We start from the raw sequence: 128,188 nt of genomic DNA, 5'->3' as shown, positions 1-128,188 counted from the left end.
CGTCCCCCTTCCCCTGGAGAGGAAAAGGCGAGAGAGAAAAACCTTACTCCTCCTGGGCAGGCATGGGGCCACAGCTTAGTTCTCAGTCTGGAGACATTCTGCAAGAAGCTGCCGGTACCAAAAGTAGTTTAGCTGGCTTCTGGAATCGTGCTCGTGCAGCTGCAGAGAGGCCGCACACGTGTGGCCACCAGGATCACATCTCAGCGGAGAGCGGGGGCGGTATTGCCCACCTTCCTGAGAGCACCCTCGGTGGCCCCTAAAATTCTTATTTCACTTAATAACTCAATTTTTTGTGGGAAGGAAGGGGGCACACCCAGCAGTGCTCAGAACTTACTCTTGCCTTGGTGCTCAGGGATCACTCTTGACAGGTTATGGGAACCATATGGGATGTCAGGGTTCAAACCCAGGTCAGCCACATGCAAGTTGACTGTACTATCTCTCTGGCCCCTCAAGTTTGTTTTCTTTAGTTTTTTTTTTTTTTTGGCAGAAATCAGGGTTGGTTCATTTCCTTGACATGACAAGCTTACTTTATTTTTGAGAAAGTCTGCCAAATGTCAACATCTGAATAATCATAGTTCATCAGTCATTCTTTCTGATAAAAAATGATGTTCCACAGGCTGGTGATGTATCTCACAGGGTTGGAGAGCATCCTGTGTCTCTGGCAACCTCTCATTCAGTCCCTAGCACTGTGTAGTCTCTTGAGCAACAGCAGGAACAGCCCCTGAGCACTGCTGGGTGACCTCGGGACGGCAAGAACAGCAGTAACAACAAAAAACGTTCCGTCACAAAAAGCAGGTAGTCCCATTAAATGGGATGCAGCAAAATGTCCCATTAAATGTGTCATCCTTCCAGATGCAGTGGAAATGCTTTATGCCCAGACTGTTAACAAGATATGTGCCCAGGCACTCAAGCTTCAAAAAAAAATTAGTCACTTACTCCACTGTGGACATTCTTATGTGAGCTGGACTTCGTTAAACAGTGAGTGTGTGTGGCTGCAGACCCGGACTGCTGACTTGTCAAGTTAGGTCGCAGCCATTTGCTCACTGTCGTTTTGCATTATCAGTGCAAATATTAACAAAGTGACTTCTGTAAAACACACTTCTGATGTGATTATGAGAATGTTCTTGACCTCTCATATCACCCTGGGTGGGTCCAGGAGTCTAGGAATGCTCTTTGCAAGTGGTCATCGATACACTGACCTGTATGACCATGGCCATGGCTGCTTATTGAACTTCTCTCTTAGCTTTCCCCAGCCTCAGTTTCCTGGGCTGTAAAGGGGCTGGGAAGGCTCTGTTTTTCCCTCTGCTGGACTCTGCCCGTCCTTGATCCATGTCTGCCCTGAGAACTGCAATTCTGCTCTTGTTCCTCTCTCCCTCTCTCCCTCCCTCCTGCAGTCTCCTTTTCTCCCTGGAGCAGCTACTCCTTGGCCCTCTTCTCCCAGGTTGGATGTCCGTGTGTTTCCCTCCTTTCACTCCGTGCCAGTCATTACCCACCCCTGCCAGCGGACGGCTCCTCAAGTCTCTATCTGCAATACCAGTGTCTGTCCTGGACCTTAGTTCCCTGAGTCCAGCCACCCTGGGACCTCCCCACCCCCACAGGCATGTCTGAGTTCACATGTCTGTTCTCTTTCATCACCTTCCCCCAGACACTGCTGCATTTTCCAGAAGAGCCGGTCTTGGCCAGTCCATCCGACTGCCTTCGCCAGCAGCCTAGGAGACTTCTCCCCGGGTCTGGCTTCCCCTCTCCCCTCTCTCATCACCCACACCTATCAGTTCTGCAGCCTGAGCCCTTCCCCGATCTCTCCTTGCTCTCCAGCTTGACTAGACTGCCTCCGGTCAGACCCTCATCACTTTTGGGGGGCGGGAGGACCTCCCATGATGCTCCGGAGGTCTGAAGGTCTAACCCAGTTGGTGGATCAGTACCAGGGCCCAAAGATGAGGTGCTGGGGGAGCCTCCAGGCTTGGGTTTGGGGGGCTGCTGGGAAGCTCTAAGAAGCCTCACTGAGCCCGAGGGCAGGAGAGACAGAGCTGAGGATGGGGGTCGGCGCTCGGCAGGGCATGGTGGGCGGGAGGTGCTGGGTGTGTGGTGATGAAACGCATTCCTGGTAATGCGATCACCTCATTTACCTGATTACCACCGGAGTTTCACTGCTGCGGGGTAAAGTCTCCATTTCTTACCACGGAGCGCCAGCTCTGCGGCCCATTCACCGCGCCCCCAGGTTCAGCCGCAGCGGTTTCCAGTCCCCCCCAAGCCTCAGCCTCCCAGCGCCAGGCCTTTGCCGCCCGCCCCGCCGGACGCACGTGCAGCCGCGCACGCCTTCCGCAGTCGCATTCTCTCGGAGTGACCAGGGTCAGCTGACTCAGGGGCCCCGCCGCCCCACCCACGCAGACCTGGCGGCTCTGGGGCGGGGCCCGTGCCCGCGCACACCTGGCCTCCACGTGCGTGCGGCTCTGGCTCTTGCCTGCCGGTGCTCGGTCCCAGAGCCTGCGCCCCTGACACCCTCGTCCCGCGAGCATTCTGGGCGTCCCCAGGGTGTGTGTCTCTGGTGTGCTGGTGGATAAGGTTAGACAGTTACCACCCCCAGCCCCCAAGCTATCTGTTCCCCACCTCTCGCTCCGTCACCTCCCTTTGCCCCTGCCACACCCCAAAGAGCTATCAGTTCTGCTGGACATTGGCACACCCATCAGACACCCGGCACCTGCCGGCAGCCACGGGGCGTCCTGTTGGCCCTGGTCTCTGACTCCTCCACTGGGACAGGGCCGTGGGGCTCCTGGTGCCCTCGCTGTCTTGCCCAGCGGTGGGGTTTAGCCTCACAGATGTTCTGAGCTCAGGGGTCACCGCTGGCAGTGTGTGTGGGACCATATGCGGTGCTGGGGATTGAACCCGGCTGGACCAGGTCCAAGGCCTTCTCTCCCGGACCGTCTCTCTGGCCCCACACGTCTCACGGATACTCGAGGTCACAGTACTCCTGTAGTTCAGAATTCCCTCCTGGGGGCCAGGAAGGTAGTACTGCAAGCCGGGTACTTGCTGTACATGCGCCCTACCCTGGTTTCATCTTCAGTAACCCAGACGGTTCTCTGAGCACCTCCAGGAGTCATCCTTGAGCGTAGAGTCAGGAGCACCATCAGGTGTGGCCCCTAAACTAAACAAGCCCGCTTGCCTCTGGGCCAAGCATGGTGTCCGGGTCAGTTTGCGCTTGTTTTCTTCCTTTAAGAAAAGTTCTTTCCCAACCGTCCTTACTGCCTCTCATGCAAATAGACCTGCATCACCCTCCACCTCCAGCCTGGAGGCACAAGATGCCTGACTATTATTTAAAGCAGCATATTCTGTGAACAGCATGGAGTACAAGCTCATCATTTAAAGATCCAAGCAGCTTAGAAATAGAAGTTAAGGCTCCTCTGCCACCCCTCCCCCATCCTAAAGTCTGCCCCGTGGGAGGCACTGTTGATTATTTGGTAGAAATATTCAGAACCTTAGCCCTGCATGTACAAATATGTGTGGCTAGAATAATACTGAAGAAATGAATGTTCCCTACCCTGCTCGGGATTTTCCCTTTCTTTCTTTTCTTTCTCCCTTTCTTTTCTTTCTCCCTTTCTTTCTTTCTTTTTCTTTCTTTCTTTCTTTCTTTCTTTCTTTCTTTCTTTCTTTCTTTCTTTCTTTCTTTCTTTCTTTCTTTCTTTCTTTCTTTCTTTCTTTCTTTCTTTCTTTCTTTCTTTCTTTCTTTCTTTCTTTCTTTCTTTCTTTCTTTCTTTCTTTTATTCAGAGAGAGCTCATGGAGCTCATTTCCTTCCCAGCAAACAAACAGAGTAGAAAATAGAATTAACTTTCCAGATTCTCTGTCTTTCTTGTGTCAGAAGTCTAAGCACTTAGGGAAACTTTAGGGTTTTCAGAATAGCCTTTCAAAGGAAAAGGATTTTTTTCCACAGACTGAATGCCTTGAATATAAACAAGATGGAAGAAGGGTTTTACCTGGCTTTGAAAGACTCCCCCTGCCCCCCATTGCAAATCTCTGCTCCCAGCCGTGGTGCAGGAGTGACCCGGGCAAAAATCTGTCCAGACTCACATTTTGCCTTCATTCATCGGAGCAGACAGGAGTAAGATCTCTATCCAAGACGGTGGCCACCTGGTGGGACCAAGCTGTGAGGATGCAGATGGCTTGTGCCCAGGCTCCTGGTCGCCTGTGAGTGGGACAGAGCCTCAGAAGCTATTCGACTCAACCTTGCCTGCTGGCCAGCCACTTCCTCTGTCCCCGGCCTGGCACACCCCAGTGTTCCGGAGAACTCAGGCACTGAGAACTGTTTCTGGTGGCAGGGTGGAAGTTGACTTTAAATATTTAGTTTAATTTCGTGCATACCTAAATGTGTGACCTGAGATTTGTTTTTGTGACTTACGGCTATATTCTGTCACTTTTGAAATTTTTCACAACATATCTTGAAAATGGTTCTGTAGCACTATAGACTTCTTAAAATAAAAATAAGTGAATGCTATTATTATTCTTGTTATTATTAAGTATGTGTGTCTAGAGCCAGGGAGCGGAGACTCAAGCAATAGAGCACGAGTGCTGCACGTGTGAGGCCCCAGGCTTGACCCTCGGCACTGAATGGCACCAGGGCTCTGCTGGGTGTGGTCCTGATGACCCTTGAGCAACGCCAGACCTGAGCACCCATGACCAGGAATAGCGCCCACACAGTATAAATAAGCAAAGTCAATACCTGCCCGTAGCAGGAAATTCTCTTTTGGTGGGAGGTGGGGCAGGGGCTGTGGGCCACATCCAGTGCTGCTGGGGCCTCGGCCTGGTGCTTCTGGGTCATTCCTGGCAAGACTGAGGGGCCTATGTGGCTCAAGGACTTGAGCCTGCCTCTCATCTGCAAAGCATGGACTCCTTCCCTTTGACTGATGCCTTGCCTAAATGGTAGGAGATCCTTTATTGATTTTTGTTTGTTTGTTTGGGGGCCACACTCAGTAGTGCTCTGGGCTTCCTCCTGACTTTGCACTCAGGAATCACTTCTGGTGGTACCGGGGGACCATCTGGGATGCTAGGGATTGAACCTGAGTCAGTCACGCGCAAGGCAAGTATCCTACTCACTGTTTTATTGCTCCAGTTGATAGGAAATTCCAACAGTAGCAAAGAAGGAAGCAAAATTCCCCAACCCTCCCCTACCACTCCCTAGATAAAACTAACAAGATCTTGAGAGTTCTAGAAATTTTTTTCTGTAGATAAAGATCTGTATCTCTTTTTGTATGGCTCTTTCATACAGATAAGCTCAGATTATATATTTAGCTGCAGAATTTTATTTTTTAATAATTTGACCTTATTGTTAAACCTACTAAAATATAATTCTATTTCTTTTCTTTTAGTTACTGCCCACAGAATGAATGTGCTACATGTATTTAATCTGTTGGTTGGTGGCATTTTCAACTTTCTAGCTTGTACCAACTCAAGGCACAGTGAACATAATGAGAACTAACCAGCTTGTACGGAACACACGCATTGCCTTCACGTATAGAAACTTGTCACATAACCTTACAACAGCCCAGTGAGATAGATTTTATTATTGTCCCTGCTCCATAAATGAGGTTCATGACAAAGTGGTTAACAACTTCCCCACGGTCACATATCTGCAAGATGGTGGGCGTGGTAGGATTTGAGCAGACAGTCACGCCTCAGCCCTGCTCGCCGGGGCCGGTCGTGAAGAGCACTGTGCTGACATACCTGGGAGCACGTCTGTGGCTGTGCAGTTGCTGTGTCCGATGGTGCATGTGAGACGTGAATAGCCAGGCGGCAGTTTCGTCAAGAGCAGTGCATTTCTTCCCGTGGAAGTGCATTTCTTCCCATTCTCTCTTGACCAGAGTCATTGCGAGCTAAAGGTGTTCAGTCATTCACGCCAGAGCTTTAGCCAAGTTCTTTTTGACTCTTTTGCCTCTGTGCTGGCCTGTCCCGTAGGCATCCTGGTAAACCCTGCTCGTGCCCTCTAACCAAGCCAGAGGCCCAGGCCGGAGGAGAGGCCAGCCCTGCTGCTTTTCTCTCTCCAGCCTCTTTGTCTCTGAAGGATGAGGCTGTGTCGGAACTAGGAGGCTGCCAAGGCTGGGCCCCGGCCCTTGCAGAGCAAACATCAGCCACCCAGGGGAGGAGAACTGACTGCCCCTGGCGGCCCCGACTCTGGTCCTACCCCTGACCACAAAGGACCCTAATGTGGGGCCTTCGGACCTGGACCCACCGGGACCTACACTGTGGTGGGAGGGATTTGGGGTGTCTTGACTGGTGAGGGCTGGTGTGAGGGGTGCCCACAGCCACATGGGGTAGAGAGAAGCCGGAGATGCTGCTGGCCCTCCTCCAGTGCCTCGGACAGCTGCTCACAGCACAGCCCTCCCGCCTGACCTGCAGCAGTATTGGGGTCGAGAGGGCAGGGCTGCCGCAGGCTGGACAGGGCGAGCAAGCACTGCCGCTGGCTCTGCCTCGCTCCTGGAGAGCTTAAAGTGCTTGGTACAGTGAGTGGCCAGTCGCCTCTCAGGCACGGATGGGAGAATGATTGGGGGAATTGGGCGGCAGGTAGCAGAGAGAGGGAGAGAGGGTGGGGGGAGAGAGAGGAGAGAGGAGAGCGAGGAGAGAGAGAGAGAGAGAGATGAGAGGAGAGAGGAGAGAGAGGAGAGAGAGAGAGAGAGAGAGAGAGAGAGAGAGAGAGAGTGTGTGTGTGTGTGTGTGTGTGTGTGTGTGTGTGTGTGCTGGGGGTGGGGAGGACAGACCTTGAATTGCAGGGGGTTGAAATCCTGCATTCCAGCCCATTGAGCTCTCTCTAGCCCTCTAGCTATTTTCAAAGCCAAATGCTTGAATTCCATGTTTTGCCGTTAAACCAGAGAGATGGAAATGTAACTTAGTAGAAACTCTAGGAGTAGAAGAACAAGAAATTGCACCAAGACAAAAAGGAGTTAGAACAAAAATTTTTCTAAAGATAAAAGCAGAACTTAAATTACAAAGTGGAAAAACTAAAACTGTGTACACTTCAGACAAATAAAAGAGACAATTTGGCAGGCATGAGTCTCTCCAAAGAATGAAAGAAAGAAAAATCAGATGCTGGAGGAAGAGACAGCGGAGTCTTGCTTGTGAGGTGGTGAGGGTCTCCATGAGGGGCTCTCAGCGTGTTGGTGCCTGTGTGTGCCAGGACCCTGGGGTGCAGCATCGCCTTGGTAGAGCGCCACTGCAAACCCCAGTGAGCCTGTGGGAACCTGTCCAGTCTGCTCAGCCTTGGCCCTGACCAGGCCCGAGCCTGGCTTCCCAAATGCTTGTCGACTGGAAAAGTGCTGCAGATGGGTTGTGGGGCAGAAGATAACAGGAGGCTTAATTTGAAGCGAGTCTGGATCCAGAAGGAAGAAGAGAATCTGCCGTGTCAGGAAAAATAATTTCTTGACCCTGGGAGCCTGTGTTCTCTCTGAGTGTTGATGTGTCTGAGGTCATGTCCTGCTAGGAGACCAAATGGCCGGCACTCTGTTCCTCCCCTCTCTTAAGAGTCAGGATTCCAGGGCTGGGAGATGGCTCATAGGATGGAGCACTGGCTATGCTCACGGAAGCCCCTGAGGTTTGATCCATGCTACTTCACACCCCCTGAGCCCCCTGGACACCACAGGGGTCAGCCCTGGAGGTGCTGAGCACTGTGCTATGTCTCTGCTGGTCCCTGGCACTGTGGGCACGAGCAGTGTCATATCCTCAGGCCTGTGCATTCAACTGTCCATCCAGATTAGCCAGGTTATTGCTGGGATCTGCCTCTGGCTCCTCTGAGCACTATCTTCGAGCCCCTCTCCCCCCTGCAAAAAAAAAAAAAAAAAAAAAAAAAACCAGGGATTCTGTTAGCTTAGTGGCTCAGTGGCAGAGGCCGTGCCTTGTATATGAGGGTACAAGTTGTCTCCCCAGTAGGACCACACATTGTCTGGCCAATCCAGTGCCACCATCGCCTCAATCCCAGGAAGGCACAGAGGACTCTCTAGCGTAGGGTTCCATGGGGAACTAGTTTCTCCCCTCCCCTTCTCCATATTCTGGATTCCCAGGCTACTGAGCTTCCGAAGGAGTAAGGCCCAACCCCCAAGCCTTCGGAGACACTCCAAACCTTGTAGCGAGATCTCCAAGGCCAGTGTGAGTTCACCCCCCGGGAGTCTTTGCCCTTTGTTTGGGTGTCTGGCTGCTGCCAGGGCCGGCAGGGCCTTCTCAGCTGTCCAGACTGCTCAGAGAAGTCTCCACAGGAGTGTTCTAACGCTCTGACTCTTGTAGACGTGGCCGTGGCCATTTCTTTGGGCTCCACAGAAGCTGTGACCTTTGTCTTGGGCCATGTGTGGCCTGCATTCTCAGGGTGCAGGGAACTCACAGGAAGACACCTTCGAGACGCCCAGGTGATCAAGGAGTAAGCCCTGGGCATCACTTTGTTTTTCACAGTGGCATACACACCTTGCAGCTTGGCAATACTAATTAGTCCTTTACACCTTTGTAAAAATGTAAAAAAATGAACTCATTTTTTCCTCCCCATTTGTATTGAGGCACTGTGGATTATAATATTGTTAATGATAGTTTCATGCGTCCATTGTTCCAGTATCACACCCACCACCAGAGTCCTCACTTCCCTTCGCTAGTGGCCCAAAGGCCTTCCCCCTCCCGCTCCACACCTCAACTCAGTCCTGCAGATGAGCTCTCTGGTTCTGATGCCTTCGGCTGTTGTTCCTGTATATGTGCCACATATAGGAGAGGCCATTGTATTTTTGGATATAGAGACAACCACATGCATACATACATATGCTCTGTAAAGCTAAACTGCTGAACATGAACGCGTTTAATTTTCAGAACTCAGTGAGAAGGTTCCCCAGGTCATGTCCTTTTGTCAGTGGGGATGCTGAGGCTGGTTGCCCTGAGAGTCTCTGAGCCAAAGCTCCCGGGAGCTTATCTGAGCTCTGTCTCAGGACCGCCACTCACACACACTCCTGTCAGACATTCCAGGACTTCTGTCCTCTCTCTGCTCCTTCTGTAACCTTGGCAGCACCAGGGGCTGTTGATGTCTGGACAGGGAGAAAACAAAACAGTATTAAATAAGATGGGGAGGGGTGAGGAGTGATAGTACAGCGGGTTGGGTGTTTGCCTTGAATGTGGCCAACCTGGCTTCGGTCTCGGGGCATCCCACGTGGTTCCCCGAGCACCACCAGGAGTGATTCCTAAGTGCATATCAAGCAGTAAGCCCTGGGCATCACCATGTATGACCCCAAAAATAAAATAAATAAATAAATAAATAAATAAAATGGGTTTCTTCTCCATTTCTGGTGGCACATACATATGCCAAGAAAAAAAAAGTATATAGTTCCCCCCCACACACAGAGCAATTAACTAAAGTAATTATTGGTTGCACAGACTATAGACAACCATGAAAGTTTACTTGTATCACTTGTAGTCCCGTTGATCTTCGATTTGCTCGAATGGGCACCAGTAATGTCTCCATTCGTCCCTGTTGCATGCTAGTGTAGCCCAATGGTATCTGCTTGCTCCAGGAACACGAAGAGCCTCAAACCATTCATTCAGGGTTTTGACGAAGAAGTCTGACCACTTCCTAGGTGGGTGGCCACGTGGTCTTTTGATGTCCTGTGGAATCCAGTAGGTAACAGCTCTAGTCCAAAGGTTGTCTCTAAGTCACATTACGTGTCCGGCCCATCTGATTTTCAATGCTTTGGCAAACGAGACAGTGTCCCTGATTCTTGATCATTGACAGAGGTTGGAACTCTGGATTCCTTCTCTCACTTGAGTGAAATGTAATATTCCAAGCATAGCTCTTTCAATTCCTCTTTGGGATACCAGAATAGCGTTCTCGTCCTGTAGGGCCCAGGTCTCTGAGGAGTATGTCAGTACAGGAAAAACAGTGGAGTGGAAAAGATGTGCCTAGAGCCTGAGTTTCTTCGTCCTCTTCACAATATCTTTGATGCTCTTGAAGGCGTTCCACGCTGCTCTCTTCCTTCTGCGCAGTTCTGGCACCAAGTCGCTCATCATATTGAGTTCTCGATCCAGGTACACATAGCTGCTGCATTCAGAGATGTTCGTTCTGTTGAGAACAAATAGAACATCAGGGACTAGAACATTGTCTTGGTGAGATTCAGCTGCAGTCCAGTCTTTCCACACTCACGGTCGAAGTTGGCCAGCATTAGTGCCGCTTGGCTAATGTTTGATGTTATTAGAACGATGTCATCAGCGAAGCAGAGGTGGTATAGTTGCCGACCGTATATCTTCACTCCCATTCCTTCCCATTCCAGTCATCACATGATGTTCTTGAGGGTGGCACTGAAGAGTTTTGGTGAAATGGTATCACCCTGCCGAACCTCTCTTTTTACGTCAATGATCACTTCCTTGTAAAATGGTGAGATCCTGGTGATGAATCCATAATACAACTCACAGAGGATCCTGATGTATTGAGTTTGAATGCCCCGTTTGGCTAGGGCTTTGATGACCGTTTCAGTCTCAACAGAATTGAAGGCCTTCTTTAAATCGATAAATGTTAGACAAAGCGGCATCTTCAGCTCTCTCGAAACTTCAGTGAGCTTGGTCACTCAGAAACGGAGATCCTCTGCCTGCTTTCCCCAATCTCTGGCACCCCAGGGATCACACCCAGGTGACCCAGTGTGAACCATGGGAACACCTGTAAGGGCGATTAGAGGCCACCCTTAAAGTCTCCATCCCTCTCAGAGAGCCCAGCAAGCTACCAAGAGTATCCCGCCCTCATGTCAGAGCCTGGCAAGCTACTCGTGTCATATTCAATATGCCAAAAACAGTAACAACAATGGGCCTCATTCCCCTGACACTGAAAGAGGCCCCAATACGGCAGCATTAAGAAGGATGAGCAATAAATAAGAGGCTAATAAAATCTCAGGGACGAACTAGGCTGCCAAAACGAAGAAGGACTAAAAGGACTGCCTGTACTTTCAATGCACATATGCTGGCATCGAAAGCATCCATCGAGGACCTGATGGTTCAAGTGCAGAAGATCAAGTATGACATCATTGGTCTGACCGAGATGAGAAGGCATTAATCACATCACGCCATTTTTGACACCGGAGAAGAACTATTCCTTGAAACATGCGACAGTAGAGGCGTCGGTGGTGTCGGTGTCCTTGTCAACACAAACTTGGCCATGAGCATTGATTCATTCGAATGCCTAACAACCCGAATCGGATGATTATGCTTGAAAGTTTACTTATGCATGAAAATTTCTGCCACTCCTATGTGAGTCTTTTTGGGCCCTTTCAGTCTGCTGGGCCTGCAGGCCGGGCAGTTTGGGTAGTAGATTTGCTGAGACATGAGCGCCAGCTCTATCATCCAGGAGGACCAGCGAGAGCAGCTGAGTCAGGCTAGGGACACCTGGGTCATGGCCTTGTGAGACTCAGCCCACCGTTTGAATGAAGGGAGTGTTCCTTCAGCAGCCAAAATGGGACATTGTGAAGGAGGTGAAGGCAGCGGAAGAGGTGGGAAGGGATCTGCTGGATCAAAGCCAACTTTGTGCTAGAGGAAATACTTATTGGCTTATTAATTATAGGATGCCATTGGATTGGCTTTGCCTCTGGGTGTGGGAGCAGTCACCTGTGCTTTAAACAAACAGCTCCATCACTTAGCAATAATTAGCCGCAACAATAGGCCGAACCAGATTGACAGGTGGCTCACTACACACAACCTTAAGTCTGGTTGCCACTGGGCTGGGCGCCACACCTGCAAGAGCCTCAGCCCCTGCACAGCCCCATGGGGGCGCGGGCCCAGAAATGATGCACTTCGGGCTAACTGCTGAGAAATACAAGGTACCAGGCATGGAGAAAGCACACAGGGTATAAGACCACAGACTTGACTCAAAGTCTGGGACCCTGTTCTTCAACCTGAGGTCCATGGAGCAGTGCTGAGGCTGCCAGAATTTCCTGGTGGTTCACCAAAAATTGACCCACCCCCTTATATTGTGGTTACAAGCAGCAGCAGTTGCCACCCTGGATAAAAACTGGAATTTTATAAGAGATGAAATGCTTTCTGCATTGCTTTTTGTTTCTGGTTTAGCCATTCTCCAAAATAAATCTGTCCTCCACCCCCAACCTTTCTGCAGGTGTAGACAGGTTGAAGTTGGGAGAGCTAGTAGAGTGGGTAGAGCACTTATCTTGCATGCAGCCGAAGGAGGTTTAATCGCTGGCACCACATATGGCCCCCTGAGCACCTCCAGGAGTGAACCCTGAGTGCAGAGCCAGAAGTAAACCCAACTAGTACTGGGTGTGGTCCAAAAGCAAACAGATGAAAAAGGTTGAAGTAAACCAGTCTAGAGAATTGAGGAGGCAAGGCATCTGAAAAGTTCAACAGCACAAGAATTATTGTAGGTATCACATGTGGCGATGTGAGTGTTTGGAATCCCATGGGAGTTCTGGACGGAAGTTCCCACTGGTGAATGACAAGGGGGAGTCTGTACCCTCTGCCAGGCCTCTCAGAAAAAGCCTTCACATAGAAGAACCAAGAAGAAGATTCAAAAAACCATACTAATAACACTTGCCGGAGATATCTTATTATTACTTTCTTGGTTACATACTTTAAGATTTTTTTTTTTTTGGCAATGCTCGGGATCGAACCCAAGCTCATGCATGCACAGCACACACTTTACCGCTGAGCCACATCCCCCGTGTCCCCCTTTAAGATATTTTTATGTGCATGTATAATTTCATTACATAATATCATTACATAAATGGTTCATATTGTACAAACTGTTCCTGTGATTTTTCTTCTATACTTAGCAGTATGTTGGGAGATCCTTGTCTTCTGGCTGTTTCACTGTGCATACACCATGATTTAATCTCTTGTTATTGCTCCTTTCCGTTACTAAAAGTTGTGAGATATATATATATGTATATATATATACACACACACATATATATACAGACACGTATGCACACATACACACATATACATATATATATATATATAATTTGTACATTCTTATTTTTATCTTTAGGATATAGCCTTTAAGTAGACTTTCTAGAGCAAAGAGCTTATGTACTTTCAAGGATTTTGGTACATATTGTCCAGCTGCCTTCCAGAAAGGGTTTGTTAATTTAGATTCTTACACAGGTCCTCTTCCGGTGCCACTTACATCACATCTTTTCCAACCCTGGGTACTGTCATTTTTAAAAAATCGGTAAACAAAGTGTGACACTTTTTGTTTTTGTTGTTGGGGTTGGGTCACATGCAGTTGTGCTCAGGGCTTACTCCCGACTCTGTGCTCCAGGATCACCCTTGGCAGGACTCAGGAACCCGCAGATGTAAGGCAAGTGCCTTACGTACTGTACTATCTCTCCAGCCCGTAGTGTGACATTCCTTTTTGGCTTGTTGATCTATAAAAGTGTTTGGTGTATAAAAGCCTATTCTGTTTTTTCCCTTTAAAGAAGCTTTTTATTCTTTTTTTCTTTTTTCTTCTTTTAAAGTAGTTTGTAATTTGGAGACATAGTGATAAGTATTTTATTTCATTTTGACCACACTTCTAGCTCTGCACTCAGGGATCACTCTTGGTGGGGCTTGGGGAAATACATGGGGTGCCAGGAATCAAACCTAGGTTGGGGATTGCCTACAAGGCAAATGACCTACCTGCTGTGCTATTGCTTCAGTACCTCTTACCTAATGAAATTATTTTTAGCCTAAAATTGTCATTTATCATGTAACTTTGTTTGCTACTTAAGTATTCCTAATTCTGTATCCACCCACTCTAGGTAGTCAGTGTAGGGTTGGGGGTACGATAGGGCTGGGGGTACCCTAGGAATGGCTCAGGGTCGGTGCAGAAATGGGCTGGGTTAAACTATTAGCCTCAAGGCAGATGGAGAGTTGGCCAAGATGTGGTGACCATGGATGGGGGAGCAAAGAGAAGCAGGGAGGAGTCTGTGGTGATTCATGAGGTGCTGACCTGGGGACAGGATAAGCCAGAATTGGGGAGAGAGGCTGGGGGAAGGGATTGGGGCATTAGTTCCCTGTGGGATAGTTGATGGATTTTTTTGCTTGTTTGTTTTCTGCTACAGTTCTATGTCTACATTAAGTTCTCTCTTAATACCTTAATATCTGTTTTTGTATTTAACTCTTTTGCAGGGGATGGGGGGGAAGGGGGATTGTGCTTCCTTGGTGATGCTTAGGGCCTACTCCTGCCTCTGCACTCAGATCCTTGGGGGACCATCTCCAATACCAGGGATTGAACCCAGATCAGCTTCATGCAAGGCAAATACCCTACCGCTGTACTAGCTCTCGATCCAACATTGAAATCTTAAGTAGATGAAATTTTTGATCTTTTAGGATGAACTTGAAAAAGACTATGCGGAGTCCTGATTCCTTGGCCTGCACAGTAGCAGCTGGGAAGTTGAGTGACTCCTTCTTATTTATAAGCACCAGGAGCTGGATTGGGTGGAGCTGAACTTGCTTCTTGGGGCAGAAACCATGAGACCTCTTTAGACAAAGTTCCTCACCACTGTTGACCTCCTGTGTCCCTGTTACCATGGCTACAACAGTACCCAGCAACGTACTCCCCGTGGTTGCCAAGCCAGCTCATCCTGGGGTTTTCTGTCCATCTTGTAAAGAATCCTGCCTTCAGCCAATGTCCTCTGATTTCCCCTAGGTTAGCTCTGGGGATCTTTTCTAAATCCCTTAATTAGTGTGTTATTCTAGAAAGAATATATCACAATTGCTAGCATTATGTTGTGTTTTTCTAGTTTCTTTTGTATATGCATGTTTTTTCTTACTTCATACTTGCTAGTGTGAAGTAGCTTTTTTTTTAGCATGGCACAAAACATTTTAATAAGAAAAACATCAATAATCAAGAAAAGCTTATTGTATAAACATAAAGACTGGGGTTAATCCAGTTAAAGATCTCTTAGAAATAACTCAGAATCACATTTCAATAAACATTAAATGTGAGGAATATATTAACAACATTTAGAAATCAAATAGAAAGATGAGAATTTCATCTGCATAGGAAAGAAAGTGTACATAGTTATAATTATTAAATGGGAAACTCATCTTTAAAATCAACATCAGTTGATTTTTATAACAATACTTGTATTCTGCTCTTAATATTAGAATGTTAGTATCAATTTATTATCTATATATTTCCCTACAAGTTTACAAAATATGGGTTACAGACTAAAGGGAACCCAAACAGTAAAACTACAGTATTTGCTAGGTACTTTCAAAATTCTTTGTGTGTGTGTGTGTGTGTGTGTGTGTGTGTGTGTGTGTGTGTGTTTGGGGAGTTCATTCCAGAGGGTGCTCTTGGCCTGCCCCTGAGGGCCTGCTGGTGGCTGTGGGTCACCAGGCGCTATTTGGGGGACCATGTGGCGCCTGGGGCGTAGTGCCTGCCAGCAGATACTCTGAGGCTTTGGACTCTCTCCCCAAATGTAGGTTCTTCCTTCCTAAAGTGACTTTTGCAAGATCTTGGTGACTGAAGAGTGAGGGACACAGAGGAAGCCAGAGGCTCTAAGCATGAGTGCTGACCTATGTGGGCACGACTAATCAAGACGCTCCTTTTCAAGTTCAGATACCCCTGGGAGAGACGGGAAGAGCGGAAAGGCGAAGATGCCCCCGGCCGCCCGCTTTTCCAGTGCTGCCTTCCAAGCTAGTAGAGCAGGAAGCAGCAGGTGGAGCCTGGGCCGCGGGCGGAGGGCAGCGTGGCTGAGCCCTGCCTGCCGCCTCTCTCCAACGTGCCGTGGGACTTGTGTGCTTTAGCCTTAACAGCTGTAACATGGGAGTAGATGAAGCTGTTACCTCACAGGCTTGTCATGAAGATCACACGAGGCAGTGCATGGAAGTGTGCACAAAAATCTTAATTGTTGTTTTTGTTGTTGCAAGGAGGAGGAGGAGGCGGTGGCCGGGTTCTTAATGAAGGGTATGCATCAGCGTCACCCCGGGCGTTTTTGCAAATACACGTGTTCACCCTGGCCAGATGGCTCGAATCAGAATCTGGTTCTAAACACCTCCCCAGGGAATTCTGTTGGTTATCTCTGGTCAAGAACCTCAGGGCCGGCTGTGACTGGAAGCAGGAATGCCAGTGGGTGGCCCTGCGGTGGTGGTGAGGGCTGGAGAGGACCTGCACTGGGCAGATCCCAGGCGGCCTGGAGAGCTGGCCAAGAAGTGTGACCTTGGGTGGGAGCTCCAGGAAGGAGGGGGAGGAGTCTGGAGTGACTCATAGGGTGCTGACCTGGGAGACACAGTGAGCAGGTGGAGGATGAGCCTGAAATGAGGCAGGGCGGCGTTGGGGGGGGGGGCCAGGGCAGAGACGGTTCTAGTCCCTTGGGGGTTGTTGATGGCGGCTCTGGTGGAAACGCTGGGCTCTCTGCACCTGTGCTGGCGTCATGCTTCTGCGCATCACAGATGTGACAGCGATGGGTAAAGCTGGATTATGGAGCCATTATGGAGGCATGAGAGGGCCTGATCCCAAGAATCCAGCTCTCTCCCCCCTCTTCCTCCTTTTGCCTTCCCTTTGATGTTGGTGCTGCTGCCGTGTTGTTTTTTTTTTTTTCTTCCCTTTTTGTGTCACACTCAGTGATGCTCAGGGGTTACTCCTGGCTCATGCATTCAGGAATTACTCTTGGCGGTACTCGGGGGACCATATGGGATGCTGGGAATCGAACCCGGTCAGCCGCATGCAAGGCAAACGCCCTACCCGATGTGCATCTCTCCAGCCCCAGTGCTGCTGCTTTTGCAATGACCATGAGTTCTGTGCTTGTCTGTGGTACTAGCCTGCTTCGTTCTCACCTGGGCTCGTGCATCTATGAGGTGCTGTGTGCACACTTGCACGCTCACACTCGCCCCTGTGGTGGTGGTGTGCGCTCACATACTCCCTGTGCTGCTTGTGGGGTTGCAGCATCACTTGGACTTTTTTCCAGTCTGTGCTTGCCTGGGGTCACACATTTTAGCTGTGTTGCTGAAGCACTCCTTTGCAGCTGTGGGGTCCCACACCACAGAGCCAAGGGCACCGCGCTAGGCACATGTCGGTGGCATCAGGCCTGGAGCTGGCAGCCTTGGACAGACTTGGAAGTCAGGCGCTCTTGACCTGAGCTGTCCCTGTCCCTCCTCTGCTTCTCATTCCCCCTCCAGAAGTAAGAAGTTTTCTCCTACAGGAACCCCCGTCTCCCAGAGCAGCTGGGGATAAACTCAGTCTTCTCTCTTGAAGATGAATCACTGTGGACTATTTTTGTTGTTGGAGGGCTCACACGGCAGTACTCAGGGCTTATTACTGACTTTGTGCTCAGGGATCACTGCTGCAGTGCTCGGGGGACCACTTGAGGTGCTGGGGATTGAACTGGGGCTGGCCACATGCAAGGCAAGTGCCCTACCTGCGAGACTATCTCTCCAGTCCTCTCCGGTCCACTTTCCCTCACAAATCTCCAAGTTTCTCACACGCACTGCGGGAAGAGTTAACTCCTCACCCATGCGTTTCCTAAGACAGCAACCTCCGGAGGCCCCTGCCTGCGCTGCTTCGACACGCAGCCAGCCTCCGCGGGTGGTTCTTAGCTCTGATGGTTCCAGGCCTTCCTGTCCACTGCTTTCTCTTGGGTGAGAATATCAGTTGTTTGGGTGCCTCTCCGAGAGGCATTTGCATTTAGAACTACGGGTAAAAGAAAATTAATGGAAATTGTCGCATTCCTGAGGGAAGGTGATCCTGGAATGAATTATTCATTTGCTCATTCAGCATATCGCTCTCTGGTAAACCTGGCTGCATTGACGCAAATGTTTTATTTTTTGCGCCGTACAGTAAGCTAAGCCACTGGCCACATGTGGCTAGTGAGTGTCTCACGTGTGGCTAGTATTTGAACAACCCTGAGTTGGATTTTTAAATTTAATTTATTTGGGGGGATGGGGCATCGGGCCACATCTATATCTGGCTGTGCTCCGGGTTCATTCCTGGCGGGGCTCAGGGGTCCACATGCTACGCTGGGGATTGCACGAGGACCAAACGCGTGCAAGGCAAGGGCCTCAACACCTGTATCAGTCTCTTCACCCAGCAAAATGTTTCCTTTGGATGAAATAAAGGTTAAACCACATTGGCTAAAGAAAAGCAGGAACTACAAGGTTGCCCTCATTGGATCAGTGAGAAAGCAAGTCTAGGCCTGATACCTCATTCCAGTACCCCACTAACCAGTGGCCCCTCAAGGTAATGCTGAAAATGGGCCTCCGGAGTCAAATGGACTCTCTCTCCCTCCCTCCCTCCCTCCCTCCTTCCCTCTCTCTCTCTCTCTCTCTCTCTCTCTTTGGTTTTTGGGCCACACCTGGTCATGCTCAGTGTTTACTCCTGATTCGGCACTCAGGGGTTACTCCTACGGGGTCAGGGGACCATATGGGGGGCTGGGGATCAAACCCAGGTCAGCTATGTGCAAGGCAATCACCCTACCCTCTGTACTAAGTCTCTCTTGCCCCTTCAGTTAAATTTTGAAACTTGCTTCAGTTTGTATTGAGGCACTGGGCCTTACAAACTGTTAATATTAGTGGTCAGAGAATGTGCCAGCCCCACACGCGCTGCCAGAGTAAGTCCCTCCTTTAGCAAGCCCAGCTCTGTGGCCAGCTGTTTCCACAGGCCACTTTTCATTGCCTGACGATGCTTCTTTAAAGGTCACACAGGCCAGTAGACAGGATTTCCCCCAGACCTCCCTCCTCAGCCCCTCATAGACCCTCAAGAAGGCAAGTGTCTACCCGTGTCCCCCATAGAGCACCCACTGTTGTTCTCCTCTGGGGCACAGCCACAGGCAGAGCCCCCTGCTTCCTCATACATGGCTGCCTGGCTCCGTTCCTGAGCCCAGAGCCAGGATTATGCCCTGAGCACCACTGGTGTGGCCCCAACACAAACAAAAAATGCCTAGACTGAAGGGGTTAACATCCAAAATACATAAGGAACTGGGGCTGGAGAGATGGCACAGCGGGTAGGCATTTGCCTTGCATGCAGCTGCTCTGGGTTTGATCCTCGGTATCCCATATGGTCCCCCGAGCCTGCCAGAAGTGATCCCTGAGCACAGAGCCAAAAGGAAGGCTGGAACATTGCCAGGTGTTCTCCTCCCGAATAAAATCATAAAAGGTGTGTGTGGGGGGACCCTTTTAAAGGATGTTCCAGAGTCCCCTAAGAACTAGTTCAGGGGCATCCCTGCGAGCAGACTCTATTTGTTTGTCTCCCAAACCAGCATTTTGGTAGGGTTCGATTCCCAGCATCCCATATGGTCCCCTGAGCAGCGCCAGGAGTAATTCCTGAGTGCAGAGCCAGGAGTAACCCCTGTGCATCGCCAGGTGTGACCAAAAAGAAAAAAAAAAGAAAGAAAGAAATACTCAGGGCTTACCATGTGGGGTGCAGAGGACCGAACCAGGGAAGGCTGTGTGCACGACACACCAACCCCTGTGTTATGGGGTTCTGTGTTCTGGCTCCTTCATCGAATGTTTTTTTCTGAAAAGTGAAACTTCAATTACGAACACACTATTTTAACCTATTTTCAAACATCTTTTTGCTCTGTTTATGGTCCCCTGTGTACTGCCTGAGTACAGAGCCAGGAGTAGTCCCTGAGCACCGCCAGGTAGGGTCCCCCCAGCTCTCCTCCTCCTGCCCCCCAACCCAAACAACAACCACTGAATTAAAGCCGGAGTGATCCTGGATAAAGTGGATGCTCCTGATGAGGGCCGGCTGCACACTCAGGGCTGAGGCTCAGCTTCTGTGGGACCCTTTGTTCCCAGGGTGGTTCTGTGAATGAGCCCCTTCTGTGCGGAAAGCACATGCCCGGGGGCCTGGAGGGCCGAGGGTCCCACCCTCCCCGGGGATGCAGCCTTGGGCAGTCTGGGGCATGTTCACTGGGAATCTGGGAGCCCAGGAAGCCATGAGGGTGGGCTTGGAAGGCCAATTCCACGCTCGGACCAGCAGCCTGTGCCCTCATAGTCACCTGGGTCCCACGTGTGTCTCTCCAAGCCACTCTGGGTGACAGCAACAGGGGTGCTTCAGGTTACTGAGGGGGCCTCCGGCAATTTCTTCCCCACCACAGGGAAGCCAAGTGTGGTGACAGCAGTGAGTGGGCTTGGGGGTGAGGCCCGTGGCCCCAGGGGGCTCCTCTCCTAACCTGAGAGTGACACCGTACATCCCACAGCAGGTTTTTGGGCTTTGTTAGGGCCGTTGGGTTGCAAAACCATGAGACCCGAAACATTTTCTCCCTGAAGGAGAACAAAACAAGACTATACCCCACTAACTAACAATCTGTTAGGGCCCTCGATCAGGTTTCAGAGGCTGGCAATGCCACACTGTGATGAGCAACCAGAGCCAGAGGTGCAGTAGGGGTCAGGCAAACTGCGGCCCGAAGAGGCTTCCGGAAGGATCCCGTCATAGGTGGGGTCGAGATGAACCATGCAAACATAAATGTTCAAATATTAGTGGAAGTTAGACCGAGGTGGTGAATTCGCGGGGTTTTATAGGGAGAAGGTGTGGGCAGCAAGAAGCGCCGGCAGAGAGCCTGTCAGCGACTCCCATGTGGTTTCTGGTTTGTCTGTGATGGTTTAAACCCGACGGTCGGGGAGAACATATTTGCCTGCCACTCATCTGATAAGGGGTTAAAATCCACCGTACAAAAAAACATTGGTGGAAGAAAGACATAAGCCGTCTCCTCAGCAAATGGGGGAAAGAGATGAACGGAAACCTCCACAGAGACGTGCAGACGGCCTCCCCGGGCTTCCTCATGGAGGTGATGCCTAGGGTGTGACACATCCAGGTATGTCAGAGCGCCCAGAGGGACAAAGTCCGGGCTTGGCAGGGATTGTAAAGAAAGCCCAGCCCGAGCAAAGGTTACTTACTGTCTCCTGCTTCCTTATTGGATGTGTGTTGGGAGCAAGAACAAGGCAAAAGTAGGCCCTCAGCTGGGGGCGTGTGTGTGTGTGGGGGGGGGGTTCCTCTCAGTGAGAGAGTACCTGATGCCTGTTTGCTTTCAGCTCTGCCCCCCGGAGACTAGTCCTCACAGGGAGGGCGTGTGGGGGGGTTATCAAGAGAGATGCTGGTGGAACCCTATTAGCTCCTTCCTAGTGCAAATACTCTGGAACATTCCGCCCAAGGGAGGCCTTCCGGGTTGAGGAGTGCCCCCATCAGCACTGCCCGTGTGCCTGTCCAGGGTAAATGAATGAGGGAATGGGAGCGTCCTGTGGGCAGCTCTTTCAGTTTGGCCTTTCCGGGCTGCAGGTGACTCACCTAGTTTGCTCCACTTCTGCGCAGCTGGTGCAGTCGGACACCTTCCTGCCAGGGCTGTGTGGACAGAACCTGTGTGTCTGAGGGAGGTGGCTGTGTGGATAGGACCCGCTGTGTCTGAGGGAGGTGGCTCTGTGGACAGGGCCCACCATCCCTGAAGGAGGCGGCTGTGTGCACGGGTCTGGCGTGTCTGAAGGAGGCGGCTGTGTGCACGGGTCTGGCGTGTCTGAGGAAGGCGGCCTGAGGTCAGCAGCAGCCCTTTCCCAAGCGGCCCCCTCGCAGCAGGGAAGGGTCAGCAGAGCATCAGCGCAACACTCGGGGCTTTGCTGGAGCCCTCAGGAGTGGCTGTCAGAGGACACTCAGGCGTCCAGCCAGTTTCACTTTCTGCTTCTGTCACTTTGCATGCGACCTTTGATGGCTCACTCTGCCCTCAGTCGCTTCACTCGGAACAGGAACCTGGCTGTAGTCCAAGCCTGCCCGAGTTTCAGTAGGTTTAAAGGAGTCCAACCGGGCCCGGACGAGCAGGGCCGGGCACATGCTGCAAACCCCAGCACTGCGTGGGCCCCTGAGCGCCGTGGCAGTCACCCCTGAGCGCTGGAGATGCGCTCCAAAATGAAGAGCCAAAGCAGGGCCCGAGAAGCAGCACAGCTCAGGTGTTTGGTCACAAGTTCGAAGATCTGCTGTCCTTCGTGTGCTGAGTGCGACCCTGGCACCTCTGCAGGCATATTCTAGCTCAACCACAGGTGGGCCCCACAGAAGAAGGGGTACCACTTCCTCTTGATATCACAACTACAAAAACACGTGCGAACACCAGAGCCAGGAAGTGCAGCCTCTGGCATGAGCAACGCGGGGACGCCCTCGAGGCTCAACAACTGGAACTTGGGTGCCTCAGCCAAGAGTGGGGACCCCTCCCCCCAGCTAAAAATCCCTGAGCACCACAGCCAAGTCTGTGTGAGAGCCCACCACCACACACAGCCACACAGCCACCTCAGTGGCCATGAAGTGAGGGGGGGACGAGAAGTGCATGAGGGGGCCGGGGAGACATTGCGGGGGTCAAGGCACTTGAATGACCCCGTTTGATCCCCGTGTGCACCCCCTAGGATCCGCCAAGACTCACCAGGTGTGATCCCTGAGCACAGTCAGGAGGAAGTCCTGAGTCCCGCCCAATAGGTCCCAGAAACCTAAAATATAAAGTTTATTCAAGTGATAAGAGTCGAAGCAAAGCCCTTGGGACCGTCACGCCCGCAGAGAGGCCTGTCGTCACCCGGGTGGACAATCACTGACTCACCGCCCTCAGTCACCCAGTTCTGGCCCTCTCTCTGTGTGCGGGGGAGTGAGCAGGATGGGCCGCGGGTGCCAGGCGGAGCCTCCCGAGCCCCGCCCCGAGCCGGGCTCCCAGCCCAGAAACCAGCTCCTGAAACCATGACTGTGCGCGCAGGCACGTGCAGGCCGCGTCCTCCCGGCCCTGGGCTCCGCGGACAGCTGTGTCCAGGAGCTCGCCCGGGACTGGGCGCTGGCACTGACCAGGCAGGTTCCGCGGTGCCTGCCCGTGCGCCCTGGGGCCTCCCGCACAGCTGGGCACAGTCCCCCGCTCTGGAACTGAAGCTCGGGGGACTGTCTCCTGTGGCCAGCGCTGCGCTGGATGCCCCCCAGGGCGGGGTCCCCGGGACTTCACAATGTGAACAGGTTTGGGGGTGAGGGGGAGAGAGCCCCAGTGTGGTGCTGTGGAGGCCCAGATCAGAGTCGGGATTCTGGCTCCACCCGGCACCCCAGGGCTGACTCAGCCCAGAGGCCTGTCCTTGGGAGGAGATGGTGGGCCTGATCCCCCTCCGTCCCCACCCAGCATCTTTCCAGCTGACCATGCTGCGTGTCCACCACTACCTGCTCCAGAACCCCCTTCCACTGGGACACCCCTCACCCAGTGGTGATCTCACCCAGAGCTTAGAGTTAAGCAGTGTCACTGTTTTGCATCCCCCCACCCCACAACCTCCAGGACAGGTTTTGTGGAAAAAGACTTTTCTTTTTCTTTTCTTTTCTTTTTCTTTTTTTGCTTTTTGGGTCACACCCGGCAATGCACAGGGGTTACTCCTGGCTTATGCACTCAGGAATTACTCCTGGCGGTGCTCATATGGGATGCTGAGGATTGAACCCGGGTTGGCCATGTGCAAGCCCTACCCACTGTGCTATCACTCTGGCCCCCAGACAGAGACTTCTCAAGTGTGCTCTGCCCTCATGGTGCCTCCCCGCCCCCACTATCAACACCCCACACTGCCCTTTCTTCCCCCGCCCAATAAAATGTCACTTGAACAGGCTTAAAGCTGCAAGCAGACTCAGGGGGCACCATTTGGAGTGGAGAAAAGGGGGCCACTTATGGGTGATCTCCTGGTTCCTGATCTCCCGGGGGACCCAGGCGTTCTACAAACCTGGGTGTGGTTTGTGTTGCTCAGAGGCAGGCAGCGTTGACACTTGCTCTGTTCCAGCTCCTCTCCTGTCTCGGATTTTTGCTTTCAGGTGTTTGTTTGTTTGTTTGTTTGTTTTGCTGTTAGTTATGGTTGTTATTAGCTATATAACCTACAAGTCCCCACATAAATCATTTTTGAGTGTTCATATCAGTGGGCAGAGTATATTTACATTTCTTTTCTTCTTTTTTTTTTTTGTGTGTGGGGGGTGCATACCTGATGGTGCTCAGGGATTACTCCTGGCTCTGTGCTCAGGGATCACTCCTGGCAAGGTTTATGGGGCCATATGTGGTGCCGGGGCTCAAGCGAGGGATTACAGCATGTGAGGCAAGCCCTCAGTGCCTGTCCTATGTCTCTGGCTTTAAGTACATTCACATTCTTCTGCATCAGTTACCCCCATCTGTTTCTAGATCTTTCTCATCATTTCCAACTGAAGCTCATACCTTTTAAACAGTAACTTCCCCTTTTTTTTCTCCTTCTTCCGCCAGACCCTGGCAGCCATGATTCTCCTCTCTCTTGGTGAATATTCTGGGGAGCACTTACACATGGAGTCCTGCAGGATTTGTCCTTTGTGTTTGGATTATTTTCACTTAGCATGATGTCTTTCAAGGATTATCTGTGCATCCGAATGTCCTTCCCTTTTAAAGGCTAAGTAACATTCCTCTGTGTGTGTGTGTGTGTGTGTGTGTGTGTGTGTGTGTGTGTGTGTGTGTGTGTGTGTACACGTATACCCGCCCACTTGCATGTCCGTTTGCCTTCTGAGGGAGAGCTGGGTGGTTTCCCCCTTTAGGCTATTGTGGAGTGTGTGATGTGACATGAGCCTTCAGCCAGGGAAGGAGGCAAAGGTGCCGCTGTGCAGAGTGGTGTGCAAGTGCCTGTTCCATTCCGCTTCCATCTCCTTGGGAGCAGTTACCCAGCAGTGGAATGTCTGGATCAAACAGCAATTCTATATTTAACTTTTCTTTCTTTTCAATTTTATTTGTTTTGGGGCCATGCCTGGTGGTGCTCAGGGCTTACTCCTGGCTCTGCATTCAGAAACCACTCCTGGGGACCTCAGAGGACCATATGGGGTGTTGGGGATCCCACCCAGGTTGGCCGCATGCAAGGCAAGCACCCTACTCACTGTACCCTCATTCTAAACCTTAACTTTTCTTTTTATAACATCTTTTTTCGTTGTTGGGGGTTTTGAGGCCATGCCTAGTTGTGCTCTGGGGACCATTTAGCAAATGAATATGCTGGCCAATCTGTGTCCTAGATTTTGGGGAGTGGAGGTGGGGATGAGGCAGAGAGCTCACCCCGAAGCTCTCAGCATGGACTATGAGCACAAATAAGGGAGTCCACAGGGAGACATGATTTTGGAAAATGGGTGAACCATGTGATGGAAAGAAAGAACTGCTTGCAAGAGGGGCTCCTGGTGCCAACGAGGAAGAAAGATTTGGGGGAAGCTGTGACCTACAGGGGCGGAGCTTTCTTGGCGTAGAGAAAGGCCTTGGAGTGCAGGAGCCTGAATAAGAGTGGGTGTTGGAGAGTCCGGTCTGGTGTGGGCAGGTGCTGGTGGGCACTGGCCAGCTTTAGGATTTGGGATGTGTGTGTGTATGTGTGTGTGTGGTGGATGGGTGTGAGGCACACTAGGCAATGTTCAGGGGCTGCTCCTGTCTCTGTGCTTAGGGGGTCTTCTTGCAAGAACACCTGGGGCACGATGGACCTTGGGCCTCCCACAGGCCCAGCTGCCTTCTGGGACTTCATGCTGACGGCCATAACAAGTCACTGGATGGGCCAGAGATAGCTTGTGTTTTGCATGTGAAAGGTCCAGGATCAAACCCTGGTACTTCCTGGTCCCCCACACACTCCCGGGAGTCATCTCTGATCACTGCCCCAGCAAGTATCCCCTGCCCCCAAGAAAAGGTCAGTGGAGAGTTTCTTTCTTTTTTTAAAAAAAATTTATTGAATTACCGTGAGATAGTTACAAGCTTTCATGTTTGGGTTACAATCTCGCAATGATCAAACACCCATCACTCCACCAGTGCACATTCCCCACCACCAATATCCCTGGTATACCTCCCTTTCCCATCCATCCTTCCCCTGCCTCCATGGCAGACCATATTCCTTATACTCTCTCTCTACTTTTGGGCATTATGGCTTGCAACACAGACACTGAGTGGTCATCATGTTTGGTCCATTATCTACTTTCAGCACACATCTCCCATCCCAACTGATTCCTCCAGCCATCATTTTCTTAGTGATCCCTTCTCTATTCCATCTGCCTTCTCTCCTCCGCTCATGAAGCAGTCTTCCAGCTATGGGGCAATCCTCCTGGCCCTTGTATCTACTGTCCTTGGGTGTCAGCCTCATGTGATGTTATTCTATACTCCACAAATGACTGCAGTCTTTCTATGTCTGTCCCTCTCTTTCTGACTCATTTCACTTAGCATGATACTCTCCATGTCTATCCATTTATAAGCAAATTTCATGACTTCATCTCTCCTAACAGCTGCATAGTATTTCATTGTGTAGATGTACCAAAGTTTCTTTAACCAGTCCTCTGTTTTAGGGCACTCGGGTTGTTTCCATATTTTGGCTATTGTGAACAGTGCTGCAATGAATATGTAGGTACAGATGTTATTTCTATTGTGCTCTTTTGCATCCTCGAGATAGATTCCCAGAAGTGGTATTACGGGGTCATTTGGAAGCTCAATTTCTGGTTTTTAAAGGACTGTCCATATTGTTTTCCAGAAAGGCTGGGCCGGTCGACATTCCCACCAACAGTGAAAGAGCGTCCCTTTTTCCCCACATCCACGCCAGCACTAGTTGCTTTTGTTCTTTTGAATGTGTGCCAGTCTCTGTGGTGTGAGATGATATCTCATTGTTGTTTTGATTTGCAGCTTCCTGATGACTAGCGATGTGGAGCATTTTTTCATGTGCCTTTTGGTCATTTGTATTTCTTTTTTGAGGAAACTTCTGTTCATTTCTTCTCCCCATTTTTTAAATGGGGTTGGAGGTTTTTGTCTTATACAATTCAACTAGTGTCTTGTATATCCTGGATATTAATCCCTTATCAGATGGGCATTGGGTAAATATTCTTTCCCATTCTGTAGGCTTTTTCTGTATTTTGGTCACTGTTTCTTTTGAAGTGCAGAAGCTTCCTAGTTTGATGTAGTCCCATTTGCTAATGTTTGCTTCCACTTGCATGGTCAGTGCTGTTTCATCCTTAAAGATGCTTTTAGCGTCAATGTCATGGAGAGTTCTGCCTATATTTTCTTCTATGAACCTTATAGATTCATGTCTGATATTGAGGTCTCTAATCCACTTTGATTTGACTTTTGTGCCTGGCATTAGACAGAGGTCAGAGTTCATTTTTTTTGCAGGTAGCTATCCACTTTTCCCAGCGCCGTCAGTGGAGAGTTTCAAGGGGTGGTGAGTCAGTGGGGAGGGGAAACGAGAAAGAGATAAGGAGGGAAAGGAGAGGGAAGGAGGGAGAGGAGAGAGACAGGGGGAGGGGGAGGAGGGTTGTCCTGGTGGTTTTCTTATATGCACGGAGAGAATGTTGAGGGCAGACCCAAGAGGAGACCCCCGGACACGGGCAGGGAGGGCAGCTGGGGGCCTGGAGGCTGCCTGGTTTTTTGCGGATCCTATATCTTGGCTGCTGGCCCTGGGGATGGGGGACAGCTGAGACAGGCATGGGTGGTACCCTGAGAAGTGACGCTGGATGGCTCATGGGCGGCTCTGCCTCCAGGGGGCTGCAGTAGCCACTCTGTCCTCCAGGCCCCTCGGCCTGTCCGTCCTCTCCCCTCCCTGCGCACCATCCCTGCCTCTTTCCCTCCTTGCTAAACCAAGGCCACTCCAAATGGGAACAGTGCCCCTCTGCTGGGTGTCCTGCAGCCCGAGTGGTGATAGCCGCACAAGGCGTGGGCTGAGATGAGACCTCACTGCCCACTCCCTGGCCGAGCCCTCCTGCCCACCCCCCACCCCCCACTGCAGTGAACTGGACTCATGGCCCTCACCTGCTGGGACACAAAACTACTGGACACGGAAGTGGAACCCCATCCTGCCTCCCTGCCTGAGGCATCCCCCCCGCCCACTTCCACGGAGCTCCCCGCTGCTCAGCCGTGAGCTGGTTAGGGGACCTGCCCAGGGGTCATCAGGACTGGCCGATGGGGTGCCCCTCTGCACAGTGTCTGGGGGGTACCTACTTGGGGGGGCTCTGGCCACCGTTAGCAAACTCTGCCACCTCACACAGAGGGCTCTGGTGGTGCAGTGGGAGCTGGGCTCCAGGGCAGGGGACAGGGCAGGGCCCTCTGCAGTGGCTCGACTGGGACTGAGGTCAGACTGCTCCCCCGCCTCCTTATGTTCTCACGAAGGCGCCTGCCTTGGAGAGCTCCCCCTGGCATTCAGACAGGCTCCCCTGGGCCCAGATCCACCCTGCTCTCTTCTCAGAGGCCCCTGGATCCCCACCCTGAATCCCTCTGGGCCTCCTTGCCTGCGTTTTCACTGTGACCGTCTGCTCTGGCGGCGTGGAAACTCCCTCAGCCATTACTGTCTGGGGCGGTAATTGATTGAACTTGGACTGAATTTCTTCATGACTTCTGGGGTGATGTTACTGTCCCAGGCAGGCCCAGGCCTGGGCCCCATTTCCCACCCCACCCCCCAACTCCTTTCCTGCTCGCTCCCTTCGCCCTGGGGCCCAGGCCTGATTCCTTAGTTACCTTCTCTAGGCGCTCATCTCTGTACCCCCACCTGGCAGGAGGAGTGGGTGCTGAACAGACTCCTGCCCAGTGGGTAGCTGTGAGGATGTCAGACTCTTGAGGGTGGGGGGGTCTGTTCCTTTTCTGTCAACTCCCCCTCTTGGCCTAGCCCTGAGAGGACCCCCTAGATGCACGAGCAGCTTGGCCAGTTTGGGGTCCTAAGTCTTCTACTCATGACCCTTTTCTGCCCGAGATGTTTCTACCTAAGCCCAGGTATATTAAGTAGGTACACAAACCAAACATTGACTGATAATACATCATAACGACAGTTATTATAGGGGCTGGAGAGATAGTACAGGGGTTAAAGCACTTGCCTTGTACAAGGTCCACCCTTATGGTTCAGCGTGGCATATGGTCCCCCAGGTACCACCAGAAATGATACCTGACGGAGGAGAGCGAATTGAGTTTCCCTCCCCACCCAAGCAGAACCCCGGCAGCCAAAAACCTCCAGAACCCAACCACCGCCATGCTCAAGGCCACTCTCCACATGCTCAGACGAGCCTCACCCAAGTGGGAACCGGCAGAAAAACCCAGGTATGCAGGACCTGTGGCTGAGATCTCCAAGCCTGTTTGGATTGGGACTGGGCCTCCTCCACTCAGCTCCCCAGTTTTCCAGTGGCTTGGCAGTCACACCCACAAACTGCCCCGGGTGCCCTGTAATCTCATCACTGGCCAACATCCAGAGACTATAAACCTAAGCTCCCGGAAGAGAGCGCCGCAGAATTTCCTGGACCTCTTATACTCTAGCCTGCTTACGTACCCAAAGTAGCATACATTTGTCTGGTTTTAACATGTTTGTATTCTCTTATATTCAGGCTTAAATGGCTCCAGAATGAAATACAGCAATCTTCACACACTTCCCTCTTAGAATGGTGGGAAGGTGCTTGGTGGTGGGATTGGTGTTTGAATATTATCTGCAATGAACTATTTTGAACTACTTTATGAAAATAAAATATGTAAAAATTGTAAAAAAAAATAAGAGAAAAGAAAAGAAATTATTTCTGAGCACAGAGCTGAGAGTAAACCCTGAGCACTCCTGGGCATGGCACAGTCCTCACTCCTCCTCCAGAAACAAATTCACTTACTTAAAATTTTTATTTTTATTTTTATTTTGCTTTTTAGATCACACCCAGCAATACACAGGGGTTACTCCTGGCTCATGCACCCAGGAATTACTCCTGGCGGTGCTCAGAGGACCACATGGGATGCTGGGGATCGAACCCAGGTCAGCCGCGTGCATGGCAAACGCCCTACCCGCTGTGCTATCGCTCCAGCCCCTACTTAAAATTTTTAAATGAAAAAGATTTTTCATGAAGAAATTTATTTAGAAGCCCCTTTTGATCAAGTTGCGGAATTGTAAAAAAGAAAAAGAAGAAGGAGAAGGAGAAAAAGAAGAAGAAAAGTCATGGATCATGGAGTTAAGAAGCTAAGCTCTGGCTCAGCAAAGCTGAAACCAAGCCCTTCCTCAGCAGATGCTCTCAGACTTTAGACGAGGAGTCGGGAGCAGGAGGGCAGCGGGGCAGCCAGTGTCTGCACAGATGTGGGCCCAGTCGCAGGGCACTGTGGGGGATGGGCTCCTCCTGAACAGGGAGGTGCTGTGCCCTGAAACGGCAGGGGTGGGGGGATGCAGACCTGGTGGGACTCCTGACCACCACACGTGGGGACCCCTCCCACACCCACCTCCCGGCCCCGCCCTGCTGTGCCTTGGGGTCCCCTGCCAGCCCCCCAATGCAGATGCATGGACCCACCAAGCCACGGATTCTCTCACTGCCCCCCCCCCCCCATTTTCCCCACCAGTTTGTGATTTCATTGTGCTGACCGCACAGCCAGCTCCGCCCCGCTGGAGGGGAACAGGAAGGGGACATCTTTATTGCAGGGACGGGGACCTCAGGCCTCCTGCCTCCTCCCAGGTACTTTCTGAGAGTCCCAGGCCCTATCAGGCACCTGCTTCTCAGTCAGTTTGGGAGACCCTCTAGGCAGAGCCTCAGGCCAAGTTCTGTGCTTTGCCTTGCTTCTTCCTACATTTATTTTCTCAAAATGGGTTCCCTCCAGCAGTGCTCAGGGGACCATGCAGTGCCAGGGATAAAAAATTGGGGTCAGCCCGTAGAAGGCAAGTGTCTTACAATCTCTGTTCCCAGGGAAGACAATTATTTATTTATTTTTTTTTTGCTTTTTGGGTCACACCTGGCAATGCACAGGGGTTACTCCTGGCTTTGCACTCAGGAATTACCCCTGGTCATGCTCAGGGGACCATATGGGATGCTGGGATTTGAACCCGGGTCGGCCGCGTGCAAGGCAAACGCCCTACCCGCTGTGCTATCTCTCCAGCCCCCAGGGAAGACAATTATTATTTTATGAGAAGTAGTGTAATGTTGCTTTTGGGTGGAAAAGGCGTTTCTTTTTCCTCTCTCCCTCCCTCCCTCCTTACCTCCCTCCCTCCCTCCCTCCCTCCCTTCTTCCTTCCCTCCTTCCCTCCTTCCCTCCTCCCTCCTTCCCTCCTTCCCTCCTTCCTTCCTTCCTTCCTTCCTTCCTTCCTTCCTTCCTTCCTTCCTTCCTTCCTTCCTTCCTTCCTTCCTTCCTTCCTTCCTTCCTTCCTTCTTTCCTTCCTCCCTCCCTCCCTCTCCTCTCTCTCTCTCTCTCTGAGATAGTGTAATCTATAAACCACAAAATTCACCCTATAAATGGTCTTTTGTATAGTCACAGTATTGTGCGGCCATCAACACTAATCTCAGCATTTGTTTGCCCGTGAGCAGTCACTCCCAAGCCCTCGGCCCCTGGCAATCACGGATCTACTTTCCTCCCAGTGTCTGCTGCTTCTGGAATTTCATGCGAATGGAGTCAGACAACAAGGGGCCTCCCGTGCCAGCTCCCTTCACTCACCCGGATGTTCTCGGCCCTCCTGGGGAGCCCGTGCCAGTGCCTCCTTCCTGTGCGCCTGAATGATTCTCTTGCCAGAGTTTCCATGTTTCCTTTCTCCTGAAGGGCTTGTACATTGTTTCAAACTGCTGTTAGGCTATTAAAAATACTTTTGAACATTCATGTCCATGTATGTGTACATAATTTTTTTTGGGGGGGTTTGGGTCACACCCAGCGTTGCTCCTGGCTCTGCACTCAGGAATTACTCCTGGCAGTGCTTGGGGGACCATATGGGATGCTGAGTATTGAACCCAGGTCGGCCTTGTGCAAGGCAAGCACTCTACCTGCTGTGTTATCTCTCTGGCCCCTAGGAGATAATGATTTTATTTTTTACAACTAGTGGTAATTCTGTAGCATTAGAATTTTAATGCCTTCCCCCCCCATTATAAATGTAAAAGTATGTTCACTGTATAAAAAGTATAATTCACGTAAATGTACTTAAAAGAGATTAGATTTTACTCTTACTATATGACTCATTAATAACTATCTTTAATATATTAGCATATTTCCCTTTTGTCTTTCTTTTTTACAATTTTTTCTGTTTTTTATGCCCTCCCCAGCAGTGCTCAGGGCTTACTCATGGCTCTGCACTTAGGGATCACTCCTGACAGTGACTGGGGAACCATTTGGGATGCTGGGGATCAAACCTGGGTTCACCACATGCACAGCAAATGCCCTACTCACCATACTATTACTGGGCTCCCCTTCTTGTTTTCATTATGTACATACTTTAAGAATTGGGTTTTTAACCCGAGTGCCTGAGAACAGATGACTGGTTAAAGAAACTTTGGTACATCTACACAATAGAATACTATGCAGCAGTTAGAAAAGATGAAGTCATGAAATTTGCATATAGGTGGGTCAACATGGAAAGTATCATGTTAAGTGAAATAAGTCAGAAAGAGAGGGACAGACATAGAAAGACTGCACTCATTTGTGGAATATAAAGTAACAGAATGGGAGACTAACACCCAAGAATAGCAGAGATAAGTACCAGGAGGATTAGCCCACAGTTTAGAAGCCAGCCTCACATGCTGGGGGAAAAGGCAGCTCAGATAGAGAAGAGACCACCAAGTTAAGGGTGCTAGGAGGGTTCGCTCAGGATGGGAGATACGGGTTGAAAGTAGACTATAGACCGAACATGATGGCCACTTAATACCTCTATTGTAAACCACAACCACCAAAAGGAGAGAGAGAGCAAAAGGGAATGCCCTGCCACAGAGGCGGGATGGGGTGGAGGGGATGGGGTGGAGGTTGTGGGAGGGATGTTGGGACCATTGGTGGCGGAGAATGGGCACTGGTGGAGGGATGGGTACTCGACCATTGTATGACTGAAATGCAAGCACGAAAGTTTGTAAGTCTGTAACTGTACTTCCTGGTGATTCACTAATAAAAAATTTATAAAAAAAGAATTGGGTTTTAGTTGGGATAGGAGATGCATGCCGAAAGTAGATAATAGAACAAACATGATGACTTCTCAGTGTCTGTGTTGCGAGCTATAATGCCCAAAAGGAGAGAGAGAGAGAGTATGGGGAATATTGTCTGCCATGGAGGCTGGGGGAGGATGGGAAAGGGGGGGTATACCCAGGATATCGGTGGTGGGGAATGTGCACTGGTGGAGGGATGGGTGTTTGAACATTGTGAGAATGTAACCAAACATGAAAGCTTGTAACTATCTCACAGTGATTCAATAAAATTAAAAAAAAAAAGAATTGGGTTTTTAGTTTTGTATCTTTTTCCTTTGTTGTGATTTTGGGGCACATCTGGCAGTGGTCGGGGCTTACTCTTGGTTCTGTGCTAAGAAATTATTCCTGGCAGTGCTCAGGGCACCACATGGGATGCTGGTGACCATACTCAGGTTTGCTGCTATCACTCTGACCCCCTAGTTTTGTATCCTAATCCTTTCACTTTACCCTCTACTGTAAACATTTTCCACACCAATAAATATGATTATGATATTTCTGAACCACATTGCATCATCTTTAGATGCATTACAACTTATTAAATCAACTTTCTATTTTTGGACATATAGATAATGTTTCACATTTTTGTGATTATTGTTGGTGGTGCAACATCTTTGTACGTAAATGTCTTTCTGCATCTCTGATAAGTTTTCAGATAAAATCTTAAAGGTGAAACTCTGAACAGAAGAATGTGACATTTTAAGAAATAGACGCTTTTCATTTTGAAATGGTGAAATTTACAGAGAAGTGGTAAAGACACAAGAGTTCCTTCACAGCATCCTCTAAGGTTAGTCTCTCATCCGGCGAGGGGACTTTTCTCTGAACTAATACAGTGGGGCCAGTGAGATCAATCCCAGGCACCCCCTGGTCCCCCCCTCCCCCGCAAGCACTGCTGGTTGTGGGCAGGTACCTCCCAGCACTGCTGGGTTTGGGCTGAGCCATCAGCTTACACTGCCTGGCTGGGTAGCGCTGGGAGGGCCCCAAGCACTATGGGGATGACCCAACAATTAGTGGAAACTAAAGCGGTACTTTGACATTGGGGCATTGCAGTCACTTCTGCTTTTCCAGTCTTCCTCCTGACGTTCTTTGCCTATTCCTGGATTCTATCTAAGAACCCATGTTGTGTTTAGCACATGAATACTTAAATTTTTGTTCTTTCTTCATTTGTTTGCTTGTTTGTTTGTTTTTTGGCCTCACCTGGTAGTGCTGGGGGCTCAGGGTCACTCCTGGCTGTGCTGGGAGACAGTGCGGTGAGGGAGAAAGCTCCAACCCAGGCTTATTTATCTTATTGAACTCTCCAAAGCAGTGTGTGCACGCACACGTTCGCGTGTGTGCCTGCGTGTGTGAGTGTGTGTGCGTGTGTGAGGGTATGTGTGTGTGTATGTAGAAAAGGTATATCAATTTATATCAGTTTACATTATAGGAGAAAAAGGCTTCCAATCTGATAGACATAACTGTCACTCTCATCCTGTTGCTCATCAATTTGCTCGAGCGGGCACCAGTAACGTCTCCATTGTGAGACTTGTTGCTACTGTTTTTGGCATATCGAATATACCACGGGGAGCTTGCCAGGCTCTGTTGTGTGGGCGAGATACTTTCGGTAGCTTGCAGGGCTCTCTGAGAGGGGCGGAGGAATTGAACTCGGGTCGGCCACATGCAGGCAAACGTCCTACACATGGTGCTATCGCTCCAGCCCCTAGTCTTTAAAGGTACTGTCTTCTCTTTCATTTATTTATCCCCTCAAGTGTTGCTGACGTTGTGGTGATGAATAGCTTTAGCCTGGGTCCCACCGGGCTTTGTGCCCCAGAGTTTTGGTGCTTGGCACTCCTGGTTGAGCCTCACCATCCTGGTTCCGGTGTGCACCAGAGTCTTCCAGGCCTTGGCATGAACTTGGCACATCTTTTTAATTGTGATGCTCAGTGGGGGTCACACCCTTTTTTGTGATGTTTTCACACATCTAACTGTAGAGTGACCACGTGGGATGCTAGGGATCGAACCTGAGCCAGCCACATGCAAGGCAAAGGCCCTACCTGCTGTTCTCTCTGGCCCCAGCCTTACACATTTTTTTTGTTGTTGTTATTTTGGTGCTGTGATTTACAGTGCTGTTGATAATAGTTTCTGGCATGCCGTGTCCCAGCACCCGCCATCAGTGTTAGTGCCCTATCACAAATGTCCCCAGTTTCCCTCCCACCTCTACTTGCCTCCTTAGCAGCTGCATTGTTTTAATTTAGTTATTACGGGTTGTTCACATGTGTACAGCAGTGTCAGCTCTTAGGCTTGGGTGTGTACAGATGCCTCACCTCTACACCAGCGAAGTGCTGGGACCCCTGACCAGTGAGTGCCCTCTTGTCACCACCAGTCTGTCCCCTCTTTCTCCCCCGACCTGCCCCCCTGCCCTCCCTCCATGGGCATCCAGGGTCAAGGGGCTGCCTGCATTTGATACCTTCCATCCCCTTGCCTTCTACTCTTATACAGATCGGCGAGAACACTTGGTATTTGCCCTCCCACGGGCTTACTTCATTCACATGATGCTAGTTCCATCCAAGTTGCAGTGAACAGTGTGATTTCATCCTTCCTTGTATGAAGTACCCGATTATAGTATCTACCACAGCTTCTGTATCCAATGCTGTTGGACATTTGAGATATTTCCATGTCCTTGCTATGGCCCCTTAAGGATGCCATGAACATAGGTATGTATGTATCTTTGGGAACTAATGTTTTTGTGTTTGGAGGTAGACATCACGCTTTTCTTTTTTAAATTTAATTTTATTTTTATGAAGTTATTAACAATTTATTGAGAACATAAAATATAATTTACAGGGCTGGAGCAATAGTACAGCGGGTAGGACATTTGCCTTGCATGCAGCCAATCCGGGTTTGATTCCCAGCATCCCATATGGTCCCCCAAGCACTGCCAGAGTAATTCCTGAGTGCAGAGCCAGGAGTAACCCCTAAGCATTGCTGGGTGTGACTCAAAAAAGCAAAAAACAAAATTGGTGTATATTTTCCAACACCAATCCCACCACCATTATCCCACCACCATATTTCAAATGTTTTCACCTCAACTCCCAAACCCTGCCGTCAAGCAGGACCTAAATAATATATTTTATATTGATGGTTATGAATAATCTGCTAAAAATTATCCAAAAACCGTTTCCTTAGAGGAAAGTGTATGAAATTGTTGTATTTCACCCTGGAGCCATTAAGCCCTTGTATAAGAGATTACTAACATATTGTTAAAGGTTGAGCCTTGTTTGCTTATATATATATATATATATATATATATTTATATATATTTTCTTCCCCAAGATTGGTTGCCTTCAGATGGAATAGAGAAGGGATCACTAAGAAAATGATGGCTGCAGGAACCAGTTGGGATGGGAGATGCGTGCCGAAAGTAGATAATGGACCAAACATGATGACCTCTCAGTGTCTGTGTTGCAAGCTATAATGCCCAAAAGGAGAGAGAGTATGGGGAATATTGTCTGCCTTAGAGGCAGGGGGAGGGTGGGAAAAAGGGGGTGTACCCGAGATATTGGTGGTGGGGAATGTGCACTAGTGGAGGGATGGGTGTTTGATCATTGTGAGATTGTAACCCAAACATGAATGCTTGTAACTATCTCACAGTGATTCAATAAAATTTAAAAAATTTAAAAAAAAAAGATTGGTTGCCTTCTACTTTACACCCCGTCAAATGTGGTGTGCTACTCTTGGTACATCATTGGTGTAGAGTATGAGATGCTGCTCCAGGAATCCTAAAATTACAGATATGGTTAGACAGCTAAAGTTAGTTTAGTATTTTTCTTTTTAACTGGTTGGTGACTTTGGAGTCTCGAATCTAAACCCCTCATTGGGTTGCCCCAGTCATCACACACTTCTTAATTGCTTATGGATGTAGAATTTTTTCCATCTTTTCGGTCACTGACTGTACTTCTTGTTTCTGATTTCCCAACCGTCTGGAGGGGATCCCACCAGTGTCTGGGCCTTCAGTTTCTCTTACAGCTAACAACAAGTATTGAGAAAGCATCAACCATATCCTGCAAAATCTTTATGGCAAGAAGAAAAGAAATAAGAGCGAGAGAACACATGTGAGAGAGAAGGACAGAGAGAGAGAGAGAGAAAGAGAGATGATGATGATGATGATGATGATGATGATATCAACTCACTTCTCCCCCTGAGCTCCTCTCTAGAGGGGCGGGAGTAACATGTCAGCAAGACCCCCCTGGTCTCCCAGTTGGGTTTGAGAACCTCAGGTCTTGAGGGCCCTTCCGGGAAAAACAAGTTTTCCTTGTTTTTCCAGCCTGGCCAGCCTGGCCAACTCTGTGTGTGTGTGTGTGTGGGGGGGGGGGTTCGTCCTGTCATTTCACTTGATGAGAGAAGAGCCAGAGGCTCGGAAAGGCCACATCTCCTACAATGGCACCGTGACCAGTGAGCTGAGCTTGCAGCCCACGGATTAAAGTCCCTGGATGTGAGGAGACGGACCACAGGGCCCGTCTGGGAAAGCTCACCTTGAAGAAGCTCGCCCCTCACCCCGCCAACCCCGCCTCAGGTTCTCATGTCCCCCCAAGTTCTGCAGCAGAAGAGAGAAAATGCTGGGAGGGCCCTGGGGCAGGGGATCTGTCCTGGAGAGAGGGCCTCCATTTCTTAGTGTCCTGGGGCCTCAGCCCCAAAGCCAGCCCTGCCAACGCACTGAATTAGAACACTGTCCTTCACCCAGGGACCTGCTGGACTCAGGCAAAGGCCCAGGAACCCACGTCCACTGCCTCCTTAGGCTTGGGGGTGCTAGCGGGCTCTGCATCCTGTCTAAAGCACCCTGTGCCATCGTCATCATGTACCTCCAAGGTCAGGGACCCACATCTAGACTCACTGCCTAGAGCCAAGTGAGACCACCTGGGACCACCAGTGTGAGGGTCCCCCACAAACTTCCCCATATCCTTCCACTGGCCCCTGCACCCCTTCTATGACCTTCCACTCTCCCCACCGTGACTCCCACTTTTTTTTTTCTTTTTGGGTCACACTAGGCGATGCACAGGGGTTACTCCTGGCTCTGTGCGCAAGAATTACCCCTGGCGGGGCTCAGGAGACCATATGGGATGCTGGGAATCGAACCTGGGTTGGCTGCATGCAAAGCAAACGCCCTACCCGCTGTGCTATCACTCCAGCCCCCGTGACTCCCACTTTTAATTTCCATCTCTCTTCCCATTTACTGAAAATCAGCCGAGGAAAGAGAAAGATCTCAAGATCCCAAGAGCTATCAAAGATGTCTTCTCTTTTGCTTTCTGGAGACAGTTGTTGATGTAAACTAGATGATAGTTTATTTATTTTTGTTGGGGGGGGGTTGTTTAGGAATTATTTCTGATTCCATGCTCGGGGTCCCACCTGTCGGGGGACTGTGTGATGCTGGACATCAAACCAGGTCTCCTGCTAGCAGAGCAAATGCTCAGCCCTCTGAGCCACCTCTCGCCCTACCCAGGCTGTAACTCACGCCAGCCTCACCCTTACACTGACTCAGAAATCCTGAGGGGCTCATTCTTTCCATCTGTTTTGATCTGTTTTGATCCTTGGTGGTAGGGGGCCAGCCACTGAGAGCAGAGGAGAAGCCCCTGCCCTCCCTTCCCTGGCAGCCCAGAGATGCTCGGGCACCTGTGCAGGAGACTGTGGCTTTGGAACTTGAGGTTCCTGCCGTGAGGCCCCGCGTGCTTTCGACAGCATCTTACACAACTGACGGCGGGGTTGGAGGAGTGGGAGTGACACATCAGCAGCAATGACAGAGCTCTCCGGGGAGCAGAGTTCCCCGCTGGTGGTTTCCCACCCGCAGTGGCTGGCTGCCAGCGTCGCCACATTGTTTACGCACATGTCCTTGTCCGTTGTGAGCATCGGGAAACCCCAACATTAGACAAAAATGGTTGGGTGAGACTCAATTCCTGCATTTCCTCCAGTGTGTGCTTTCTCCAGGGTGTGTTTGTGAGTGTGTGTGTGTGTGTGTGTGTGTGTGAGGGTGCAGATGTGTGTGAGAGTGTGCGTGTGTATGTGTAAGTGTACTTATGTGTGAGTGTAGATATGCATGAGAGTGGCAGGTGTGTATATATGTGTGAGTGTATGTGCGCATGTGTGTATGTATGATGATGTGTGTATGTATGTGTGCATATATATGTGTGAGAGTATGTGTGTGTATATGTGAGTACATTTATGAGTGTGTGTATGTGTGTATATATGTGTGTATGTGTGTGTGCATATATGTGCGTATGTGTGAGAGTGTGCGTATGTCTCAGGGGTATTTTAGTGCTTTCTGTCCACAGACAATTCCACGCAGGTCCACCTGGTGTCCTCCAGCCAATGGCAGGCAGGAGGGAAACCAACCCCAGTGAGAAGGAAACACTGCTAGGACCGGAGGCTGGAGGGAGAAGGGGGCCAGGTGGTCCCCTGGAATGTGGTGGGGTCTTTGGGTGGAAGGAGGCAGCATAGTGTCACTATCATTCACTCTGTGGTTCTGGAGACTGTCGGTGAACGGTGACCTCAGATCTCCTCTGGGCAGGGGCTTCAGACGGTTCCAGAAGGACTTTCTGTGCAGGGATGTGTGGTCTGTAGGGTCTCCTCCAGAGGAGAGAGCCCTCCGGGGCTCGCTCTCCACTCCTGGCTCCGTGTGGATGCCCGGATGCTTCTGCACCTCTCAGGGTGGCAGGGAGATTCCCCTAAGTGAAGGCCTGGGGAGAAGCCGGCCAGTGGGGGTGGGGGGCAGTCAAGGTCGGGTCACATTTCTTTGGTCCTGCTTCTTTGGAGTTGATAGATTCTATCTGGCCTCTTTCAACCTCCCGGGAGGCGACAGCCAGGGGCTGGGGGGGCAGGGCAGCGAGTATGCTGGTTCTTCTTTCGTTCCCTGTAGCAACTTCCCGAAACTTTTGAGCAAGCTCAGGTATAACCCTGTGCCCTGAGGTGTGAGGACACCAATATGTGCCTGTGGCCCCAAGGCCAGCTAGAAACTGACCCAGGCTCTGCCGCCCAGAGGAAATTCTTTGACCATGAGGAATTGGGGAGGGGGGGCGGGGGCATTAAAGGGCCTCAGCCAGGCGGGCTCATCTGCTGCTTATATTCCCACACCTTTTTAAAATTATTATTATTTTTAAGATTAAGCAGGACTTTCTTTATTTTTCTTTCTCTTTCTTCCCTACCTGCCTTCCTCCTTTTAATTTTATTTATTTAGCCAGAAGCTACAGCTACATCTAGTGTACTGGGGTCACCTCTGGTAGTGCTCAGGGGCCTATGCGTGCTGGAGATCAAACTCAGGCCTCTGGCATGCTAAGCATGTGCTCTGCCCTTTGAGCTTCCCTCCTGCGTGCTCTCTCTCTCTCTCTCTCTCTCTCTCTCTCTCTCTCTCTCTCTCTCTCTCTCCCTCTCTCTCTCCCCCCCCATCCTCTCTCTCTCCTGTTATTTATTTTTTAATTTCAGAGTCTTTCTTTTATAAACACATATCTGGTTTACTCAGTAGTGCTGTCCCCCATGTCCCTCCCTGGTCACCTCAGTTCTGCCGCCAGACTCCCAGGGTTTGCTCTCACCGGTCATTGTCCTTTCCCTCACCTCGCGCCTTTGTTTGTGGCTTAGGGTGAGATTATCCAGCCTTTGTCCTCCTTCTAGCCCCCTTGACTTAACCTGGTGCTTCTCTCTAGTTCTGTCCAAATCGTCGCAAGAGGCAAAATCTGGCCCTTCCCCCACGGGGCCCCTACACCGCACTCCCGTGTCTGTGGGCACTGGTTTCTGGGTCTGATGCGTGGGCAGCGCCGCTGCCATGAGGTCAGCTGTGCAGCGCCTCTGGGCTCCTGTATCGGGCGTCCGACTCATGTCCCCTTCACTCCCTGCTTTCCCCCTGGGGTCCTTCCTGTCAGCATCAGCCACATTTTTACCAGCGAAGATGCAGGTTCCCGGGGAGAAAACCCAGACTGGCCTCCGTGTCCGTGAGTGACACTGGTGCAAATCCAAATGCACCTGGAAATCTTCTTGCGAGTAATTCTGGTGCTTTCCGAGCTCGCGGGTTCCCTGAATGAGAGGGCAAAGGAACCACATGGGCACAGAGGGCCTGTGAGGAGAAGCTGAGGGGAAGGGCGTGTGACAGCACGGAGGGTGGGTGCGAGGCGGGCTGGGCTCTTACTAGGCAAAGTCACATTCGCCACCCCCCATTTCAGCCGTCCGTTCCGGTGTCACCTCTGAGCACCCATAAAATACCCGTCACAGGGGTCGGGGGGGGGACGTGCTTTGCATGAAGGAGACCCCCACACCACACGGTCCGTCCCCTGCCCACCCCCTGGGAGCAGTCACCCAACAACGCCATAAATGAGATAGAATTAAGGGCCACCCCCCCCCGCCCCCTTAGCCTTCAGGCCCTTGTCTTGCCTCGCTGGAAGCTTCACTCTCAAGGGCTGGGCTGGGAAGTTTCGCCTTTGTGCCCTCTAGCCAGGTCACCCCTCCTGTCCCCTACCTAGTCCCGTCTTAACTGAGGACAGCTCCACAGGGCCAGTGGGAGCAGCTGGGCACATGTCTGAGCCCCAGGAGCTTGGGGCTGCCAGACCCAGGGTGTCAGGGCAGGCGGGGGATTCGGAGGGACTGAGGGACACACCCCGGGCTGAGAGAGCATCTGAGGGAAACGCCAGGTCTCACGGTTTCTGCCTTCCCCAACCATCCTCAGTGGCATCGCCAGAACTGCCCCAGAACCCCCATTCTGAACCCAGCCTCTTCCCCGTGGGGCTTCACGAACAGCTGCCCCCCATCCTGGCCTCCACCTGGGAGTCACCCGCGCCCCCTCACCCCTGTCCCTGCTGCTTCCGTCTCCCCTCCTCTCCCGAAGCCCTTCCAGGCCTTCCCTCCCCCATGCTCCTCTGCGGGCCTGGGCCTTCACACCCGCCTCGCGGCCCGCATCTCCCCTGCCCTGTGCCCTGAAGCCCTGGCTCCAGTCCAGATTTCCTCAGCCAAACACCTCCCCCCGCCCCCACTGACCTATCCCTGCCGCCCTCTGACCAACCATCAGATCCCCCTCGCTAAGGAGCTGGAGGCCACCAGTTGGGAAGCCCCCACTCGCGGTCGGGGGGAACCTGAGGGGAAGCTGTCTGGGCCCCAGCCCTTGGCCTGGACCCCTCGTGGGCCTCCTCCTGCTCCCTGGCACTCACATGTCTCCTGGGGGGGAACTTAACTGTCCCACACCGACCCTCGTGGTGGCCCGCTGCACACCCCCTGTTCGTCTCTCAGAGCCCCTCGCCCTGGCTGACATCACCCCAAGTCCTTGCGTTCACTGCCCCACACTCTACCTCGCCTCAGCACCCGCTCTCCCTTCACACACCAGCCCTAGGGGAACCCCACGCCCCCAAAGTCTTGGTACTGGTCAGTCTTTGCCACAGGCGCTCCCTGAACTGCGGGGCCCAGTCTGCCCTGTGCTGGCCTGCTCCTCCCTCTCTCTTCTTCAGTCGCCTCCTGTCCCACAGGCCCTCATCCTCCTCGGCCCCTCCCCCCACACCCCGGGCTCATGCGGGTTCTCCTCCACCCGCAGGGGAGATCCTTACCTGTGGACGTGCTCACGGCTCCCAGGTCCCATCTCTCAGCCACGGTTTTCCTTCAAGCTTCTTTGATCCTAAAATCCAGCCGGCCAGGGGCCTTCTCAGACATCCAGCCGTGTGCACCAAGCTCGACTCACCCCCCACACACACCAGCTTCGAGTGACTACCCTGAGGTCTTCACTCAGCAGTGCCCCTGCCATGCTCCAGGACTCCCAAGGCCAGAAGCCAAAGCAGCCCCATCCGCCCCAGGGTCTGCAGGCCCCCCCCATTCTCTTCTGTACTTCGCCCCCATGCCTGGTCCTCACCGCCCCAGCTGTGCTGTGCATCTACCCTCTGACCAGTGTCTTATTCTTTCTCTATGTTTGGGGGGGGGGGTTGGGGGGTGTCACATACCGCAATGTTCAGGGCTTACTCCTGGCTCTGCTCTCAGGAGTTACTCCTGAAGGTGCTCGGAGGACCCTGTGGGATGCTGGGGATCAGACCTGGGTCAGCCATGTGCAAGGCAAACAGCCTCCCTGCTGTACTGTTGCTTCGGCCACACCGGCATCTTATTCTAGCCCTGTACCTCTCCGTCATTCCTTTGGGGAAACTTGTGATTCTGGCCCTGGAAATCTTGTATTGCTCCCCTTTGCCATCCTCATTATTAGCTTCATCATTAGGGTTTTTTTTTAGGGGGGGAGCGGGGAGAGATGCCAGGGGAATCTCCCAAGCAGTGCTCAGGGGATCCACAGCCACTCCTGTGATCCTCAGCCATTCCCAGGCGAGGTGTCCCAGGCTGTGGTGCTGGGGACTGCCAGGGCCACCTTGGTGGTACTCAGGGGCCCCCCCAGGGCTACGCCCGGCAATGCTGGGGCATCACATGGTACCAGAGGTCAAACTGGCCTCAGCAGCATGTCTCAGCCCCAAGCCTTGCTTTACGGAGCTTTCTCCACGCACCAGTGGAAACCCCTGCAGGCCTGGCCTTGCCTCCCTCCATGGGCTTCTCTGGGCCCCCACAGGGGGCCACAGTGACTTGCAGGCAGGTCCCTACAGCCCTGCCCTCCTGCCTGCCCCACCCCTTCCCAGCGCACTGCTCTCCCCCATCCAAATTGCCAAGTGGGGGGTATCTTCCTGCTCCTCCCAAGCGCCCTCCGACCCCATCTGCCAGGTGCCCGGTCACCCTAGTTCTGCTGCCCATTCGACCGAGCTGCCCCTCAGCTGGCCTGGTTCACAGCTGCATTCCTCGAACCCCGCCAGTATGTAAACGCTTCCTGAGTCAGAATGAAGATGTGGATGAACACAGGAATGAGCTCTATTCGGGGTGTGTGTGTGTGTGTGTGTGTGTGTGTGTGTGTGTGTGTGTGTGTGTGTGTGTGTGTGTGTGTGTGTGTTGAGGGGGGAGGGTGCTCCCAATGGGAGAATATTTGTGGTGAGCCCCAAAACAATGACTAGGAATTTTTGAGGCAGACATCTGAGTGGAGAACATTCCAGCCGTGGGGAACGGTCTGTAGGAGACGTGCAGGCTTGACCCCCGGGGAGACGGCCAGCATTGCGTTGGGGAGCACCTGCCTGACTACGCACAAGGCCCCGAGTTTTGTCCCTGACCCCTCCTGGCTCCTGAGCGTCACTGGACACCGCAGAACCCAAGCTTCACGTCTTGCCCGGGCCACTGGCTCCTGTGTGTTGAAGGGCAGCGCGGTCTGGGACGGGGCTGTGAGCAGCGGGCGCTGGAGCGGCTGAAGTCAGGCTGTGCGCTGGATGCCAGAGGAGGGTCTGGGAGGCTGCGGGAGTGCGGAGGGCAGCATGTGGGGGAGGGTGGGCCTGGTGCTGTGATGGGGCGACCCCAAGCAGACACAGGGCAGAGTGCAAGGGGGGTAGACTGGAGAGGGATCAGATAGATGGCAGTGCCAGTGACAGAGGAGGGGAGAGGGCAGGGGACGGCGACAGGTAAGAGTGGGGATGTGTGTGGGGGTGACGGGTACACAGGAGTTCTGTGGGGGTGATGGGTACAGAGGAGGTCTGTGGGGGTGACAGGCTGGGGTGGTGCGGCTGCGCATTCTGACCGGGTCGCCCTGGTGGGAGGTGAAGCCCCCCTGTCCCAGATGGGAGCCTGGGAGGAGCAGGTTTGCTGGCGGGAACATGAGTCCATTTTGCTTGTCGGGTATGATCTGAACAGTGTGCACTGGGGGAGGGGGCAGAGGGGGACCCCACTTGAAGACCTCCTTCAAGGTTGAGCCAGGGAGGAGGTTGATCTGGGTTTGCATAGATCATATCAGTGCCTGAGAATCTTCAGAATTTTCAGAATTTGGGGAGGTGGGTGTTAAAGCAACTCTTGCTTAAAGATTAAATTATGTTGGGCTGGAGAAATAATAGAAAGGCCAAGGCACGTGCCTTGCATGTGGCTTAGCCACAACCTGGGATTGATTCCCAAGACTCCATATAGTCCCCCGAGCACCACCAGGCCAGGTGTGGTCCAAAAACTAAAATCGCACAAATGAAGATTAAATTATATAAAATTACAATTAAAGGGTGCCACAGGGGTGGTACAGCAAGTAGGGCATTTGCCTTGACCGTGGCTAACTTGGGTTCGATCCCCAGCATTCCCTATGGTCCCGCAAGCACCTCCAGGAGTGATTCCTGAAAACAGAGCCAGGAGTAATCTCTGACTGTTCCAAAAACCAAAACATAAACCACCACAAAAAAAAAAAAATTACAATCTAAAATATTGTACCAAAAAAATCAAAGACGAAACGCCCCCAAATCATCACTTTTTGAGAATGCTACAATACTATCTAGACTTCAGGCACTTTTATTATCTGCAACAATGTTGGTTATACTTTGTTTTTATTTTTCTGATTTATTCCCCCTTCTCTTCCTCCTGTGGCAGGTGCTCCCTTCCCCATGGTGGCACTAGCCCTCCAGCCGTGGCCCCAAGTTAGTTGGGCTGTCCCTGTGCAGTCTATGGGAGTTGGGGTGCTTGCACATGGCTTGGTAAGACGGAGTGGCTTCCTTGGCCTCAGTGCTTGCTCACAGACACCTGGCTGCCTCCCCGCACTCCGCAAACTGCCGACAGAACTCTAGGGACCAGCGTGGTAGGTGTGGGTGGCACTGAGGATCAAACTCAGGACTCACACCTGCTTGTAACCACAGGGCCATCCCCCAAGACCCCATTGTTTACACCAGTGTCTGATAGTGCCGGGAGGATGGAGCACAATTGGGGGATGTGGTGCTAATTTTTTATTTGCTTAAAGGAAGTAGACTTCAGGGGGAGCTGCCAAGTGATTTTTATTTTTTTATTTTTTAAAAGGGGGCAGGAGGCCGGTAAGTCTGGGAGCGTGTGGTGTGTGCCTTTTGGACCTTCTGGACGCCGTGTCTATGGAACTGCCCTATCGCCTTCTCGAGCTTCTCTGCCCCGGCTTGGCTGCAGTGAAATCACACTGGGAGCTTGAAACAGGCCGTGTTGGGACTATCTCCACTATGGAAACTGGCATAATCCTGCAAACCAGGGCTTGATTTATTGTTTTGACTATCCACACGTGAGAAAGAATTTAGAGTCCTCTAGGGGTATGGCGGTAACTCGCAGTATGTGCCCATTTTGCATGTGTGAGGCGGCAAGTTCAATCCCCAGATCAGTGACTTGCTGTTTGGGGTCCCTAATGCCAGACATAGTGTCCCTCGTTGCAACCAAGTGTGTGCAAGAACCACAACTAAAGTGCGCGAGCCCTCGTCATTGCAGAAACAACAGGAAAGGGAAGCAGAGGTTGGGGGCTGGGGGAGACTTCTCAAATCTACTGTCACTGTCACTGTCATCCCATTGCTCATCAATCTGCTTGAGGGGGCACCAGTAACATCTCCATTGTGAGACTTCTTGTTACTGTTTTTGGCATATCAAATACGCCACAGGTAGCTTGCCAGGCTCTGCCGTGCAGGAGAGATACTCTTGGTAGCTTGCTAGGCTCTCTGAGAGGGGCGGAGGAATCGAACCCGGGTCAGCCGCATGCAAGGCAAACGCCCTACCCGCTGTGCTATTGCTCCCGCCCTCCTTAGCGCAGTAGGCAACGCATCAGTCTCATAATCTGAAGCTTCTCAAATCTACAGTAGGAAAAAATGTTAACAATAAACATTCACCTTAATGTGTTAAAGTGCATACAGCTATTGCACTGTGACTGCCACAGATATGTTGTGGATACATTTGTCCAGTGTTCAAAAACTACTCTCTGATTCAGTAAAGAGATTCAGTAAAGAGTCAAGTAACCACTTGGATTCAGTGGCATCTTCCACTAACCTGTCAAACAAGGGAAGTTGCAACATATGGCTTCATTATTCTACCTCTTTTCTTATTAGTTGGCACAAACAAAAATATCGCAAACCACAACACCCAAAAGGAGAGAGAACAAAATGGAGTGCCCTGCCACAGAGGCAGGGTGGGGTGGGGTGGGGGTATGGGAGTGGAGGGTTGGAGGGATACTGGGTTCATTGGTGGTGGAGAATGGACACCGGTGGAGGGATGGGTTCTCGAACATTGTATGAAGGAAACACAAGGACGAAGATGGGTAAATTTGTAACTGTATCCTCACAGTGACTCACTTATAAAAAAAAAGAAAAAGAAAAAAATATCAACCAACATTCACGTTGGAACCATACTAGTTTGTCAGTTAAAAGTGATGTCAGTTATGGATTCAGCAGACTGGCAAAAATCAGCAGAAGCATCCCAATAGCTCAATTTGCTATATTTAATATGCAGTAAAGAGTTCTATCTGTTCTATTGTTGTTTATATTTAGTTCTATTTGTTTTATTATTATTATTTATTAGCTAAACTAAAGCATGTTTAGTTCCATATGTTTTATTATTGTTTATATTATTGTTTATGTTTATATTTAGTAATTTATCAATTGCTAAACACACGTATGGCAATCCAGTATCCAGTCAACTCATGTGTACATGTGTTTGCATTCATCTTTTCTCCCGAGGAATTCTCCTTAAACACTGGATCCTCCACTGAGGCACAAGCAGGCAGGACTCTTGGGAAGGACCCCCCAGCAGAGAGAGGGAATAGCAGCTGAAAAAGAAGCCCGAGTCGGTGGAGAGAGCAGAGGCGGGAAACAGGGTTCAGAGGGTGGGTGTAGGCAGATGGGCAGGGAGCCCCCCAGAGAGGATGAGAGAGTGCGGGACAGGAGGGAGGGGGGTCTCAGACTGTAGGGAGCCAGGACAAGCCCCTGATGGGTGATGGGGCCCCCACCCTCAGCTAGGGCACAGAGTACTGAAGCCGGCTCAGAAGGCCAGAGAGCAGGTAGGTGGAGGCGGAGAGTCTCTGGCCCTGGGCCAAGCCCCGAGGCCTGGACTGGTTCTTAATCTCCCGGGATAATCCTAGGAGGAACCCAGGGCTTGCAAAGGTCAAGTCCTTTCTCCACGTCCCACTGGTTAGCGGCTGAGTCAGGATGTGCTTCCCGGCCGTCCGGCCCTGTTGCGGGGAGCAGGGGCCCCAGGACACTGGCGGGTGCTGCCTCGTCCCCGCCAACCCGCCTGCCACCTCTCTAGCCATCCTCTCCTTCTTACATGAACGAATCGAGGCTGTATTGGCCCGTGTCTCTGTTACAGTTCCTTTTCTGAAAATTCATTTTTATTGTTCTTTTTCTTTTATGATTTTTTTTTTATTGCGTCACTGTGAGACAGACCCTTACAAAGCTGTTCATGATTTCAGTCATACAGTGTTCCAACACCCATCCCTCCACCAGAGTACATTTCCCAGCACCAGTGTCCCCAGGTTCCCTCCCATCAACAACACCCCCGCCCCACCCCCACTGCACTTTTCTTCTCTTTCCCTCCCTCCACTCCTCCCACCCCCCCTCCTCTCTCTCTCTCTCTCTCTCTCTCTCTCTCTCTCTCTCTCTCTCTCTCTCTCTCTCTCTCTCTCTCCATTTGCCTCGCACCCCGCTGACCCAGGTTCAAGCCCCAGCACCCAGTATGGGTCAGACTGCCAGGAGTAAGCCCTGAGCACCACCAGGCATGACTCAAAAGCCAACAATGAACCCTGTAGAGTATTTGACAGGTCAGAAACTGAGCGCAGCGCTTTTTCCCATGAGCCCGGAGAAGCACTGTGGCACCCTCTCTCTGTCACTGCCACAGCCCTGTGCCGTGCCCACTGGCTCTAGCAGAGCTTTCAGATGGGCACCAGTGGCAGATTGGGAGCTGAACTTAGTGTCACAAGCAGCATTAAGAAGAGAAGAAGGAAGGGGCTGGAGTGATAGCACAGCAGGCTGCCTTGCACGCAGCCGACCCGAGTTCGATTCCCAGCATCCCATATGGTCCCCTGAGCACCGCCAGGGGTAATTCCTGAGTGCAGAGCCAGGAGTGACCCCTGTGCATCATCGGGTGTGACCCAAAAAGCAATAAATAAATAAATAAAATTAAATTAAAAAAAAGAAGAGAAGAAGGAAAATGAAGTGGCTCCAACATCCAGGTAAATGACAGGGAGTGTAGACATAGTTGTACCTACTTCAGCTGCAACACGTGTTCTGCGTGTGATAACGCATATGTGCACTAGCAGACGATGTACTTGTCTTTCTTACTATGTGAAAGGCAGAAGCTCCGGCGCCCTTGGTCTGACTGGTGAGACAGACCTGCAGGGAGAACGGGGAGGTGAGCTGCGTCCCGGGCCCTCCAGCAACTGCGTGAGCCGGGGGAACCCCACAAACAAAGATGTAAACCCCACTTTAGGTGCTGTCAGGATGGGTCAGCCTCGGGAGGTGGCAGGTGCCGTGAGCAATTCCAAGAGGGAAGAGTCAGGGTTCCCCAGGGGAACAGGGAGCGGGAAAGGCTTTGAAAAGGCCTGCCCCCAAACAGGGAGCTGGGAGCCACTTAGCCAGGGTGGAGATGGGCAGGGGACACGCCTGCCTTCCCGTTTGAGGAGGAGTCGGGGAGGGATTTGGAGTGAATGACCCGGGCAGGCGGATTAGTGGGGAGTTGCCCCTGGCAGGGAGGCCAGTCTGGCTAAAATAATTTAGGCTGCAGCGGGGTCGCAGGGGTGAGGAAGGAGCCCAGGGTAGGTGCCCGAGGGATCAGTGTCCCCCCGCCTCCTAGCTTGGATGGGGCCATGAGCGGAGAGGAGCGGCAAGGATGGTTCTGGAAAAAAGCACATATGAGGTGCCCTTTGCCCAGATAAAGAACTCAGCAGGCAGAGCGAGTCACAGAGTGGACACTGCGTTTCACAGGGAGCAACATTTATTTATAGGGGACATGGCAGTGGGTACTGGGGCAGGAGAGAGGCCGGTCAGGAGTACGAGGGGGGTGTCTTGGTCTGCAGGAAGTACAGGGTGGTCTTGGGAACAAGGAACCCAAGAGACTCCAGGGAGTGGTCTTCGAGGTACAAAACCTTTCAGCGGGTCCGGAGAGACAGGAGCCGGGAGCAGCAGCCCAGGCCTTCACCTTGGTGTTTGAGGCTTCACCTGCAGCCCTGGGACGCCCGGGGCAAGGGAGCAACGGTGGAGTGTAGGGATGCAGGAGATGGGGTATCAGGGAGTCGGGGGCTGGCACAGAGAGGCGGAGGCTGCGGGACACAGGTAGCACCCCCTCCCTCCCTCCAGCCTGCCCGCCCTCCCCCAACATGCTGGCTTGGCTGGGGGTTCCAAGTACCCCACAGTGGGACAGCCACATGCTGAGCCCCGGGAGGGCAAGGGAGAGTGGGGCTCCTCTCTGAGTTGTGGGGGGCGGGGTGCAGGCCGAGTCCCAGGAGAGGGGTAGCCCAGGGAGGAAGAATGTTCCGGAAGGGGGAGCCATGCTGTGCAGCCCCGCAGCTGTGCTGGGCCAGGGTGGGAGTCGGTGTTAGCTGAGATGCTGCTGCCTGCCGGGTAACCGGTGGTGCTGGCCCCCTGTGACATGCAGATTCCCAGAGCGCGGGCCAGGCTGGGCTGTGGTGTTGGCCCTGGGCTTCCGTATGTCTGTCTATGTATATTTTACCTTTCCTGTGGAGAAATTCCAGGCACACCCCAAAAGGAGTGGAGGTCTCAAGTGAGCCCTAAATGCCAACCATTTAGAGATTATTGCTATTGCCAGTCTAAACTCTCCGGGCCCCCCTCCCTTTTCTTGAGAAAATCCAATATAAACAGTGATTCATTTATTATTGCAATATTTTTAATAATTAACTTTATTATTGGGTAAAATTCATTACAAAATTTTATTAATTTTTGATAATTTTAGTATGAATACAATACAATTAAATATGTTTCTGATACATTATTTATTATACAAAGATTTATTTTATTGCAATCATTTTATTGCTGTAATAAAATTCATGTATAAAGTGTGTATGGGGGAAAGCAGGCAGCAATAATTTCTCTCACCAATTCACCACACATAATCCCTTCCCACTTTTTTTGAAGGATCTGTTTAAAAACCTCAACTGCCGTGGCAGTGCTGTGGGGTCACTGTGTTATGGTGGTGTGTTGTCGCCTTGTCTGGTGGTGACTGTGGTCAGGAGCTGCTTGGAGCCTCAGGTCCAGCCCAGGTCCTCAAGCCTGCAAGGCCTGTGCCCTGCAGCTGGGTCCACACTCACAATTGGAGAAAAAAAAAAGTAATAATAAGACTACTGTTCAGATTGTTCAGAGCAGATTTCGGTTCTCTCTATGGAGGTACAGAGATTTCCCCTGTATCCCCAGTTCAAATCTTTTTTGGTTTGGAAAGAATTTTAATAGAAAATTGCAAGAACAAATTTCATTTTTCAAAAAACAACTTGAGAGCATTTCCATCCTGCCACCCAGCACAAGCCCCGCGGTGGTTGTGGAGCATTTTCTCAAGAGTCTTTTCCTGATGTGTCGCCGCCCCGGGGCTGTGTTCTCCAGAAGCCAGCCGTCCCGGGGTGCCCACCTGGCCTGGCTCAGATCCAGGGCTCCCCGTCTCTGGGGAGCAGCACCCATGAACCCCAGCTGCTGTTTGCGTGGGTGTGAGTGCAGATGTGGCCCTTCCTGTTCCTCCCATTTTTGCGTGTCCTGGGGACTCCGGGTGACTCTGCAGTGGCACCGGTTGCTCAGTGCTCTGCGAGCCACCCTCTCGCCCACCTCCCACACTCACCGCTCTGGATTGGGGGCACCCGCAGGTCTGTGCCCTCCGGGAGGAGCTCTCTGGGCTAGGCCTCGGGCCTGATTCACCTCAGCGTGAGGCAGAGTTGACCTCGGGAAATATGCACGGCATCGAATTGACCCACTTACCCGGCATCGCCCGTTCCCTCCTGCTGGGCGCCTTTGCCCGAATCCACTGCTGCGGGCGCAGTGCTTAGCTCGCTGCCGCTCCTGTCCTCGGGCAGTTCCCAGCCAGGTGGTCCTCCCCCGCTTCCATCCCCCCCTGCCCTGCCTCCTCCTGCTGGTGGGTAGGCACCCAGGGGCTCCCCCTGCTCTGACACACCAGAGAAAGGGACTCCCGCCTTCCCTCAGCCAGGAGCAAAGCGAAAAGCCGGCAGCGGGTCCGAAATAATCACGTTTGGGTGGCACCCGGTCCCAGCTGCCACTCTGGCAATTAAACCTATGTCAGGATAGGTTCAGGACGGCCTTTGAGGGGTGAGGCTGGACGGGAGAACTCATGTGTCCCGCTCTCAGTTCAGGCATCCCGGCCGGTCAGCTCCACGTTCCGTGGTCGCTGCCTGGACATTTCATCCGTGGCAGGGGTGTTTGCCCAAAGCGCTGGGCGCTCCCTCAGCTGTGTGACCTGTCTCACTGGGCCACTCCCTGCCTGGGCCGAGTGCAGGGGCACTGTGGGGCCAGGGAAGTGGGGGGTGGGGGGAACTGCCCCAGCCCCACCGCCCAGGCAGACCCCCGGAGCCTCTGTGCCCAGAGGGGCTTGGTGGCAGAAATGGGGGCAGGAATCAGCTAGGGCAGCAGTTGCTGGGAAGAAGGCGGGAACCCAGCTGCGAGGGCTGGGCTGTGCGGAGAGGAGCGAGGCCCTGGGCACGCCTGGAGCTTCCTGAAGGAGACACAGGAATTGCTGCCCGAGAGTCCGTCAGCTGCTCTTGGCCAGCCCTGGCCTGACCCGAGCCGGGCTCCCTGTCTCCCGGCCCCCTCTGGACCCTCCTGCTCAGTGTGTGGCTCTGGGTGGTTCCTGGACTGGAGGGTGGGGCGTGGGGGGAGCAGGCCCAAGGGGAAGAAGAGTTTGGGAGCAGTTGGGGGCTGGGCCTCGGAGGCAGCCTAGCCTGGACAGTGGGGTCTGCCGGGAGCCCAGAGGGGGAGCGGTCGGGGAAAGCGAATAGCCCCAGGCCTGGACGGGAGAGCTGGTGGGTCCTGCTGGGAATAGAGCGGTGGGGTGAGAAGTGGGGGCCGAAGGACGCTGCTGGGAGCCCTCCCACACGCTCTGGGGCTCTCAGTCAAACCCCAAACCGGATTTTGTGCAGAAATTCTCCTCTCTGCCCCTTTTACCGTGTGAAGATCTGACTCCTCACCCTGAAGCCCTGAGCCCACAGCCGGACGCAGCGGGGTCCCCCCACTCCAGTCGTGTCAGAGACCCGCACCACCACCCCCGCCCTGGGGACGGGGCATCAGGGATGACCCAGGGCTGGGGGTGGCCAGTGTGTCAGTGTGGCGAGTGCCCCAGACTGGGGCATCGGGAGTGCCATATGTCCCTGGCCCCACCAAGGGACAGAAGGCAGGATGACCCATTTCCCGGCACATGACCGTGGCTGGGCTGCTCCAGTGGCCAGAAACTCCCTGTTCTAGACCGTGGGACATCCTTGTCCTGTTCTCACATGCTTGTGAGCCTGGTGGCGGGACCCGCCTGCTTCACACAAGCGGCAAGTGTGCCCAGGGGCTAACGAGCTCCAGGTGCCTCCAATAAAGGATTTTAATACTCTGTGTAATGTGTGTGCAAGTAGCCAGGTGAAGTGGAAGGCGGGAGCTGAGTTCTAGAAGGAATTGCACAACTGCTCTGCCATTTTGAACTGAGAACTGGAACGGGGCTGTGGAATGAAACATGGGAGGGAGGCGTGTGAGGGAGTGTGGGGGACAGCGTATGAGGGGACAGTGTGTGTGTGAGGACAGTGTGGGGGGAAAGTGTGTGGGGGGACAGTGTGTGGGTGTGAGGGACAGTGTGTGGGTATGGGGGACAGTGTGTGGGTCTGGGGACAGTGTGTGGGTCTGGGGACAGTGTGTGGGTGTGGGGGACAGTGTGTGGGTCTGGGGGACAGTGTGTGGGTCTGGGGGACAGTGTGTGGGTCTGGGGACAGTGTGTGGGTCTGGGGGACAGTGTGTGGGTCTGGGGACAGTGTGTGGGGGTCTGGGGAGAGTGTTTGGAACTCTGTGGTGTGCGGGGAGTATGGGGGAACATCGCATATATGTGTGTGGTATGTCACAAGAAATGTGTATGAAGAGAAAACTCAAGTCCCCATTTTACTGGTTGGAGACAAAACCCTGATTTCGGGGAGCCTGTGCGGGGGCCCCGCAGGAGCCCTTTGTTAGGAATTCCTGGGGGTCTCAGGGAAGAGGCGGCTGAGTGTCCGGCTTGGGGTCCAGGTGGGCTCACAGACTGGAGCCCACAGCCAGCCCCGGGCAAACAGCCCTCTTCGTGCCCCTCCGCCTTCCTCTGGGGCTTGGAAAAGCCCTTGACTTCCCCTTTGCTCTGTGCCTACCCAGCTGTGGGGCGACCCTGACCTCAGGCGGGGGTTGTCTCTGACCCCCCTTTCTGATGCACCTGTGCTTCAGCCCAGCCCCGCTGGGCACACCAGCGTTCTGAGGGCTCAGAGGACACTCAGCGCCCCGTCCACTCACCCCTCCCCCTGCCCCCCGCGCCCAGCCCTGTCAAGCCTTCCTCAGCCCTTGAACACTGCAGGTGCCTCCCTGGACCCCCGTGTGCTCCCCAGAAGCCACCAGGCAGCAGAAACAGCGAAGAGCAAGTGTTCTGGGGGGTGGTGTTCTGCTCTCAGACGGCCTGGGGGGCACAGCCCTCTCTGGGGCGCAGGGTGGGGGGAGAAGCAGCTCTGGAGGGAACCAGGGAATTGCAGCCAAGCTGGGCCCATGCTGCTCACAGCCCTGACATCTCAGGGTGGGGACACCCCAGGCCCTTCCTGTTTATCATGGGGATTTGCCACTGCAGTGCACACTTGGAGATGCTAATGGTGATGAAGATGTGACCCACCCAGTGGCAATACTGGTCAATAATTAACCGCACTTCCGAGGTGCTGGGAGGAGGCTTCAGTTTCCCGTTGGCACCAGTGGGTTGGGCTCATGAATGCAATTCCTGAGTGGCCAGAACCTACCTCTCCTTATCCCAAACACAACTGCTTCTGGGGGCCGGAGAGATAGGACAGTGGGTAGGACGTTTGCCTCGCATGCAGCCGACCCGAGTTCAATCCCCAGCATATCCTGTGGTCCCCCAATCGCTGCCAGGAGTGATCCCTGAGTGCAGAGCCAGGAATACTCCTTGAGCACCACTGGGTGTGGCAAAACAAACAAACAAAACTGAAATAAAGAACCACAGCTCCTTCCGGTTCACCTAGGGACCCTGAGACCCAGTGGGCTTTGGTCTTGGAGGTCCAAGAGGAGGGCCACCATCCTCAGGACAGTTAGCCAGAGGCCAGAGAGATCGTAGGGTAGCTAGACATGTGCCTTGCATGCGGCCAACTTGGGTTTGATTCTCAGCAACCCATACAGTCCACTGAGTCCACCAGGGGTGATCTCTGAGCACAGAGCTAAGAGTAAGCCCTGACCGCCATTGGGTGTGGCTCCCCAAGCTAAAGCAAAACAAAACAAGACAGGACCAGAGAGCCAAGTCTGTGGCATGCATGGGCCAAGGTGGATTAGAGACTCTTTAGGTCCAAGAGGTTGAACAGGTGATTGACAGAAACTTGCACATTACTAGCCATGGAGCTTTGCTCCGTGAGTGGCCGAGGGACTGACTCAGGGCCCCCTGGCTTTCCGGAAGGAAAAGGTCCTGATTTAGAGTTTATTGCTTTCAGTGGTGTAAATACACCCATGAAGCCCAGTGTTTTCCTGTTGGTTAAAACCTGGCTCAACATTCTCGAACAATTAGCTCCTACTCACTGCCCACTACAGCACATCACTGGCCTTTTCAGAGCCCCCAAACTGTTCAAAGCCCCCAGACTGTTTTATACTCTCCTTTCCTTCCTTGGCCACACCTGATGGTACTCAGGGCTTACTCCTGGCTCAGTACTCAGGGATACTCCTGATGGGACTTGGAGACCATACGGGGTGCAGGGGATTGAACCCAGGCCAGCTGTGTGCAAGGCCAGCACACTCCCCCACATACTATCTCTCCGGCCCCATCCCCTGTCTTTCTTTGCGGTCTGGCCACTTAGGCACTTGTGTGTCAGGCAGCCTGGCTGTCTCCCTCATTGCTGAGGGGGAAGATAGTCTGTGATTTTACCAAATTTAGCACCAGTCCAGCCTGATAAAATACCACCACCTGGGTCCCAGGAGCCACTAGACCACAGCAATGGGGCGATGGGACTTGAGCGTCTGTGATGACATTAGAAAACCACAGTAGGGCCCATCTAGCAGTTTGCCAGCTGCCACACCTCCTCACCTGTCCCTCAGCCTCATGCCAGCCTTCTCATTCACACCATGACCAACATTGTAGGCTGATGAGTACCAGGGACCCAGGAAGTCATGAGGTCAGTTCCCTCGGCCACGGGACTAGACCCATCCCAGGGGCTTGCATGTATCCTGAGAAGGGGCTCCCAGGTCTTATGGGTGGCAGGACCCCTGAGTTTTGGTAGTTGCTGTTCTGTATTTTCTGGGAGATCTGTCGGCTTCTGGCCCCTTTCCACTGTGCCCACCTTGTCCATGGCTCCTAGAGTGACGCCACACCCTCCCTTAGCCTGGATAAAGCATTGACCTGCTGGTGTAAGGGGCCATTTGGACACTGGCTGTGTCTGTGTGGCCGTGGACTCCAAGGGGCCTCTCTCCAGGACTGGGCTGAGGTACCTCTGTGACTCACCAGGCCCTGGGGAACCACAGCCATGGTCAGCTCGGGGTCAGGAAAAGCAGCCCAGAGCCACACGTGTGCCACCAACTCTGGCTGCCCTCTCAGCTTAGTGTCCTGCGGGGCCAGGGCTCAGCCAGGGCCCCACTTCCCCTCTCACAGCTGCCTGTTGGGCATGTGTGCGCCTGAGAGTGAACTCAGCAGCCCAGCATGCACCACACACACACACACACACACACACACACACACACACACACACACACACACACACACACACTCAGGAGAGAAGGTCACAGGGGGAACCACACAGGCATTAGTCCCCTCCAGAGCCCCAAATTGCAGTGCAGTGAAGGCCCACGGTTCTGCTTTGGGTCTCCATGGGCCGGTTTTGCACCCCCTGGCCCCTGAGGGAGGTCACACAGACTGTCCCCTCTGGCTGACATGTCCCAGGCCCTCACTGCTGGCCTGGCCAATATGGCGCTGTCCAGCCCCTCAGCCAGGAGCCACCTTCCCCCAGGCTCTTCCCGTAAACAAGACCAGGAGTGGGCGGGCAGGGGCTGTGGTTCAGGGACGAGGGGCTCTTGGAAGGTTTCTGCAAGATGAAAGAGAGCTGGATGAGCGAGGCTGGAGCCACGGTTGGGGGTGTGTGAGCGGGCTGCCTGGAGTTGGTGCACAGCCACAGCCGCAGCTCCAGCGTCCACTCCTAGGCCTTTCAAAGCTGCCCCAGCCCACTTCAGGGCCTTAATGAGGACGCCTGGGCCTGCCCGGAAAGGGCTGGCTCTGAGCTAGGCGTCAGCAACAAGGGGAAAGTCCTGGGGCTATTGAGTCCGTGTGTGTGTGTGTGTGTGTGTGTGTGTGTGTGTGTGTGTGTGTGTGTGCACGCATGTGTGCATGTGCATGCATGTGTATGCATGTGTGTCTGTGTGTGTCCTCATTTTAAAACGGTTTCTAAGCATTCTCACGGACTCAGTGCCTTCATGTATCTATCTCCCTCTCCAGGGCTCGGGTGAGGACCATCATCTCTTGTCTCACACGCCACAGGGTTGGGTGAACGTGAGCCGCGTCCTTTGACCCAAGTGGTCAGTGGGGCATTGAGGACAAAGGGTCTCATCTGTCTGGGGGTCTCCGGTCCCTGCCACCTCTTTGCGCCTCGGGCTGATGATTAATACCTGGATGTCTTAACACGGTCCATGTCCTCATCTGTTGTTCTAGGACACAGGCTGAGGAGGGTACCAAGGCACGGAGCAGGTGCCCCTCCACTCCCCATGACTGAGGCTGACTTTTCTGGGCACGTGGGCACGTGGGCTGGCCCAGCCCGCACTGGTCCCGTGGATAGATGCACAGGGCGAGGCACTGACCCTGCTCGTCAGGCAGGATGCTGGCGGGAGGGCGGGATGGGGAGGGCGGGGCTTCTAGAACAAAGAGAAGGGGAGCCCCAGGGCCCCAGGCCGGGCATCTAAAAGGCGCTGCAGCGTGAGCGTGCCACAGCAGCTGCCGCCTCTGCGCCCAGCCAACAGCCACCCCTCTCTCGTCCCTTCTGCCTGCGCCAGCCCCGGCGCCTGTGCCACGCTGCTCCGAGAAGCCTCGTTCTCCAGCGGGATTGCGCCCACACTGCTCTGGGCTTTTCTCTACTTGGCGTGGGTTGCTGCAGCAGCGGTGCCAGAGGACAGCAGAGGGATGGCCGGGAGCGGAGCCAGGAGCCAGGAGGGCCGCCGGCGGGAGCACGCCTTTGTCCCAGAGCCTTTTGACGGGGCCAACGTCGCCCCACACCTCTGGCTGCACCGCTTTGAGGTCATCAGCGACCTCAACAACTGGGACCATGTCACCAAGCTGAGGTTCCTGAAAGAGTCCCTCCGAGGAAACGCTCTGGATGTCTACAACGGCCTCAGCCGCCATGACCAGGGAGACTACGAGGGGCTGCGGGAGAACCTCCTGAAGGCCTTCGCGGGGTCCGGGGCTGCCCACAGCCACCTGCCGAAGGAGATCGTCTTCGCCTTCAGCATGGGTAAGGGCTACTACCTCAAGGGCAAGATCGGCCAAGTGCCCGTGAGGTTCCTGGTGGACTCCGGGGCTCAGGTGTCCGTGGTGCACCCCAGTCTGTGGGAGGAAGTCACGGATGGTGACCTGGACACCCTGCGGCCCTTTGAGAATGTGGTGAAGGTGGCCAACGGGGCCGAGATGAAGATCCTGGGTGTCTGGGACACGGTGGTGTCCCTGGGCAAACTGAAGCTGAAGGCGGAGTTTCTGGTGGCCAACGCCAGCGCCGAGGAGGCCATCATCGGCACCGACGTGCTCCAGGACCACAACGCCGTCCTGGACTTCGAGCACCGCACGTGCACCCTGAAGGGAAAGAAGTTCCGCCTTCTGCCCGTTGGGGGGTCCCTGGAGGATGAGTTTGACCTGGAGCTCATAGAGGAGGAGCCGTCGGACGAGGGCCAGCAGGAATCCTATTAAGAAGCCCCCCGTTTCCTGACCCCTTGCACCCTCCCTCACCAAACACTGGTGAGAAGACCCAGCCCAGTAGAAGAAAAGGGCATCTGTCTGTCTGTCTGTCTGTCTGTCTGTCTGTCTGTCTGTCTGTCTGTCTCCAGGAGCCCTGGGCTCAGCCCTTCCCCAGCGACCACAACCTGCCTCCCCAGCCCTCCAGTCAGGGGCCCTGATCTGCCCCTGGTGGGGGATGCTTCCTGAGAAACGGCTCAGGTGAGGGGCAGCAGGCCGCCTTCCTCACAGGGACAGGGGGCCCCCGAGCTGACAGGAAACCCTCGGTGGCAAAGAGCCGACGGCTGGAAGATGGTGCCACGCAGGCAGGAAGTGACTGTCTGTGCGACAAGCCCCCTTCAGGTCCCTCAGACTCAGCTGAGCTGTCCTGGGGGCCGTGCCGTCCACCTCAGCTGGGCTGGGTCCAGCTGCAGGGAGCGCAGGAGAAAGGCCTGGCTCCCCCGGGCTCAGCCACGCCGGTGTTCCCAGCGCTGGGTCTCCTCCCTGTCCCCTCTACCCTTCCTTCTGTCATTTGCCTGGAAATCTTCCGAGTCTTGGCCTAATAATTCTTCACTTCAAAACCTAATAAAGATTGACTCATGGAAAAACCGTGTCAAGTGTTGATTGAAGATGAATGGGATGGGTGTGAGAGGGTGGGGGAAACAGAGTAAATATCAGAGAAGGAGATTCTAGCGTTTACGGGCTGCCCGGTCTGGAGTGAGGAGAGAGTATTGAGATTATGTATCTTGAATTTTTCTGAGACAGTCTTGATGGCAAATGCTTTGCCTGATTTCTCCTATAACGCCTGTCAGTCTCTGACCTAATCACAATTCCTCTCTTCGTTTCAGCACCCGAGCTTCCTGGGATGCCCAAACGCGATTGGGCAGGATGGTGATCCTCCAGCTATCTGTGGGCTGCCTCGTGGGGGACTGGAAAATCAGGGTGATTGTAAACAGATGGGGAACGGTCCGCCTGGCAACTAATTCCTTCCAACTGCCGGGAGGGGGGAAGGCAGCAGAAAGCGAGGTCAGAGGACAAGCGTTGGCCTGTGGTGGTGGTGGTTGGGGGGTGTGGCGGCTAAGGGAGCCCAAGGACGGAGGTACAGGGGCTCTGGGGGAGCCAGCTTCTCCCTGGAGGGGCTTGGAATGAAGCCCCAAGTCAGAGCGGCAGGATGCAGCTGGGAGGGCATTCCTGAATCCAGAATGAGGTGTCCATCTCTTTGGGGGAGGGGGGAGTTCACCGTGTTTGCTTCCAAGCTCCTGCTTGTGTTTCTGGAACTTGGCAGGATTAGGAATCAGAAAACGAAACAAAATCCAAATGAAATTTGAATTTTGGAGAGACCGGCAGCGTGACCTCCTCATGGGAGGTGGGGAAGGGTCATCTTTCCCAAAGGAGGACAAGGGAGCCATGTAGGGGAGAGACCCACAGTCCCCGGGGCAGGGCAGAGCCTGTCAACTGGCCTCTAGAAGGCCCACTGGGGCTCAGAGCCACACTTCCTGGGCCCAGCACTGCCTGATTAGGGAGGCCCCACCTTCTCAGGAGGGAAGTGGGGCGCTGGAGGAGACCTTCCAGGTCAGTTTTTCAACCCCTAACTGGGCTGCCTTCTCTCTCCTGAACCAACGTGGGGAGGCCCCACCCCTTGACCTATTTTCCTCTGGGTCCCTCAGAGGTTCCTCGGGGAAGGGTGGGGAGGCAGGCAGGGGAGGGGGATCCGTGCCAGAATTCCAGGGTGGCGCCTAGATTGTCCCCTCCCTGCCCTTCCTCAGGTCAGCAAGGAACCAGAACCAGGTGACTTGTGTTCCATCTACAGTCCTGGCTCTGTCCTAAGGGGTGGGGTGGGGGGCCCGGTGGGGGGGGGTCAGTGGGAGGCAGGGGTGGTTCTGACTGCGGCTTGGGCGGTGGGCACTGGAGGTGGCTCTTTGGCTGGCTTGGAGGTTGCCTCCCAGGAGAGTGGCCCGGGACAGGCTGCGAGGAGTTTGTGCTTGACTTGCTCTCGGGGGGCTCCGTGGGCATCTGCCTTTGGAGGGAATTAAAGCGCTGTTTACTCTGGCTGGGACAGGGGGCCGCTGTTCCCATGCTGAGAGCTGCGGGCAGGGAGCTGTCCCCATGCCCACACGGGCTGCGGGCAGGGAGAAGGCTAATCCCACCTGCCCAGTAGCTGCACCTGCCGGATCCAGCACGGACTCCGCATCCAGGCTCACAGCCCCTGCTCTACCGCCCAGCTGTAGCTGTCCACCTTGTGACCTACGGGGCGAGTCCCAGACCTACAAAAGGGCAGCACCAGCTGGCGCCGGGTGGAAGCAGGATTCTCAGCCCCAGAGAAAGCTCAGGGCTGGCCACACCCTTGCATGCAGCTCACCTGGTTCAATCCTCGGTACATGGTTCCCTGAGCAAGCACAGAGCCAGGAGTAGTCCCTAGCACCGCTGGCTGGGACCCAAATCCCCAACGCTGCCCCCCCCACCCAAACAAATACAAAATTTCAGCCCCTGCCCCAGGCTGCACAGAATCTGTACTGCATGAAGTCTCCAGGGGATTCTGATGCAAAGACTGCAAAGTCCTGCCCAAGAACATTCTGATTCCTCTAGTTTTGTGTGTGCACGCGTGCCTTCTTTTCTTCTTCTTCATCTTGTTGTTTTCTGTTTCAAGGGGTGGGGGAGTATTTTCAGCCACACCTGGCTGTACTCGGGGATCCCTCCTGGCAGTGCTCAGGAGATCATGTGTGGTGTAAAGGACTGAATCTGGGCCAGTGGCGTGCAAGGCAAGAACCTTCCCCACTGCACCATCTCTCTAGAACCCCAAATATTAACCTTTAACCAGTTAACTTTATCGTTGTCATTCTCCATATGAACTGTTTCAAAACTGTACCGACTATATATATATATATATATATATATATATACACAAATATATATATATATATAAACCTCTAAATACTCTGTCAGTTTTCTAAGGAAGGAATTACCCTCTAGAACCACATACAACAGGGGTGGGGATTGTTTATCTGCTCAGGGCCAGTAGATATTTACATCACTCACAGGCCATGGGCAGATGGACCATGGGCAGCTGCTGAGAAGCATAGAGTCTCGCCTGGCATGGACCAGGGCTGGAGCACATGATTTCATGGGCCAGATGCTTCCCACCACTGACGTGCAATGATCAAACTCAAGAAATCAACACTGGGCGCTGGAGTGATAGCACAGTGGGTAGGGCGTTTGCCTTGCATGCGGCCGACCTGGGTTCGATTCCCAGCATACCATATAGTCCCCTGAGCACAGCCAGGCATAATTTCTGAGTACAGAACCAGGAGTAACCCCTGTCCATCGCCAGGTGTGACCCCAAAAAGCAGAGAAAAAAAAGAAGAAAAAAAAGAAAAGAAAAAGAAATCAACACAGATACTATAGTCTGACCTAATCTGGAGGGGTCCTTAAATTTTCCCAGCTTTCCCACGCATGGTCCTTAAAGCAAAAGAAAGCAGTTGTTCCCCACCCAGGATCCAGTGCAGACTCCCAGGCCTTCCCTTTTCCTATCCCTTCAGTCTTTTCACTGAGGGGGGTTGGGGAGGCAGGGAGTGAGTGGGCAGGGGTTGAACTTCACATGATGAGGCTCAGGGCTTATGCCTGACTCTGCATTCAGGCGTCACTCCTGGAGGGGCTCAAGGAAGCATATGTGACGGCAGGGATCAAACCAGGTGTGGCTGTGCACATGGCAAATGCTCTAACCTTGCTCTGTCTTCCTGGCCCTTGGTCTCTCTCAATTTCAACAAGTTTCTGTCCTCATTTTTGTGACCTGGGTACTTAAGAGACCTGCTAGTTCTGTTGTCGAATAACTTGATGTGGGGGATGATTTCTCCGGGGGGGACTCGAGATCCCGCCTCCTTGCCAAGAAGACCTAGAAGTGGTGTGTGACCCTCTCAGGCCCCATCACGGTCACATTAGTCCTTATTCGTCGGTCACAGTGATGTCTGCCAGGGGCCTCCACTGTAAATTCTCTTTCTGGCATGGAGATTAATTAACGAGTGGTTTTAATTACTGATGATTTAATTAGTGGTGATTTTCGAGGTGGGAGCTCTGGGGCTCTGCCCCCACCAGCTGGTCTCCCACCAGACCCGATGATGACCCACAGTGTTTGCCCCAGCCGTCCCGGGGACGTTTATTAACTGGTGTTCACGGTTCTGTTGATTTGGTTTTGTCTGAGCTGCCAGGCATGGAACCTAGGGCCTCACACATGCAAGGCAGCCTCTGTGGCTGAGCCCCTCCCCGCACCTAGGACTTCAAGCCTAAAGATGATACTTCCCTTCCTGTTTACTATTGATTGTAGATTCCCAAATTCTTATTCACTGAGTGATAGCTGTTGAGCTACTGGCCTCATGACTACTCTGATGCTCAACTTGCTTAGCATTTGGTCTCAGGAGCTTCTTCGGACTGGCTCTGACCCTCCTGGGACATGGCCTGGGCCCTTCCTTACTTTCTGCTGCATCCTGTCCCTCCCCTGCACCAGCCCTGGAATCCACCGTTTCTCCCAGGAGCCCTGGTTCTTTGAACTTGGCATTCAAGGCCTGGGTGTTAGGTGTGTTGGTTACTCTTGATTCCTTCCAGGTCCTCTCAGAGCTAAGAGAAACACTACAGTCCATCTCTAGGTCTATCTCCAGATACACAAGAAGATGCGCGCATACACTGACACCTCCCTTCCAGCCTGCGCCCTTGGGTTTGTCCGAGCCACCCCCTCATTCCCGCAATGAGAAACCTGGCTCCAGGTTACCTATTTGCTCAATCACAGAATGCTCAGAAAGTAGTTTCAGAATTGCTAGCCCTACGCCTATGAAAAACAAACCTAGAAACAACCAGGTATTAGTCACCGGCTCAGGGCCGGTGTGGGTGGTCCTCAGCGGCCAGTCAGACTGCAAGTGATGCAATCAGGCTGCGTTTCCCCAGGAGGCTCCGCTCCCAGGTGTGCCCAGGTACCAGCGCGCAGGTGCTCACCTGAGGTCACCAGGAGTCAGGCTGTCAGGAGGGCAGAGGGAGCTACAACTGAAGGCCCGGAGCCTCTCGTGGTGCCGGGGGAGTAGCTGGCCTCCAGCCCCAGCGAGATGACCTGGCCTGGACACCTGGGTCTTAGTCACGGAGGAGACACTGAAGCAGCTGACATCACCCAAGCTACTGCACATTCCACTTGCGGTCAACTCTGTCCTTTCCCGGCCTAGTGACCTGTGGAGCAAATGTGACACCCTGGCTCAGGAGGGGTGTGGGGAGGAGGGGAATGCTGGCTGCTTGGCTCTCCTTTGTGGCTTCAGACCTGGTTCCCAGGCATGGGTTTGGTGGGCTCACCTCCCCCAGTTCCGAAGGCTTATTTGTAGGACTCTCTGGGGGCCACTTTTGAGCTGCCCCCTGCCCTCACCCCCCAAATTCCTTCTGCCTTGGGAAGTGAGTGAAGTGTGAGCTCAGCCCATGGGCAGAGCTAGCAAAAGAAGCCTGGGCCTTGGTGGGCTGCCCGCAGATCTATACGCCCAGGTTTTATTGTCCATTTGGGCGAGGCTGAGGTTGAGTCACACCTGGGGGTGCTCAGGGTTTATGGCTTATTCCTGGCTCTGTGCTCAGGGATCTCTCCTCGTAGGGCTCAGGGACCAAATGCAGTGCCAGAGATCAAAGTGGGGTTGGTCACATGCAAGACAAGCATCCTACCTGCCGTATTATCTGGCCTATGAGCTGAGCTTTGTTTGTATTTATTTATTTATTTATTTATTTTGCTTTTTGGGTCACACCTGGCGATGCACAGGGGTTACTCCTGGCTCTGCACTCAGAAATTACCCCTGGCGGTGCTCAGGGGACCATATGGGATGCTGGGAATTGAACCTGGTCGCCTGTGTGCAAGGCAAACGCCCTACCCACTGTGCTATTGCTCCAGCCCCCTGAGCTGAGCTTTGAACTGCGGTGGCTGTGCTTTCAGGAGATGCAGGGGAGTGCATGGAAAATGCCGGGCCCTGCAGAGGCAGACCCTGAGGACTGCTGCCAGCTCTCAGCTGACTTAGGACAGGTACGGAGATCCCTGTAGGACCTTTGAGGAAACTGCTGCCAGTCAAGGATAGATGCTGGGGGCTGGAACTATAGCACAGCGGGTAGGGCGTTTGCTTTGCATGCGGCCGACCCGGGTTCGATTCCCAGCATCCCACATGGTCCCCTGAGCACCGCCATGGGTAATTCCTGAGTGCAGAGCCAGGAGTAACCCCTGTGCACTGCTGGGTGTGATCCAAAAAGTAAAATAAAATAAAATAAAATAAAAGGATAGATGCTGGATTTCTTCAGCTCCAAAATGTACTCAATTAAAAATGCGTTATCAATCACATACATTTTAGAAAGGAAAAACAAGTCCTATAACTTAAATATACCAAGGGCATTTTCTGAGTTAAGCAGTAAGATGTGTGTAGGGGGTGTTAGATGTGAGTTCTAAAAATTCTGTCTTTTTTAAAAAAAAAAATTCTTAACAAAAAAATTCTCTTTCAGTCCCCAGGATCAAACCCAGGACCTCGTACATACAAGGCAAGTACGCTACAACGAGCAGTATCCCTGGCCCCTGAGTGTGAGTTCTGAAGGAGAGGAAAATAGCTCACTTCCAGCTCAGATCTATCAGGCTGCCTGGGGGCAGTGCCGCAGAGGATTCTGGGACTGGGCTCAGTCACAGCGGAGGTTGACTGGTGATGTCTGCTCCAGGAGCCAGTGTGGGGAGGCAGGAGGCGGGCAGTTCTCGCATGCAATCAGGGCTTCAGCCCTTAGGTAATGGGGAACTGTGCGAGTGTGGCCGGCCAAGAAGTGACGTGATGACAATCTGTAAAGCAACTAACTGCTTGTCAGTCCTGAAATAGAACTGGGTGAGAAATGTCATGTTTTCAATGTTTTCCCACTTCTGAGTCCTTGTCATGCAGACTGTTGAGGTGGGCTCTCCCAGTCATTTGAGGGTACCCCCTGTTCCGGATTGGGGAAAGGTCCTCGAATGTTTCTGCAACATTTTTGCATTGAGGCCAGAGAGCCTGCAAGTCCCCAGGTCTAGGCACAGTTAACAGAGAGACGCCCAGTGTCCCTGTCCCTTTAAACCAAGGCCCTGTGTTGCATGCTGTGCCTGGCCTTGGGGTGCAGGGAGCCCAGACTTCAGGTCCTGCCTTCCTCAGGGGTCAGGCAGTGTGGGGGTGCCTGTTCTCCAGACTAGCCACTGGCCACACCCTGTCCAGATGGGTCCTCATCTCCTTGTCCTCACTCAAAGACCAACTCCCACTTCCCTTTCTCATCCACGGGAGTAGGCAGGGGCCAAGCATGGGGGTGAGAGTGTCCTGCAGGTTCCGGACTGGCTCTGGGCCAGCGGCAGGAGAGCACTGAGAAACCTGGCTACAGGCCACGGGTGGAAGGACCAGGGATGTTTGTGTGGCTACTTCCTGCTCCCTGTGCAGGGGCACTGGGAGAAAGACCAGGCGGACGGAGGTGGCCTGGGGGAGGGTTTCTGGGAGATCCAGCAGCCGGAGGAGACCGGGGGACAAGGGACCAGAGGACCCTGGCCAGGCTGCAGCATCAGTTGGGGTATGAGAGACGGATGAGATTTAGGAAAGTGTCAGCTAAATGCAGTTTTGTCCCCAGGGTCCCTTTTTTGCCATGACACTAGAGACAGTTTTGGTGGCCCCCACCTTGGGATGGGGTTGGAGGTGGGAATGCTGTTGAGCCTCCCTGAGCATAAAGAGAGGCTGAGAGACTTGACGCTGGGGGGCTCACATGGCTGATTGGGTAGTTTGACTCACCAACCCACTGCAAAGTGGGCTTCAGCCCCATCTCATAAAGGGAGATGTTGAGACGGGAAGGTGAGTGGGTGCCATGTTGCTCAAGTGCTGAATGACTGACCTGACTGGAACCCAGAAAGGTTTGGTAAAGAAGCATTTGGTTATGGGCATTTATTAATGGAGCAAGGAAGACAGAGGGAAGGGAATGAATTTGAAAGGCTGTGTCCAGTAATCGTAGACCTTGGTTAACAGAATGGTGTGCTGGAGTCTGCAGAGCACCAGGCCACGTCAATTGTGGTTGGAAACAGTTTTTAACTGAAAAACATTCACAAAACCACCAAACAAGCAGAGAATTGGCTGCAAATAAATGAGGGGGGGGGGGACTAAAACCAGCTCCAAATCCTAGATCCTCCTCTTTTCTTTTCTTTTCTTTTCTTTTCTTTTCTTTTCTTTTCTTTTCTTTTCTTTTCTTTTCTTTTCTTTTCTTTTCTTTTCTTTTCTTTTCTTTTCTTTTCCTTTCTTTTTTCTTTTTCTCCTTCCTTCCTTCCTTCCTTCTTTCTTTCTTTCTTTCTTTCTTTCTTTCTTTCTTTCTTTCTTTCTTTCTTTCTTTCTTTCTTTCTTTCTTTCTTTCTTTCTTTCTTTCTTTCTTTCTTTCTTTCTTTCATCACTGGTTTCTTCATTGCTCAAATTCCTTCCAGTGTCTTTTGTTGGTTCACTTGTTTTGTTTTACAAAAGCAGGCAGGCTCATCTAGGAAAACCAGAAAATTAGGTCAATCCAAAATAATGTTTGTTTGGTACAGAACTTTGCATTGGCTTCTGTTCCACGGATCTGATGCCATGTCCCTTCCCACCTCTTTCTCTACAGACATTTTTCTGGAAGCATCTTTCTTTATTTTACTTATTTCTTTGGAGCATATTAACCCTGAACATGCTCAGGGCTCACTCCTGGCTTTGTTCTCAGGCGTTACTCTTGAGGTGCTCAGGGGACCAGCTATAGGGCCAGGGTTCAAACTGGGGTTTGCTGCATGCAAGGCAAGCGCCTTACCCCTGTACTGCTTTTTTCTGGCCCCTCCTTCTGTCTTTCCCTTTATCTCTCATTCCTGTTTTTGCTTTCTTCATTCTTAGTAGAAAGTAGGTTTGGGTTGTACTTTCTGTTTTATAAACTTCCCTACTTCGTCTAACCAATCCCCTATTTTTGAACATTCAGATTGTTTCTGATGTGTGCTGTTACAAACCTCTAGGCCCAGTAATGAAAAGGGACACAGGGCGACCACATACGGCACACACAGCTTACAGCCCTCGTGTTGAAGGACACCAGGCACAAACGTGGACTGTGTTATTCCATTTATAGAATATTCTAAAACAAATGGGTAAAATGAAACCACAGTGCATAGAGATGCGTACACAGAAGGTAAAATTATACATAAAGGTTCCAAAGGATGTGATTATGGCAAAAGCAGGTTCCCTTAGGGTGAAGACGGGAGCTGTGTTGGGAAAGGGTGACTGGGGGCTGGCTGTGTCCTGCTGCTGCTTATAAAAAATTAATTTATTTTTTAATGTGACAGAAGCCACAACTGTTTATAAATTCTAGAGTTGAAATTGATTAGATAACAAGGCTCCAATACAAAATAAAAAAAAATTTTTTAAAAATCTTTTCTTTTAAATGTGAAAAGTGTTATATCCCATCACAGGGTTAAGTCCATGTCTGAGGATTTACAGCTGTTTGTTGCTAGTTGAACCTTCTGTGTTACTGCTTTTGCTTGTTGTGTTCAGTTGGCGTCAATGTTACTTTCCCATCTAATTTGGTGTGCTCTTTCTGGGATGTCAGGGCTGAGGAATTAGGGGTGTTGCATAGCTGTGAGTGTGGTTGTCTGGTCCAGAGACTTCAGCATCGATGGTCTGGGCCAGTGAGTTCACATGGCGGCAGATGTGGGAGGTTGGCAGGCATGGTGCTAGGGCTTCCCGGAAGTATGGGAGGTTGGGAGGATGGTTGGGTGAGGGGAGACTGCCCACTCCAAGAAGACCCTAGAGTTTTCAACCTGGGCACTGGGAAACCTGATTATTATTATTATTATTATTTGCAATTTGGTGTCTCTGCAAAGAATATTAGTTTAGTGACTGATTAGTGGTGGAGTTGAGCCCTTGGCTTGGCGGCAGTGGTGGAACATGGATATGGGTGAAGTAGACAACCTGCCCCCTCCTGAGGGTGCCCCAGAGGTTTCAACAGGTACTGGTGTATCCATAAATTTTAGCCACTTGGCTCACAACTCCTCAGAGATTTAGCTATGAGTGGGTAGAGTGGGGCCAGTGGGCAAGTCCCACACCAGCGGCTGTGGGAGGCGGGCCGCAGTGTTCTGCTTTTTGACTGGGTGGTAGCTGTGTGGGTGTTTGTAGTAATTCATTTAGCAGCTCATTGGTTTTGTTTGTTGTTTTTCTTACTATTTTATTTTATTTTATTATTATTTTTTGCTTTTTTTTGGGTCACACCCAGCGATGCACAGGGGTTACTCCTGGCTCTGCACTCAAGAATTACTCCTGGCCGTGCTGGGGGACCATATGGGATGCTGGGATTCGAACCCGGGTTAGCCGTGTGTAACGCAAACGTCCTACCCGCTGTGCTATCGCTCCAGCCCCTATTTTCTTATTTATTTTTTAATTTAAATTTTTTAACTGAGCTCATTGATAGTTGATTCACTTTAAATAATGTAGATACCACAATTTCCAAGGATGTTTATATTAATGCTTTAGGAACACAGCGTCTCTGTTCTGTGCATACCCCAGTGACAGCTTCCCTTCACCACTGTTTCTTGGCCTCTTTTTACTTTGCTACCCCCAGCACTTAGCAGCCTCAGCTCTGTTTTTCTTGGTCACTGTTCATTCTCTTACTGTTCCGTTATATTCCACATATGAGAGAGATCATTGAGTATTTATCCTGTCTTTAACTCACTTTGCTTAGCATGATACCCTCCGGTTCTCACATGACAACCAGCTGTGAGATTTCATCTTTTCTCGTAGTTGAGTAGTATTCCATGATTTAGACAAGCCACAAGTTCTGTTTCCAGCCGCTGCCATTAAGCTCTTGGGTGGTTTCCAGATCTTGGCTCTGGAAAATAGACTGTCATGAACATAGTTAGACAAATATCTTTTCAAATTAATGTTTTTGTGTTCTTGGGGGAGCGATAGCACAGCGAGTAGGTCGTTTGCCTTGCACACAGCCAACCCGGGTTTGATTCCTCCGTCTCTCTCGGAGAGCCTGGTAAGCTACCGAGAGTATCCTGCCCACACGGCAGAACCTGGCAAGCTACCCGTGGTGTATTCGATATGCCAAAAACAGCAACAACAAGTCTCACAATGGAGACATTTCTGGTGCCCGCTCAAGCAAATCGATGAACAACGGACGACAGTGTAGTGCAGTGTTCTTGGGAGAGATGTCCAGGAAGGGAATCACTAGTTCATGTGGAAGCTCTATTCCTAATTTTTGGAGAAGTTTCAAGGCTGTTTTCCATGGGGCCTGGGCTTGATGACATCCCCACATTCCCACAAGCTGTGAGGAGACTCCCTCTTCACCACATTTCCCCAGGCACTGGTCATTTCTGTCCCTTTTGGCATGGCTACTCTCAGTGTGAGATGGTCTCTCATCATTTTCTTTTTCATTTCCCTGATAATCAATGATGATGAACTCTTTTTTATGCTCATTAGCCAATAATGTTTGATGCACATTTAGCCACGTGCATGATTTACATGGCAATTAAACAGAATTAAAATGGTTGGCTAAAATATTATCTAGGAATCCAAAATGGAGGGTAACCTTTCTAAAATGAAAGCAAAAACTTGGCAAGGCACAAAAGGATGAATGCTATCTCCATGCTACATCAAAATTTTGATTAACATTTTCTTTTAAAAATTTTTAAATTTATTTTGATTTTTTAAATTAACATTTTCATAGTTAAATTAAACAGATGGCTCAAACAACCGCATGCAGGAACCCCAGGTTTGTTTCCCAAGCCACATGGTCCCACAGCATGAGCACCAAACTTGGAGTAGACACCACAGACTAGTGGTATAGCCTCCTACCCCACTCCAGTTAAAAAAAATTGGGGCAGAGGATGGCTCAATGGCTGGTCTGGCAAGTGCCAGGATATGGATTTCAGCCCTAGAACTGACATGAACAGGCCAATCCTGCTGTTAGTGGTCCCTTCACAGAACCATCTGGAAGAAGGGGGAGGGCTCCAAGGACAGAGCACATGCTTTTCATGTGGGAGCCCTGGGGTCCATCCCTAAGGTGAAGGATGGAGATATCCACCTATATACAGCAGGTAAGGCACTTACCTTGTGCCCTGCGGACCTGGGTTTGCTCCCCAGCACCCCCACATGGTCCCCTATGCACCACCCAGGGTGATCCCAGAACTTAGAGCCAGGATAAACCCTGAGCACTACCGGGTGTGGTCCCACACTAAAATCAATATCCTGAGTGGTCACCAGCACCGCTAGATGTGGAGGCAAACCAATGGCAAGCCGGGAAGGTGGCTTCCAGCGCTTGCATGGTAAACTCAGACTGGCAAATTGAACCCCCTGGCAGCACCGCCTCCGAGCACCGTGTGTGTATGTAAGTGTGTGTGTGTGTGCGCGCGTGCGCGCGTGTGTGTGTGTCTCGGGGGAGCAATGGGGGAATCCCCTGCACAAACCTGGAAGATATTTCAGTGGCTTAGCGAGCTCCTCTAGCAAGAGTGAGCTTGTGAATTTAACGGCGCATTACCTGTCCCAAGGAGATCCCAACGGCCCACAATCTGGAACCCCCTTCCCCCGCAATGCGGGGGAAGTAAAATACATTTTGTTTTTGTTTGGCGGCTACACCCAGCAATGCTCAGGACATCCTGTGGGATGCCGAGGATCGAACCTGGGTCGGTCGCGAGCAAGGCAAATGCCCTACGCCAATGTACTATGGCGCTGGCTCCTAAACCACATTTCGATTCGGTGCCAGGGGAAGTTTGAGGTCCCTGCCCTGCCAGCGTGAGGCCCCGAGTTCAGTCCCGGTGCCCGCCGCGTCAGCTGCGCGGAGTCCTAGCGCCCCACGTGGCGTCTCCTTTGGTTGCCGTTGCACTGCGGACAGGTGGGCGCTATACCCGGACTCAAGCGTGCGACCCCCAGCGGGCAACCCCCAGCGGGCACCCCAATGAAAACTGATACACCCCAATCCCACCCCTCCTCAACTCCCGACACACAGGTCCACCCAGTTCCCCACACCCCTGCCCGCAGCACCGCAAATCAAGTGCAACCCTCGGTAGGCGCTAACCTGAGAGCGGGCAACCCCTGGCGGCCGCCTGTAAGCACGCAACGCGGGCAAGCAGCGCTGGGTTCCGGGCCTAAGCTTGGCGGGGCTCGCCCCAGACACCCCCAGGTACTGTGGGGGAGGACCCAGGTCATCCCTGACACTGCAGGCCCGAGCAGCATTGCGATGAACTCTGAAACAGCCGAAGACAAAAATGATTATTGAAAAATAATGCTGTGTATGACAATTTATCCAAATTCTCCTTTTCAGTAAGTTTGTTTTGCCCCAACTTGTCCTCACTCACATTGCTTTTATTTATTATTATGGGCTGGGGCCACACTCGGCGGTGCATAAGGCTGACTCCCGGCCCTGGGCACAGAGATCTATCTTTGGTAGTTTTGGCCGGCCAGGTGGGGTGCTGAAGTTCAGATCCAGGTTGTGTGCAAGGCAAACACCTTACCTGCTGTACTAGATCTCCATCCAGCCCAACCGTGGCTACAGTGTTTTAAATTATATATGTGTGAAAGAAAAATAATAAACTATGTATGTATGCATTCCCCATGTCTTCTCCTTTCATTACTGTTGTGGTCACAGTAAGAATCACATGACTTGGTGGCTTCGAACCTGTGAGTACTTTCTTAATAAAATACTAAAATTTTCAAATAATTTACTTCTTAAAAATATACCACTGGGGCAGAGAGATGGTGCAGTGGACTGGAGTTCATGCTTTGCATGTGGGAACTCTAGTTCCCATGCCTCGAACCACATGGTCCCCCGAGCACTGGCTGAAACAGGAGTAGCCCCTGAGAGCTGACAGGTGTGGCCTTCAAACAAAACAAACTAATAGCAAATGTGAGAATAGCATTCCTCTTCCATTGGGAGCCAATGCAGATTCATTTTTTTCCCCTTGCATATTGATTTTAATTTTTTTCTTTGCAATACACATTTTTAATTGAATCACCACGAGACATACAGTTACAAAATTGTTCATGATTGAGTTTCAGTCATACAATATTCCGACACCCAACTTCACCAGAGCTCCTTTCCTGTCACCAAAGTCCCCAGTTTCCTTCCCCTTGCCCCACCCTCACAGCAGATACTATGGGGGACACTTGGCCTCAATGGCAGATACTTCTCTCTCTCTCTCTCTCTCACTCTCTCTTCTCTCTTTCCGTGTAGGCACTGTGGTTTGCAATACTGTTATTGAGGCAGTATCATGGATATCACTTTCAGCATTCAGTTTTTGTTCAGAGTGATTATTTCCAACTATCATTGTCATAGTAGTCTCTTCTCTGTTTAAACAGAACTCCTCCTCCCCATTTGTGGCAAGATTCCCACCATAGACCAGTCCTCCTGGCCCTTGTTTTTACTATCTTTGGGTATTATTCACATATTATGATTTTTTAAAAATACCTCTCAAATGAGAGCAATCATTCTATATCTGTCCCTCTCCATCCGACTCATTTCACTCAGCATAATACTTTCCACATGCATCCATGATAAGCAAATTTTATAACTTTAGATTTTTTTCTAAGAGCAGTGCAGTGTTCCATTGTGAGATGTATTGCAAAGCAGTAGTCATTAAAACAGCATGGTTTTAGAATAAAGACAGACCCTCAGATCAATGGAATAGACTCAAATTTCCTGAGATAGACCCTCAGGTATATTATCCATTAATCTTCAATAAAGTAGCAAGATCCCTGAAGTGGAGCAAGGGAAGCTTCTTCAACAAGTGGTGCTAGAGAAATTGGTTAGCTCCATACCAAAAAAGTAAACTCAGACGTCTTTCTAATACTATGCACAGAAATTAAATCAAAATGGATTAAAGACTTTGATATCAGACCTGGATCCATAAAAGTCATGAAAGGAACCTAGGCAAAACTCTCCATGATGTTGAAGCAAAAGGCATCTTCAATGACAAAACACCACTGACCATCAAGTGGAAGCAAAGATAAACAAATGGGACTACATTAAACTAAGAAACTTCTGCACTTCAAAGGAAACAATGACCAGAATACAAAGACAGCCCATGGAATGATAAAAAATTATTTATCCAACATTCATCCTATAAGGGTTAATATATAGGATATATAAGCACTGGTAGGACTTTACAAGAAAACAAAAGACAATCCATAAAAAAAAATGGTGAGAAGAGTTGAACAGAAACTCCCTTAAAGAAGAAATACAAATGGCCAAAAGGCACATGAAAAAAATGCTCTACATTGCTAATCAGGGATATGCAAATCAAAACAACAATGAAATATTATCTCATCCCACAGAGACTGGCACACGCCAAAAAGAACATGAGTGCTGATGCAGATGTGGGGAGAAAGGGACTTTCAATCACTGCTGTTGAGAATGCTGATTGGTCCAGCTTTTCTGGAAAACTATACAGATATTCTTCAAAAAATTAGAAATTGAGCTCCCATATGACCCACCATATGGGTCTTTGGAATATACCCTATGGGCCCAAAAACACAAAACAAAAGTTATCTGCACTCCTATGTTCATTGTAGCACTATTCATAGTAACCAGAATCTGGAAACAACCCAAGTGCCTGAGAACAGATGAGTGGATAAAGAAACTATGGGACATCTACACAATGCCAGTGCAGATTTTTGAACTGGGTAGATAGGGTGGCGTGTCTGCTTCTAACAGGTGACTCACACCCAGGTTGTTGTGTGCTGCCCTGGTCTCTGTTGAAAGCCTGGGAGGAGCCTGGTTCTTCAGAGAGACAGACAGACAGACAGATAGTCAGAATTACATCAGCCATGAGACCAGTAGCCCTTGTTCTTCAGAAAGCTTTTTCCCATGTCTTTTTTTAAATTTAGTTTTATTTTTATAAAGTTGTTCACAATGTTTTATTACATTCATTATTCCAATACCAATCCCACCAACATTACACCTTTCCCCCTCCATTATTTCCAAATTTCCCAGCTACCACTCAAGCCTGCCCCAATAACAGGCCCTAAATAGTTTGTGTTGTTTGTTATGTTTGTTATGTTTATTCACTAAAAATGATCAAAAATTTCTATAGAGGAAAGTATGTGAAAATTGTTGTTATCTCACCCTGGAGTAAGTAAGCCCTTGTATAAGAGATCATTACCATGTTGTTACAGGTTAAGTCTTGTGTGCTAATATTTTCTTGATTGAGATTGGTTGTCTTCTACTTTACATCCCATCCAATGTGGTGTGCTACTCCTGGTATATCAGTGGTGAAGAGTATGAGCTATCATGTGGCCGCATTTGCGGCCAAGCACTCCAGAAATTCTAAAATTTTAAATGGCATGATACAACTGGAGTTAAATTTTTTAAGCTGGATGGTGACTTTGGGGTCTGGAAGCATCTCTGTAACTTGTTGCTCTCTTTTGAGATTTATTTATAAGTCTCTGGATCATGGCTTGTTAATGAGCTTATTATGGCGCCAGAGGCAGTTTATTTCTTTCCATGTCTTAGAGTCACCTTCCATCTGCTCTCTCGATTCAGATGACCCCACCTCATTTAGTCAGCCTTACTTTCACTTGTAGATGGAGAGATCAGAGCACACTTTTATTGTACCAGGGTGGGGTATCTGTTGACTGCAACCTTATTTTCTACAAAGGAAAGATAAAATAGATTCCAAAATCACATTTACTGTTACTATTATTATCATTTTCTTTGGGGTCACACCCAGTGGTGTTCAGGAGCTAATCTTAAATTTGAATTTGGGGTTTCTCCCCATGATGCTTGGGGGACCATATACCAGGAATAGAGCCCAGCCTCTGCAAAGCATGTGCTCAGTCTGTTGAAGTGTCTCTGGCCCCCAAATAAAATATATTTTAAAAGGATCCATTTCATCATTCTCCCTCACTCTCCAGTCATAGAATGTTCCAACACCCATCCTTTCATCAGTGTACATTTCCCACCACCAACTTTCTCCCTTCCTTCCTTCTCACCCTCCCTCACCTTCCTTCTCGCCCTCCCTCACCTTCCTCCCTCACCTTCCTTCTCGCCCTCCCTCACCTTCCTCCCTCACCTTCCTTCTCGCCCTCCCTCACCTTCCTCCCTCACCTTCTTTCCTTCTTTCCTTCCTTCCTTCCTTCCTTCCTTCCTTCCTTCCTTCCTTCCTTCCTTCCTTCCTTCCTTCCTTCCTTCCTTCCTTCCTTCCTTCCTTCCTTCCTTCCTTCCTTCCTTCCTTCCTTCCTTCCTTTCCCTCTTTGCAGTGGCAGGGATTGAACCCAGGGCCTCACAGACAAGAGCTCACCTGAGCTAGCCACCTAGCCAAAAACCTAAAAGACAAACTCAGCTGTCTTTATGGTGTTCTCTGTTTGAACAGTTTGACTCAAAACATGGATATCAAACCAGTGCTACACATTATATCAATAATACGAACGATTAAATCAAAGAAGAAGTTTTGTCACATGGTAGATAGTGTGGCTTTAAAGATCATAGAGATGAGGGGACAGGACTTAATTATATTTAGGGAACTTGGTGCATCCACCAATGCTTTCAGGCAATTACAAGATGATTTCCGTTTTATGGTAAACCAGTGCAAATCCAGTATGCAAAAATAGATTCTGATACAATATCTAAGATGTGTGGTACTTTTGCTCATAAAAGAAAAAAGCAGAAAACCAAAACTGTGAAATAGATAGAGACAACTGCAAACAAAAAGCCTGGTTAGTAAAACCAAATTCAGCTAATACCTAAGGGCCAAATCCTCAGGTCCCCATTACCCTCCAAGCTATATTTTATTTCCTAATAATTTTCCAGTAGAGACTAATGAGATGCTGATATTCCACCTATTTTATCAGTTCCCTGGTTTTAAGAAAGTGACTTGCTCCCTGGGTGATGTGGCATGGCTTTGGTCGAATTTGAAAATGACAGTCAGTCTGGAGCTGCTAGGGATGCCTTAAAGGGACTTAGGATCACACCATATCATGCAATGAAGATCACCTATGCCGAGAAATAACTTTTGAGAGAGTAATCTTTAAAGGAGTTGGTGTTACTTATAGTTTATATAAATATATGCATATGTAGGTGTGTATATATATACACATTTATATATTTATATTTAATTTATATATAATATATATAAAATATCACCATTGTAATAACTCAGGGTAGAGGGGAAAGAATTTGTTAAGGGGCTGGAACAATAGCACAGCGGGTAGGGCGTTTGCCTTGAATGCGGCCAACCCGGGTTTGATTCCCAGCATCCCATATGGTCCCCTGAGCACCTCAAGGGATAATTCCTGAGTGCAGAGCCAGGAGTAACCACTGTGCATCACCAGGTGTGATCCAAAAAAAACAAAGAATTTTTTTAAGGGGGGGTACCTGCATTCAGTGGTGCTCAGGGCTTACTCCTGACTCTGTGCTCAATAATCACTCCTAGCAGTCTTGGGGGACCATATGGGATGCCAGGGATTGAACCTGGGTCACCAGTGTGCAAAGCAAGCACCTTGCATATTTCTCAGGCCATGGAGGGAAAAGGAAAGGGATTTTTTTTTGTGAAGGATTAAAATGACCTAGTTTTTGAGCTTGAAATTTTAAGACCGTAGTTTCGTACAATAAACCTTCATTTGTATTCCATGTAGACTTTGTTTATGTGACTACTCTCCTATCATTAAATACATATGCTAGTTTAGAATATACCTTAAGTCAGGCACATAAAATTTTTCTAATAGTATTTTTTAGCAGCTCCTGGAATAGTGTCTGGTACAGCTTCTGGCCCCACTCTGAGTGGTCCTGCTGGCCTGGAGGAGTTTGGGGTTTGTTTTGACTTCTGGCAGGGTGCCTAGGTGAAATGATTACCTGGAAAAGAGCCCCTCCCCCACTCTTGGTCACAGTGCTGTCCCTGAGTCACCCTCTTTTCCACTCCCCCTGGAAGTTTAACCACTTCCTGCCACTATTTGTTGTCTAAATAGCACAGTCAGAATGACATGTTGAGACACTTCCCCACCCTCAAATGTAATTTTCCCACCTAGGCTGCTTTCCTTTCTGGGTGTCAGAATTGTGTCTTCTGCAAATCTCTGGTATGTTTCCTAGTGGTGCGTGAGGTTCTCTCCCTGGTGGGAAAACCGTTCTCTCCTTTATGTAGAAAGAAGCTTCCTGGAAGCCAACCACTGGGCCACACTCTCCATCCCATATCCCACTCAGTCCCCACAGCAGCTCTGGGAAGAAGGTATCGCAATTGTCCTCAGTTTAGAGGTCAGGAACCTAGTCGGGACAGCAGCCTCAGAGGACTGTGGGTGGAGTGCACTGACCCCCCAAAGGCCTCCCGAGGTCTCAGAAAGTGGGTCCTCCTCATGGACCTCACCTTCAATCTGTAGGGCCTGCTGGCAACTCTTGGGTGATGGGAAGAATGTCAAGAGAACAGTTGGCTATGGGTTTCTCACCTCGACTGGTACCTGTGTGGGGTTGGAGATTTGCCTCTTGGGATTTCTAAACTGTCCCCAAGGTGGCCCTGGGGGCTCACCAGGCTGGAGTATCTCCCCTAAGGTAGGTGCTTGAACTAGACATGGTCTAGACACTGCCTTCTCTGTCAAAGGTCACCTTCTCTCCCGGGTGTGGCCAGGGCATCTGTACGAGCCTCTACGTCACCTCAAGGCCTCAGGGAACTGCCCAGCCCCATATCTCTAGCCCACCACTTGTCTGGGTTTCAGGGACACGTCCTTTGTGTCTGCTCTGTGCCAGCCTCAGCTGTCCTGCTAACACCTGACTCCACCTTCCCGAGAGACTGTGGCTTCCCTCTGAGAGCAGTTGGTTCTGGAATTCTCACCAGGCAGAGTACCCCTCCGTCCACTGAGAGGGGTCGATCACCCCTTCCCACGTGCAGTTTCTTTTTCCTTTATTTGGAAATTATTATTTTTTAAATTTTATTTTAGAAAGTTGTTCACGATCATTTATTACATCCAATATTCCAACACCAATCTCACCACCATTACACCTTTCCATTGCCATTATTTCTAATTTTCCCAACTACCACCCAAGCCTGCCCCACTATCAGGCCCTAAATAATTTATTTTGCATTATTTGTTATGAATAATTCACTAAAAATCAAAAATTTCTGTAGAAGAAAGTGTGTGAAGATTGTCATATCTCGCCCTGGAGTTACTAAGCCCTTGTATAAGAGATTGCTACCATGTTGTTTTATGTTGAGCCTTGTGTGCTAATATTTTCTTGATCGAGATCAGTCACCTTCTACTTTACATCCCATCCAATGTGGTATGCTACTCCTGATATCTCAGTAGTACAGAGCATGCGGATTCTAAAATTTTGAATGGGGTAATACAACTGGAGTTAAACTTTTGACTGGGTGGTGACTTTAGGGTCCTGAATTACAGTTTCTTTTACCTCTGTGTGGGAAACACGTTCAACCCCATGTAGCACTCAGCAGCCCCAGCCACCTCCTTTCTTTCTCCACAAGGATACCCCAGGGCTGTGCTTGGGGTAGAGTGAGCAAAAGAACGGGTTTGTCAGCTAATCCATGCTGGCTCCCCCACTGAGGGACCTTCAGCCACAAGAAGCAGGGACCCCTAACTGAGGGAGCCTAACGAGCAATGGGAGCAAGGGGGCCCCTATTTCAGAGTTTCTTGGAAGAGAGCCTTGCTGGACCACAGGAACTTTGCAGAGGTGAACCAAACTTGACAACTGACTCCAAGGCCTGAGTGATGGGTTGAGTCAACAGTGGTTGAGTCAACAGTATGATGTAATGGGGGATCACAGTCAGAGAAAGGTGATAGAGACAGACTTCACCTTCCCTGCAGGAGGTCTCCCTCAGAGAGCAGGCGGGGCTGGAGCCCCAGGAGCGGGGGTTCTTCCTCACATCTGGCCCAGGGGGAAGGTGACGAATAAGAGAAGAGCATGACTTAGCAATGACTTGTCTTGTGCATTTCTGGTTTCTGCCTTGTTGGACCCTAAGGCGCCACATTCAGAGGTGGACCCAGCACAGACTCACCACGCAAGGTTGCACTGGTACAAGGCTCCTGCAAACAGACGGAAGCCATAGCCTGGCAGCCCTGAGCAGGGGGAAATACCTCCTTTCCCACTTTGTGGGGAGCCACCCCCAGAGGTACTGTGTTTGGGTGGGTGTGCCATGCCCCCGTGTTGGAGGGGGGGTGTGCATGTGGCGCTGAGGACCCACCCTGGAATTCCTGCAAGCAGAACATATGCCTCAGCTTTTGGTGCCATCTCCCCAGCCCTGAGACACTTGTTCTGTCTCCCAACTTCCTCTCCAGTGAAACGGGGATCACAGCATCCTATGGAAGGGCTGATGGGGGCATTGCAAGGGCAGCCACAGTACGTGGGGCTGGCTAGGATGCCGACATGGCTCCTTACAGTGTTACAAAGGGACACACTCCTCTGGGTAACTGAGAGCTGAGTCAGGGAACCTCGGAACTGAGGTTGGTTGCCCTGTGGGGGAGGCTGTCTCTATGTGAGCACTTATCTTTGTCATCCTCTGTGCTTCAAAGCATCTCTCCTCAGCCACAGTAAATAGGGATCCTGGTGCTGTGGTGAACGAGTCTTCTTTGAAGTTGCGAACAATTCGCTCTTCGGTGGGTTCAGTTTGGAGCCCGTCCACAGAGATGGAGCCAAGAATCGCATCTGCTTCGAGGGGTGCTCCTGGCTCTCTGGAGGAAAGGGAAGAGCTAGAACCCTTTCCTCAAGGAGATTCTTCCTCATGCTCTGCAGGCTGTGTACCATCAGCATTAACTTCGAGGGTACCACACACACACCTTTCCAACCGTCCAGGTGGTTTTTAGAAGAGGCCACTAGTCATGAAGGACAAAGACACCCTTTCCCTCCTTGTGACTTTAGTGTTCTCCTCGGGGAGCTGGGGGTGGGGTCGGGGGAGTGCAGCAAGAAGACAGGCCGGACCCTGCGCTCCAGTTCAGCTCATTTTAGAGGCCTATGGGCCCATGACAACAGACTGTAAATGGCAGTTTGGGGAGGACAGGGTTTGGTGAGGTTCACTGATGTGTCTGACTCTACAACAAAGCCTGGCACGGAGCAGGTGCCCAATCCCTGTTAAGTGAACAAGCAAATGTAAATGAGCCGAGGGATAATATGGGAAACCACGCGCCTCTTCTCTCAGTAATTGTCTGATACTCGATACTCGGTTCTTTGTAATGCCACATCATCTGCCAAGGTCCCATCCCAGCTGCCCCACAGGCCACACCCCAGCGCCACTGAGCAATTCCCTGTCTGTCCTGTTTCCCCACAATGTCTCCAACCATCGCTCGCTCTTTTTCTCTCTCCCTCTTTCTCTTTTTCCAGGCCCTGGATCCATTTTTTATAGCATGTCCTTATCCAGCTGGGCTCCCCGACTAAGGCTCTCGCACTAAATCCTTTGGGCACCTTTATTTTTCCCATCACACTCTGGGAGCTGGGAAGACAGGGAATTCTTGAGGCATGTACGTTCCCGGTGGGCCATCTGCATATTGGGGCATCGCAGGGAAGAAAGTGGCCGCCAAGAGTAAGCACGGGGGCAGGCAAAGTGGGCAAGTGGGGCAGCTGGCACAGTCATTCCTGCTGATCAACAAATGGCCTCGGCTGAAGCCACACAATTTAAATTCTTATCACAGAAGGCAAGGGCTGAAAACTTTGGGCCAGGGAATTTGCCATCAAATGAAAAAGAAACTTGAATTACTTCGTTCTGTAAGTAGATCCCATGAGTAGATTCCAAGAGTCAGTGGGGGTGGGAGGGTGGGGGGACAAAGCATCAGGAAGACCAAAGCTTCTTTAATAATGAAATAATTTATTTTATTTATTTATTTTTTGTTAACGGTCGAACAATACAGAAGTTTACATATACACAGCAAAGATTCTCTAAAACATGTAGTAGTTCTAAAAATGCATGTGCTAACTGTAGTAAAAAGCACCATTCTCTATGTCTTGACACAAGATTTACATTGGCATCGTATTTACATAAAGAAATAAACATCTGGAAACAGAATTTCATATACTCTCATCTGCTGCTTCCTGTCTAGACTGTCTTTATCAGTAAGAAGATGCTCCCAACATTGGTGGTTATCTAGAGCCCCCGAGCACCAATTCTAGGGACGGGGTAAAAGGCAAGTTTGGTTCTCAGGTAAAAGCTAAAACGAAGAATGACCCCCCTCAGCTCCCACCCCACCCCACCCCACCCCAGAGAGAAGAAGAAACGAAAATTTTAAGTTTGGAATAAATCTTAGAATTGGATTCCTTCCGAATTCTCATCTTATGATTTTGAGAGAACATGGAGATACTCAATTTCTTTAGCTGTTCAATTGCTGAATCCAGCAGTGCCAGGCAATTATTTCTTCTTTCAGAAGACTAATACCTAAGAAAATCATCCTGGTAACACTAATGGAAAAATCATGATAACTCATATCACAACCCTCTAGCCCCAGGTATCTCTGAAAACAAAATATTCCCCAGTCTACGGAGAGCTGATCTTGTAGAATGAGAAAAACCACCTAATTTAAAAGGGTTTTTGGGTCATCTTCTCCCAGGAAGGATTCTTTCATCAGGAGTAGCCGGCTACCTAAACATCCAAGAATTAATTGTAGAAAAATAAGAGATTGACATGGAGGAAATTGCCTTGCAGCCTTTGACTTCCTGCTCAACACACAGAGCAGGTAAAGTGGGGGAAAAGCAGAGAAACTTGGGGGAAATAAGAATGACCAAGATTCGGAGGACGAGAGAGATTATGAACACAATGAAAGTGGTATTCTGGGCAACACAGTATGGTATAAAAACCTAATAATGTGTGCATATATCTCTATACTTTTCAAAAATAAGATTTCTCTTTAAAGGCTGTCTGGGAGAGGCCAGAGGAGAAAAAGCCCACACGCCCATTAGTAAGCCCCAAGATATTGCTGGAGTTATGCTGAGTCTCACTCTCCTACCTCGTCCAATGGCCACCCCACAACCCAAGCATTTTCTCTAAGCCACTTAGTGGACAGAGCGGAGAGGAAGCTCCTAGGAAACCCGGCCAGGCCCTCTTGTTTCTTTTGAAAAATGTAGACGTTAACACAAAAATATGCCCATCTCCAAAAAACCCAGACCACATCAGTGGCCCACTTCCGGGTCAGTGCTTCTTTAGTCCTCGATTCCCAACCAACACTGATTATTTTAGTCTGGGATTGGCAGGGAGAAGAATCAAGGTCCTGGTCAAAAAAATTAAGGTGATGCTCCTTGAATTAGTATTAGGTCTGTGACGAGGTGAAGGAGCTGAAACCCAGGAGCATCTCTCTCAGCATCTCTCTCAGCACCTGGAACCCAGGAGCTCCGCTTGGTCCAAGCAGCTCCACCCAAGATGCGCTCAGGGGGGGCTCAGCCTGCCACTCCAGCCCAGTAAGACTGGGAGCGCCATGTTTCTGGGATGTTCACAGAAGTGCACACAGATCTTCTCGAGGCATGAAGCCGGATTAGACCACACACTCTCATCTTCCCATCTGCATCTCAATGGTATCGATAAGAGCCGTAGTTTAGATTTTTCAGTTTTTTTAAAATCAACTTTCACAGAAAAATATGCATGTGCCTATATTTATACACATCTATATTACGTACAATTGTCAAAGTCTTAAAGGCTGGGGTTTATATCTTTGCCCATCCCTCCCCTCCCCCAAACAACCCTAATAGAAAGGTTTTTTGTTTTTTTTTTTTCATTCTGCTTTAAAAACAAAAATAAAAATAAAAACCCAAAAGACTGTACAGCTCTGGACAGTCAGGCTGGTGGCTCAGTGAATGAGAGGACGGACTGGCAAGTTGGGGCTGCCGAGATCAGCCACGGGGGGAAGGGGATTAGCTGCCTTGGGCTGAGTTTGCTGGTCCTGAAGTTACAGTTTTGGTTAGAGAGGCCTGTTGAGCATGCTGATTCAGTCCACCTTGAGCTTTGAAAGAAAGGTCTAATTCTGTTGTCAGTTAATCACAAGTGCATTAAAAATATAGCTCTATCAAGTCCCACATTTATATGCAATCAAATTGAAAAGGACCAGACAAACAGTGCAAAGGTCAAATAATTACTGTTTTATATTGGGACAATACAGTTCATATTTTAACCAAAGACCAAAAAAATGCAGTTTAACTCAAAGGCACAACAATTAAAACAGAAAATAATGGCATCTCTCAGATGCCTAATTTCTAAATTAAATAAGCAAATACACAGATTTTTGTCCCCTCCCCTCCCCCAACCCAAGCCCACAAGCTTTTCCCAGTCTTGAGTTCTCGATGCTGTACAGCATCCAGCATTGTGGACTCGTGAGGCGCTTGAGCGTAGCAATTAAACAAAATGCTTGCGAGGTCTAGGAATGGCAAACCAAAGGGACCTCAAAGTGCAGATACATCTTTGCAAACACGTTACAGGATGAGCTGGCTTTTGGAACACTATCATTTTGCTTAAATTCGGGAAGCAGGCTTTAAAAATGCAAAAGGCATACTAGTTGTATTTCAGTGCAAATCTTCAGCTGGTAATTGGAAAAGTTTCCAACAATAAAAAATCCTTTGTGTTGCCTGTTCCTCCCCCACCCAAAGCTGAAATGAAGAAGGGAAAAAAAAAAAAAGCAGAACCAAACAAAACCAGAAGGATTTACAGATGACTTTGGAATCATTTAGGAATCCACTACTGCCAGTGAAAAAATTGAGGAACTATGACATCGAAAAATCAAACTCAAAAGAAATCTTGCTTCATTTAGACTGCTCTTCACGTAGAGAACGAGCTTCCTGTTACAGGGCGTTTGGACTTTTATTCTAGTCGTGTGGAAGGTGGAGGAGCTGAAGACGGAGGGCGGGCGCTCGGGCTGCTGCCTGCCACCGTCCCGAGGTTGAGCCCTTAGGTTGCAGTGCGTCTGTGGATTTTAGGAATGTTCTCATCGCTCTGTGACACACACTCAGATTCAGCGTCACTGATTTTACAAATGGTTTGAATTCAATGAAAAAGATTCGCCTGAGGCCAAAAATATCAAGACCTCAAAAATAGGAATGCAAAAATATTAAGGGAAATGAACCAATTTTGTAGATTCCTACATACAAAGTTTCCAGAACATCTATAAAAGCACAAAGTCATAAGAATTTATTTTTCCATTACATTAGTATATATAAAATGAATAAATAGTATTTATAGATTTAATGTGTCTTATGTACATATACATGTGCTCTGTTTATAGCTTAAATAAAAATGCTACAAAGTGGGAGACCACTTAAGGGGAAATCATAAAGAAAAAAAAAATCAGCCTTTTAAGTTATCTACCCAAAACCTCCATTAAGAAGTTTTGGGGTGTGTCCAAAAATAAGGAGAGGAATCCTAGTAACACTGTACTACGCTCTCCTGATCACCTGCAACACAGAGTAGAAATGTGGACTTTTCCTTTCACTGATGATGGACACTAGCTCAGCTAGTGCCAAAGCTCAGTTATTGCTGAAAGTTAAATAGGAAAATAGATTAGAATTGGACCAAATGTCACTTATTTGGGGGGATGGGGGGAAAAAGAAGAGGCATAATCACTTTGTGTTAAGTGGGAAATGGAGATCTCATTTATCTCTGAGGTAGGAAAAAAAATATTCCAGAGACAAGTAGCATAACAAACTGTGAGGGGGAAAGAGGCCCCGGGAGAGCGGGCGGCGGCGCGGTCCAGGGGCCTCGCACAGAGGAGAGATTGTACCGTTCTGTTTGTGAGAACAAACAAGGCTGGAACTCTGATAAGCTGTGCGACCCCAAAGACATGCTGTCAAGGTGTCCGGTTACAAAGTGAGAAATACTGCGCCCATCCCCACACAGAACAGGGAGTTAGCATGGGGATGTGCAAAGGGGTGTTTTCTGGAGGTATTCCTGACTCCTCACTAGGGTAAGGTCCATGGTTAAGTGCTCTTAAAAGCTGCTTTCAAAGCTGACTTTGGAGTTCTGAGATCAGGATCTCAGCTTTAAAAGTTTGTTTCCTTCCGTTTCCTACGCACAAGACACATTCGGACATTTCTGCTAGGTAAGTCACAGAGGAAGCCAGAAAACTTTAAGAACGGTCTGGTAGACTACACGGGGACAATAAAGAAGGAGGGGAGTTGCTGAGATGTGAAAGTTGCTTATTCAGTCTACGAATTCTTGGGTGCTTCAAATTGATAGGAATGTACGGTCTCTCGGAGACGAATTTCTATGGCGAGAGAAGCTAGCGGATGCAGTCAGAGGCCCACCGTCCTAAGCACTTCCTCACACTGTTACAAAGCTGATTTTGGTGAAGGTGGTACACTGACGTCTACGTGCAAGGGAATTGTGGGCAGGTCCGATACACTACCTAATCAGATCCGACAGGGAGAACCATCCGGGAGGCAGCCGGGGCGACCGTTTTCTCTTAGAGGCCAAGACACGTCTGGTGATTGTCCTGGAGCTTTATTCTCTTGATGCTGGAGCTGGAGTAGCCCTCGTCGCTGCCGAGGCTCTGCATGCTTCCCCGCTCGTCAGAATCGCTCACGCTGCTGCTGCTCCAGTCCAGGTCCCCCGTGAGATAGTCTGTGCTTTCAACGTCTACATCGATTTCTTCTGTGGGGAGGAGAAAAGAGAGACATGGGTGAAGGCGTGCACTGCGGAACTCGGGCCGACAAGGCATGCCCGCGCCTCGGACACTGATCTAAGGGAAGAGGGACCCGTGACTGGGGGTCCGTCAAGATGGGCTCACGGAACCATCTCGTTGCCCCTGGAAGGTGGGTGAGGAAAGGGAGGTGGGCAGCGCCAGGGGCCCTCACCCCTGTCGGAGTCGGAGCGCTCGGAGGAGACAGTGGAGCCGATGCTGTCCATCCGGACCCTCTCGATGCCCAGCTTCTCCAGCTGCCTCTTCAGGTGCCGCTGCTCTCGCTGAAGCTGATCTATTTGGTGAATGGCTTTTCGGTCACAATCTTCAAGTTTCTGCAAATCAGAGGGGAGAGCTGTTGGAGCCCATGGGCCGAGTGCAAAATGGGCAAGACCCTGCATCTTCCTCCCTGGCTAGGAAGTGTGCCAGTTTCCCGATGAAGCCACCGGTGGTTACTCGTCAAAGGTCCTCACAGACTCAGGAAGTGGACGGGTCAGTGACTCCGTCATCACCAGACTTTAGTATTAACAACACTGTGGCTGTTCATCAGGGTCCTAGGGGTTCCAGCATTTGAGTATTTATTTTTTCTTTTCTAGTTTTTGGGCCACACCTGGTTGTGTTCAGGACTTACTCCTGGCAGGGTCTGGGAGACACTATAGGATGCTGGGGATGGAGCCTAGGTTGGCCACATACAAGGCAAGCATCCTACCAGCTGTCTTATGGCCCCCCTGTTTAAATCCTGAAAAGACTGTAAGCAGGACACCCTCATCTGGCCTTCTTTGTCTGCAGCGCCATCCTGGGCACCCATGTGAACTGGGACCAGACCCGTGGCAGGAGGTGACACACAGGGCCATGGAAACATGCTTCTCTGAACCCATGTCCCGATTACGTCAATACTTTTTGGTCTCATGCTAATTCTCAGTTAACTCCTTTTTTCCTGGCAGGAAATATTAATAATCCCTTTGGAAGCCCTGATTCCAAACTGTCCAACAAGACAACTTCAGAAACACACTTTTGTTTTTGCAAATCTGTCCTTTCTCTTCTCCAGATAGTTACAGATGAATGTTTTATCCTGACCGTTTTTGCTATACAACAGAGGTTCTTTTCCCCCTAGAATTGTCATGCACACAGAGTGCTATCCATAATTAAAGCGACATTTGTCTAGTCATGTCTGTATGACCGGACAAACATTGTCATAGCGATTCTTGCCATGGCGCTAGGGAGCCTGAATACTACTTCCTTATCCTTTGCTATTTAGACTATGTACTGAGGGCTGGGTACACAGGAGGTTCTAGAAAGTTCTGGAAAGACAAGATGAGTATACCTTGTGCAGTCTTAACAACGGGGTTAACCACTAACACTAATTATTATCAGTGTCAACTCTGACAAGTGCAGGGAGACAGAGACAGACAGACAGACAAACTCAATGGCAGGATTACTTATAGCAGGAAGGACTAACCAGGTCAGGGAAGACTAGTGATACCAAGACTGTGGGACTATGTGTGAGCTTAAAGATAACAGATGTGGTGGGGGCCTGGACTAAAGCAGAGGGGACAGAATGTGTCAACAACCCTGGTAAGAAATGGACAGACTCAGGGATATGAAAGAAGTGCCAGAGCAGAGCGAGAGAGCATACCTGCAGCTGTGGCCCAGCAGGCAGAGGTTAAGGCAGACCAGCCAACAAAGCAAAAAATTCAGATAGGGTGACTGTTGAACTTGGGAGTATTATTCTCTGGAAGCGTAGAGAAAAGTTGTGTGCTTGTGCGCACACATACCAGGATCAGAGGAATGTAGAGAGTGTTCTGTGGAATTTATTGCACTCATGATGGAGGGGTGAGGATGGAAGTAGAGCAGGTTGCGAAATATTTAGATCCTGGGGATGATGTGGATGTATATGGTTCAGGAGTAAGAGCTATCAAGGATGGTTCTGGGTGCACATGGGTGGACATGCTGAGTTTGGGGTGCTGTGACTCATCCATAAGACAGGGTGGAGTTCAGAGGACAGCATGTCCAGATAAACATTTATTGTCCCACAACAGCAGGCAAACAAGTCCATACTGAGAGGTGGAGCTAAGCGGGAACCCGCAGGATCCACATACCTTTATGTGCAATTTGGCTTTTGTTAATAAACTCAACGTTGTGTGTCGATTTGACTCAGGTCCAAGTGGCACTAACCCCTTCAGTTTCTCCAGGCACAAGCGAAGATGGGCCCGTCTGTAAACACAAGACGATGGTAGCATCTGAGAATTTCAGTGAGTGTACCCCAGAAGTAATTTCAACCAGCAGGAAGTTGGCAGGCCCAGTGATGCCAAAGACCTTTTGCTGAACAGAGGTCTCTGGTGAAAACCAAGTGAAACAAAATCCAGGGTTTCCTAAAATTAAGTTACTTATCATTAAGGAGTTGGGGAAGGGACTAATTATCTGTTATTGGCACATTTATTGGGTTTTCTACAGGTTTCTGGGTTCTGATATGAACCAGAGAATACCCATATTCAGAAAATAATGGCACTCTTGGGTTAGAATCCTTTTATTCTTACTTTTTTTCTTTGGGCCAGAGCTGGCAGAACTCAGTGGACTGTATGAGGTGTCAAGAGGCAAACCTATCTCTTCAGCAATAGAATCCTTTTAAATCGTACTTTATTCCCCTCTCAGGAATACCAAAGTCACTATAATTATGTCAGTGCCCAGTATCTTAACATATGAATGATACATGCATGTACTTAGTTCTTATGGTTTTCTTGTAATAACAAACACTGAAATAACCCAATTATCAGTAGAGAACTGGCAAAATACATTATAGTATGCCCACACTGTGAAGTAGCATAGAGCCATAAAAATGCATGTACTATTAGGAAAGAACTCACAGAAAAATTACCTAAAGAGTAAGATGTCAAAGAGTACATACGACATGATACTTTAAAAATAAAAACAAAAAATAAATAAATAAATAAAAACAAATAATTATGTATTCCCATAGTTTTAAAAATATAGTTTATAGTCTGGTATGATACATTAAAAAACTAGTAACAGCTGGGCAGTTGAAAAATCTGGGAAGAGTAAGACAAGGAAAAAGAATTCAACTTTTTATATTTTGTCTTTAAATATGTGAACTATTATTCTCCATAAAGTTATTCAGATATAACTTTATATTATACACTTGTGTGTGTGGGGGAGGGGTTTCTGTTTTTGTACATCTGGCTGTACTCAGGGCTTACTCCTGACTCAGCCCTCAGGGATCACTCTCGGTGGGTCAGGGGAGCGTATGTGGAGTGCTGGGGATTAAACCCAGGTTGACTGCGTGCAAGGCAAGCACGTTACCCACTGGACTATTTCTCTGGCCCCTTATTTTTTTAATAAGGAAAAGTACATCACTGGCATTTTTATACAGATAAACATACTGAATAGGTGGAGACAGCATGGCAGGGCATAGCAGGGGGGTGGGGAGGGGGGAGAAAGGCTGATGAGGTGGGTTCCGGGGCCTGCTGGAGAGAGCTGTCGGTCAGAAGCACATGAGAGCCTCCAATCTGGAAATTGATGAACATTTCACTGAAACCATGGTTCGGGCTCGATTCTAGAACTGTGGTTTCCAACTCCTTTACATGTGTGGGCAACACTTTTTTTTTTTTTTTTTTGAGGACTGGTTCCAGCAGATAAAAACCACTATTTCAGATTTTAGCAGATTCCAGGGATATCTGGATTCCAGATTATCAGATACTCCAGAGAAATAGCCAAGATTCAAAATTATTTTGGAGTGGGGGGAAGAACCATACCTGGCAGTGCTTGGGGTTACTCCTGGTACATTGGGGGTGACTCCCAGCAATGCTTTGGGGGCCACCTCGTCCTGAACTGAACCTGGGCCTCCCCTACGCTAAACAGGCCCACTAGCCCTTCGAGCCATTTCCTCAGCCCCAAGATTCAGAGTTTCAATTTCACTTCACTGCCTTACAGCCTGTGCAGCTCGGTCCATCTCCAAAGAGCTTCCTTTATGGACCTGTATATACTATTTATTGAGCAAGGCACTGCTTAAATTATTTAATTTTGCTACTTAACCATTGGTGGCAAACTCCTTAGAAAGTTGGAGCTACAGTTTATTATTGTCTTGCCTCAATCCCCCCGCTGGCTTAATGTTTGCTGAATGGACTATCACCTATTCGAGTAGACTTTCAGCTTCGTGAGGACAAAGTCCACCTCTATAACATCTCTGCATGCTCAGCAGTGCTCAGGCACTAGGAGTCTTAGACGTCTGCCCATGTCCACTGTCCACACAGGCTCCAGCAGAACAGAGACGACCTGAAAGCTTGATCGGTCCCTTTTGCTTTCTGAACATTTTTTTCACTATATTAGCAAAAAGTGGGCATATAAGACGGAAAGCGCTTCAGAAAGCTCTAGGACATGTCAACCTGCATGAGGATAGATACCGAGGGAAGTCAGTTCACACTCTCATATCAAAACTGTAGCTGCTCCCCCAAGGCCGATTTTGCAAACGGTGCACTGGACTCCCTTCCTAAACCTGGCTTGGAAAGGAGTTGGCCCAGACTCTCCCGAGTCTGCTGGGTATGCCTTGAAAAAGTGCACCACGTTCTCTCCTGGGCTAGGGGGTTTGATGCTTGCTCCCCACACCTGTCCATGTGAAATGGCCACAAGCAAAGAATCCCATTAGAGGTCTGCTCTGTGCATAACTACATGAGGAAAGAAATGGAAGTTGAGTGTCAAACATACTTGTTTACCCTAGATAAAAAAGGAACGAAGTAAACAGATGATTTGAAAACCACCGAGGAAGCATTAATTAGTCACACGTACAGTTTCCAACTTATTTCTCACTACCAAGCTAGTAGTCTAATTGCCAAACCAGGAAAAGTTCAAAAATTAAAATTAGCTTTAGACATTTTTCAGCCTACTTGCTATTTGCAACAGCTGCATGATTCAGAATAGTGTCATTTTAGTCCTTTTGTAATGGGGTTTATCTACAGATATGAGTATGTAAATTTTTTAGGAAGTTTGTCTACTGATAAAAATGTAATAAAGTCATCTTTCCATGCACTGTCATGTCTAGTTAGCGAAGTTGAGGCCAGAAAACACAAATTTCACTACCCTAATGGGGGTGTCCAAAGAGCACTATTTTGTGTTCTGAACTAGAAATAAAATCATTTGCTTAACTGGAGATAAGGACAATACATGTTCATCAAGTAATTTTATGGTGAGTTCTATGTACATAGGACCACAGCACTCTCTGGATTTTTAGAGTGATCCCAAGCCAACTTTTCTGTCTCTGGTAGTGCCTGCTGAGGCTCTTTCCAGGGTCTCATTGCTCAGTTCAATGGCTGCCTGTCACCTACCTGCAGACACATCCCCAGGGCCAACTGCAGTGGAAAAGGAGCTAAAACAAGCCAGTTCAGTTTAATCATAAACTAGTGAAATTCAATTCCAGATATGTATATGTATATATTATATATGTATATATTATATATGTATATATTATATATCTCATGTCTCATATATATAACCAATAGATCCCTCAATCTTGTCAATCTTGAGACATGCTCTCCCCAGTTGGGGGTAGGAAATCCTCCAGCCAGCGCCAAGCACATTTGGAGGGCTAGCAGAAGTTTTACCATTCATCGCTGGTCACTCGCATCGCTGATCTGGATCTGACATGGGATGTAGTCCCCTATCACAGCACCTTCCAAGCCCTCCCCTTGCTGAGAGCTGCCTCCCTCTACATGCCAACAGAAAAGGATTCTACCAAGTATGCCTCTCTCCTATTCCCTATTGCCCCTTCTTTCCTCAACTACTTTGTATCCAAGCCATGAACTTTGATCAACTTCAAACTGCTGACTTTTCACAAATATCACTTCACTTATTCGGAATGGCTCGATATACCTTTGGTCACAGTCTACATAAAGAACCAATCTTTGATCCGCACTGTAATCAGTAATGCTCAGAATGAAATGTGGCCTATAGGTTTTAGTCACTAAGATAGACACAACTATAGCCTCTTTTTAGTATGTGGTTTTGTCTTTGTTTTGGGGCCACACCCGGAGATGCTCAGGCCTGACTCCTGGCCCTGCACTCAGGAATTGCTCCAAACGGTGCTCAGGGGTCCCTGAGCATATGGGATGCTGGGGATTGAACCCAGGTGGGCTGTGTATAAAGCAAATGTGCTACCTGCTGTACTATTGCTCTAGCCCCTCTACAACAACAGTATGTTGTTTCTTAAAAAAAAAAAGAATCTCAATTTTTACTTATTTACATTTGTTTTGTATTTGCTATTTTTCAGTCACCTTACAACCAAGAGTTGGGATTCAGAGTAAACATTAGGCATCTACTAGTGCCACTTTGCTCCCTGTGTGACCTTCACCAATGACTGAATTCCCTGGAGCATCAGTCTCATCAGCTGGGGAGTGGGGAACCTACTGCAAGAGTTTGCTTATTAACAGACAAATCTGAAAACCTTCACGAGGATTGAGAAGGTGAGCATTCAAAATGGCAACAGGGATTTTTGGAATTTTTTTTTTTAACCCCATCCTAGTTTCCTCTGTTGAATGTGATTACCAGGAGGAGCAAGCAAAGGTAACAACAGCACTATAATATTCCTTTTAAAATCAATAGGGCTTGGGTGGGGCACAAAATTCAGTGGTAGAATACACGATTTATATGTTTGAAGTCCTGGGGTTCAATCCCCACACCAAAACAAACAAACAAACAAAAAAACAATATGGAATTCACACTGTCCAACTAGGGAGATAGAAGCTTTCTGGCAAAACCCAATTTCCTGAATTCTTCCCTTAAAAAAATGGACATACTTTGTCATTAAAAGATTTCATAGAAAATCTAGTCCAGTTTCTATGGAAACGCAGATCTTATGTTAAAGACATGATTTTTCACGTTAAAAAAACAAGTGAGGATTTTATACAGCTAATGAATATGAAAGGAAAGACTCCTTTCTGGCCACTCAGCCCAGAGCAATAGAGTAGAAGGACCCTGCCCATGCCAATGGGCACCAAGCTCCTGCCTTATTTCCCTTTGCTCCTTGCACATGTGTCCTAAAGCGCACATGGCTGCCCGCCCCTTGCACGCCCCCCACATCTCCACTGCAGTGGCCAAAGGAAAACACAAACAGGGGCAATTATGGATTGACCTTGGAAATCCCAGCACATCTTTAGTTGTGTCATCCCAATGCAGAGAACCTAAAATACATCCTGCATATAGGAAAAGAAAGTAGAGCATATCCAGGAACAAACTAAGAAGAATCTATAGAAAAAAAAAAGCCATAAAAATTTGCTGAAAGACCTTAGAAAAATTTGACTGAAAAAATATAGCATATTCCTAGATTTGAATCCTCCGAGTTAAAAATGTCACTGTTAACTATGACTGTCTACAAATCTACATTATTCCCAGAAAAGAAATCTGAATAATATTCTTTAAATGCTGAGAAATTAGTCTTTATTGAAAAGAATAAAAATGTGAGGAACAGCCAACATTTTTTAAAAAGATGGAGTGTGCAATAGCTAATATGAAACTGTACTATGAAGTCCTAATAATTAAAAACAGCATATATTAATATAGGAATAGACATACAAATCAAGTGACCAAAATTTTAAATCCCCTGAAACAGAACTAGGAGTAGATACAAATTTAAAATGGAGATAATATCCCAAGCCCTTCAGATGTTTATCTCAAAAATGGATTACTCTGAAACTGTGGGAAGTGAAAGTGGCAGCCTCAAAATCAAGCCAAATATATTAAATATTTAAATATAAAACCTATTTGGATACTACAAAGTTCTGCTGTTACTTGTGCTTACATCTTGTCAGTCAAGAATTAAGGAAAACATGGAGTTGGAGATAGAGTACAGCGGGTCAGGTTCTCCTTGTATGTGGCCAACCTGGGTTGGATCCCTGGCTCTACATATGGTCCCCTATGCCCTGACAGGAGTGAGCCCTGAGTACTGCTGGATGTGGCCCAAGACCCCCTCTCCACCCTCAAAAAGAAGAAGAAAAAAAGGAAAATTAAAATTGCAATGAAGAAAATCATTAATGAAGAGGGCTCTGGAATTTTGAGCACACGTGGCCTGCCCTGTGCGCTTGGACAATCCTGAATACTGCTCTTTTTATTTCTTCCTCGAGACTCAAGTTTCCTTGATTCTATCCATGTGTGGCTCTTAGGCTGACAGATTCGTAAACGGGGGAAAAGATGCAACAAAAAGAGTAAGAGAGATTGTGCTATCTGCAGTGCTCCTAAAATTACTGTGCTTTTCCTAAAATGCTCCTCACTTGAATACAATCATACCAGAAATGGCATCAAATCAGATGAGCACTGTGCCTATGTGTGTCTCTGTGTGTTTGTGGCTTTGTTTCTTTGTTTGGGGCTACACCCTGCAGTGCTCAGGGTTTACTCCTGGCTGTGCACTCAGGAATCATTCCTGACAATGCTTGAGGGCCATATGGGATGCCTAGGGCCAAACCTGGGTTGGCCACATGCAAGGCAAGAGCCCTACCCGCTGTACTATCACACTCCAGCCCCATGTATGTCTGTATTTTGAGCGAGGCACTGCTCACTCTCCTTTTTAAAAAAAGTTTCTCTGCTTTGGGGCTACTCCAGGCTGTTTTCAGGAGCTATTCCTGGCTTTGTGCTTAGAGATCACTCCTGGTGGCACTTGGGGGACCATATGTGGTGCCAGGGATTGAACCAGGATCATTGCACGCATGGAAAGTGCCTGAACCCCTGTTCTACCTCCAGTCTCCCTGTTAAATGTTAAACAATTGTTTTTAAGAAAAAACAACCAACAAACACATATTATTAGTACTTATTGACTCTTCCTCACCCGGTGAGAATGTTTGTATCTAGGACAAAAAACCAGGGAATGTCCCAACAGTTCAGGTAAGAGACTGAAAATTGAATGACTAGCCTATGTTTAATCTTTGACTTTTTTCCAAGGGCAGACACCACCTACTGAAGAGGTTTACCCAAGAAAGCTAGATTCTCACAGTACAGATATAAGAGCTTCTCAATACTACCAACATAGACCAGACCGACACATTGATGATATATGTCCTTCCTTTAAAATAACAACTACCAGGCTGTGGCCTAAGCCCTCTGTAGCAACAAAGCACTGTTACAACATCCAAGAGTGAAATCTGAATGTGGTCAAGGGACTTCGGAAGAACTCAAAGTGGTGCAATGCCCAACACAGCTCCAGACCAATGCAAATGTTAAAGGCCCCCAGCTTCTGATACAAGGACCTTGGTCATTCGAAAAGCTGAAAGTCAAAATCTCTAGGGAATTGCCATCAATACGAAAACTCTCCCTACAGAGCCCTACCTCGCTGGAACGGCTTCTCAGGCCAGTGCAAATACTGGCGGAGGGTTTGACCAAATGAAAACAACAGCTTAGATCGGGTGGCTGAGTCCTCCCCACAGAGCACACACAAAAATCTTTTGTCACTGGGTCAGAAGACTCTGGCAGAGATAATCTTTCTGGACCAGCTGCCTAATTCCAGCAAGGCTGCACATGACCATTCCAGAAAAATGAGTGCCTGCCTTTAAAGGAGATGCCAGAACCCTCTTTTGGAAAAAAGAGTCTGTTCTAGCACCTGACTCCTGCCCCACTGTCTGCAGTCATGCGACCACTCAGTCTCCACGTGCTGGGGGCTCACTGAAAGGCGTGGATCTCCGAACTAAGAGATGGATACAGTCAAATCACCAATAAAGAGCATAGAACAGGAAAAAGACAAAAACATTTCCTATATTCCAACAACATTTACTTGGTAATGACCATGGAAAACCAAGAACAATTAAAATACACATAAAGTAAGAATATCTTTCACAATAAATATATACTATAAGCCTTTAGAGAAAAGAAAAGACTTTTGAATAAATGAAGACATATCCAAATCAAGGAATAGAAAGATCAAATATGTGTTCTGAGCTTTAAACATTCATATTGAAATTTGTTTGTCATTTTTTTGGGCACACCTGGTGATTCCCAGGGATTACTCCTGGCTCTGCACTCAGGAATTACTCCTGGCAGGGCTTGAGGGACCATATGGGATGCCGAGGATTGAACCTGGGTTGGCCGTGGCAAGGCAAGCACCCTACCCACTGTCCTATCGCTCTGACCCCTTTCTATTAGAATCACTAAATTTTAATGTTTTAAATCCCCAAAGAATTTGAATGATGGGAGTTACTACCCAAACTATATTAGGTGATGGGAATTGATATAAAATTCATTAGGAAAAATAAACTGATGAAAATAGTGAGCGCATGGTAAATAAATAAAGGAGGTGAGCATAGAAATTTGCTTTACTAGATTTTGAAATATAAAATAATGCTTTAAAGATTAACACAATATATATGGCATAGAGGAGCAGTGGATCAGTAGAATAGGATACTCTAGAAATAGATTTTACCATTAAAAAATTTAGTTGCAACAGATAGCAAAAAAAAGACTGAGTCTGTAAATGATAAATTGGACAATTGTGTAGTACCCAAAAGGACAGTCTAATCGTACAAATTATAACCTGCACTTTACTGAATTTTTTTTCAAAATAAAATCCCATCAGTAGAAAATTGGCTAGTTACTGAATCCACAATTTTCACTCACAGATATAAAAATGATTCAATTGTACCAGCAATATAATGAAAATTGGGGCTGGGAAGAGAGTACAGCAGGTAAGAAGCTTGAATTGTATGTGGCTGACCCGGTTCAGTCCCCGGCTCCCTATATGGTTTGGTTCCCTGAGCCCACCACGTGTGAGTCCCAACAGTGCTAAGCCAGGAGGAAGCCCTGAGCACAGCTGGGTATGGCCCCAAACTAAAGAAATAAAACACGTCTTCTCGTGTTCTTATTTTTAACTTTTCAAATTCATAAAGGTCTTAAATTATATCATCTTGTGAAGGTATATGGAAAATAATGCCTATAACCTGCCTGATGGTAATGCAGCCAGTCAACATCAAAAACTCTAACAGCACCTTTAATTCCACAACTATAAATTTATTCTAAGGAATAATTATGATGTTGGACAGAGATTTAGCGACAAGGAAGTTTAAGGAAGCACTTTTTATATTAGCAAAACACTGACAAGAACATAAACCTGAGGACTGTTCATGAACTGACACTTCCACACGCGTTGTCAGAAGAACTGACAATTTCAACCTCCCCGACTGTGGCAACAGAGGCTTGATTCCATTTCTTTCTTTTTTCCTCCTTTATCATTTTTAATGACGTACCGTGATTTATAGCACTATGAATGGTATTTTTCATGCAAACGTTGCTCCAACACCACACCACTGTCACAGTACTCTCTTTCCTCCCGAACCCCTCCCTCCCGCAACCCCTCCCCACCAGGAAAGCTCAGTTCTGTACACAACATCTACAGTTCTGATGCCTTTGGCTGCTTCTTGCTTCCTTATTATGGTGCTTTTTTTTTTTTTTTGAGGGGAGGGAGGGCCACACCCTGCAGTGCTCAGAGCTTACTCCTGGCTCTGAGCTCAGGGACCACTCCTGCTGGCTTGGGGATTGGGGGCTGGGGGAATATATGGGGTGATCAAATCAAATCTGTGTTGGCAGCATGCAAGACAAACACCCTATCCGCTGTACGATTGCTTTGGCCCCATATGTTTCCTTTTACTCCACATGAGAATGATTTTGTGGAGGAGGGTGATAATCTACACACACATAGATGAGTAAAACTAAACTTAAAATTCCACAAAATTGAAAATCAATGATAAAAGTTTATTAAAAAAATTTCAAAAATGGTATTATCTTTTAAAAGCAGGTATATAAACTAGAAATTAAAAGCTAATACATTTAAAGATTTACATGAACTAGATAAATCCTACAAATACATGATTTAATAAGAGTAAGGAGTGAAGAATATTCAAAAATTTAAAGTAAAATCTGAATAGGCGTATAAAAGTCTGAAAGTATGTTTTATCTTAAAAAGGTAATGTTGGCTTTATTGTTAGAAAATATTATAGATAATGCCTAAGTATCTTCATTAATAACAAACCAAGAAATCTATAGATGTAACCACACTCCATCTCTCTTATCCTTTCCTCTCTCTGTCTCTCTCTCCCCCACCCCCTAGCCCTGTCCTCACATGTGCTAAATGCTTGTTCTGGTCTGAAATTCTCTTTCATAGTAAGGATCTAGTCTACCCTTTCAGAATCAGGCTCCATCTTCAAAGAGTGTTTGCATGAAAGAACCCCATAGATTTATGGAACCATCATTATACGGCATCATCCTGTCCATGCAGGACGCTGAGAAAGACTCTGGATGGGCAGCCTGAACTTCAAACTGATGGGAATTCAGAGACTAGAAGGAGTTTGTTCAATGGTTCTCAGTCTTGCCTGCATATGAGCATCACTTCGGAACATTTAAAGAAAATTCCAGTGCACGGGCCGGAGAGATAGTGCAAGGAGCTAAGGCATTAGCCCGCATAGCGCTGCTGGGTGTGGCTCTGGAGGCCCCTGAGCACCTCCAGGTGGGCCTAGCAATCCCTGGAACTACCCACACCCAGAAGAAGGAAAAGAGAGATTATTTAGTGCAGAATCTCAACCCAAACCAACTAAATAAAAACTGCAATGGGTGAGGCACAGATATTTTTCTTTGGTTTCTGGGCCATACCTGGCAGTGCTCAGGGGTCGCTCCTGGTTCTGCAATCAGGTATCACTCTTGGCGGTTCAAGGCAAGGGCCTTGACCCCATACTATTCCTCTGGCCCTTCCTTTCAGAATTTTTTAAAACCTCACAAAATATCATCACAAGTTATTTTTAAGCATGATGAAAACAAATGGTTATTATTTTTTTTTAAAGTCATTCCTAGAGACTGATTTTGCTTTAAAAAACTCAGGAGAGGGGCTGGAGCAATAGCACAGCGGGTAGGGCACTTGCCTTGCATGCGGCCGACCTGGGTTCGATTTCCAGCATCCCATATTGTCCCCTGAGCATTGCCAGGGGTGATTCCTAAGTGCAGAGCCAGGAGTAACCCCTGTGCATCGCTGGGTGTGACCCAAATAGAAAAAAAAAAAAAAAAAAAAACACCTCAGGAGAGGGGTAGTTTTGATTATATAAATTTGGGGAAAATATTGATAATTGCTGAACCTGGGTGATGGAATAATGGGAAAGCTAAAGTTGATTACATTATTTCTATCACTTCTATATAGTTTAAATTTTTATAGCTATTTATAAAATAAGCAGAAATAAAATTTGTTTTCTCTCACCAAACTATGAACAAGGTGTTTTTAAAAAATTAATTTCCATTTATGTTTTGGTGCCACACCTGGTGATACTCAGAGATCACTCCTGGCAGGGTTCTGGGGACCATTTGGGGTATTGGGGATTGAACCCGGTCAGGCACAAAAAGGCAAGCACCCTCCATTGTACTATCTCTCCAGTCTATATCTGTGTTAAATAAGGCATTAAACACAGAAATATTTTTTATAATATTTTTAACTCTTCTATGATAAATAATGTTTACACAAAGGATACTGATAGGCGGATAAATATGAAAAACAAACCTGGTGTACCGTCCACCCAGCTAAGAACTAAAATATTATAAAGCCTGTGAAGGTTCTTGGTGGGGCAACCTGCTCTGTGAGGCCGAGACGGGCTGCGTGAAGGTCTCTGCCACGGGGAGAGAGGCAGCCTGGAGGGAGCGTCCTTCTCCTTGGACACAAAAGCACAATCTGATGTGAGGCTGTGGACCAAGGGGCCTCTTCTTTTTCCTCTTTTCTTTTTTAATTAAAAAAAAGTTAAAGGTTTTGCCAGCAACTCTAATGTGCAACCCGAGTGGAGAACCACTAGACTACATCACTGAATAAAGGCAAACTTGGTTTGAAAAATGTTGAAATAAGCAGAAAGAGACAATTTGGGTAAGAGACAATCAACCTGCACCAGAAGGAACATCATATGGATGCTAGGTCTCTTCTAGGTGGTCACCATCTCTGAGGTCTGCTCTGTATCTATTCCCTGCGTTTCTGAGAGTCTATATCATTAAATTGCAAATTTATACACTTGCTTCACTTGTGTGTATGTACATGACTGTGTATACATGACAGGATAGCACTGTCAAACTGATTTAGTAACGGGCATTTTTTAAAAAAGAACACCGTGAAAGCACGGCCTGTGAATTTAAAGGCTTGGACGCTGGGACAGAAAGATACTCGCAGGAGAAGGAGCAGGCCGTAGGAGGCCAGGATTTGAGGACTGGAGATCTCTGCATCTACCAAGTGGCTGCCGGGCAGTGACACTCAAAAAACCCTGAGAGAATTCTTAAATCATCTGGTGCTACTTGTGAAAAGAGTCTAGAAGAGTAACCACGTCTCAACGTAAAAACAAAGAATCAGACACCTCCTCAGCCCACCCATCCAAACCGACAACTCACCGATTCTTTTCCATTTCATTATGAGTTGATCTGAAAGAAGGAATAAAAAAGAATAAGATTATTTTTGTCTTCAAGAACCACTTCAACGCTAGCACAATTATTTTTAACTTACTTGTCTCCAAAGTTGGTAGGAGAGAGAGGAAGGCAGAAAATACCAGTGAGCTCTATTGAATAAATTAGTCCATTTGGGAGTTAGAGAAGTGTAAATACCTAAAAGATAGTTTGAGGAGAGGTAACGAAGAGGCATGCATTCCTTAGCAGAAAAGTAATGCATTTTAAGGAAGAAAACGAAAGAGTCTATTTATAAAGATAGTAAAACAGTCACACAATAGGATGTGAATTGGGAGTACATAATATCACAAAGCTTTCTTTGGGCTGAGGGTAGAACACTGCAGGCGGTGCTCCCACTCGAGCTCTCTAGGTTGTTATCAGTGTGGTATGTACCAAAATTTTATGCTAAGTGACTTGACTCTAGAATATGGTTTAAAATTATGAAAATAACCTCCAGCTTCCCTAGGTCTGTCCTCTCCCTGAAGCAATTTGTCATGCTAATTACGTCATGATAAAGTCACTCCATTTACTTCTGAATATGCCACTTTTGAAACCTACCAAACAATTTCAGAAAAGAACTTCCAAAACTCAGCTTACTGTGGAAAAAATAAAACGTTTTACTATCCTTGTCCTGGACTAACCCTTCTGTAAAATGGGAATAAAAATCATTGCTAATTATTTATGGAACAAGCATGGATCAATGAGGGAGCATGATGATTAGAGAGCTTTGGATGAAAGCTGTGGTAGATGTGAAATCATATTATTAGTGTGTTTATAGTTGGCCTTGAATATAAGGTCTGGTCTAGGAATTTATGGACAGGATTCTACAAAAGTTACAAGAAGCCAGTCAATGTGGCGATCAGTGATCTCCTCACCCAACTCCTTCCCAAGAACCAAAAAAATAAACTTGAGAGTCTTCTAACACAATAAAGTCCAATTGACTTTTCCAATGGAAATTCTTTAGGATCTAACCACTCTAGGGAATTAGTGCTCTAACTGAGGCCATGAATTCTGTGGGGCCATAAGCAGAATTTTGGTAGCCTTAGGAGACAAATTTGCACAGTAACCATAAAGGAACCCTACGGGAATGTTCAGACCCTCAGGAGCACCACCACCAAGTTTTGTCACACCAGAGAGATGTGTGTGTGTGTGTGTGTGTGTGTGTGTGTGTGTGTGTGTGTGTGTGTGTGTGTCAGGGTAGAGAGGAAGGGGGCACCAGGCAGAAAGATGGGAAGATGGAGGAAGAAGGGAGAGTGAGTGAACAAATTAATGAAAGTATTCTAAGTTTTAGAATATTTCTTTTCTAGGTAAAGGATATGTGGGCCTTAAAGTTAGTCAACTTAAAAGCTTTAAAAATGAATCATCACCTGGTTATCCCTCAGCATTTTTCAGTTACATTTTTCTGGAGGCTTACTTCCTGCAGTTGCTTAGCAGGATGTCACAGTTAACAAGAACTTGGTCCGTACTCCAAACCTTTGGCTTTAAAGCACGTGGCATTTTCGTTTTACCAGGGAATAACAAGTTCAAAGTCTGACAGATTTTTCAAATGGATGAAAGTATATGACAACAACTGGTCAAGACTTCCCTATTTAGCTATAAATAAGGATGGCCTAAGGAGGAGGTGGTGAAGAAGAGGGTGGATATTGGAAAAGAACACGGTCTTCGAATATAGGAAATAACAGCACACTGACCACTCTTACCAAAAGTTTCTGGATTCTTTAATAAAAAATTTCTCAAGCCCCATGATAAAAATTTTAACAAATTCCATAATAAAGCATAACTCCTTCCAAACTTTGTGAACAATAATCTTGGAAACAACAGGTTTTATTTGATTATTAAGTATACCACAGATGGTGATTTTTATGAGGGGGCTTAAACATAATAGCTAGGGAATTAGTGAAGTGAATTGGGTTTACTGAAACAGAGTTTATCTTTAATAAAAAGGCTATCCAAAATGATTTGTTCAGAGATTGCCTGCCAATGTTCACATTTTTAATTAAAGCTTTATAAGAATACATAGATATCTTGTGACAAAATTATTTTCCATGTGATCACTGAAAAGAGTTGCTAACTCTGAACTACTGATATAAGCCAAGTGTCACCACTTAAAGATATATTTTAAGAAAAAAATAACCAAGCCACACTACAGAGTGTTGAGAATGGGAAAAGTCCTTGGGTTCAAAAGACTCCCTGTGTGAGGTCGGTTACAGAGCCACTGTCTCATAAAAGAACTGGGTGGCAAGTCCTGAACTTCCTCTTTCATACAAGTGCCAAAGCCTGTTCTAGCAATTTAATAACACATACTTTTAAAAGTTCCAGATTCCAATTTTGAGCATTTATTAAGTGATTTTAAAAATCAGCCAGGAAAAAAGAAATCAATTCCCTGTATTCCTGTACTGTAGATGATTCTACAGCAATCAATAGTCACAATTTCTTTTCTGTTTTCAAACAAGTAACAAAAAAAAGAAAAGAGTTGACTAAACCCTGCATTTTTTAGTACTTGATTAGTTTGATATGGGTTGAAGTTGTTTTTTTTTTAAATGGTCAAAGAAAAAGTAACCCACAAGTCTCCACAAGCAAAGAACATATAGCATTTCGACCAGAATGAACAAGAATAAATTGTTATCCAGTGATTACATAAACCAGCTGTAATCTCTCCCTCCTCCTTAACTCAGTTCAAAATCCTGAGCAGACCCGGCCTGGGGTACATGTCTAATTCAAATAAAGGGGTCAAACTGCATTCTCTGGGGAAGATGTCTCACCCTCCAGGTAAGTGTTACTCTAAACAGGTCACGATTAAAGTGATCACACTGAAACAATACAACCTGCTCTTGCTTCATATGTTTTCTTGGTAAGGTTTAATCATGGTCTCTCAAAGATGCTTGCACCACTGATGATATTACATTAATTTACTATTAGTCAAGAATATGGACAACTGACATGGCCCCCTTGACTCTCATCATGGAAAGCAAACTAAACCCATTAGCAGAGCTTTTCTAAAAATTTAGGGTCACAGGCATTTTTCAGGAATAATACTGGATATTAAGAAGAAGAGAAATAATCCGTTTCTTGGCTTGAAATTCTCAACCATCATTATTTTTCTTTCCCAATCACCCCGGGGGTAGTGGCCATTTTGGAACTAAGCCATTTCTCTTCAACATTTCTTGCTTTTCCTCTGCCCACCACCGAACATTTACACCCCAACCCCCAACACTCATGCAACTTTCCTGTGAAAGTTAAAACATTTAGAAACAAAATGCTGAAGTATTAATCCTGGACTATTAATGTGGTTAACTCCTTTCAAATCATGACTGGACAAGATTAAAAGCAGCAAAGGGACAACACTTTTGAAAAAATAAATAAATAAAAGCAAACAAAGGCCTCAGTGTTCTTCCAGACAAAATTTAAAAATATTAGCACTGTAACAAAATGCAACACAGCTTAATTGTTTTACATTATTGCATAATACAAGGGAGTATTAACATCCTTCTTAAAGGGCACAGAACAATTGGCTACACCTTCAGGTAATGGTAAAGATGGGAGGGAAAGGGAAAATCACTGTAATTAATTATCAGGTTCATTCTTCACATGTCTTCCAATTCAGGCACTCAGCACATGTGTGCTGCTGCTTACCTGTGGTTCTACTAATTTTAAGGACAATGTGATGAGTCAAAGCCAGAGGAGACAGTAAGTACAAGAGTTTTGGTTTAAGTGGGAACTTCTAGGCTTCCAAAGGCTACATAGCTAATTGCAGGAAGTTATTCATGAGGTTAAAGTGGGATAAGAATTTTAAATTAGTGAGGAAGATGTTAATTTTATTAGAACAAAAGGCATAACTGAATGGATATAAGGAAATATACTTCCTAGCTTGTTGTTCTGTTTTTTAGGGCCACACCCGGTACTGCTCAGAGGTTATTCCCAGCTTAGAAGTAGGGGGGCCATGGTGTACCACTGAACCCAGCTAGGTCTACCACATGCAAAGCATATGTTCAACCTTTTGAGTTATCTCTCTGGAACAGTCTAGCTCACATATTTTAAGGGCAAAATTGAGGGGAAAGGGACAACTGCATTAACGGCATATTCATTTATATAAAAATTTGCTCAGAGTTTTAATATGTGATTTCACTGGTCTTTAACCAAATATTTCACAGTGGAAATCACAGATTTTTAGAGCCATAAGACTCTTAATATCATATATTTCTTCATCACCAAATAGGTAGTTTTTAGATCTAATCATGTGACAAAATTAGATGATTAAAGAACTAATGTTCTTAATTTACATGTTAAATATTATATCTTAATACCTATGCCAAGTCAATACTTTAACATGCTTATCAATTCTTCACCATGAAAAGTGAAGAAAAACAGAATATAACTAGCATTGTTGGTTATAAGAAGCTTGTCTTAATTTTTTCATGGACATATTCGTTTATAGTAATACAGAATTTCAGGGCTTTAGCTCCACACCTCTAAATGTGTACAATTGTTACCAATTTCACCACCAACGTTCCAGTGCTTTCAAACTAAGCAATTTCTGAGGGCAAAGTATTACCAGTGTGTCCAATTTCACTGGGAGTTTCCATAGATTTTCTGCTCCAAACGGAAGAAAAGCAAAATTTAAATAAAATAAATTAAATTAATAGAGAAATGTGAGGCATTTACATTTCTCTTTTCTGGTTAGTCCCGTCATCCCAGATAGAAGAGCAGATTTATCCCATGGCTTAGGACCACGAGTGCTTTACTGATTCATGACTGCCGCTTCATGTATTGCCAGGGTTATAATCACAACAGGCGACTTCCATTCTACAGTTTGGGTCAGCAACAGTATAATCTATCAGACAGAGAAATATTTACCAAATTACCTGCTACTGCTGTTATTCTTCTTGGACTTGTTCCTCCGTTTTAAGGCACCTCTTTCCTTGTTATTGTATGGTAACATGGAGGCATAACCATGTTCAGCTTCTAGAAAACCGGAGGATCCAGTTAATGAATGAGCCCGGAACATTCAATGCGCTCTCCCCAACACAGCATTCCCCTTTGACATTTTATTTCTTTTTTCATGAAATAAAAGGCGGCTGTGGGAATAATGAAACGACGCAAGGTGGAATTCTTAGAACTGTGTTTCCTTTTTTAAATTGTGTGGCTCCCTTCAATTCGGAGCAGGTGCAGGGAGCATTCCAGCTGCTCATTGTTGAGAGACAGCGCAAGTCGCTGAGCTCCCGGAGCCTGGGGTTCCCATCAGCCAGGTCCAGCAGGACGGGAGTGGGGGCGCGTGGAAAGGGGGCGAAGGTGCGGGGCAAACACGCGGAGGCTGCGGGGTGGACAGGGAGCTGAGCGACCCAGTGGGGACGGACCGAGGGGCTGACTCAGGGGGGGCCCTGGGCACCCCACTTGCGATGGCGAGCGCAGGAAGCGGCGCTCGGGACCTCGGGGGACAGGGGCCCCCACTCCCACCCCCATTCATTGCCTCGGGGAGCAGCGACGGTCCCCCGACCGCGCGTGGGGAGAGCTGGAGGGGTTGGGAGCGCTCGCGATCGCACTCCCTGCGCCTCCAACCACCCCCGGAGCGGCTGGGCGCCTGGACCCCGCGGCCGGCCCCCTCCCAGTTCCTGGCCCCGACTCGGGCCGGACCCTTCCCATCCCCGTGCACCTCTCTCCCGTCGCTCCAGGTAGTCAGCCGCCTCCAGCAGCATCTGGATGTTCATCCGAACCGCCGCCGCCATTCTGCACCGGGGGCCGGAGCCACGGGACCAACCCCCACAGCCCACGAACTCGCTGCCTCCGCCGGACACCGCGCCCAGCTGCGGACCCCGCCGAGCAGGGGTGAGGAAGCTTCTCGGGCGACCACGCTCTCCAGAAGGGGGAGGGGGCCGGTGAGCTGGGCACCGCCGACACCGTGACAGAACCCGGAGAAGAGCAGCAGCCGCCACCGCCGCGGAGTGTTTATCCCCGACTCACCATCCCCCCGCCCCCAGCCCCTTCTCTTGACAGGCCCGCTTCGGCTTCGCTCCTCATTGGGCGCTCCTCAACATGCCCCGCCCCCGGGCCTGCCCGATTGGGGGAAGACACCAAGACCCCGCCCCCCAGGGTCCGCTCCTCTCGTTGGTTGGTCACGCTTGACAAGGCCCGGACTCCGCCCCCTCTCCCCAATTGGCGACAGGATTCGCAACTCCGCCTCGTGCTCCCTCCCAGTTTTCCATTGGTTCCAGACCGACAAGCGAGCCCCCTTTTGCTTTGTGAGTATTGGCCGACAGCTACAAAAAGCAGCCTCTTCGCCTGCCTCTCATTGGAGACGCCTTCCAGAAACCTCCCAGCCGCGATGACGTCACCCTTCTCTCGCCCGGCGAGCCCAGAGTGGCTGGTGGTCAGCGGCCCGGGTACTCCTCCCCACATCTGGCATTGGCTGCAGGGGCTGACCCCGGCGCCGGGCCGCCCTGCGGCGCCCTGATTCACCGGCCGTCTCGGAGCTGAGCTCCGCCCGGCCCCTCCCGGCTCCGCGTCAGACCTGTTGCCGGGACCTGTCCCCGGGGAAAAGTTCCGGGCACCTGTCAGACGTCCCTCGAGCGACTAGACTGGCGTGGCGTGTCACCTGGGTACTCTGTCCCGCCCGGGTTCAGGTCGGAGCCCCGAGTTTCACAACCACGCCACGTTTCCCGGTTCCCCGGGTCGCTGACGACCCAGCTCCAAACTGCCCCCGAAGGGACTGCGGCCGCCACGTGGCTGCGGGGCTGGAGAGGGAAAGCCTGATCCCTGCCCGGGCTGCGCCGGGGCGTGGCGTTCTCTCCGCTCCGCGGCAGGCTGCAGCCCTGGGCTCCTCGCTGCCGGCTCTCCCCACCGCTCCGGGGGCGGGCGTCCCTGCAAGCTCAAGTCGCTGGGTCTGAAACGCGCAGAAACGACCTGACCCGCAGAATGACGCGGAGCCTGAGATTCTCTGGCCCAAGAATCTATCAGGGTCTTTCCTTCCCCTCCCCCCACCCCCCTCCCCGTTTCCCCAAGCCGTGCATACTCCGGGGTCAACTCCCGGGGATACTCAGCTTGGTGCTGCTAAACAGCATCACCCTAGTGGGGCAGGAGAGATGGGGCAAACCGGGCAGTGATGGGAACCAAACCCCAGGGCTTCTGCATGCCGTTCGCTCCAGCCTACTGAGCCATTTTTCCGTTCCATTTCCTTCTCAATCGTAGATGAAACTTGTAAAATCCCTGCTTTGACTTTTAGACCGTGTGTGGGGTGTGTGTGTGGGGTGTGTGTGTGTGTGTGTGTGTGTGTGTGTGTGTGTGTGTGTGTGTGATGCAATATAAATGAGTAGAGAATTAAAGTTTAAAGATCACACAGAGCTTTCTAAGATGAAAATTATTTTGAACCCTGTTACATTAATATTCTGACATCCATTTTACAATAAAAATCTTGGTGAATTCAGAATTCTGAATATAGAAATGAGAAAAGCATGAACGTATTTACATACCAAGACTTTAAAATGTGTCTTTTATTGTTGTCTGTATAACAATAGCTCACTTACATTCACTAATCCTGAATATAAATCCATTAGTTCTACTTCTCTTTGGTCCCTATGAAATGTCTATATTTTGCTTGTGAGGAAATTGGGGTCCAGGGAAGTGAAGTGACTTCTTGGCCACCCCCTCAGTCAGAAAAGGGAACAGAACCAGGTCTGCTGCTCCCAGATGTATGGATGCTATCACTGCTGCCCTAGCTCCCAGCCAGTAACAGTTCTTAGGACATGACAGAACAAATGTGCCAACCAAGTCACAAAACACACAGAGGGAGGAAATGCAAATGTAACTATAACAGACACATTTAAAGGTCCTTGTTAATGGGTGACAAAAACCAGTAAACTGCCCCAAGCACTCCGAGCTCCCCACCCCCATCCCTTTCATCCCCCAGTAGCTGGGGTAAGGCCTAGAGCTTTGCTATTTGTGATTGGGGCTAGAGGCAATTTCTGGCTGTACTAGTCATATTTGTGAGCACCACCATGGAAGGCTTGTGAACCCTCTGAGAGCTCCAAGAGCAGGAAGTGACCCCTGACACCTGTAAGGGCACTATAGCGACCTCTGGCGCTTTACATCCAGAACCTGAATGAGTGTCACAACTAAGGAGCACTGCTAGCAATTCCTGAGAACACAGCCAGGAGTAACCCTAAGCATTGCTGGATGTCCTCCCCAAACAAAACAAAAAAGCTCTTTATGAAAATAATTATACAAAAGTAAAGATTTTTAAGAACACAAGAAGTTGGAAATGAAAATGGGATAAAGCAAAAGTGTGTGTGTGGGGATGGGGGTGGGGGTGTGTGTGTGTTGGGCACATCCAGTAGTGCTCAGGGCCTACTCTTGGTTCTGTGCTGGGGGTTCACTCTAGAAGAGCTTGAGGGAGCATGCAGCATTGGGCAGGAACCTGGGCTTCCCATAAACAAAGTATGTGTTCAGCCTATTAAGCTATCATTTTGGCTCTGTAAAGAGTATTTTTAATTAGAATTTATTTGTAAAACAAACTTTAAAATTACAATATAATGAACTCTGCTGGAGTACCAAGTTATTTCCATTTTGGGTTTTGTATGCTCATCTATTTTAGTTTTTCCGGCTTTTTTTTTTTTTGGGGGGGGGTGGTTTGTAACCACATCCAGGGATGCTCAGTACTTGTATCTCTGTGCACAGGGATCACTCTTGGTAGTGCTCATGGAATCATATGGAATCAAACCAAGGTTGGCTATAAAAAAGGTAAGCACTATCTCTTCACTGTACTATTTCTTCAGTCCTCTTTCTTCTTATTATTTTGGTTTTTGAGTCACATCCGGTGAGGCTCAGGGGTGACTCCTGTCTCTAAACTCAGGAATTACTCCTGGCAGTGTTTGGGGACCATGTGGGATTCTGGGGAATTAAAAGAAGGCTGGCCAAGTGCAAGGCAAGTGCCAGATCCACTGCACTATCAGCTCTTATTTTTAAACCCAGTTTTATTTTAGTGATTCTTATGGAATGACTGGGGAAAAAAAATCACCTTGGTTGGAAAATAAAAGTTTTTCTAAAAAGAAGAAAAGACTGAGTTCTGAATCAGAAGTATATGGACAAATACCAACAGGTCTATTTTAAAATTCAAACAAAAATACTAGGTTACATAACACTCAAAGAATTATATGAAAGAAAGAATGGATCCTTTCTGTTCCCTGGCTGTAAAAAAAACCATCAACTAGTCAACAGACTCAGATGTCATGAAATCAAAGGATATTTGCTGCCACCTGCTGGATATCAAGCAGTAAACATAAAACAAAGGTTTGGTTTCATTTTAGGGGGGGGGGGAGAGGAGGAATTGGAGGGCTTGGGAGGTGGTGTCAGTTTGAGCCACACCCAGTTATCATCAGGGTTACTCCTGGCTCTGTGATCAGGAATTACTCCTGGAGGTGCTAGGGGGACCGTATAGAATGCTGGGGGTTGAACCTGGTTGGCCACGTGCAAAGCAAGTGCCATACCTGCTATATTCTCTCTTTGGCCCCTAGAAATTATTTTAAATATAATGATGAGTTAAATAGATAATCTAAAAGTACAGGTCTTGGCACATTCCATCTTGTAATTTCCAGCATCCCTCTTGGGTATAATTTCCCTCTTTTACTTTATTTCATGGGCTCTTTCTGATCTCTTGGAGCAGTCTAGATTCCCTCTAAAATAGTTTATCATTTCCCTCTCCCCTTTTAGTCACTGTCATCCCATTGTTCATCAATTTACTCGAGCAGGCACCAGTAACGTCTCTATTCCTCCAAGCCCTGAGATTTTAGCAGCCTCTTCTTACTCGTCTTTCCCAGAGATTGGAGGCTCTTTCAGGGTCAGGGGAATGAGACCTATCGTTACTGTTTTTGGCATATTGAATACACCACAGGTAGCTTGTCAAGCTCTGCCGGTGCGGTTCCCTTTTAATAAAGTTTCATTACTTCAAAAAGTAAATAAATGAAAGTATGGGTTCTGATAAAGACCTGAACATTCTAAAAAAAAGAGAAGTTTTGATTCTGGCATCTGGTGCTTCAAAAGCATTAACTAAACAATGATACATACAAACTCCCAAACAGAAAAACTAGAATGAATAATAATTTCATGACCAGGGCTAGAGCAATAGTACAGTGGGTAGCATATTTGCCTTGCATAGAGTAGACCTGGGTTCAATCTCTAGGCACCATCAGGAATAATTCCTGACTGCAAAGCCAAAAGTAAGTCCTGAACATTGAAAAGTGTTATCCAAAAAGACAAAAAGCATATATATATATATATATATATATACATATATATATATAAAATTATTTATTTATTTATTTTTAAATTTTGCTTTTTAGGTCATACCTGGCGATGCACAGGGGTCACTCCTGGCTCTACACTCAGGAATTACCTTTGGCGGTGCTCAGGGGACCATATTGGATGCTGGGACTAGAACCCGGGTTGGCCGTGTGCAAGGCAAACGCCCTACCTGCTGTGCTATCACTCCAGCCCCTATAAAATTATTTATAACCAAGATTTTAAATTTGAAAATAGCATGAAAATGGCCTGACAATAGTTTATATCTTTGAGCAGACATTAACACAAACTAAAAGAGCTGGAAAATGCAAAGACCATGTTAAAAATGGAGCCAGGGTCAAAGTGACAGCAAACAAAGTGACAAAGTGGGTAAGGTTCTTGCCTTCAATGCATACTACCCTATGTGGATCCCTGGTACCACATAAGGTCTCTGTGCCCCACTAAAAGCTAGGAGTAAGCCCTGAATATAGCTGGGTATGGGCTCAAAAGGAGGGGGGAGGGGATGGGAAAGGAAAGGAAAGAAAAGAAACACAAAGATCTAAGATGTCAGGTAAACTGTACTGCATCTTTTAGGAAGTTAAGATACAATCTCCAGTTTCTTTGAGACTTCAAACACTAGGCAAGCACTGAGCAGCAGGTCTTTTTTAAAGTTCTATTTCACTAAATATTGTGTTAGTTCTGACAGATACGTCTCTGTTGTGAGTACCTCAGAACCGAAGGGAAGAAACAACTATAATCCTTCAGTGCCTAAAAAATTCCAAAACAAATTAAAATGTAGTACTTGTAAAGTGAGCGTGATACTTCCTAAGCATTATGAAATTACAATTAACTATTTTCGGGAGAGCTCAGTGATGGGTAACTTGCCTTCTATGAGTCCAACCCTGGATTAATTCCTGGCACCGAATAAACAGAAAATAACAATGAAGTAATTGTTTTATATCTTTTCAGGTTTTGATTTTGCTATTTTTAGTGTAAAATTAAGCACAAGAAATTTTACTTTAATAGTATCAAACCCCCTTCTTGGTGGCTAATTTGGACACTCTAATATTATGGGAATCATTAAAGTACATTTTTTAAAACCTTAAAAAATACTGCTTTGCAAAAATTAGCTACTTCACAAATAGTTTAATTTAAAAACTCATGGTAGTTACAAATATTGGTATAGAAATATCTCCAACCAGGCATACATATGCTGCCCAAGCACATGACACCCACATCTCCCCTCTTGAGATATACTTTCATACTTTAATGTTGGAATGTGTACCAGGACTCTTTCTCCACTCTGGAGAAGGAGGGGAGGGGTGGGGAGGACAGGGGACTAGAGGATAGGAGAGGAGGAAAGATCAATCTTCAACTAGGGTCGAAGTGACAGTACAGGGGTTAGGACACTGGCCTTGCATGCAGCTGACCCAGGTTCAATCCCTGGCACCCCAAGCTTGCCAGGAGTGACCTCTGAGCACAAAGCCAGGAGTAAGCCCTGAGCACAGCTGGGTGTGACCCCAAACCAAAATAAAAAGGAATTCCCAAACTTCATTTAAAAAAGAAAAAGGGGTTGGAGCCATAGCACAGTGGGTAAGGTGTTTGCCTTGCACATGGCTGATCTGGGTTTAATTCCCAGCATCCCATATGGTCCCCCAAGCACTGCCAGGAGTAATTCCTGAGTGCATGAGCCAGGAATAAAACCCCTGTGCATCGCTGGTTGTGACCTGAAAAGAAAAAAAAAAAGATAGTACAGAGGGTAGGGCATTTGCCTTGCACGCAACTGACCTGAGTTCTAATCCCCGGCATCCCATATGGTCCCCCAAGCACTGCCAGGAGTAATTCCTGAGTGCAGAGCCAGGAGTAACCCCTGAGCATGGTTAGGTGTGACCCAAAGAGAAAAAAAAAAAAAAAAAAGAAAAGGAGGAAAAGGAAAAAAGAAAAGAAATATCTCCAAGGCAATAAGGAGTAAATAATTGTTATATAAAAATCACTTGTGAAAAAAAAACACAAAAAGCAAGCAAGAACAAACTCTTCCCCTCATTTCCAACTCTAATTCTGTTACACACAAACAAAACGTGAAGGAAAAGGCCTACAGGATGCTCTGCGTGTACTGTAAAGGGCTGTGTAAGCAGGCTAGGTGCAGTATAGTGTTTAAGATTTGCTTATATGTGAATATGCTGTGTACACATGTGTTTATTTCATGTGGAGCAGTTTTTAAGAATATACAGTTCATCACTGTACATATCTATCACAGTATAAAGCAATGTATGTATATATACATACATGCATATGTATACTTATATGTATATATGCACACACATATAAATATATATATAAAAATCACTGAGCTTCAAATACAAAGTGGGAAAGTCTACTTAATAGAAAATAGAATAGGTAGTAATTATTACCTTTACTATAAAAAGCTATCTTGAATAAAACTTACAAAAAGACAAATGAATCCATGATTTATAATTAACAGCTCCAGTAGATATATGGTTATATATCATTTTAAAATAGTCACCTTTCCTTATAAATTAAAAAATGTAAAAGTGCCATTATTAGGGCTGGAGAGTAGTATAAGTGGGGTGCTTGCCTGCACGTGGCCAACCCAGTTCAATTCCTGCATATGTCCCATGAGCCCTGCAGGAGTGACCACTCAGCAGAGTCAGGAGTAAACTCGCCTGAGCACAGCTGGGTGTGGTCCATAAAGAAATAGAAAAAAAAAATCATTATTCTGAGTAGAAATTTTTAAAAATTATTATACTCGGTATTGGTATTTAGTATGAAATGAGATTGCATGTAATTTACTGGTAAGAGTGTTGTTGTGATCTTTCTAGATTTGAAATAGCTAGAACTATATGTAAAACCTTAAAACTCACACATATACCTGTCCTTCTCATCTTATTGGTACAAGAACTGAACCTAAGGGAATAATAACTACAAAAGGATACATTTTCCAGATACTACTGTTTTAATTTATAATAGCAAGTTATGGGATAGAAGTCAAAGTTCACCAATAAAGGATCAGTTAATAAGTTACAGCATAAACAAGTAGCTACTAAACGCTTAATTTCCAAAAAAAAGTTAAGGATATTAAAAACAATTTCATAGTGCACAAGAGTAAAATGATTATAAGAGAGAACAGCATATACATTCTGATCTCATAAATGGGGGCAAAGAATACATATCCCATACAGAGTGGAAAGACACAAAATTTTCAAATATTTAACATTTCTGGGTATAGTTTATAAGTGTTCTTTGGCTTTCTATTTTTTTTTAAAACTTTTTAGTTTCTCCCACTCTTTTGTCTTTTTTTTTTCCTAAGGGAGGGTGGAATCAATAGTACTTGCAGAAAAAAGACCCACAAAAAGCATAAAAGTCCAGTTATACTTTTTCATTCTTCTCATTTCTAAACTATTAAGAATGATATCTAAATCTGTGATTGAAAACAATGCAGGGGGATTCTTTTATTTAGTAATAAAAATATTTATCAAATACAAAAGGGTAGAAATATCGTTTTATTTGAGAAACTTACATCCAAATTACTTTTATGTGTTTTAAAAAGTCCTAATGAGCATCCAAGAAGAAAACATGTAAGCTTCCACAGGAATAAGGACAAAACAAGGGGACTGATGATTACCCCCAAAGATATTTCCTAGAAGAAAAAATGTAGTATTTAACCTTTCTTCTCTTCAGGCAAGGTAAGTGAACTACAGACATCATAAATAAAGTTTTCTTACTTTACAAGGCAGAAGGACTGTGATCCTGTTTTGATGTCTATCATATACAAATACAAAATCCACTCTTCTGATCAAGGTGAGGGGGAGAAACCATTCTTTAACAATTCTCATGCAATGAAATCCAAAGGTCTGTTGAATCCGCCTTTTCGATTCATGTACTGCCTATGGAAAAAGAGGAGATTATTTTTAAATGATATTTCAATCTACAAAACTTTAAAAAAAAGTTTCTGAGCTCCTCTTATTAATTACATGCTCTGACAACCCTAGACATCAACTTTCCAGGGGCAAAGCTTAGAGTATGAAGTCTTCAAGGTTCATCAGGGTTCTGTAAGGGAGTCTTTCACTTTCATTCTGAGAAGTCTTGGCCTCCTATTCAGGAAGTATATACTGTACCAGAGCTACATCCCTGTCATTTACAAAAAAGCCCCGAGAACTGTCATTTATTTTATGAAACAATAAACAACATTTTAGGAAAACATTTCCAAAATAGTCAACCGTAACCATCAGGTGCATCCACTAGGGTGCTTATGGTGTCAGGAATGAACCAGGGCTGCAATGGCCATGGCTGCAGCCACATGCAAAGTAAGCACGCTAACCTTTGTACTATCTCTCTGTACTCTGTATCTGTATCTGTATCTATCTGTATTTATCGCTTTAGCTCTGAATCTATCTCTTTGTACTGTATGTCTGGTCAACATGCAGCATTTCCCAAATACAAGATGTATAACTAAGTTAACCAGAATACTAGCTTGTAGTGACTGGCTGTTTCACTCAGAGAACCCTGGAGGGGGCGTGTGAGGCCCCTTCTCACCCCAAGGGACCCAGCCTGGGCAGCCGAAAACCTCCAGAATTCAATCGACACCATGCTCACAGCCTCTCTGCACACTCGGGCCGAGCCTCACCCATGAGTGAACCTATTCCTGGACCTCACACCACCCATTCTCCAAGAGTACCACATTACATTTGATGGGGTTCAAAGTAGGAGGCAACCAATCTTAGAAGGATTTTATACACATATACACACACAAGCACACAAGGCTCAATCTTTAACAACATGTTAGTGATTTCTTACGGAAGGGCTTAATAGCCCTTGGGTGAAATACAACAATCTTCACACACTTTCCTCCAAGGAAACTTTTTTGAAGCATTTTCAGCAGTTTTTCAAAACAAACAATACAAATAAATAATTTTGGTTCCTATTTGGGGCTTGACTGGGGTTCAGGATGGAAACATCCAAAATGTGGTGGGAAGGTGTAACGGTGATGGGATTGGTGTTCAAACATTAAATGCAATCAAATTGAGAACTACTGGGACTGGAGTGATAGCACAACAGGTAGGGCATTTGCCTTGCATGCGGCCGACTCTGGTTCGACCCAGCATCCCATATGGCCCCCTGAGCACTGCCAGGAGTAATTCCTGAGTGCAGAGCCAGGAGTAACCCCTGAGCATTGCCGGGTGTGACACATAAAGCAAAAAAAAAAAAAAAAAAGAAAAAGAAATTGTGAACTACTTTATAAAATAAAAAAAATTTTGAAAAACCAAACAATGTCCAATTACTTTTTTATTCATTAGGAATTAAGTAATTTTCTTTTCTGTTCTTTTTTATTTTTCCTTGAGAGGCATCTCCAGTGGTCCTCGGAAGCCAGGGAACACTCCTGGCAATATCTGCCAAAGCAGCAAGGGCCTGGTGGTTCAGTATAGAGACTCTGATATGCTGGGGCCACTGGGACCTCTTCAGCAGTGTTTGGGATTGGCGCCACTCCTGTGGTACTCAGGGGTCACCAGGGTGACCCATATGGCAGTGTGTGGGTCATGCTATGCTGGGGACTGATCTTGGGGTGCAGTGTGCACGGATGACATGAGCTCCCGCTCTGAACTATCTTCTTGGTTCCACACAATGAGTCTTTAAGTATGGATCAGTTTGTTTTGTGCTATTAATAAAACTTTCAATAAGAATATATACCTATACTTAACAGGATATAGCTACAGCTGAAATATATAGTTTTTTTTTTAAGTGTTGGCTCAGGGCTTATTTCTGGTTCTGTGCTCAGGTGTCACTCCTGGTGTGACTTGCGGGACCCTATGAGTTATCAGGGATCAAACTTGGGTTAGCAACATGCCAGGCAAAATACTGTACTCTCAGCCCTCTGAAATATATTTTAAACTTCTAACTATAATGAAACCAAATCCTAAAAGCTAAAACGTCTGTTTTGTGGAATGGATACATCAACCCCAAGATTAAAACAAGGGATGGAGTCTGGGGATGTGGCTCCATGGTAGTGTGAATCCCTGCATATTGGAAGCCCTGGATTGGATCTCTGGCACTGCGTTTAAAACAAAAAAGCATATTAACTGTTAAAACACACACACACACACACACACAACCCTGCTACATTCCTAAAAACACAATTATCTGAAAATAAAGTCTTTCCCAACCACATAATTTATATCATCAGTTCCAACCTCTCAGTGTGGGTATGCATACCTGTACTTCCTCTTCTGGGACACATTGATGGCATAAGCATTTACAGAGCCATCCACCTTTTTCCCCTGTGGAAAAGCAGTAAACAAATATAAAAACCAAGCCTTTAAAAGCTCAAAGGCTTTGATCCCAAAACACAGAAATGGCAAGATCATTTCTGAAACTAGTAGTTCAATCAAAGAAAAGAGAATTTTCAGATCCTGATGTTATATCACGAACTCCAAGCACTCACAATTTGATAATCATACATAAAATAGGCAGCTGATACAAGATCCAAATGAATAAACATTCATGCTATGTGTATTATGGGCAAGGCCTATAGGGGAACAAACTCTCTGAAACCAAATACATATTAGGGGTATATTCTCTAGAGAAACTCACATTCAGTAAAGTTTACTATATGACCTCAGTTCATGGCATTCTTAATGGAGGAGCTGAAACAGTCACCATCGAAATCACTTCTTGGCACTGGCGTTGCAATTTTGACTTTTTTTTTTTTCTTTTTGGGTCACACCCGGCGATGCTCAGGGGTTACTCCTGGCTTTGCACTCAGGAATTACTCCTGGTGGTGCTTGGGGGACCATATGGGATGCTGGGAATCGAACCCGGGTCGGCCGAGTGCAAGGCAAACGCCCTACCCGCTGTGCTATCACTCCAGCCCCGCAATTTTGACTTTCATATTAAGAATCACTGTCATCACTGTCATCCCGTTGCATATCAATTTGCTCGAGCAGCACCAGTAACGTCACCATTGTAAGACTTGTTACTGTTTTTGGCATATTGAATATGCCACAGGTATTTTGCCAGGCTCTGCCATGCAGGCAAGATACTCTCAGTAGCTTACTAGGCGATCTGAGAGGAGCGGAGGAATCGAACCCGGGTTGGCCGCGTGCAAGGCAAATGCCCTACCCGCTGTGCTATCGTTCTTAAGAATCAAGAGTACAAAATTATATTTTTATAATAATATGAATATAGTAATAATATTTCTTGGTTTATGTGACACATCTACATTCTTTTACCTATTTTTTAAATTCCTTTATAGTTCCCCCTAACTTAATAAACTTAGCTAACCTCTTGCCTCATGCTGCTGCTCATGCCTGTACCTCTTTCCCAGTGCTCTCCAATTTTATTCTTGGAATGGTCTTCATTTATTATTCAAAGTCCAATTCAAAGTACCCATTTCTTTCCATGAAGTATTTGTGCGTTCCTTACCATACCCTCTATTTTCTACCTGGTGTTATCATGGTATATATAAATATTTTCTTCATGAGACGTTTCTTGAAAAAGGAATATGGTTCCACTTCTGCAGCAATTAATGCTTCACACACACTCCTATTCACCATATATAACTCATGGGATTTGGGTAAACAAAGATTCTTTCTTCTTTTGGTTTTAGGGTCAAATCTGGTGGTATTCGGGCTGATCACTCCTTACAGTGCTTGGAGGACCTTCTGCGGTTCTGGTGACTGAGTCAGGGCCACTGCAAGGCAAGCACTTTACTCTCTATACCCTTATCTCCAGCTCTCCAAACAGAATTCTTATCCAAGTGGCCTAAATATACAACAGATGAAGGGGTGAGGGATATTTAAAGTGGTTAAAATAAATATATTCGGGGCTGGAGCAATAGTACAGCGGATAGGGCATTTGCCTTGCAGGCGGCCGACCCGGGTTCGATTCCCAGCATTTCATATGGTTCCCTGAGCACCGCCAGGAGTGATTCCTGAGTGTAGAGCCAGGAGTCAGCCCTGAGCATCTCGGGGTGTGACCCAAAAAGCAAATAATAATAATAATAATAGTAAATAAAAATAAATATATTCATCTTAGTTTTTGTTTTGGGGCTACACCTGGTGATGCTCAGGGGATACTCCTGGTGGTGTTTGAGGGACCATGTGGGATGTGAGGGATTGAACCCAGGCTGATCAAGCACCAGGGAAGTACTCTACCCACGGTGCTATCTCTCTGGCCTGATCTTACTTTTATATACTTGTTTTCATTACATTTTGGGAGAAGAGTGGTATTATTGAATAAATTATTTGAGGTACAGAATCTTTGTTTTGGGCCATACCCAGCAGTGCTCAGGACTTACTCCCAGGCTCTATACTCAGGGATCACTCTTAGAGGTGGCAGGGGGACCATATGCAGTATTAGGGTTCAAACCAGGGTTGGCTGCATGCAAGGCAACATACCTACTCATGCTATCTCTCCACTCCTGAGGGATAGAATTTTGACCATGCAAGAAGAGAAAGGGGACTAAAGATATAGTACAGAGGAAACAGTGCATGTAATGCAACATTGCTGACCCAGATTCAATCCCTGACATCCTATATGGTTCCCCAAACACTGCCAGGAGTAATTCCTGAGTGTAAAGCCAGGAATAACCCCTGAACATGGCTGGGTATGTCCCCTCCCATGCAAATTAAACCAAAAACCAAAACAGACAAAAAACCCCAAGAAAACAGAAGGTAGGCAGGACTCTAAAAACAGCTTAGAAAAAAAAGAACAGACTTAGAAAAAGAAGTACATGATGCTAACCTTTTTACTAGATTAAGTTCCTAAAGGCTTATGTATTTTTGAAAATAATTTACAGTTACATATGGCAAGTCCTATTTTTATAATCTGGAAAAGAAATATACCTGCTAATAAACATAACCAAACTTTTGAAGTTTTATAGAATTTTTATTTATTTATTTTTTGCTTTTTGGGTCACACCCAGCGATACTTAGGGGTTACTCCTGGCTTTGTACTCAGGAATTACTCCTGGCAGTGCTTGGGGGACCATATGGGATGCCGGAGATCGAACCCGGGTCGGCCATGTGCAAGGCAAATGCCCTACCCTCTGTGCTATCGCTCCGGCCCCCTAGAGAATTTTTAAATGGAAGGGAAAATAAATGACTACACTGATACAGGAAAAGCTCAAACCATAGATTAATGATATATCCAATGATATATCTTAATGATATATCCTAAGACATACATAACTGAAAATATAAACAAACTTGAGACTGTAACTATCGTCATAAAGCCAACTACCTATGAACTAAAACTGTATCTTTGAGGACATCATAAAAAAAAAAACTGAAATCAAGACTAGAGATAAGAGTACAGGGGTAAGGTGCTTGCATTGCACACAGCAATGTTGAATCACCCCAGGGCTGAATCCTGCCACTCCATTCCACTTCCCCACGCCCCTACCATGGAGTGGCCCTAAAATAAAAACAAACAAAAAACTGATACCATTTAAAAGCCTGAGAAACGGGGCCCAGTCATTAAAGGTGCTTACAAGAGTAGGGCTGAGTTTGATCCCTGGTGCTACCCATATGTCCGAGCACCATCAGAGCTGCTTTCTGGTACCCCTAGTACTGCTATGATCTCTGGTAATGGCCAGGTGTGAGCAAGCACAGCAACTTAAATGTGGGATAAACTCAACCAGCAGTTTGACCTCCAGCAAGCTGTGTTCAGCACCATAGCAACCAGCCGCGAGCACAACCAGAATGTGTGCTAGCACAATGGGAAGAGGGTGACCCATTAGACACGCACAAGCGTAACTTAAATGTGCAAATGAGCACCACCACCAATCACTATACCAAGCACGTGACTCCTGGCAACAGAAGCAACAGCAACAATACAGGAAAAGAAGTGGGAGTGGGTAGGTGGGGTATATGTGGGGTGGGGTAAGCAGGAATAATTTGTTCTTATGGCACTTTGATAATTTTCTGTGTTATTTATATTTTTTAACCAAAATTTCCCTTTATAAACAAATGCATCCAGCCCAAAGTACGTTTGTTTTTTGTTTTTTTTGTTACTTATTTGTTTTTGGACCAAACTCAGAGGTGCGTGGGGAATTATGTGGTGCTGGGCTCCAGTGCGCAAATCATGAACTCCAGTGCTGTGAGCCATCTCCCTGGCCACACAGACATCTGAAAATAAAGTGTGCCTGTTTTTGGCATCGAATTCTCAGGGATTTCAAACATAATATTAAGTACTAAACAAAATTATACTAAGTGTTAAAAGAGATAAAAAATTCTAGTAAGATCCCCCTAAACATTCATTTATAGTTGCTTTTTTATTTGTTTTGTTTTGACCATACCTAGTGGTATTCAGGGCTCACTCCTCACTGTGTGCTCAGGGGTCACTTTTGGCAGTGTGCACGGGGCCCCATATATGGTGCTGGAGAGCAAACCCAGGTCAGTAACATGCAAGGCGAATTCCTTACGCCTGTACTGTATCTCCTGCCCAAAGGTTGCTTTACTTTGAACTTAATTTTATTTACACACACATATACTAATAAACAATTCCATTTAGAAAATACTCTTTAGAAAAACAAATGAAAATTCACTATGTTCAAGAAAAAAAGGCTGAGATAAAAATTATGTTACATTATAAAACAATGTTTACATAAACATTTGTCAGGACAAGAACTTATTCCCAATTTTCTTAACTCAAATAGTCACGGTTATACACTGTCATTAAAAAAAAAAAGAGCAATCATCGGGGCTGGAGCAACAGAACAGTGGGTAGGGCGGTTGCCTTGCACATGGCCGACCCGGGTTCAATTCCCAGCATCCCATATGGCCCTGTGAGCACTGCCAGGGGTGATTCCTGAGTGCAGAGCCAGGAGTAACCCCTGTGCATCACCAGGTGTGACCCATAAAGCCAGAAAATAAAAGAAAAAAAAAAAAGCAATCATCATCATCATCATTCATGATGCCAAAAAAAAAAAAAAAAAACCCACAATGAAGAGAAATCTCATTTGAAAAGTTGTTTAGTAGAGCGCTGAATTGTCTGACCCAGGTGACTGAGTATAGCTCGAAGCGGATCCCAGACCCACTATGGGGAATCCCCCACAAGAAAAAATAAAGAAAGTTTTATAATGGAGTACCAATTTATGTTACAATAATACTTAAAAACAAACAGAACCCCAAACACCAAAACACCAACGAGTCCTACATAATCTCATCAGCTAGAAAACCTCGAATACTTGAGATTAAAAATATTTTTCTTGGAGTCAGGTAGAATGACTGGCAGGGCATTTGTCTTGAAGATGCAGCCATTCTGGGTTCAATCCCTGAAATCACACATGGTCCCAAGCCCTGCAAGAAGTGGTCCCCGAGTGTCAGAGCCAGATTAAGTCCTAAGCATCTATGGGTGTGACCCCCTCTCAAAACAGTAACAACAAATCATTGCTGTTTCTCTTAATACAGTGAATCAATTATAATTTCCTTAACATGGCTAAGAGACCAAAAGGTCTCCACAGCGTTAGGGAGATAGTCCAAAGGGCTGGAGTGCATGCATTGTATGCAGAAGCCCCAGACCCATTCCCAGGCACTGCATGGTATCACTGAGCTGGGTATAGACCCTAAGACTGTCACCAGGTATGGTACAAAATATAGTTCCTATTTCTGCTTCTAGTTTCAGTCACTAGCTCATGAGCTTTTTATCAGTCATTGAACTTCAAATGCCCACAACACATTGTTTTTTTATATCTACACGGCATTTTCATGGTCTCTTCCCTCTTCTTCAAATCATATTCCTTGCATTGTTTTAATTATCTTATTAACCTTTAAGAGTTACCACACATCACCCAGGTAAATACTCTCTGAATTGCAGTGGCAGTTCACTGTTACCTTTTCCGTGCTCAGGAAGTCCTTCAAATAGATGTCTCCCCCACCCCCATATAATTTTACTTTCATAAAGTAATTCACAGTAATTTACCATGTTCAGTACTTCAACACCAATCCCATCACTATATCTTCCCACTGCCTTTAGTTACCCTCCCTACCACCCAAACCTGTTATCTGAAGGGTATAAGAACTTCAGGGATTCTGAGATTTTGGATGGGGTGATACAACTTGTACTCTCTTGCGAGATTTATTTGTCAGTCTCTGGATCATGGTGGTTAATGAGTTTAAATGGCTCCAGAGGTAGTTTGTGGGTGAGGGAAAACAGGGATATGGGTGGAGGTCACCCATTTCCGACTCCACAGAAGCCTGCAGGGAGAGTGGGGGAGGTCACAAAAGTCACATACCTGGGGTTTGCAGTGGATTCATTCTCATGCGTGAGGGGCTCGACTCGAGTCTCACACAGATGTCTTACTTTTAATCAAATAAATTGGTATCAACAGAAGAGATCACTGGTGATTGTAATAAAACACATGAAAGTGAAACAACTGTAACAGATTCATTCTAATCATAATCCTTAACTGGCTGTATGATTTACTTACTTTTGTAGAATCAAAGGAGGCAAATCCCATTAATTTCATCATTTCTATTTCTTCCTCAGTTTTGCCCTCTAAGTCTTCCTCTGTAAAAAAAAAAAAAACCATGATAATTTTAAAAACTCATTTCATAGATACAGAAGTGACAAGAGATAAATCATTCCATTTCTTCAGCAAAAACTATACAAAACAATTAGCTTAAGATACAAAATTTAAAAAATCCTCTTCAATTTGGACATAATTTAACTTAAAATGCAAAGAGAAAATGTACTCTCCATCCTTCTTCCTCACAGAAAACAGCTTAAAAAGACAAGCTTGGCGAACTTAAGAAGTATCAACTTTACTAGCTGTCCATGACACTCATTTTGAAGATACTACCCAAGTAGTTATTTCCAGTTTTTAACTGTTCTTGCTATTATCAGGAGCACTGTAGGTAATGAGCAATTCACCAATATACAGTTACAACAAAATGTTAACTATATACAATGAAACTGAAAACAATATTAGAGTGTCATAAGCCTTAAAAATTTTATCATGGGGCTGGAGTGATAGCACAGCGGGTAGGGCATTCGCCTTGCATGCGCCTTGCATGTGGCTGACCCGGGTTCAATTCCCAGCATCCCATATGGTCACCCCGAGCACCGCCAGGAGTAATTCCTGAGTGCAGAACCAGGAGTAACCCCTGTGCATCGCCGGGTATGACCCCCCCCCAAAAAAAATTTATCATGGCTGAACTTCTAAACCAGGCTATACGTTTTCTTTATGAAATGACCTTACCGGTAATCTGCCGTTCTTTGCTCTTTGTGTCTTTTGTTTCTTTCTTTTCATCATCTCTTCTTTCTTTCAGTCGGGAAGGGGAAGGAGATGTAGATCTATGTCGTCTTGGGGATCTAATATTTAGTAAGCAAAGATGTCAGAAACAGAAACACTCATGGCACTTGTATCCATTAGCACAGATAAAAGGTCAAACAAAATACCAGCCATACCCATCTGTGCTCAGGGGACCGTATACAGTACCAAGGACTGATCAGGAATTGGTCAAGTACAAGTGTCTAACCCCTGTGCTATTTACCCGGCCCATAAATGTTTTTTTTTTTTTTTTAAATCACACAAAAACATAAAAGTTGATCTAAATAGCAATTCACATATTTTTGTTGTTTGGGGGAGGAGGGTGTATTTTGGGCCATAACTGTGCTCAGAGCTTTCTCCCGGCTCTGAGCTCAGGGATCACTCCTGGTAGTGCTCAGGGAACCATAAACAGTGGTGGGATGGAACCTGGGTTGCATGCAAGTCAAGTGCCTTACCTGCTGTACTACTATCTCTCAGGGCCCCAACTGATACTAAGAATCAAGAATCCCAGAAGCCTGGAGTCAGGAGTCCCTGAGCACCACTGATGTGGTCTCAAAAAAACCAAACAAAGCCAAAAAAAAAAAAAAGGATTTTGAGGAATACCACTGAGGAATAGTGAAGCAGCTAAGAGCAGGGGCTCTCAATCTTTCTCCACTCAAGACCCTTTTTCAGCTAAAAAAAATGCAATACAGGAGAGCTGCCAGAAGTGCCCTAGATTCATTACAGATGATTCTGAATTAACATCTGATGGCTGCAAACTCAAAAACCAAATTTTCCCACAGTCAGTTATGGATTGGGTAGCATCCCACAGTCTAAGCAGTTAGGGCTTAAAGCACCCATCATGTGTTCAAATGCCCTGTGTCCCATATGCAACCACCACGCGTGATCCTGGCTTGTCTGATGTTTGAGTCTTTCAGTCCTGCTGCCTGCCACCCTGGGCACCGCAGGCAATTTCCAGGTGACCACCACCAAAAAGGTGTAAGCACCTTAAAAGGGGTGTGACCCCTGGCAAGCACCACAACGAAGTGTGAGGGACTGGAGAGACTGTAGTGGGTAAGGCACCTGCTCTACAAGCTGATGACCCAGATCTGACCCCCAGCACCCTGAGCCCAAGGAATGAAAGGAAAGAAGAGAAGGGAAGGAGAGGGGAGGGGTGGGGGAGAAGAAATGGGAAGGAAAAGGGAAAACAGAAAGGGGAAAGGGAAAGAGAAGGAAAGGAAATGGGAAAAGAAAGGAAAAATGAAGATTGAAAGGCAAAAGGGAAAAGGAAATGAAAGAGTTTAAAGGGAAAGGGGAAAGGGAAAGGAGAAAAGGAAAGAAAAAGGGAAAGGGAAATAAAGTGTGAGTCTTTCAGCCAGAAAGTATCATGTGACCTGTGGCCAGTACTTGTGTGAGCAATGCAGCAACTGTCAGCAAGCACCACAAGCGAAATTCGTGGTGCCTCAACACTGCGTCAGCCCTGGAGAGCATGTGCGCCTGCGCCACCACCCAAGGAGTGCAAAACTGGAGAGCACCTCAGTGACCTGTTACACTGACCAGGTGAGCACAGCAGCTCGCATGGGGGAGCTGGGTGTGCGTGCAATCCCCTCATCTTAACAAGTTTCCACTGAACCGTTATCAAAAACCAAAGTAAAATACAACATGCTACTTTCTTTACTCTGGCCAACCCCACACATTTTTCAAGGGTGGACCAGCAGTTTCTCTGAGCTCTTGTAATCAAACTTGTGATAATGTTCTCTTTACCTGGAGCGTCTTCTGTGTGGGGATCGAGAGCGGCTCCTTCTCCGGTCTCTCTCCCTGGACCGGGACCTTTCTCGGCGCCTGCGTTCTCTCTCCCGGGACGTGGACCGGGACCGCCTACGCTCTAAAGTTAATGCACAAAATTGCAGAGCCGAAAATTATCTTACGCAACTACAGCAGCGCTGCCCAGTATGACGCTAACAGGCACGCTGTTTAAAAAGTTGAAAACAAACAAAACAGCCAAGTGCAAACTAATCTTTGTTTTTATTTTGGGGCCACAACCGGTGGTGCTCAGGGCTTACCCCGAGCTCTGCACTCTCGGGGGAACTTTGGGGGACCGTATGGGGTACCAGGGAACGAACCAGAGTAGGCTGTGTGCAAGGCAAATACCCTACCTGTTGTGCTATCATTCCGGCTCCATGTGCAATTAATTTTAAGAACATGTATTTGACCCAATATATCCAAACTACCATCATCTCAACACCAGGTACTTGATGTAAAAAAACAACAACAACAAAAACAAAAACAAAAACAAAAAAAAACAAACCTTTCTTCCCCGTCATCCTAAATCAAGGAAATCCAGGTTTTCTTCTATACTAAGCAGCACTTTACAACCCAACAGGGAACATTTTAAGTTCTCAATGGCCCTGTGTGGCTCGTATTTACCTAGTCCTCTCCCCCCACACCCCCCACTTTTGGGATGGCGGGGGTGGGGGGGTGGGGGGAACGGCTGGCTTTGGGTCACACCCAGCGGACTCAGGACGCCCGGGGATCTAACCCGGGTTGGCTGCAAGAAAAAAGCAAAGCCAGGCGCCTTGCCCGCGATACTCTATTTTCCCACCTGCAACTTAAGAAAAATAAGCAAACCAATCAGATCTCTACTAGTAGGTGCTTGTACAACACCTCCCAGAATCTTAAAAAAAAAAAAAAAAAACCCGGTGGTGGCAGGGGGGTGGGGTGGGGAGCAGAACCAAGCCGGAGCGGTCGGGTCCCCTCCATCAATCAGCTGCGCCTGCTCCGGAGCCTCGTTCCAAACCCCGCGCCCTGGGCGCCGGGGACACGGTCAGCACCGGGGCGCGGCTCCACGCTTACAGGCAGGCGATGCGGTCCCAGCGGTCCCCTAACGGGAGCCGAGACGCGGAGAGGGCGGGTGACTGATTGGTACACGGTCACCCGGATGCTGGCGGCGGGAAGGCACGGTGCCCCCTCCGTGTTCCTCTCTCCGGGACGTAAGAATAACAAGTCATCCCGGGGCAGGGTCGGGGGACCCCTTCGAGCGTGTGAACGCGGGGGTGCGGGGATGAGGCCGCGTCCCTCCCGGGCGAGCGGGCCCGGGCGTCCCTCTCCAGCCACCCCCGGCTCCTTCCTTCCGGAGGAAAGAGGCAAAAGCCGCTTCTCTCCGTAAGAAAAGGAGAAAGCTCGCGGGCGGGACGGGCCCCACACCCCCGCGGGGCGCCAGGACTCACCCCTCCGCGGGGAGCGGCTGCGGCTGCGACCCATCCGGAGGCCTCCCGCGCCGCGCGCCGCCCCGGAAGCGACGGCAGCGACTTCCGGGAGGGGCTCCTGAGCTTCCGCCTCCGACTCGGAAACCGTGGACGCTACGCCCCCAGGTTCCTACGCCGCCGGAAGCCGGCGTGTCTCCGACCTGAGAGTCGGTCGGAAACCCCGCGGTTTTCTTGGTCCCTGGAGCCCGACTTTGCGGGCTACTGTTTCGTTTTCCTTGCCCAGGTGGCGGCATTAAAACGCGACAGTTGGGGATGGAGAGATAGCACAGCGGGTAGGGCGTTTGCCTTGCACCGGCCGACACGGGTTCTGTTCCCAGCATCCCATGTGGTCCCCCGAGCACCACCAGGAGCGATTCCTAAGTGCATGAGCCAAGAGTAACCCTGTGCATCGCCGGGTATGACTCAAAAAACAAACAAAAGTAATAATAAAACACGACACTTGATATTATGTGCCTGTGTCTGGCAAAAGCATAGGCCCGTAGACCCATCACTCTGGCTCAATTCTCATCCCAGTTACTGCGCACATCTGAAAGATTACCTATCGTGCTCACTTGGGGACAGTAGCCACAGGGGTCATCAGGAGGAGGGAACAAGTATCACTGTGGCTCTAGACAATAAAGAATTGCAGACAGGCTACACAGCTCTATGGTGAGAAACAAAAATCTTCACTTTCTTCTAAGGAAACCTCTTTTGATCATTTTT

The 128,188-nt window shown here is 48.3% G+C and overlaps 3 protein-coding genes and 1 pseudogene across 3 annotated transcripts; 2 read left to right on the top strand and 2 right to left on the bottom strand.

The window, feature by feature from the left end:
• The first annotated feature begins 57,715 nt into the window (after nt 1-57,715).
• On the top strand, nt 57,716-59,297 carry ASPRV1 (aspartic peptidase retroviral like 1). Its single transcript, XM_012932878.2, has one exon. It carries the CDS (start codon nt 57,903-57,905, stop codon nt 58,677-58,679), a length of 777 nt encoding a protein of 258 aa, XP_012788332.2. The 5' UTR covers nt 57,716-57,902; the 3' UTR covers nt 58,680-59,297.
• A 16,760-nt stretch (nt 59,298-76,057) lies between these two features.
• On the top strand, nt 76,058-76,680 carry LOC101554666 (U2 small nuclear ribonucleoprotein B''-like; annotated as a pseudogene).
• A 7,023-nt stretch (nt 76,681-83,703) lies between these two features.
• Nucleotides 83,704-106,635, bottom strand: MXD1 (MAX dimerization protein 1). Its single transcript, XM_004609146.2, has 6 exons — nt 106,338-106,635; nt 105,550-105,649; nt 100,637-100,666; nt 88,351-88,465; nt 86,427-86,586; nt 83,704-86,223 (listed from the first exon to the last, which is right to left on the bottom strand). Exons 1-6 carry the CDS (start codon nt 106,408-106,410, stop codon nt 86,036-86,038), a joined length of 666 nt encoding a protein of 221 aa, XP_004609203.1. The 5' UTR covers nt 106,411-106,635; the 3' UTR covers nt 83,704-86,035.
• Nucleotides 106,636-114,393: 7,758 nt separating this feature from the next.
• SNRNP27 (small nuclear ribonucleoprotein U4/U6.U5 subunit 27) lies at nt 114,394-127,719 on the bottom strand. Its single transcript, XM_055121335.1, has 7 exons — nt 127,627-127,719; nt 127,448-127,595; nt 125,985-126,105; nt 124,170-124,282; nt 123,399-123,478; nt 117,182-117,246; nt 114,394-114,858 (listed from the first exon to the last, which is right to left on the bottom strand). The coding sequence occupies exons 1-7, from the start codon at nt 127,717-127,719 to the stop codon at nt 114,804-114,806; spliced, it is 675 nt and encodes a 224-aa protein (XP_054977310.1). The 3' UTR covers nt 114,394-114,803.
• Nucleotides 127,720-128,188: the final 469 nt, after the last annotated feature.

The sequence above is a fragment of the Sorex araneus genome, chromosome X (genome assembly GCF_027595985.1).
Source record: "Sorex araneus isolate mSorAra2 chromosome X, mSorAra2.pri, whole genome shotgun sequence".
NCBI classification, from domain to species: Eukaryota; Metazoa; Chordata; class Mammalia; order Eulipotyphla; family Soricidae; genus Sorex; species Sorex araneus.
Note: the sequence above shows the minus strand (reverse complement) of the source record. Positions and strands in the feature narration are given on the sequence as shown.

Bases quoted from the DNA above. Each gene is read 5' to 3' on its own strand.
- ASPRV1 (XM_012932878.2), top strand. From the start codon at position 57,903: ATGGCCGGGAGCGGAGCCAGGAGCCAGGAGGGCCGCCGGCGGGAGCAC.
- MXD1 (XM_004609146.2), bottom strand. From the start codon at position 106,410: ATGGCGGCGGCGGTTCGGATGAACATCCAGATGCTGCTGGAGGCGGCT. The intron at 100,667-105,549 runs GTAATTTGGTAA...TCCTTCTTTCAG, and splicing joins AAGAATAACAGCAGTAGCAG to ATCAACTCATAATGAAATGG. The intron at 86,224-86,426 runs GTGAGGGCCCCT...TCCTCCCCACAG, and splicing joins GCGCTCCGACTCCGACAGGG to AAGAAATCGATGTAGACGTT.
- SNRNP27 (XM_055121335.1), bottom strand. From the start codon at position 127,719: ATGCCGCCACCTGGGCAAGGAAAACGAAACAGTAGCCCGCAAAGTCGG. The intron at 124,283-125,984 runs GTAAAGAGAACA...ACTAAATATTAG, and splicing joins CCACACAGAAGACGCTCCAG to ATCCCCAAGACGACATAGAT. The intron at 114,859-117,181 runs GTATGCATACCC...CTTTTTCCATAG, and splicing joins TCCCAGAAGAGGAAGTACAG to GCAGTACATGAATCGAAAAG.